Genomic DNA, 120,130 nt, shown 5'->3' on the forward strand with positions numbered 1-120,130 from the left:
TTACACTGCTAAATTAGGGACGGCTAGCACAGATAGTCCTCGAGTAGCTTTGTGCGAAATTCAAAAACAAACAAACAAACAATAAAAAGTAATAAAATTCCCAGTTTTTTGTTATTAAAGTCTCCAACACAAGGTGACCTAAAGTAAAAAATTTATATATATATTTGTTCTTTTAAGTATACTAATTAGTGATTTGTAACGATACATTAAAAAGTTTAAACTATGAACTCTTGGTAACAATTAAGAGACACAGCAATAACATATAGAAACATGGGCTGTGACACCTGAGGTCCGGCATGGTCAGGTGGTTAAGGAACTCCACTCGTAATCCGAGAGGCGCAGGTTCGAATCCCCACCGCACGAAACATACTCGCCCTTTCAGCCGTGTGGGCGTTATAACGTTACGGTCAATCACACTATTCGTTGGTAAAAGAGGTGTGTGGTAATGACTAGCCTACTTCCTTCCAGCCTTACACTGCTAAATTAGGGACGGTTAGCGCAGATAGCCCTTTTAGGCGAAATTCAAACCAAACCAAACAGATCCCTGAAGAAAGGCTAAGAATATATGTTTTCTCATAGCAAAGCCACTTTGGGCTGTGTATTCTGTCCAGAGATGGGGATCCAATCTATGGTTTTATCGTTATAAATCCGGAGACTTAACGCTCTTCCACCAGGGACATGAAGGAAGCGATATTAAAATAAAATTGAATTTTATATTATTTAATAATAAAGGACAAAAAACAAAGCCCATAGTGGATGAAGTTAATACCAATATTTCATTTTTGGTGATTGACGTGAAATTATCCAATGTTGCAAATAAAGTGTTAATCCAAATGATATAAAGAACTGTGTTTTCGAAATTTTCTGTAATTTCAGCCCTTTCAAAACTTGGAGACCTCTACCCGAGAAAATATTAATGTTCAAAATAAAATGTTATTTATTAATTAAAAAAATTAATGACATATTCTTTGTCTGATTATATTTAAAGTATTTTGGGAAATATTCTACGTTTAGTAAATATAAAGTGGAAAATAAATCTCATAGATAGAAAGTTTATCAAGTTGTTTGATGTTTGGCGTGTCCTTGGCACTTCCTATAGCACTGTATAGGTTATCACTGGAAATCATCACTGGTGGCGATAAAAGTTTTTGTACGTACAAATAAATGTGTGTGTGTGTGTATAATTGTATTAGTGCAAAGCTACACAATGCGCTACCTGCAGTTCGTCCACCGAAGGAATCGGAACTTGAATATAATCTTGTAAATCCATAAATTTACCGCTGGCCCACCAGGGGTCATCATTTATCCAGTTACAATTTTAATAATGAGGTTGGAATGTTCAACATTTTGATGTTGTATGATGCGAGCAGTTAGAAATAAAACAACATTTGCAAATATTGTGTGTGGAACGTTTTATTGGTAGGTTAAATGTGCAACAAAATCTATAATAATATCAAAAATTAAATTGCAAACATTACACTTTCAAACTTATTGAAACTATAAAATACTGAAACAGTAGAATAAACACATCACACTTGAAGAAAGTCTGGTAAATACCACTAAAATAAAATGTTTTTTATTCATTTGTGCTTTTATTGAAGGTGTAAATTGTGGTATGATATACAGATCTGCCACTTTAGATTTAGCCATTTCTGTTCGAATATTCAGGTGCTGTTATATAAGCTACATAGCTTCATCAAAGACCTTTATTTAGTACTGTTTATGCGAACGAATCATATTCAATGTATCGTTATTAATCTTATGAAAAGAACTTACACTAAAAGTTTAGTTACCTTTACTAACTTTAGTGCAAATTGAACATCTGAAGACTAATTAATACGCTTATTTACCCCGATTTTTGCGTTGAAACTACGATGTTTACACCCAACAATAGAATTACGATGCTAACACTGAACAGTAGAACTACGATGTTAACACTGAACAGTAGAATTACGATGTTAACACTGAACAATAGAACAACGATGTTAACACTGAACAATAGAACAACGATGTAAACACTGAATAGTATAACTATTAACTACGATGTTTACACCCAACAATAGAACTCCGATGCTTACACGAACAGAGCTACAATGTTTAAACCTAACAAAAGTACTACACTAAACAGGTGAAGTACAATGTTTACAACAGACAACCGTCTCGTGGAAGATATTTTAACGCCAAGCATGCATTTATTTGCTAAAACGTCTTGAACTTTCTCAAGAGATTCAGGCTTAAAAACGATATCTGTACACATATAAGACTTAAGCCTCTAACTTAAAATGGGTATAATTAAAATAAATATTTAATAAAGTATAAATTTTATAACTAAAATTAAAGATATTTATATCGTTGTTAACTTTTATTTGTAACCTATTTCTTCCACTATCATTTACATAAGATTAATGACCCACAACTTCAACAGTATAATTTATAATTATTGAAGAAACATAAGATCACAACATTTCATTAGTGTTATTATATGACATATTCAGTTAACTAAGAAGTGAAACATTTAATTAGTGTTATTATATGACATATTCAGTTAACTAAGAAGTGAAACATTTAATTAGTGTAATTGTATGACATATTCAGTTAACTAAGAAGTGAAACATTTAATTAGTATTATTATATGACATATTCAGTTAACTAAGAAGTGAAACATTTTTTATATTTCTATTCTTATTTTGTCACTCGTTAGCCATGTTTACAATTAGCAGAAGTTATTCCATACGAAATAGATCTTAACTTTTCCTGAAGAAATTATGTTAAGATTTTACGTTAAGGATTAACACTAAAGTTACGTCGAATCAGATAACCTAATTTTTATAGATTTCTTGGAAATAGTTGATTCATGATGTGTTCTTGAGAATCTCTTGAGAAAAATAGATGGTGCCTAGATGAAGACACCTCCGAAATGTTATCGGTTCGAGGCAAACTGTTCGTTATATATATATACCCGAGATATCAGTTGGTTACCAACAGGTAAAGTTCATTGATGAGCATTTGAATTAGTTGCTTATTAACGGATAAGTTTTGAGGATAAATACTAGTTTAAATGATAAAACGTGACCCTAATATCTGGACTACTTGAAAAAACATATTCGAGATACTCTGTGCTGTCCTTTTAATTTAGTTTGACTAAAAAACGTAGTTTGTCTAACATTAAAACTTTTATAAAGGTTGCTTGGGAAAATGTAAGTTGATAAGTCAATGCATGTTTTAAAACTTACAGAATAACGTTATGTTCGTATTCAAAACTTCTATAATGCTTTGGTTACCTGGTGAGAAGACTTGTGATGTGAAACTAGGGTTCTAACTAATTTTCAACTAAAATGTATATAAGAATTTATCAAATTAAATATGATAGAAATTTGGAAACATATATATATATTTAATGGTTTTGGTTTTCTTTTTTGCATAAAATAGGATAATAGTAACAACTGAAAACTTTACTAGTAACTAAATCTTAAAAGTGACCATAGTTATGTCCATAGCCCTGCCCACCATAACCAGAACCAAGATGCCCATATCCAGAACCATACTTTCCATAATTAGAACCCAAGTTGCCGTAGCCTCCATATCCCTGACGTGCGTGGTAATTCCGGGAACCATATCCGCTTCCTCCATAACCTCCGTAGGATCCTAAGTTGTGATGTCCGCCATAATCGTTCAAGCCATGTTGTCCACCGTAGCTTCCGTGAGACGCTCCAGAATCTTGGAACCCATTGTTATTTTCGTAGGAGAAAGACCTTTCGTAGACATTTCCCTTGTTCTTCGAATAACTTCCACGATTCTTGTAATTACCGCTGTTTCTGCCTTGAGCCGCATAATAGCCCCGGTTCTTGTGTCCGTCGTGGACGTTAATCCCGTGAAGACCCTGTCCATGAGCTCCGTGGAGAGAGTGAGCTCCGTGCCCACTTAGTCCGTGTGCCCCGTGGCCAGACCCATAACCGCCATATCCTGCTCCATATCCACCATGACCACCTCCATAGCCACCATACCTAGATCCGTAACCGCCAAATCCGCCTCTGTGACCTATTGGGCCAAACTCAGGGCCATATCCGTAAACCCCGCCGTAATAAGGTGCAACGTAACTCTCTGCCTTCTTCAAATCATCTTCACTGTCTTTGACAGCAAGAGCACCACTTAACAAGGTCACAAATACCACGACCTAAACGAGGGAAAAAAATGATATAGCATAATCTACTTAAGTCAACACTAGCATTTATTAGAGCAAATTTTACGCTAGGGATATTTAAATATATAATACGTACGTAATGCATATCAAGTCAGGGAGATGATATAAAAGACAACAAAAGTAATCTATTGAGTTCTGAAGTTTCCCTGTTTTGAACGTCTTTATATACCCACGTCAGTTGACCAACCAATATATAAATAGTGCGGGACGAAAATGGTTTTTTTTTTGTTGTTTTTTTTCATATCAGAGAAGATATCTAAGAGAAAACAATTTTACTTATCACTCGTGATTTGGTCTACTAAAGAAAGAGAATGACAAAAAGCGATTAAGAGTCACTTACAGATGATAACATATCTGTGAAGATAGAGGGCGTCTTTAATAAAACTCGTTTATTTACCCCACTCTCACTTTTCAAGCAGAAACTTTATATGTTATCACTGACCCATTACATTATTATGTTGCTGTGGAAACGAGAAAGTGGTACTATCGTTTTCATTGCTGAAGTTCGTCCTTACACAAGTGCTATGTCTGTAGTTATTCTTGTAGTTATCATACAGTGTTATAGATAGAACATTAGATTACTTACGCACACAGCCTTGTTCTATTCCACTCATCGAATACTAATAAAAGATATATTACTGTACTACTGAACGAAATAAATATTGTGGTTTTTAGGTGTACTATAAATATATGTTTTCATATATGCATTTATATTCAGTCCGTAAGTGTTAGAAAACATAATGGACCTAATACTAGTATCTTATAACAAATATAATTATATTTTCACTTATGTTGAAATGTGCAATAGTTTTCTTCTTTTCACCATTAAAATATTCACTCACAAAATATTCGTAAAATTTGAGTATTCAGTTCAATAATTATCTATTCAATAGTTTTAAAATGTATAATAGAGTTTAATTCAATATTATTGAAATGTCCAACAGTGATTTGTGTCTCAGAACGGCTGGTATGGGTATTAACACTTTTATTGATAAGAAGAAAACAACGTTTCGACCTTCCTAGGCCACCTTCAGGTTAAGAAGGAGAGAGCTTGGATGTGACCGTTGACGGACACGTCTTACGGACGACAATTTAAACGGGTACGGGATTGTAGGGGGCCTTTCAGTTGGATGTTAGGTTATTAATTGGTATGTGTATAGAAGTGCTTCTTTATATTGTTTTAAGTTGCTGTATAATTAGGGCTTCTTTAATTTTGTATTCGTTTATATTTGTTTCCCTACTTAATATCTGGGAGTTTTCTATAGATATGTTGTGTTTATGTGATTTGCAGTGTTCAAAAACGTGTGGTTTGTTTTCTTTGAATCTAGTTTCCATTTTTCTGTTTGTTTCTCCAATATAAAAGTTGTGACAGTTGTTGCATCGTATTTTGTAAATAATGTTGGTGTTGTGTTTGTCAGTGTAATTTTTACATAGTATAGACTTTAGTTTTGTGCCTGGTTTTTGAATAAATTTGGTGTTTACTGGAATGTTGTGTTTTGTTATAAGTTTTTTCCAAATGTTGGTAATTTTTTCGCTGATGTTGGAACATATGGTATACAGCAGTATACGGTTTTGTAATTTGTTGTATCTTGGGATTTATTTTTGTTGGTCTAGGTGTGTGTGTATTATTGTTTTCTACGGTTACTTGAGGAGATTTGTTGATGTTGATGAAGTGTTGTTTTATTTTGTTGATTTCATCATTAATTTTATCAGGTGAACATAGTTTTGTGGCTGTGTTTATTTGGTTTCTTAATATGTTGAGTTTTTGTTTTGTTTCATGTGCTGTGTTCCAGGGAATGTATAATCCAGTATAGGTGACTTTTCTGTGGATTTCTGTTTTGAATTGTGTGTCAGTTCTAGTGATTTTGAGGTTAAGAAATGCTATTTGTTAGTTTTTTCCTGTTCGCAGGTGAACTTAATGTTAGGGTGTGTCGAGTTAACGTGATTTAAAAACTAAGTGTGTGTTCTGTAGATGTGAATCCAGTAATTGTATCATCAACATACCTGTACCAGTATTGTGGTAGGTGTAAGGCTGAATTGATCGCTTGAGATTCAATCTGTGTCATAAAAATGTTGACTAGAACTGGTGGCACGGGATTCCCCATACTTAGTCCATTTATTTGTAGGTAGTTTTGGTGGTAATGAATTCTATAAGGGTTGCTAATTGGTTACTGGGGATGTGTATCAATGGGTTGGGGTCTTAGATATAAAGATCAGAGAAAAAATAACCAACATTTGGAAAAACCTTATAACAAAACACAACATTCCAGTAAACACCAAATTTATTCATAAACCAGGTACAAAAGTAAAGACCATACTACGTAAAAACTACACCGACAAACACAACACCAACATAATTTATAAATACAATGCAACAACTGGTACAACTTTTATATTGGAGAAACAAGCAGAAAAATGGAAACTAGATTCAAAGAACAAAAAAAAAAACACCTTCATACGTTGTTAAACACTGTAAATCAAATAAACACAACATAACCATAGAAAACATCCAGATACTAAGTAAGGAAATAAATATAAACACAAAATCAAAGAAGCCTTACTTACTGGCAACGGTCACATTCAAACTTTTTTTTTCTTAACCTGAAGATGACCTAGGAAGGTTGAAACGTTGTTCTCTCCTTATCAATAAAAGTGTTAATATCCATACCAGCCGTTCTGAGATACATTTTATTTTAAAGTGGGTTTCTCGTCATCAAGAATCAATAGTGATTTATTTCATACTGTTGAAATGAATAACAGTATTATATTCAGTACGTACTAAAGACATATACAATAGTGTTTATTTTGTGCTGTTGAAATGAGGAACAACTACCTTAGTCAATAATAATGAAATGTAGACTTCTGTTTCGTACGGTATTGTTGAAATTTACAATAGTGTTATAGTAGGTAATGTTGGAATGCACGTAAATATTTTATTTAGTACTATTGAAGGATAAAATAGTGTTATTCGACGTTATTGAAATATAGAACAGTGTTATTAAAATGACTTTGAATATGTACAAATAAAAGTCACATGACAACCACGGTTGATACAAAGTGGAACGGATTGTATCAGAACTACATTTTGATAATGTTTGGCGTTTTCGTAGGTAATGTGATGAAACTGAATATTGATCGTTTTTCGACCCAAGGTATTCATACAGACAGATACGTTCAAGATCGGGAATTTAGAATTTCCAAGAAAAGGATATCCGTTTTACTTAACAGTATTGTATAACAAAGAAATATCGATTAATGTGGGATATCAGGGCTATCCAAAGAGAGACCTGCAGCAAGTCGTACCTCAGCCTTGGAAAGTAAGCTGCGTATCTTGTAATAATTGAGAATCCACAAATACCGATATCAGTGGTAAAGGTCATCCACGTGCCCTTGTCAACAATAAGAAACATAACCAAGAACTATATAAATATACAATAATTGACCATTGTTTATTTGATGAGTAGCTGAACTTCTAGAATGCTTTAGCGAAATATCAAGGGTGACTGATGAAAGTCTTTTTACCAAAATGCTCGTGATTTTTATATTTTCTTAATTCCATCATTTTAATCACTTTTGTAGTCAGGCGTATCTTAAGGCGTCCATTCTAATCTCTATAATAGTCTGACTTATCTTAATGGCTTCATTTTAATAAATTTTGTATTCAAATTTATCTCAAGCCGTTTTGGTGTTTATTTCTTTTTATCTCACTGCTATGTTTTTTATCATCAAAACCACATGCTTATCCAAAACTACTGTTGAGTTAGGACTTATGCATAAAATCACCAGTCTATTGTTAAGAGGCCTGCCATCAACTTGCAGTATCCAATTACGTGTTTGTATCTCGTCACCGAATATAGAGGTATAATATTTTTACGGTCAGTCCCACTATTATTAGCAAATAGTAGCTCAAGAGTTGGTGGTTGGTGGTGGCAGCTATCTGTCTTCCCTCTAATCCATCACCTCTAAAATTCGGAATGGCTAGTGCAGATAGCCTTCGAGTAAATTTGTGTAACATTCACAAAACAAAACAATGTTGAGATAGTTGTCATTGATATACAATCGCGCACTTCTGAGAATTTAAATAACTTAAAGATAAACGCTGCTAAAGATTTGTACTTGTACTGACCGCTAGGTCACTAATTAGGGTTACTGCGTGCTTCGCGAACGAGTTACATCAAAATTTGAATAAATACCTCTCTTAGTTATATGATAAAGATTTAAGACAAGTTTCTATCACCTAGTTTCATATTCACTATTTTTGTATTTGTTCTATGTTGTCAAGTTAGAAATATTGAAGAAAATTAGCAAAACCAGTTTCGACAATGACAAGTGAAAAAACAAAAAAGACATGTTACAACAAGGAACCACATATCGACTTTATTAATTAATTAAGTCTGAATAGCCGCCTTATGAATTCTGTTGTTTTTTGTTGTGTTTTTTTACCACTACGTTATTCATAAAAACACATGGTGCACTAAAATCACAATCATAAATTTCTTTCCTGTGACGTCAACTCCATGTCTCATCTATTAGCATTGATAAGCGAAATTACTGAGTATATAATAGTAAAAAAACATTTTTTAGCCAAACACTTAATAGACATGCTAAATTCGTGTCTATTAGGGTGGGTGGCCCAGCATAGCCTTGTGGATAAAGCACTTCACCAGCAGTTTGAAGCCCCCTCCTACCAAATATGCTCGCACTTTCAGTCGTGGAGATGTTATAATGTAATAGTTAATCCCACTATTCGTGGGCAAGAGTAGCCTGAGAGGTGACGCTGAGTAGTGAGGACTAGCTGCCTTTCTTCTAGTCTTTCACTCTTAAATTAGGGATGGCTATCGCATGTAGTCCTCGTGTAGCTTTGCGTGAAATGCGAAACAAACCTATTCTGGACAATTCCAAGACACACAGGTTTAGGCAGAGCGTTTTATTTTTCCTAAATTTGTAATAAAGGAATTAGCGATAAATGTACAGGTTTGCAACTCTAAATTTAAAAATTCTGGGTTTGATCCCCCGTCGACGACAGACCAGATAACACAATGTAACGTTGTGCTGAAACAACTAAACCACCCAAAGAGAGGGAAACTAGTCCGCAGTACCATCCATCTCCAGAGCTTCTCTTAAATGAATATTGGAATTGACTGTCGCTTCTATAGCAGCTTAAATTTAGGCTGTATCCAATGGTTTCTTACGTTATTCTATTCGTTAACCAATAACCACACCTAGCCCTTATATCTTTTATGTTTCTATATAAGATAATGGTTTTCAGTATTATTAGGGCCCGGCATGGCCAGGTGGGTTAAGGTGTTCGACTCATAATCTGAGGGTCTCGGGTTCGAAGCCCTGTCGCACTTAACATGCTCGCCCTTTCAGCCGTGGAGGCGTTATAATGTAACGGTCAATCCAACTATTCGTGAATGAAAGAGTAGCCCAAGAGTTGGCGGTGGATGGTGATGACTAGCTACCTTTCCTCTAGTCTTACACCGCTAAATTAGGGACGGCTAGCGTAGATAGCCCTCGTGTAGCTTTGCGCAAACTTCAAGAAAATAAACAATCAAAACGAACAGTCAAGAGATATTTATGATTTTTCACTACGTTCGGCCCTAACTTGTTGAATTCAAATCGACGGATTTCAAACACTCAACCATACAACTAAAGTGAGCGAGCCTGTCCTAAACAACAATATTCCCTCGAATCCATATTGCTTTCTTTTATTGCGTCATTAGGTTCATTGTTTTATGTATATATGTGTTCATTGTTACTTCTCTGAGAAGTATTTCACTCTCTGTTTGCCATATATAGTTACGTTCGTTTTTATAACTACCAGGTTTGTGCTAATATTTTTCGTGTCAATTTGCTTCCTTGATTGTCGATAAAACACATATATATATTTATGTGTCTGTATACAGTGTAAATATATGTAGAATTTACACCTGTGGGCCTTGGCTGACTACGTTACGTGATTTATCAATAATAATATATGAAAAAACGTGCAAGGTACCAGTCGACACTGCTGCTCTTATTTCGGTCTTGTCGGCTCCGGAACGGGTTAACGGCCCCTGGCTCACAAGTGACATATATCACGGGTGTATATCTATAAATACGTCGTAAAGATACCATTATAAGTATTATCTTTCTAGATTTATTATAAGTACTTGATAAAAATATAGAACGTCTAGAGCGTAACTCTTATGTTCGAAGATATCCATTTCAATTTCTCGAATCTCTCTACAATACCTACACTTACTGCATATGTATTCCGTGTCTGTAGATGAAAGAGAAATCGAAGTGTTTTTATCTAGTGGTGATTCAGGAAACTGATTGGTTTTGATTTCACTGCTCCATTTCCACCGCTATCTGGAGAACTAGTGAAATTTCTGGGATAGCCTGTTAGTTGACAGAGTTTTGCATTACGATAAGTTATGCACAAACCGTGTTGTCACAAACAACATAATTACTTTGAAATATTTCCAAACGGATATACTATCATATCCTATCTACGGCTAGATCTAACCTAATGTATGCTTTGTGCGAGTGTCTTGAAAGCGCTTTGGCAAAATAAAGAGAAGTCAAATTAATAAAAATGTTAAATATACTAATAACCATGTGTTCATTATTATCAATTCACTATCTCTTTTAATACATCCAAATCCAACTCTGAGTTCATTTCCAACAGTTCAGAAAGCAAAGTTAATCGTGTCATATCACTTATAAATGCATTGTATCTTGAGCTTTACAGTGCCCACAGTTGGATTTACACTGTAATTTACAACCATTGGCTGAATTATGATGTAATCATCAAAGTGTCCGCACTTGAGTTTCCACTGTAATTTACAAATATTGGGTGAAATATGACATAATATTCACGGTGTCCACACTTGATTTTTCACAATAAGTTACAAGTACCTCGAAATAGTTTTATTTTGGGTTTCAGATCTTTTCATATTTGTTTTATCAAATTTAATAATTCAGTCTTAGTTTCAATACTTTTCTTCCACGCGTTTTAATGTAGTTTTGCCTTCTTTTTCGTCAATGCACTGAAACTAGGACTAGTTTTTCAGCTAGCACAGTTTTAATGATTCGTATTTCCTAGATGTTTTCATAGCCTCGTTAAATTTATAAAAAATATATAATCAATATAAAATGGAATAATAGCTGAAAAATAACAGAACACATACACACAGGAGGTAGTGGACATAAAAAAATAGAAACACTTGGGTAGATGAGGGACAACAAGTATATGCAATAAAGGAGCTACCAAACAGGTGTGTGTCTCGTCCATAAATTGAGCAAATGACATTCCAGCACGCATGGGGTCTTGTGTATAAATGCCGGACAGGCCTGATTGGCCATAACCATGGCTGCAAGAAGAGACCACAGTGACTTTGAAAGAGGGGTGGCTGGTGGGGCACGTTTGGGAAAAGCTTCAGTGACCAACTTGCTGATGTTTTAAGAGCAACGGTGTTAAGATGATGCCAGCATGGAAGTGCGAGGGAATTACATCATTAGAAAAATGCAATAGTAGGCGGAAGAGGGAAAAACATCATTAGCAAAGGGCAACATTATGCGGAAGCGTGTACTCCAGAATCAAATGACCGCTCATTAATTGGAACTGAAAGGCGAAATAGTCGAAAAACTGCAGATCAACTGATCGTAAACGTCTACCTGGATACGCCGAGAACTCTACAAAACGGGATACTATAGTCGGATTGCAGTCTACAAGCCACTCATCACATCTGGTACTACACGGCTGCGCGCCCACTGGTGCAAAAGAGCTCAGGTTATGGACTATCGAGCAGTGGAGGAACGTGATGTGATCGGATGCATCATCCTCCACCACGTCCTCGACAAATAAACGAGTGCACATATGGCACCAATCTAAATAATTCCACAGCTTCGAGTGCTTGTTTACAACACTAAAGATTTCTGGTGTTTCCATAACGGTGTGAGGTTTGGGTGCCTTGTACCCTTATACGTTGATTCCAGTCGTTACTTAGTGGTACCAAGTGATCGTTTACAGTCCACGTTACAGCATTGCTGTCCTGCCGAAAGGGATGTCTTTTAAGAGAACAATAGTAGTCGCCCAGTGGTTTGAGGAGCAGGACACTGAGCTTATTCATATGTTACGACCTTCTCAGTCGCCAAATATGAACCCAATCGAACACGTATGGAATATTTTGGAACGACATCTGAGACAACGTTTTCCATTTCCATCAATTAGACGTGAGTTGATCAAATTTCTTGTTGAAGACTGGTGTCATTTCTTCCAGCAGAATTTCAGAGCTGATAGGTGCATACAAGCCGTACTGCCCGCACGTTGTGGGCCAACACCCTATTAAACAACTTTAGATTGGTGTTTCCAGTTTTTCGGCCACCAGCTGTTTATGCCTGTTGGCCAGATGACTCACGATAAATCAAACTGTAAAGTTGTGGCCAGTATGACTCAGAGTAGCTCAGGATCTGTCAGTAAAATGGCTGTAAAGTTTGTGTGTTTGCACGAAATAAAACAAGGGCTATCTGCACATATCTAGCCTTTATTTTGAGCTGATAGACTTAAGGAACATTATCCACCGCTTATGTTTAGGATTCTCCTCTCTGAACGAAGAGTGCGGTTCGATCGTTACTCTCATAAGTGCCCCCATATCCTCAAAGTGCAAAGCGAATTTATTTGTGATAAAGAGTCTCGAACCATGAACCTTTGGATTCACAGATATAGACCACAATAACCACCAGACCACCCGCGTGGCCAATGTGATTAATAGAATGGCGTGATTAGCCCTTCAAGCAGACTAACATATTCTTAAATAGTGTCAAACTGAGAACATTTGAACATTTCTATCTTATACAGAATATCGCGAAATACTCTCCGTACTTTGAACCACGGTTGTGTTATAAGATTGATACTCAATCCCTTTGTCCGGGTGCTGCTGGCTAAACGTTCTTTCTTGGGTCGATAGTTAAATCCCATGTCCTCGCTGACTTGGTCACGAGACCACGTGGGCATAAGAAGACGTCTGATTCAGATAGTCTGTCTCTTCGTCTTCGCTTTGACGTGTGTGTAAGAAGTAATAATTACAATACAGAAACATCATGACCACCTGAACTAATCGTTTCATTCGTGGTTTTTATTCGATAAAAAACAAACAAACAAAATAACCAGGAGTAAATTTTAACATGTCCTTAACAATGATATTTTGTCTTTAAAATTCTATGTTGGTCAACATGAGGTACTATTGGTACCTTTGTCACTCCTTGTTCACTGCTTAACTTAACAGTTGTTTTGTTTATCAACATTAGTTTAAAGCTTAAACGAATAGCTTTCTTGGTAGCAATTTTAAGCTTTAACAGACAACTTACTGATATTAGTTTAAAGCTTAAAAGGTTAGTTTTATCAGCGATCTCATGATGTTAAGTTCCACTACAAGTTTTGGAGTAAATTAATTAAGAGACTCTCATGTTCGCTAGTAATGACACACACTGTCCGCTGCCTTGATAAGTATATTAAATTGAAATATCGAAAATGCTCAAAAAGGTATATTTGTGCGTTTCTGAAGACAAGTAGTACACAAGTACCAATCGATAACCAATTAATAATTAAAAATAGTCTTAAGCCCACTCCCCGCTGGCCCTAGCTCTGTACTTCACGAAGTATAACACTAAAATTCGTGAGTTCGATCTCTAAGGCTGACACTGTGCAGGTAGGTCGTTATAATTTTTAAACCATCAAATTTAATACTACTGCCACCTGGTGGCTCGATGGCAAAACCGAGGATTTCAATGCTGAAGTTTGATCCCTGCGATAGCCACCGGATAAACTATGTTGTAATTAGTGTCGTACCAACACCAGGAGCACCTAGTTTTTACCTTGCCCCTCCATGCATTTTAGGTGGAAAACTGTTCTATCGTAATTTACCTATAGACCTTCTTGCCCTAACAAACAAACAAGCTTCGTTATCGTTACCTAAAGCTTGTCCTAACTTTCATAGTTGCTCCAATGCCGTACCAAAGTTTTCCGTACCGGAACGTTTTACACGGAACGATTTTACGATGACCAATCAGAGCTAGCACTTTATCCTAACTTCTTTTGTTAACGGTTTCGTTTTCTCAGTATTGTGTTAGGTCAAGCGTAAAATCGTTAAGATATTATGACTCACTCCCATCAGTGAGAAGAAAGTAAGTTATAAATGGGGAGATACCATTAGGCCTTCTCGTTAACACTAACGATCTATAAGTTTAGTAACAAACGCTAGTTGTATTGTGTAATGTTTAGTAAACAGAATAATGATTAAAGATAAACAAAAACGAATGTTTTAAGTTTTTGTTTTATTTTCTACACTTTGTAACTATTACAATGAATTTTCCTACACCAGATTTTTACGGTATTCACGATAGAGGCCCTGAAACAGACATCTACTGGTAATTTATTCAAACTAATCCTCTTAATGATAAAGTAGGCGAAAACATTTTGGCCACACAAAAGTTGATTGACTTTTTTGGGATCAACTTGATTATCCCGCCTTGTCTCACACGTGATCATCTCAATGAGATCCTAGGATCAAAAATATTACAACAAAAAACTGCTTGTACCAACCATCACATAGCACCCATCTTTCACAGTATTTAAATATTTACATTTGAAGTCGTAAACTTCTTTTGGTTTTTTTCACCACACATAAACACATTAATTTGATGTGAAAAAGTGTGAAACATTAATATTGGCCCAGTCTTTATGTCTTTCGAAGCCATATTTCTCGCGTTTTTGCATTTTTGATGTTACCAGAGGCTTTTAAATGTAGGACCTGCCATGGAATCTCCTCGGTGGACTCAACAGATAGTCCAATGTGAAACTCATATTGTATTAATTTTCTATGTATGTTGTTGATACGTTTTTATTTTAACAAGCGGTTAATAGTTCTTGGCTAGTGCTAAATTGTGTACCCACGGCTGATACTGTGGTCTTTTGTTTTCGTCTCACTATTCATGTTAACGCTTTTTTGTCAACTTAGATAGCCACGCAAGGCCAGGTGGTTAAGGGCGCTCGAATCGTAATCTGATGATTGCGGGTTCGAACCCCCGTCACAATAAACATGCTTGTCCTTTCAACCGTGAGAGCTTTATAATGTCAAGGTCAATCTCACTATTCGACGGTAAAAGAGTAGCCCAAGAGCTGGTGGAGTGTGGTGATGACTAGCTGCCTTCCTTCTTGTCTTACACTGCTAAATTAGGGACGACTAGCGCAGATAGCCCTCTTGAAAAAACAGTCTACTTAGTTTTCGAACGTTATAATATGTCTGATTTGTTTGTTGTTGTTGTTTTCACATCCATGTAGACATCATATTTCACACTGTTCCTTGAAGTACTTTCATTATTTTAAATATTTCTGTTGTTGACAGACCAGCTAGACTTCCATCTATAATCTATTTAGACTTCCGCATACAATCCAACTAAACTTCAAGCTATAATCCAGCTGGACTTCCACCTATAATCGTGCTTCAAAGACTTTTATGGCTCGACATTTTTATAATATTTTGGGGGCGGGGACAACAAACAATCCAATGATATCGGGTGATTTAATGTGTAATTAGATCGTCATGCAGATTGTTTGTTAAGCGCAAAGTTGTACAATGGGCTATCTGTGTTCTGCCCTCTACGTACATCAAAACCCGGTTTCTGGCCCTTCAGACAGAGTTTAAAAGGTTTCAGCACGTGTATATACTTCTTGACAATTATTAAGAGTTTCAATTAAACTAAGTTAACGTTTATTGAAACATTTGTATTTATTTGTTGATGCTGTGTTCGATTGTTACAATATAATTACCATTCATATAAAACTAAGCATCATTACAATGTAATTACAGGTAATAGAAAACTAAGCATTATTACAATTTAATCAAAGGTAATACGAAACTAGTGTTATTACAACTAATACAAAACTAAGCAATAAAATCACTAACTTTATATTATTAAATACGGAAGTATTTATTAGAAGAGATCGACAAGGTTTCCAAATAATTCACGCGCCGTAAACCACTCGATTGAATTTTCAAACAAAAATCGTGCATTCATAGTGTTGGTTACAACACGTTATACACATATACAGTAATAATATGATAAAAAGATAACTAACATTACTGGTATAACAACTCAAACATTTCTAAAACAATAACTCTTCGTCTACTACAAACGTTGTCACGTCAGCGGGGCTAGAGCCTAGACGGCTTGGACCATCGGTACAAGATTTCTCTATTTCACTAGACTGGTTTATGGGTATCCGCTTTTGATATTCCGATAAATTGTACAGATTTTTTGTATAAATGGTAAACATATAATACACGTATTTAAATAGTTTTTCAGCCAACAGATGGCACTACGTAATTATGAATAACATGGCAATACGTATTGATGAATAGACAGGCAATAGTTTTAAACATAACTAGTTTATACAGGATTAGCATAGACGTAAACAAACAAAAGTATTAAAAACACGTGTTTTAAAATAGTCTAGAAATCCTGCTCGAGAAAGCAATAAAGAAAGAATTAAAACCACAATAATAAATTTATAAAATTTAATTTCTAACTTTGAAGTTTTATACGCTTATCTGTAGGTCAACGCAAGGATTACATTTTATAATTTTGTAATTTTTAGTTTAATTTTTGTAAAAGTTATAGCTCTCAGGAATATGGCTATAATGAAAGTTTATAGATCCTATAGCCATTCTATGGACATACAACTAAACAAATAAATACGACAAAATTAAAAATCTAACGGATTTTTCTAGTTAAGCACAATGCTACACAGGGAACAATCTGTGTTCCACCCAATCCGGATATCAAAACCCGGTTTATGCATTGCAAATCCGCAGACATATCGCTGTGCTGCTGGGATGCAATTTTAATAAAAGATATGGATCGTTGGATATTCTTAGAATTCATCCCCCTACTTTCGTATGCAAATTTAGACTGCTTCATTTTGTTGTAATGATCACAAAGTGAACCAAAATAGGAATTATAAATAATTCTACACTTCAGTTACTAGTATCATTCTTTAGGTACGTTTTTATTACAACATTTTTTTTCTATTGATACTTCTCATAGCAATTCGGCAAGTGTCCAACGATCCCTACTATCCATTAATATTTTAATTTTTTTTCCTTTACATAATATCAAAAATAAAATAAAAACCCTGTACCACGAGAACTTTCGAAAGGTGGATCTTTCTTCTTCAGGTACAAACTGAAACCTAAACCTTTCAAAGAAACTGTATTATATAACTAAAAATGGAAAACAATCTGGACAGGAAGGCTAGAGAAAGAATCCACAGTTTTAAAATAATTTTTATTGTGTAACTAAAACCAAAAATGAAAAATGTGGATACAAATGTTACAGAATCAGCCTACATCTTTTATAGAAAAAATTTTATATAACTTGAAAAGAAAGTCAATAGAAACAGCCTATATCCTTTATAGAAAATATGTTCTATAACTAGAAAAAAAAGCCAATAGAAACAATCTACATCTTTTATAGAAAATATGTTGTATACCTAGAAAAGGAAGGCTACAGAAATTGCCTATATATCTTATAGAAAATATGTTGTGTAACTAGAAAAGGAAGGCAACAGAAACATCCTACATTTTTAAAAGAAAATATGTTTTATAACTACAAAAGGAAGGCTAGAGAAAGAGCTTACATATTTTATAAAAAATATGTTATTTAACTAAAACAAAAGGCTACACATACAAAATACATACTTTGAGAAAAATACATTGTTTAATTAGAAAAGGAGGGCTATACAAAAAGCCTACATCTTTTATGGAAAATGTGTTGTATAATTAGAAAAGGAAAGCTATATAAACAATCTACATCTTTTATATAAAGTATGTTGTATAACTACAAAAGAAAGGCTACACAACAAAATACATACTTTAATAATATGTTGTAAAACTAGAAAAAGAAGGCTATAGATACAACCTACATATTTTTATAAAAAATATGTTGTATAACTAGGAAAAAAAGGCTATACAAACATCCTACATGCTACATTCTACAAAATACATACTTTGAGAAAAATATCTTGTATAAATAGTAAAGGAAGGCTACAAAAACAGGCTACATCTTTTATACAAAATATTTTGTATAACTGGAAAAGGAATGCTATTGAAACAGCATACATCTTTTGTAGAAAATATGTTGTATAACTAGAGAAGTAGATCTATAGAAATCACTTATATATTTTATAGAAAATGTGATATATAACTAGAAAAGGAAGGCTTTAGAATTAACATGTATACTTTATAAAAATATTTTGTATAACTAGAAAAGGAAGGCTATACAAACAGCTTACATCTTTTATAGAAAATGTGTTGTATAACTAGAAAAGGAAGGCTACAGAAAAAGCCTAGATTTTTTTACAAAATATGGTGTCTACCTGGAAAAGAAATTCTATACAAACCAAATACATACTTTAAAAAAATTGTTATATAACTAGAAAATGAAGGCTGCAGACATAGCCTACATCTTTTACTAAAAATATGTTGTGTAACTAGAAAAGGAATGCTACAGATACAGCCTACATTTTTAAAAGAAAATATGTTGTATAACTAGAAGAGGAAGGCTAGAGAAACAGCTTATGTATTTCATAGAAAATATATTGTTTAAATAGAAAAGAAAGGCTACACAAACAAAATGCATACTTTGATAAAAAAATATGTTGTGTAACTAGAAAGGAAGGCTACACAAACAGGATACATCTTTTATAGAAAATGTATTGTATAACTAGAAAAGGAATGTCACAGAACAGCCTACTTATTTTAGAAAAAAATTGTTGTATAACTAGGAAAAAAAGGCTATACAAACATCCTACATGCTACATTCTACAAAATACATACTTTGAGAAAAATATCTTGTATAAATAGTAAAGGAAGGCTACAAAAACAGGCTACATCTTTTATACAAAATATTTTGTATAACTGGAAAAGGAATGCTATTGAAACAGCATACATCTTTTGTAGAAAATATGTTGTATAACTAGAGAAGTAGATCTATAGAAATCACTTACATATTTTATAGAAAATGTGATATATAACTAGAAAAGGAAGGCTTTAGAATTAACATGTATACTTTATAAAAATATTTTGTATAACTAGAAAAGGAAGGCTATACAAACAGCTTACATCTTTTATAGAAAATGTGTTGTATAACTAGAAAAGGAAGGCTACAGAAAAAGCCTAGATTTTTTTACAAAATATGGTGTCTACCTGGAAAAGAAATTCTATACAAACCAAATACATACTTTAAAAAAATTGTTATATAACTAGAAAATGAAGGCTTCAGACATAGCCTACATCTTTTACTGAAAATATGTTGTGTAACTAGAAAAGGAATGCTACAGATACAGCCTACATTTTTAAAAGAAAATATGTTGTATAACTAGAAGAGGAAGGCTAGAGAAACAGCTTATGTATTTCATAGAAAATATATTGTTTAAATAGAAAAGAAAGGCTACACAAACAAAATGCATACTTTGATAAAAAATATGTTGTGTAACTAGAAAAGGAAGGCTACACAAACAGGATACATCTTTTATAGAAAATGTGTTGTATAACTAGAAAAGGAATGTCACAGAACAGCCTACTTATTTTAGAGAAAATTTGTTGTATAACTAGGAAAAAAAGGCTACACAAACATCCTACATGCTACATTCTACAAAATACATACTTTGAGAAAAATATCTTGTATAAATAGTAAAGGAAGGCTACAAAAACAGGCTACATCTTTTATACAAAATATTTTGTATAACTGGAAAAGGAATGCTATTGAAACAGCATACATCTTTTGTAGAAAATATGTTGTATAACTAGAGAAGTAGATCTATAGAAATCACTTACATATTTTATAGAAAATGTGATATATAACTAGAAAAGGAAGGCTTTAGAATTAACATGTATACTTTATAAAAATATTTTGTATAACTAGAAAAGGAAGGCTGTACAAACAGCTTACATCTTTTATAGAAAATGTGTTGTATAACTAGAAAAGGAAGGCTACACAAACAGGATACATCTTTTATAGAAAATGTGTTGTATAACTAGAAAAGGAATGTCACAGAACAGCCTACTTATTTTAGAGAAAATTTGTTGTATAACTAGGAAAAAAAGGCTACACAAACATCCTACATGCTACATTCTACAAAATACATACTTTGAGAAAAATATCTTGTATAAATAGTAAAGGAAGGCTACAAAACAGGCTACATCTTTATACAAAATATTTTGTATAACTGGAAAAGGAATGCTATTGAAACAGCATACATCTTTTGTAGAAAATATGTTGTATAACTAGAGAAGTAGATCTATAGAAATCACTTACATATTTTATAGAAAATGTGATATATAACTAGAAAAGGAAGGCTTTAGAATTAACATGTATACTTTATAAAAATATTTTGTATAACTAGAAAAGGAAGGCTATACAAACAGCTTACATCTTTTATAGAAAATGTGTTGTATAACTAGAAAAGGAAGGCTACAGAAAAAGCCTAGATTTTTTTACAAAATATGGTGTCTACCTGGAAAAGAAATTCTATACAAACCAAATACATACTTTAAAAAAATTGTTATATAACTAGAAAATGAAGGCTTCAGACATAGCCTACATCTTTTAATGAAAATATGTTGTGTAACTAGAAAAGGAATGCTACAGATACAGCCTACATTTTTAAAAGAAAATATGTTGTATAACTAGAAGAGGAAGGCTAGAGAAACAGCTTATGTATTTCATAGAAAATATATTGTTTAAATAGAAAAGAAAGGCTACACAAACAAAATGCATACTTTGATAAAAAATATGTTGTGTAACTAGAAAAGGAAGGCTACACAAACAGGATACATCTTTTATAGAAAATGTGTTGTATAACTAGAAAAGGAATGTCACAGAACAGCCTACTTATTTTAGAGAAAATTTGTTGTTTAACTGGTAAAAAAAGGTTACACAAACAGCCTACATCATTGAAAGAAAATATTTTGTATAACTAGAAAATGAAAGTTATAGGAACAGCATACATGTTTTATAGAAAATATGTCATATTACTAGAAAAGGAAATGTCTAGAAACAACCTACATATTTTATAGAAAATATGTCATATTACTAGAAAAGGAAGACTACAGAAACAGCCTACCTCATTTACAGAAAATATATTGTATAACTAGAAAAGGAACGCTGCAGAAACAGCCTACAGGTTGAAAAATATATCTTGTATAAGAAAAAAGGAACTCCACAGAAACAGTCTACATCTTTTATAGAAAATATGTTGTATAACTAGGAAAGGAAAGTTATACAAACAACCTACATATTTTATATAAAATGTGTTATATAAGTAGAAAAAGAAGGCTATAGAAACATCCTACATATTTTATAGAAAATATGTTCTTTGACTAGGAAAGAAGGGTTACAGATACAAAATACGTGCTTTAAAAATATTTTGTATAACTAGAAAATGAAAGCTACAGAAACAGTCTACGTCTTTTACACAAAATATGTTCTTTAACTAGAAAAGAAATTCTTCACAAACCAAATACATTCCTTAAAAATGTGTTGTATAACTAGAAAATAAACGCTACAGAAACAGTCTACATCTTTTATAGAAAATATGTAGTATAACTAGAAAGGGATGGCTACACAACTAGCCTACATCTTTTATAGGAAAATGTTGTATAACTAGAAAAGGAAGGCTAGAGATAGCCTATAGGATAAAAAAGTATGTTGTAGAGTTAAAAAAGGAAGGCTACAGAAACAGTCTTTATCTTTTATTGAAAATAAATTCCATAACTAGAAAAGGAAAGCTATACAAACAGCCTACATCTTTTATAGAAGATATGTTTTACAACTAGAAAAGGAAGTCTATAGAAACAACCTACAAATTTTATAGAAAGTATATCATATTACTAGAAAAGGAAGGCTACAGAAACAGCCTACATCTTTTATTGAAAATATGCTGTATAACTAGAAAAGGAATGCTGTAAAAACAACCTATATCTTTTATAGGAAATGCGTTGAATATCGAGAAAAATAAATAAAAGTTGGGATGGTAAGACTATAGAAACAGCCTACATCATTTATAGAAAGTTGTATAATTAGAAAAGGAAGGCTGTAGAAACAGCCTACATCTTTTTATAGAAAATGTGTTTTGTATCTAGAGAGGGAAATCAGAATGAGGAGAAAAGGCTAATTACCTCAGGCTGTATAAATAAAGAGGGAAATCAGAATCAGAAAAAGAAAGATATAAAAGAAGATTACAGCTATTAAAGAAACTGCGTTTATAACTAGAGAGGTGAGAGAGAATCAGGACAGGAAGGCTATAGAAACTGTGTTGTATAACGAGAGGTGAGAGAAAATCAGGACAGGAAGGCTATAGAAACTGTTTTGTATAACTACAGAGGTGAGAGAGAATCAGGACAGGAAGGCTATAGAAACTGTGTTGTATAACAAGAGAGGTGAGAGAGAATCAGGACAGGAATGCTATAGAAACAGCCTTTAGCTTTTTCATAAAATGTATCGTATAAGTCGAAACGGAAACCAAAATCAGGACAGTAAGGTTAAAGAATCGGTACAGTAAGGTTAAAGAATCAGCCGATATCTTTTACAAAACGTGTGTGTGATATCTATGAAATAAAATAAGAAACATTATAGAGAAATAGTTTTGACGTACGTTGGATCGAGAGGTTTATTAAGTAGAATCACGATATAATTTTTCTGCAACGAAAATCTCCTTGGAATCGTATTCAACTCTCGCATGAACAAGATTTTTAATGACAACAAAGTGTGGTTCTTTACACAATGAACTGTTTGTGGGGAGTCTAAGATAGATCTCTGTGATGTAGTTCTCCACAATTCCACTTATGAAAGTTCAAAGTCGTTTTTTTTTTTAAGTTCAATGATGCTGAATTTGTAAGAAATACATTTTATTGTGTGAAAGTTGGAACTATGAACTAACAGAAGTGTGTATGTTAAGTGAACGTGCGCACGTGTGAAATCTCTGTGTGTTTGCTGATTTGTTTGTATTTAAGGGCAAAGCTACACAATGGACTATCTGCGGTCTGTCCACCCCTAGTATTAAATCCCGGTTTCCAACATTGTAATTTCGCATACATTCCGCTCTGCCACCAGGGAACACTTTATGTGGCTGTTAACCATATAGTTATACATTTCTTTACATGGCTGGTTGTTTGAGAGTAAAGCCACATCAGGCAATCAGATATGTTTGCCACAAGGAATGGAACCATTGTAATTCCGTAAATATACCGCTGTTCTACGGGAGGTCGCATATTTTTTACGTTTTATTTTGTTTTTTAAACTGATGTAACTCAGTGTGTGCTGAGTCAAACATGGAAAAATCGGTTACTCAGGAAAAAATAAATAAAATATTGGAAAAACAACAACAAATATTTATTTACGGAAACAAAGATAATGACAGTAAACAAAAAACTGTTTATACCAACAGATTCAAGTATTTTGTTTATCCACATGTTTGTAATAAATACGTATTATTATTCTACAGACTTTTAAATACATTAAGGCGATTGGTGGATTGGATGTGAAGTATGACGAAATCATATTTCCGGAAATACGTCACTAGGAAACTATGTCACAATTGCTTGTGTCTGAAAGGTATGTGAAGGAAATCGTACACTGTTTTTATATCACAATGTAATTTATTGTTTAAAAACAACGTTATCACTTTAACAATGAGCAAAATATAAGCTATTAGCATTCGGAAACGTTTTCTTTCTTCTTTAGAGAGTGAATGATCGAGTAAGTTCATATTCTATTTCCCGACGACAGGTAATATAGTTCACTAATTTTGATCAAAGTGAAACTAGACAGTGACTCGATTCCCATGTCTTTTTATTTCACTGCAGCTGTTTGGTGAATTATCCTGGGTGTCTGTTATATTATATGCCTTATCTGAATTAACTAGTGATAGATAGGATAGAGGTAAGGTAAGCCATGTACATAAATTTTAGACGGAGCTGTCTCGTGAAGTGAACCATAGCGGAAACGCTCCGCACGGCTATAGGGTGGGGCCTGTTGATAGGATGGGTAATTTTTTCTGTCTGGGTAACGGCTGTAGACTAGGGCAATTTTACTATTTGGGTAACGGTTATAGGCTGGGGTACTTTTGTTGTCTAGGTATCGGCTATAGGCTGGGGTACTTTTGTTGTCTAGGTAACTGCTATAGGCTGGGGCACTTTTGTTGTCTAGGTAACTGCTATAGGCTGGGGCACTTTTGTTGGCTGGGACACGGCTATATGTCGGGGACTGTTTATAGGCTGGTTCACGGCTATAGTCTGGGGTGCGTCCGTAACTCTGGTAATGGCTATAGTCTGGGGTGCGTCCATAACCCGGGTAATGGCTATAGGCTGAGGTGCGTCCATAACCTGGATAATGGCCATAGGTTGGGGTGCGTCCGTAACCCGGGTAATGGCCATAAGCTGAGGCACGATCATCGAACAGATAACGACCATCGACTGGGACGTAACCATCAACCAAGGTACGACCATCATCTGGTGTTTGACCATCAACTAAGGTACGATCATCGTCTGGTGTTTGACCATCAACTAAGGTACGACCATCGTCTGGTGTTTCACCATCAACTAAGGTACGACCATCGTCTGGTGTTTGACGATCAACATGGAAACGATCATCGAACAGGTAACGATCATCTACTGGAGGGGTTGGAGTGTGGTTGGAATCAGGATGATCGTCGTGAGCTCCAACTTTATTAGCAGACTCCTTTCTACTATGGTTACTACTAAGTTGTCCCTCGCGGCCGTAGCCAGATGCCTCCCGATGGTCATGTTTACCTTGGTCTTTTCGTCCATAACTCTTGTAAGCTTCCACATCACTTTTTCCAGAATCGTCACTGGAACCTTGTTTACTATCAATGTCACTCTTTTCTTTGTCGATATCGTGGAAAGATATCACCTTTTCGAAAACGTAAGCCTTTTGTAAACGGATACCACGAGATCTAACGTAGACATCCTTGCCTTTAAATTGGTCGCGAGATACGTTTTTGGAGCGAAAGGCGTCGGAATTTCTAAAAGCGGCATCTTTTTGCAGACCAGAAGATCCACCTTCTGAGCTTTCGTAATTAGAGCGATCGCTTAGGAAGGAGTTGCCTTTATTATCGAAAAGCTTACTCAAATAAGAGAAATCTTCATGTCCGTTGGCAGAATCTTTGTCATCGTAGCTGGCATCTCTTTCTTCACTAGCTAGCACCAGAGCAGTGAGAAAACTAACGAAGACAACCTTTAAAGAGAAACATATAAGGAAAGTAATATGACAGTTCTTTTGAAAAGCAATTGTAGAATTTTTAGTCTGAAAATAAACTCGTAGAAAATATCGATTTCGCTATCGGAAGATAAAGCCTAGACTACTGTCGAAAGAGTAAAGAAAGACACTTTTAAAGAAATAAACTTTGAATATAACATACCAAGATATAAAAGTCTCAATACATTGCTAAGCAAATATATATATATGTAATTTTCGAACAACATAATACTAAACTGCTTATCCCTCAGTGGCACAGCGATATGTTTGCGGACTTACAACGCTAGAAACAGGGTTACGATACCCTTAACTTCAAACAACCAAAGTCAACTGCTTTCCAGAGTTAGCCATGGTGCTATTTGGGTTTGTACGTTTATTAACTTAATTTTAGAGTGCACAGTTATCGATTCACTCCTCAGTATAAACTATTGTGATTGTTTATTGTTCTGTTGTGTTATGAATGAAAATACAACAGTTATACTAATTCTAAGCAATATCTTGAATACTTTCATGAGAACTGTTCCTGATTTATATATATAGCTTTGGAGACAACATTTTGTACGTCGTTTTGAGCTGTTCCATCCTTTCTGCGTAGTTTGGAGATGATGTATGTTTTTTTCAATTTCGCACAAAGCTACATGAGGCTTATCTGCGCTAGCCGTCCCTATTTAGTAGTGTAAGACTAGAGGAAGACAGCTAATTACACCCCTATCGCTAACACTTGGGCTACTCTTTTACTAACGAATGTGGGATTGACCGTCACATTATAACGATCCCACAGCTGAAAGGCCGATCATGTTTGGTGTGACAGGGATTCGAACCCACGACCTTCGAATTACGAGTCGAGCGCTCTAACGACCTGGCCATGCCGGGCCCTGGAGATATGTTGATGGACATTGTGTTAAGTTTTAGAAAGGCTGCTCCAGACTTCTATCTAATTTTGGAGACGGCGTTTCGCACTCTAATGAGTTTCTTAATTGCTGGTCCGGTCTTTTGTAGAGACATCGTTTCATACTCTGCTGAGTTTATTCATTGCTTTTTGTCTAGTTTTACATATGGTGTTTCAAACCCTGTGCTGAGTTTCATAAAGACTACTCCTGCCATCTTTCTGGTAATGGAGTCGACGTTTCAGACTCTGTGTTGAAATGTCGTTTCCACAGCTAAAAATCAGGAGCGGTCCTTACGAAACTGTTCAACGTGTGATGACTATTACGTTGTGGATTCTATTCTTGTCATTTATGATTCAGTCTCATTATACTCAGGCGAAATGTTACAGTTTCCCCTCGCCTTGACAGCAACCTGCAGAAACTTTACACTATACCCACCTGAAACTTCATGTGTTCGGCGTGCCTTGGTAACTGGAACCGACTTTCACCACACTCACCTGAAGCTTCATGCTTTGACGTTGCCTTGGTAACCTGTAATAAAATGCTGTGAACCTGAGAAATCTTCCTTTTATATCTGTAAGCCTGTTCAATACGAAAAGCTGGAAAGTAGAACACTGGGAGGAGAGGGGAAAAAAAAAAGTAAAAGTGAATTGTATGACCTTTTCTTGTTGAGACTGGTTTAATTTCACTAAAACTCCACCGCCCTTAATGTTCACGACGTAATATTCGGGCCACCACTCGGAGCAGACCACACCATGGCTATCAGTCACTGATGATATACCTTTTTCTACAAAGTGTGTTCTTGTTGGCGTTACTATGTCAAGTTCGTTAATTTTATCTGATAATTAGTGAAGTTTAATGACATAAAATAAATCTTGATTTTTTATTAGGTATAAAAATGTTGGTTCGTTTCTCAGTTTCGTAGAAAAACAAAATTAAAGACTGTTTGCCCATAGCTACCTATAATTTGGAGCTGACAGACTAGAAGAAAGGTGACTGACTAGTCAACAGCACCCACTGCCAAAACCTTTTGGCCACTTTTGCCGTTACTTCTACAGTACGTAAGCAACGAAAAGGTGGGAACACGCTTTTGTGGTAAAGGGTCACGAATCTTGAATCTTCGGATTCACAGTCTCAAACCCACTAATCACAAGGATTGTTTGTTTGTAATTAAGCACAAAGCTACATAATTGGGTATCTGTGCCTTGCCCACCACTGGTATCAGAACCAGGTTTCCAGTGTTGTGAGTCTACAGCCGTCCCTCTGTGCCACTGGGAGTGGGGTCAATCACGAAGAGAACAAGTATGAAAATAACATACATACAAAACAGGCACACACACATACATATATACATACAAAACAGGCACACACACGTACATACATTTTACATATACATATGAATGAAACAAAACATTTCAATTATTTTCAGTAGATTCTGAATGAAAGAAATGAAGTAAATAAAAATTAGTGTTATATGAGTGGTGTTCATGCACGGATGTGCTCGTCGGTCATGAAACGTTCGAGACATGAGTCAAGACTAACATAGATAATAGTATAAACGATTGGCGTTTCGGACGAAACTTGCGGGAATGAAACATCTGTAGCGGAATTTACAGTACGAAATCAGCAACAAAATCGTTTGAAACTCAGTTATTTTCCTTAAATAAAACAACAATGAACTTACCAGCTGCCTTTATTTTGCGTTTAACAGTTGTCTCTTTCTATATAGAATCAGTTATTTATCATTTATACAGAATCAGTTGTCTATCGTTCATACATAAAAAGTTGTTTGTCATTTATACAGAATAACTTTTTATCATTTATATAGTCAGTTGTCCATCATTTATAAAGAATAAGTTTTATCATTTATATAGAATCAGTTGTCCATCATTTATAAAGAATACGTTTTTATCATTTATAAAGAATACGTTTTTATCATTTACATAGAGTCTGAATAAGTCTGTCATTTACAAAGAATCAACTGTTCATTTTATATAGAAACAGTTGTCGACTTCGTACATACAGTATTTATATGTTACACTTGACATGGGTTCAAGAAAAAAATAACAAGCACTAATATTGACATATGTCATACGTACAGAAACAGCTGTTTCACATGATATATACTGTGTAGTAGAGACAGAAGCGGATAAGAGATATGAAATGTAAACTAACTTCAACAGTCTTTTCTATTTAGCATAAAACTTCTCAATTGATACACTTTGCACTATTAGCAAAGTCTGCAACGCTACAACAATACCAAAACACATAGTTACCATAAAAACTCTCTTACAAAACACCCCTATTGCAATTAATAACTAGCGAAATATAGTTATTATAATCAATATTTATTTCCATAATATATTAAAATCAAATAGCATACGTATTATTAATACTCTAAATTTTTTCCTTATATTTGCTAGGATATGACTGGTTGCAAGTCTCTCTCTTGATGGTACAGGTGTTCCGAATTCATATAAATGTCTTACAATACCATTAACTACAGGCGATAGTCCTATCTTAGAAATTCAAAATCCCTGATATGATTGCATGTCTGTGATCCGAATGTATGAATATTTTGTTTTGGAAAGAGGGAGTGGTGTTACTTTTCCTGGAACCGATCAGTTTTCGGTTGCATGACAATATCTACATAACTACCAAACAATGTCAAGATTTAGTTCTGATGTTGCTGAAGCTGTTTGAAACTTCACTTATTCGAAATCCTCCACATCTTCATAAATCTCATGGCTTAGAGACAAATATCTTCAGTATTTTTAGGTCTTGATGAAAATCATTTTTAATCTTTTTCGTTTGTTTTGAATTTCGCGCAAAGCTATACGAGGCCTATCTGCGCTAGCCGTCCCTAATTTAGCAGTGTAAGACCAGAAGAAAGGTAGCTAGTCATCATTACCCACCGCCAGTTCTTGGGCTACTCTTTTACCACCTAATAATGGGACTGGCCGGCACATTATAACGCCCCCACGACTGAAGGGGCGAGCATGTTTGGTGTGACGGCGATTCGGACCCGCGACCCTTGGATTACGAGTCGAGCGCCTTAATCACCTGACAACGCCGGGCCTTGTCACACATACACATTTAGATAACTACTGCTAAATTTGGGAAGGATAGCGCAGATAGCCTTCGTGTGGCTTTGCGCAAAATTAAAAAACAACTCATCATTCGGTCTCGTAATTAGCGTGTCTGGTTCAGCGTTCGCGTCTCGTTGCTGTTTACAGTTATTGAAAAACAACCATCAGAGATAGATTTGAAATTACATATAACTATATCATTATTCAGAAGACATTTTTGACAAGATTTATCCAAACATAATGGCAGACTTAGAGGGTATAAAACTTACATAATTAATAATAAATAATCTAAAATATGCAATTATGAATTATATTGAAGGTGGTATAACAAGTAAAAGACGAGTGGAATAGATTTTCTATTATTAGAACACATTTTTGGAAACTCACATTAGTGATCAAACTGAGTTGAAACTGTTGAATGTCAGCCACAAACACTTAAAAAACAAAACATAAGGTCCTCTCACTTGAATTTGTAGATTAAAATTTTTGAACACGCGCGCATTTTAGTTTTAAAAATTTGTAGGATTAAAGAATTGGAAAGTCGTTAGTTAAATCAGATATATACTTGACCAGTAATTATGTAAACCCTCCACAGATGGATCAGCCGTAAGTCTTTGGGCTTATATGAAGCACAATTTTCGATACTCGTGACTGGCACAGCAAATAGCCCGTTGTGGAGCTTTGCGCCTAGCAAATAAATAGCAAAACCTTAGGTAATTTCAAGAATCAGAATAAGGTATAACAATAGAATTCCAACCACGATATTTACCGTCGTCTTGTTTCGCTCGTTTCAGTACTCATCAGGTCGGTTTTGACACATCAAATTCGGTAGTAATCAGGAAAACACTATAAGAAGCTCTCGACTGAGCAAATTTCTTGATCTGCAATGAATATCACGAATATAGTGTGATTGTATACTAATGTTGTGCATTACCCTAATTCTTGAAAATCCCTAAAGAAATGAATAAACAATGTTGTGTTTAAAAATATTAAAGGCCTAACATTTATGTTTTATTATAAATATAATCAGTAAAAAATATTTACATTAATAGAATAAATCTCACAAAATACATTTAGCCTACTAGATACGCTACCTATATTTAAAAAACTGCTAGCATATTAGAAACACTACCTAGACCTAAAAAAACTGCTAGCGTATTAGATACACTACCTACATCTAAAAAAGTGCTAGTATATTAGATACATTACTAGACCTAAAATTCTGCTAACATATTCGATAAACTACCAAGATCTAGAAAAACTGCTAGCATATTAGAAACACTACCTAGACCTAAAAAAACTGCTAGCATATTAGATACACTACTAAATCTAAAATAACTCCTAGCATATTAGATACACTACTAGGTCTAAAAAACTGCTTGCATATTAGATACACTACCAAGTTCTAAAAAAACCGCTACCATATTAGATACACTACTAGGTCTAAAAAACCGCTAGCATATTAGATGCACTACAAAGATCTAAAAAAACTGCTAGCATATTAGAAACACTACCTAGACCTAAAAAAACTGCTAACATATTAGAAACACTACCTAGACCTAAAAAAAACTGCTTGCATATTAGATACACTACTAGATCTAAAAATTGCTAGCATGTTAGATACACTACCTGAATCTAAAAAATGCTAGCGTATTAGATACACCACCAAGATCTAAAAAACTGCTAGCATATTAGATACACTACCTAGACCTAAAATACTGCTAACATATTAAATACACTACCAAGATCTAAAAAACTGCTAGCATATTAGATGCACTACAAAGATCTAAAAAAACTGCTAGCATATTAGAAACACTACCTAGACCTAAAAAAACTGCTAACATATAAGAAACACTACCTAGATCTAAAAAAACTGCTTGCATATTAGATACACTACTAGATCTAAAAAATTGCTAGCATGTTAGATACATTACCTGAATCTAAAAAAATGCTAGCATATTAGATACACCACCAAGATCTAAAAAACTGCTAGCATATTAGATACACTACCTAGACCTAAAATACTGCTAACATATTAAATACACTACCAAGATCTAAAAAACTGCTAGCATATTAGATGCACTACAAAGATCTAAAAAAACTGCTAGCATATTAGCTACACTACCTAGATCTACAAAACTGCTAGCATATTAGATACACTACTAGATCTAAAACACTGCTAGTGTATTAGATACACTACTAGATCTAAAAAATTGCTAGCATGTTAGATACATTACCTGAATCTAAAAAAATGCTAGCATATTAGATACACTACTAAATCTAAAAAACTGCTAGCATATTAGATACACTACCAAGATCTAAAAAACTGCTAGCATATTAAATACACTACCAAGATCTAAAAAACTGCTAGCATATTAGAAACACTACCTAGACCTAAAAAACCTACATCTAAAAAATGCTAGCATATTAGATACACTACTAGGTATAAAAAACTGCTAGCATATTAAATACACTACCAAGATCTAAAAAACCGCTAGCATATTAGATACACTATTAGGTATAAAAAACTGCTAGCATATTAAATACACTACCAAGATCTAAAAAAACCGCTAGCATATTAGATACACTATCAAGATCTAAAAAAACCGCTAGCATATTAGATACACTACCTAGACCTAAAATACTGCTAACATATTAAATACACTACCAAGATCTAAAAAACTGCTAGCATATTAGATACACTACCAAGATCTAAAAAACTGCTAGCATATTAAATACACTACCAAGATCTAAAAAACTGCTAGCATATTAGAAACACTACCTAGACCTAAAACCTACATCTAAAAAAAAATGCTAGCATATTAGATACACTACTAGACCTAAAATTCTGCTAACATATTAGAAAAACTGCTATCATATTAGATACACTACTAGGTCTAAAAAACTGCTAGCATATTAAATACACTACCAAGATCTAAAAAAACCGCTAGCATATTAGATACACTACCAAGATCTAAAAAAACCGCTAGCGTATTAGATACACTACTAGATCTAAAAACCTACTAGCATATTAGATACACTACCTAAATCTAAAAAAATGCTATCATATTAGATACACTACCAAGATCTAAAAAACTGCTAGCATATTAGATACACTACCTAGACCTAAAATACTGCTAACATATTAGATACACTACCAAGATCTAAAGAAACTGCTAGTATATTAGATACACTACCAATATCTAAAAAACTGCTAGCATATGAAATACACTACTAGATCTAAAAATCTTCTAGCATATTAGATACACTACCTAGATTTAAAATATGCTAGCGTATTTGATACACTACCTAGATCTAAAAACTGCTAGCATATTAGATAAACTACCTAGATCTAGAAAAACTGCTAGCATATTAGATACACTACCAAGATCTAAAAAACTGCTAGCATATTAGCTACACTACCTAGATCTACAAAACTGCTAGCATATTAGATACACTACTAGATCTAAAACACTGCTAGTGTATTAGATAAACTACTAGATCTAAAAAACTACTAGCATATTAGATACACTACCTAAATCTAAAAAAATGCTATCATATTAGATACACTACCAAGATCTAAAAAACTGCTAGCATATTAGATACACTACTAGATCTAAAACACTGCTAGTGTATTAGATACACTACTAGATCTAAAAAACTACTAGCATATTAGATACACTACCTAAATCTAAAAAAAATGCTATCATATTAGATACACTACCAAGATCTAAAAAACTGCTAGCATATTAGAAACACTACTTAGACCTAAAAAAACCTACATCTAAAAAAATGCTACCATATTAGATACACTACTAGACCTAAAATTCTGCTAACATATTAGAAAAACTGCTAGCATATTAGATACACTACTAGGTCTAAAAAACTGCTAGCATATTAAATACACTACCAAGATCTAAAAAAACCGCTAGCATATTAGATACACTACCAAGATCCAAAAAAACCGCTAGCATATTAAATACACTACTAGATCTAAAAAACTACTAGCATATTAGATACACTACCTAAATCTAAAAAACTGCTAGCATATTAGATACACTACCTAGACCTAAAATACTGCTAACATATTAGATACACTACCAAGATCTAAAGAAACTGCTAGCATATTAGATACACTACCAATATCTAAAAAACTGCTAGCATATGAAATACACTACTAGATCTAAAAATCTTCTAGCATATTAGATACACTACCTAGATTTAAAATATGCTAGCGTATTAGATACACTACCTGAATCTAAAAAATGCTAGCGTATTAGATACACCACCAAGATCTAAAAAACTGCTAGAATATTAGATACACTACCTAGACCTAAAATACTGCTAACATATTAAATACACTACCAAGATCTAAAAAACTGCTAGCATATTAGATGCACTACAAAGATCTAAAAAAACTGCTAGCATATTAGAAACACTACCTAGACCTAAAAAAACTGCTAACATATAAGAAACACTACCTAGATCTAAAAAAACTGCTTGCATATTAGATACACTACTAGATCTAAAAAATTGCTAGCATGTTAGATACATTACCTGAATCTAAAAAAATGCTAGCATATTAGATACACCACCAAGATCTAAAAAACTGCTAGCATATTAGATACACTACCTAGACCTAAAATACTGCTAACATATTAAATACACTACCAAGATCTAAAAACTGCTAGCATATTAGATGCACTACAAAGATCTAAAAAAACTGCTAGCATATTAGCTACACTACCTAGATCTACAAAACTGCTAGCATATTAGATACACTACTAGATCTAAAACACTGCTAGTGTATTAGATACACTACTAGATCTAAAAAATTGCTAGCATGTTAGATACATTACCTGAATCTAAAAAAATGCTAGCATATTAGATACACTACTAAATCTAAAACTGCTAGCATATTAGATACACTACCAAGATCTAAAAACTGCTAGCATATTAAATACACTACCAAGATCTAAAAACTGCTAGCATATTAGAAACACTACCTAGACCTAAAAAACCTACATCTAAAAAATGCTAGCATATTAGATACACTACTAGGTATAAAACTGCTAGCATATTAAATACACTACCAAGATCTAAAAAACTGCTAGCATATTAGATACACTATTAGGTATAAAAACTGCTAGCATATTAAATACACTACCAAGATCTAAAAAAAAACCGCTAGCATATTAGATACACTATCAAGATCTAAAAAAACCGCTAGCATATTAGATACACTACCTAGACCTAAAATACTGCTAACATATTAAATACACTACCAAGATCTAAAAACTGCTAGCATATTAGATACACTACCAAGATCTAAAAAACTGCTAGCATATTAAATACACTACCAAGATCTAAAAAACTGCTAGCATATTAGAAACACTACCTAGACCTAAAAAAACCTACATCTAAAAAAATGCTAGCATATTAGATACACTACTAGACCTAAAATTCTGCTAACATATTAGAAAAACTGCTATCATATTAGATACACTACTAGGTCTAAAAACTGCTAGCATATTAAATACACTACCAAGATCTAAAAAAAAGAGCCGCTAGCATATTAGATACACTACCAAGATCTAAAAAACCGCTAGCGTATTAGATACACTACTAGATCTAAAAACCTACTAGCATATTAGATACACTACCTAAATCTAAAAAAATGCTATCATATTAGATACACTACCAAGATCTAAAAAACTGCTAGCATATTAGATACACTACCTAGACCTAAAATACTGCTAACATATTAGATACACTACCAAGATCTAAAGAAACTGCTAGTATATTAGATACACTACCAATATCTAAAAAACTGCTAGCATATGAAATACACTACTAGATCTAAAAATCTTCTAGCATATTAGATACACTACCTAGATTTAAAATATGCTAGCGTATTTGATACACTACCTAGATCTAAAAAACTGCTAGCATATTAGATAAACTACCTAGATCTAGAAAAACTGCTAGCATATTAGATACACTACCAAGATCTAAAAAACTGCTAGCATATTAGCTACACTACCTAGATCTACAAAACTGCTAGCATATTAGATACACTACTAGATCTAAAACACTGCTAGTGTATTAGATAAACTACTAGATCTAAAAAACTACTAGCATATTAGATACACTACCTAAATCTAAAAAAATGCTATCATATTAGATACACTACCAAGATCTAAAAAACTGCTAGCATATTAGATACACTACTAGATCTAAAACACTGCTAGTGTATTAGATACACTACTAGATCTAAAAAACTACTAGCATATTAGATACACTACCTAAATCTAAAAAAATGCTATCATATTAGATACACTACCAAGATCTAAAAAACTGCTAGCATATTAGAAACACTACATAGACCTAAAAAAACCTACATCTAAAAAAATGCTACCATATTAGATACACTACTAGACCTAAAATTCTGCTAACATATTAGAAAAACTGCTAGCATATTAGATACACTACTAGGTCTAAAAAACTGCTAGCATATTAAATACACTACCAAGATCTAAAAAAACCGCTAGCATATTAGATACACTACCAAGATCCAAAAAAACCGCTAGCATATTAAATACACTACTAGATCTAAAAACTACTGGCATATTAGATACACTACCTAAATCTAAAAACTGCTAGCATATTAGATACACTACCTAGACCTAAAATACTGCTAACATATTAGATACACTACCAAGATCTAAAGAAACTGCTAGCATATTAGATACACTACCAATATCTAAAAAACTGCTAGCATATGAAATACACTACTAGATCTAAAAATCTTCTAGCATATTAGATACACTACCTAGATTTAAAATATGCTAGCGTATTAGATACACTACCTGAATCTAAAAAATGCTAGCGTATTAGATACACCACCAAGATCTAAAAAACTGCTAGCATATTAGATACACTACCTAGACCTAAAATACTGCTAACATATTAAATACACTACCAAGATCTAAAAAACTGCTAGCATATTAGATGCACTACAAAGATCTAAAAAAACTGCTAGCATATTAGAAACACTACCTAGACCTAAAAAAACTGCTAACATATAAGAAACACTACCTAGATCTAAAAAAACTGCTTGCATATTAGATACACTACTAGATCTAAAAAATTGCTAGCATGTTAGATACATTACCTGAATCTAAAAAAATGCTAGCATATTAGATACACCACCAAGATCTAAAAAACTGCTAGCATATTAGATACACTACCTAGACCTAAAATACTGCTAACATATTAAATACACTACCAAGATCTAAAAAACTGCTAGCATATTAGATACACTACCAAGATCTAAAAAACTGCTAGCATATTAAATACACTACCAAGATCTAAAAGAGTGCTAGCATATTAGAAACACTACCTAGACCTAAAAAACCTACATCTAAAAAATGCTAGCATATTAGATACACTACTAGGTATAAAAAACTGCTAGCATATTAAATACACTACCAAGATCTAAAAAAACCGCTAGCATATTAGATACACTACTAGGTATAAAAAACTGCTAGCATATTAAATACACTACCAAGATCTAAAAAAACCGCTAGCATATTAGATACACTATCAAGATCTAAAAAACCGCTAGCATATTAGATACACTACCTAGACCTAAAATACTGCTAACATATTAAATACACTACCAAGATCTAAAAAACTGCTAGCATATTAGATACACTACCAAGATCTAAAAAACTGCTAGCATATTAAATACACTACCAAGATCTAAAAAACTGCTAGCATATTAGAAACACTACCTAGACCTAAAAAAACCTACATCTAAAAAAATGCTAGCATATTAGATACACTACTAGACCTAAAATTCTGCTAACATATTAGAAAAACTGCTATCATATTAGATACACTACTAGGTCTATAAAACTGCTAGCATATTAAATACACTACCAAGATCTAAAAAAACCGCTAGCATATTAGATACACTACCAAGATCTAAAAAAACCGCTAGCATATTAGATACACTACTAGATCTAAAAACCTACTAGCATATTAGATACACTACCTAAATCTAAAAAAATGCTATCATATTAGATAAACTACCTAGATCTAGAAAAACTGCTAGCATATTAGATACACTACCAAGATCTAAAAAACTGCTAGCATATTAGCTACACTACCTAGATCTACAAAACTGCTAGCATATTAGATACACTACTAGATCTAAAACACTGCTAGTGTATTAGATACACTACCTAGACCTAAAATACTGCTAACATATTAGATACACTACCAAGATCTAAAGAAACTGCTAGTATATTAGATACACTACCAATATCTAAAAAACTGCTAGCATATGAAATACACTACTAGATCTAAAAATCTTCTAGCATATTAGATACACTACCTAGATTTAAAATATGCTAGCGTATTTGATACACTACCTAGATCTAAAAAACTGCTAGCATATTAGATAAACTACCTAGATCTAGAAAAACTGCTAGCATATTAGATACACTACCAAGATCTAAAAAACTGCTAGCATATTAGCTACACTACCTAGATCTACAAAACTGCTAGCATATTAGATACACTACTAGATCTAAAACACTGCTAGTGTATTAGATACACTACTAGATCTAAAAAACTACTAGCATATTAGATACACTACCTAAATCTAAAAAAAATGCTATCATATTAGATACACTACCAAGATCTAAAAAACTGCTAGCATATTAGATACACTACTAGATCTAAAACACTGCTAGTGTATTAGATACACTACTAGATCTAAAAAACTACTAGCATATTAGATACACTACCTAAATCTAAAAAAATGCTATCATATTAGATACACTACCAAGATCTAAAAAACTGCTAGCATATTAGAAACACTACTTAGACCTAAAAAAACCTACATCTAAAAAAATGCTACCATATTAGATACACTACTAAACCTAAAATTCTGCTAACATATTAGAAAAACTGCTAGCATATTAGATACACTACTAGGTCTAAAAAACTGCTAGCATATTAAATACACTACCAAGATCTAAAAAAACCGCTAGCATATTAGATACACTACCAAGATCCAAAAAAACCGCTAGCATATTAAATACACTACTAGATCTAAAAAACTACTAGCATATTAGATACACTACCTAAATCTAAAAAACTGCTAGCATATTAGATACACTACCTAGACCTAAAATACTGCTAACATATTAGATACACTACCAAGATCTAAAGAAACTGCTAGCATATTAGATACACTACCAATATCTAAAAAACTGCTAGCATATGAAATACACTACTAGATCTAAACATCTTCTAGCATATTAGATACACTACCTAGATTTAAAATATGCTAGCGTATTAGATACACTACCTAGATCTAAAAAACTGCTAGCATATTAGATAAACTACCTAGATCTAGAAAAAACTGCTAGCATATTAGATACACTACCAAGATATAAAATACTGCTAGCATATTAGCTACACTACCTAGATCTACAAAACTGCTAGCATATTAGATACACTACTAGATCTAAAACACTGCTAGTGTATTAGATACACTACTAGATCTAAAAAACTGGAAGCATATTAGATACACTACCAAGATGTAAAAAAACTGCGAGTATATTAGATACTCTACTTAAGTGTCAAAAGTACTGCTAGCACGCTAAACACGCTGCTTAAATTTCATAACATACTATTAGATATTGAATACATTCCTTAAATATCAAAAAACACGCATATTAAACACGCCGTTTAAATATACGAAAAAATACTGCTAGCATGTTAAATACACTGCCTAAATATTAAAAAAAAACACTGCCAGAAGGTTAAATATATCGTTTAAGTTCCAGTGGTAGCATTGTTGAAATAAGTTTTAAATTATCACAAAACACGTGGAAAATAAACTTCTTAAATCCCCATCAAACCATTAAGAACGTGTAGAATACAATGACTGAATACAAATGAAACCACAATAATCATGTATAATAAACACTTAAATCCACATCAAACCACTACCAATATGCGGAATACAGTGGTTGAATCTTACAAGATACCACCAAAACTCATCTTGTTAAAAATATATAAGTTAATTTGCTCGTCTGTTATATTGTGCTCTTAGCTCATTCAAATATCTTCAGGTCATACTGAAATGTAACCCGATTCGGGGAACGGGCGATTTTTATCTGATTTGACTGATCTGTAACCAGTCGGTTAACATTGATAATATGTATTTAGGTCTATCCAGTCGCCTGTTCGTGGGATTCTTTTTAGAACCAAAAACAGAAAATTCACAAATGTAACATTAAATGCGACTCTACAAGTGTGCACAGCAAGTCACCATAATGTGTGACACTCGTTTTGACACAGAATTTCACTTCAGAAACTGACGAATTTCTAAACACTTTTCAAATTAATTTTGCACATACAAACCTTTGTAAAGTTATTTCAGGGGATAATAGAACAGCTTATTATACATGGATAAAACTAGCGGTAACGTGCCTAAAATGTGGAATGCATGTTTCCACGTGAGCGTGACGTCTTGATTACAAGACACCTTGTTTGTGAAGAAAGTGACCGACCCTTGGGCTATAGGTAGACGAGTCCTTTATAAGAAGTTATTTCAAACATAATTGCTTTAGTGTCGCCGCATTTCATATCCATTCAATATTAGCATACATGTAAATAAATCTCTTGTTCTAAAGCTACAAATACATTAACTGTAAGTAAACGATTAAATTATAAATTAATACAAATACAAAATATTATAAAGAGACTCAAAAATCTTTTTTTTCTATTACTGTTTTTTTTTGCAATGAAAAAAAAATGTTTTGATCTTTCAGTCACTTTTAAATATAGGCCCAGCATGGCCAGGTGGTAAGGGCGCTCGACTCGTCATCTGAGGGTCGCGGGTTTGAATACCCATCGCACCAAGCATGCTCGCCCTTTCAGCCGCGGGGCGCTATAATGTGACGGTCAAGCCCACCATTTGTTGGTTAAAGAGTAGCCTAAGAGGTGGCGGTGGGTGGTGATGACTAGCTGCCTTCCCTCTAGTCTTACACTCCCAAATTAGGGACGGCTAGCGCAGACAGCCCTCGTGTAGCTTTGTGCGAAATTCAGAAACAAATAAACTTTTAAATATATATTCGTTGTCAAAAGTTCATTGAAGTTAGAGATACACATGAATCCAGGTACAACACCTTTCACAATTTATGGTAAAGAGTGAGGTTTAAAAATATCTTTTAATGAACAGGTTTATAACATTGCTTATTTATTTCACCTACAAGGAGAACGCAGGCATTTACTGGTTAAATATTCTATAATTTTAACAGATTTTTTACAGGAACTGTCTCAGAAGACACTGTAGATGAAAAGAAACGGTACTATCAAAAACCTAAATTAGCAAACTACAATTTCATCAGTGGAAGGTGGTTGTGAGACTAACAGTATGGTTACAGACAGAACTTTCATCACGTGGCCCGGCATGGCCAGGTGGTCAAGGCACTCGACAGCCCGGCATGACCAGGTGGATTAAAGCATTCGACTCGTAATCTGAGGATCGCGGGCTCGAATCCCCTTCACACCAAACATGTCGTCCTTTCAGCCGTGGGGGCGTTGTAACTTGACGGTCAGATATACTATCCGTTAGTAAAAGAGTAGCCAAAGAGTTGGCGGTTGGTGGTGATGGCTAGTTGCCTTCCCGTCTAGTCTCACACTGCTAAATTAGGGACGGCTAGTGCAGATAGCACTCGTGTAGCTTTGCTCGAAATTCAAACGAAAATTTCATTCCTAGCATAAATATGAACAAAACGTATACGAACGATGTTGCTAAATTCCTAAACTAACAAAGTAGTATCGTATTTTAGGCTTAATGAACATTTAAAAGTAGATGCTTTATTCGAATTTCGAACTAGAGGTCTTTGAACAAGAAATTGAGATCTATATATTATCTTATTAGCTGAGCTGGATTCTTCTAACTGTTTCTCTGTCGTTGCCCGCAGGTATCGAAACTTGGGTTTTAGCTTTATAAACTTCCAGATTTCTCTCTAACATGCTGTAAGGGGACAGAATTTCTACAAGTAAAATAGTCCAAAGAAATTAAATGCCTAAGTTCGTGAAGCAGTGAACGTTTTTTTTTTCGGGGGGAGTAGTCTGTCACAGTTACGTGTGCGTTATTATAACTAAATCCGCAATCTAATTACCAGGAGAAATATATGTAATTCTCATTCATCGTCACCTATACGTTTAAAATGTTGACAATATATTGATGCTGAATATACACATAGACATCTCAGATAAGCCTTACTTTCATTAAAACTACTGTGTTTATGTGCTAGCTACACGAGGGCTATCTGAGTTAGCCGTTCCTAATTTAGCAGTGTAAGACTAGAGGGAAGGCAGCTAGTCATCACAACCAACCGCCAACTCTTAGGCTACTCTTTTACCAACAAATAGTGAGGTTTACCGTAACTTTATAACGTCCCCACGGCTGAAAGGGCGATCATATTTGGTGTGAAGGGGATTCGAACCCGCGACCATCGGATTATGAGTCGAGTGCCTTAACCATCTTGTCATGCTGGGCCTGTATTAATGTGACTTAGGACTAAGTCGTCACAATGAATTTGTCTTTATGATCTTTTCTAGTACGTTATCTGTTATTTTATGACAATATTATTTCTCAACGATTTTTTATTATACTATTATCACTAATGCACCTAACCTTATTTGGTGGTAATGGAATATTCCTGAGGATACAAAAATGTAACTTTTTTGTAATCTGTGTCACAACATGTTGAATGTTTAATCTTTGCCGTCCAAATAACAGCCCCTCAGGGGCACAGCGGCATGTGTGTGGACTTACAACGCTAGAAACCTGTTTTCAATACCCGTGGTGGTATAGCACAGATAGCCAAATGTGCAGTGTTTTTTCCTTTGGGTGTTACATTCAAATTACGGATGATATTAAGGGCTAACTGCCGACTTCTTTAATAAGAAATTCATTGCGTAAAAAAAAATTTTGTTCAATCATATAGGGTTGTTTGTTTTGAATTTCGCGTAAATCTACACCAAGACTATCTATACTAGCCGTCCCTAATTTAGCAGTGTAAGGCTAGAGGGAAGGAAGCTAGTCATCACCATCCACTACCAACACATGGGCTACTCTTTTACCAAGGAACAGTGGGATTGGTCGTACCACTATAACTCCCACGTGGCTGAAAGGGCGAACATGTTTGGTTGGACCAGGTTTCGATCCCGCGACCCTCAGATCACGAGTCGAGCGTCTTAAGCACCTGGTCATGCCAGTCAGATCTGAGCGCCCTAAAACTTATTTTATTTTAAATAAGTTGGCGTGATTTATTTGTTGTAATACATTCGCTTCACTGTTCTTAGGGTCTGGTAAGAAGTGAAATCACGTATTGTCACGTTCAACAGTAGTTTGGTTGTTAGTGTTATTTCGGAAAGCGTGGTCAACGACAACGTATTAATTGTTCATTGAAACACGACACCAAAAGGAAGGAAGGACACCACCGGTTCTTCTAGTTCTGTTAATTATTATGGGAGTAATCCCACGATGTGTTGTGACAGTCTGGTGAAACGAGAGTTTAACGTGAGAAAGTTTATTTCTTTTTTATTTTTACTCGACTTTGATGATCCCATTGATAAAAGAATATTTCCGCCTTTTGGGGCTGCATATTTTAACACGTGAAATCAGTGGTAAAGTAACCTACATTTTTATCGTTCGGGTCAATTTTAATTATATGATCGTTAAATTCTCAGAAGCTAAAGTTGTGTCTCAAGACAGCATTACGTAACCAGCCCAGTTTCAATCCCTACAAAATGTTAGCAAGATTTCGCAACTCACTCAGTTTGGGCCTCAACCAGGTGGTGGTAGTGTTACGTAACTCAATCAGTTTGGACCTCAACCAGCTGGTGGTAGTATTACTTAACCCACTTAGTTTGGACCTCAATCAGCTGGCGGTAGTGTTAGATAACCCACCCAATTTGGACCTCAACCAGCTGATGGTAGTATTACGTAACACACTTAGTGTGAACCTCAACCACTTGATGATAGTTTTATGCAACCAGTCAGTTTGGCTCATAACCAATTGATCATGGCTTTACGTAACTTACTCGGTTTGGATCTCGAGCCAAATTGAAATTTTGAAATTTTCATTCTTAATTCGAAACAGAAGAATAAATTATACTGAAAACTTTATAGATATAAATGTAATGATCTATGACTTATAAGTGTATATAAATATTTATAAACAAAAGATTAAACAATGAAAACCAAATTATCTTATAATTGTGCAGTTGGAGAATCTGTTTTTAGTTCTTCCTTGATAAAGACACATTTCGAAATCTCGAATTAGGGTATTGGATATTTCTGACATATTTAACCAGATGTGAAATTCAAACAAAATTTCAGATCTGGTTAAATATTTACCAAACTCAGACCTTGTCTTGGTTATATCTTACCTTCATCTGAAAATATATGTTTTATATTTGTTCTGATATCGCTCGTTGAGTTGTTGTAAGCCACCCCTATCGACAGAGCAATATGTCTGCAGACTTCCAAACCTAGAAACCTGGTTTTGACACCTGTGGTGGGCAGATAATCTACTGTGCAGCTGTGGCTTAACTAGAAACATCAGTAGCTGTTGTAAGAAAACGAAGTACTGCTTAACTTACCAAGACTTACCTAGACCACCATAAACGAGACCCATTTTTATTTTCTTATCAGATATGTCAGCGGAAACGGATAAATAACTGTATCTTCGCTAGAAATGGTACTATTTTCTGATGTTTAGTGAACTTGTACAGTTTTTGTTTAACAAAAACATGGTCTTTATTTGACATTCTTTGTGGTCAAGGATATGATGACTGTTCTACCACATATGGTCATTACGCAGAACTATGGTTAATATGTGTGAATGGTTTAGCTCCAAAGGCATATTATGTAGAATGCTTTGAACAACGATTCGGTTTAGTAACTGTAGAAACATGGAAGAAAAGCAAAATCACAAGAAAATCCTTTTGTCTGCGCTCTTAGAATGAATATTCGAAACTAATGTCACGTGGCTTTCAAATATTTGACGGATGAGAACATTAATATTGCCATAATAACGTCTCAAGTGTTAGTTTTGGAACTAATAAAATGCAAGAAATGAGAAAACTTCTGACCAGCGTTTTCAACAACTTAAAGAACAGTCGATAGACAGTATTGAGTTTACATACCCACAATATCACACTAGAAGGGACTCATGTCTTAAAACACAAGTGAAATGAACTGACAAGTATTGCTACAAAGTCGTATTCTTTTATGGTGCGTTGGAATTTGTGCTGAGAACATGTGAACGTGAATATCGGAAACAGTTTGAGGCATTGATTCTTCTTGTGTTTCAGACGTAGCCACCTGGCGTCAACTGTAAACTTCTGTTTTCTGAGGGCTAGCTCTCTGCTCGAGTTCTCGTGCTGAAACATTCTTAGAGCTTACTTTATGGCGTAGGGTAAACAGATTTATCCATCACCTGTTTCTAACTCTGCCAATCACATCCCCCGTCACACCAAACATGCTCGCCCTATCAGCCGTGGGGGAGTTATAATGTGACGGTCAATATCACTGTTCGTTGGTAAAAGAGTAGTCCAAGATTTGGCGGTAGGTGGTGATGACTAGCTGCCTTCACTCTAGTCTTACACTACTAAATTAGGGACGGCTAGCGCAGATAGTCCTCGTGTAGCTTTGCGCGAAATTAAAAAAACAAAACAAAAACAAACTGACCAATCATAGCTGGTGTTTTGTTAGTACATGAACTCCTCTCTCTATTGGAGCTTCTTAAGAGTAAATACCATGGAAGAGCACCATGGTGACTTGCTGGTGCTGTCGACTGATTCAAAATGAGGGAATTGTGATCAAGTTAAATATTATTTATGACCCTTTCCAGGATCATTTTGCTGTTTATCGTCGATGAAAATGGGTGTTCGCTTATCCCTCGTATAACGTATTTTATATTATAAGTACATGTTATAATACCTGCTGTATTACATGCACTGTTCGGATAGGTAGATGGAAACGTGAAATAACATTTTGAACTACACTATTAGGCTTGCTCTTATTGTAATGTTGTTACAAGTGCACAGCTCTATACTATCTAATAAATGCACGTTCATATATTGCACTATCAACATAACAAAAAAATATTTTAGGCACTTGAGTTCTCCAAATATTTTAGGTGATTGATGCATCAGTAAAGTTTAAAAGAGAGGAAACGTGATATCCACTTGAAAGTTCGTGTATAAATATATCAGGTCATACCTTAAGTAATGTCCGATTTTATGTTCAGAAAAAGAGAAACGATATCAAACGCTTTTAATGTTATTTAATCAGAAGCGTATGTTCCATTATTATTAATTATTTCCTGTCAACGATTCACAAGCTTCTGAATGCCACTTCTATAAAATTATTGGGGCTTGGAGGAACAAAATTTAGCGAGTGTAGTTTTGACATCTTCATGTGTTCCAAACTTCTTCACAGATGTGATCCTTACTGTATGGGGCCGTGCATTATCCTGGTGTAACACAACACCTTTATGATTGATTAAAGCAAGCTCCTTTTCTTTCAGTGCAGCGTTCAAATACTCTAACTGTTAACAATAGAAGTCTGATGTAATCGTTACACTGAGTTGCAGCAACTCACAGTAGATCACACCAACAACATCTCACCAAACGCTTAACAAGACTTTCCTAGGGTGGAGGTCCATTTCAGGCTGTGCTTTAGCCAGTTTACCTGCACTGAGCCATTGTCTGTGGCGCTTAATATTTTTATAATATATTCATTGTCACTATCCAGTCACTAACCAGCCCAAAAAAGGTGAGTTATGTTCACAAGAGTGCAGAGAAGTGCAAATGTCTACTCTTGCTCTTAGGTTAGTTTCTGTCAAATCATGGGGGACCCATTTTCCAAGTTTTGCATCTTTCCAAGCTGTTGCAGATGACGGTGAACTGTTGAATAGGTTGAATTAAGCTTTTGTGCTAGTTATTCAACTGTTACAGCACAATCTTCATCAAGTGCAGCCAGCAACAAGTCATCATTAAACTCAACAGGACGACCTGAACGTGGCGCTTCACTTAAACCTGATCTGATCTTCTGAAACCACCTTCGACATTTTCTTTCATTCAGAGACTACGCACCATAAATACCTTGAATATTTCATGTAGTTTTTGCTGCACTATTGCCTTTTTTAAATTCATAAAGCATTATATGCCTAATGTGCTCCTCAGACACATCAATCTTCACAAGGGTATATTTGATTAATGATCTGAAAAAGTAGAGTTGGGTTAGTTTCTTCTATTTGTCTGAACATTTTTATACCCGTCCTACTACATATTTTAGTCCTTAAACCCTTCTAAAAAGAGAGAAATTGTGATGCACTTTCTATATTAAACACGAACATGCTTGGTACGACGAGGACGTGAACCAACCATCTTCAGGTTTCGAAGCGAATGCCCTAACCATCTGGTCATGCCGGTCCCAAAAATATTGGTTCCCATATATCAAATAATACATATTATATTTTGTAGTTCTAGATATTATATTTTATGAATATTATTTTATAATTGACATCATTATTTACATTGTATTTATCATTATTAACAACTCATTCATGTCACAGATGTGAAAATATTTTTACTCACATAGTTAACAGTTTAATATTCATTCGTACAACACTTCCTTGATAAATGTCTATAGTTTATGTTACTGATATGTGACATCTATCCTAACTTCACACTAGTATTAATTTATAAATAACTGAAACAATTTACTCCTTCAGTGACATGACAGTTGCCCCCCAGTGGTTCAGCGGTTGGTCTGCGGACTTACAACACTAAAAACCGGTTTTCGATACCCGTGGTGGGCAAAGCACAGATAGCCCATTGTGTATCTTTGTGCTTAATTTAAAACAACAAAAACAACAACGACATGACAGTTTCTAATAAAATCATTACAGCAAATTAATAGAAGACAAATGCTATTACACGCCATCTATTTAATTTTCTCTGAGCCTAAAATTAATAGGTTTATATTTTTTGACAATTTAAAATTAAATTATAAAACAACCTATGCTTCTTCTTACTTAGCTTTTAATATTAAAGCTGTATCATCTAAACATATTATAATATTCAGATTTTTATTTTTAATTAAGATAAACTGTTACTAAATACCAAAAACAAAACAAGACCTAAAAGTGAGTTTTGTGGAACAGTTCTGTTTTCATCATTTTGTTTCACTTATCCTTGTGATTGATTATGTTTGATTTTTTATCAGTATTCTCCGGTTAGAGAGTGATAAGTTTAGAACTTTATAATACCAAAATTCGAGGTTCGATTCACCGCGATAAATTAAATAGATAACCTAATCTGGCCTTATTTTAAAATAAGTTTTTATCAATTTTGTAGGGTGGTGATGACTAGCTGCCTTCCCTCTAGTCTTACACTGCTAAATTAGAGACGGCTAGCACAGATAGCCCTCGAGTAGCTTTGTGCGAAATTTCAAAACAAACAAACAAATCAATTTTGTAAGCATGTCATTGTAGATGTTATAACTACGCTCTTCAATCAGAATTGTTTCATTTATCATCCCTTTCTCATCAAGTATGTTCGCTCTTTCAGCCATGGAGACGCTATAAAGTAACGGCCAATCCAACTGTTCGTTAAGAAAAAAAAGTAGCTGATTTAGTCATGAAATATTAGTGGGAAAGATTCGTGTTCTTTTTTATTTCGTTCAATAGTTTAAGAGAGAAATCTACATGTAGTTTAACTAATTCTTTAGTATAACGTCACAAATAGAGAAATCGATATTGTACATCGATGCCTGGTATGGCCAGGTGGTAAGGGCGCTCGACTCGTAATCTGAGGGTCGGGGATTCGAATCCCTGTCACACCACAACATGCTTGCCCTTTTAACCGTGGGGGCGTTATAATGTGATGGACAATCGTACTATTTGTTGGTAAAAGAGCAGCCCAAAAGTTGGCGGTGGGTGGTGATGACTAGCTGCCTTCCCTCTAGTCCTTCACTGTAGATAGTTCTCGTGTGCGCACCAGTATTTAAACGTATTGGTTCATCCAGAATTCCGTACATAACTTCGCTAGTACTAATGTAATTTCTTGAGCTATTGAATCGTTATTAAAAAAACCAAAATAATTCAATCATTTTAATTTACAATGCTTCACGTGACTTGTGTCATAAGTAAAAACGTACTTACGTCCACCTAGATGCACATCTTATGAACAAGGAACGCTAGATGTCGCTGGCATCGTTCCGTAATTCATTTAAAATTCACTTACATAAAATCGTGTGATATACTTAATTCTTGGTAAACCTAAATATCGTAATTTTATCCTGCATAATGTATCCGTTTAATGAACTTAGAAACGAAAGTATGAATTGTAGAATTTTCCGACCATGATAGGTATTATCACTGAGTAAAAATATTTCATCAGCGACGTTTTATTTACGTGTTATTTTACAGTTATCAACAACTATCAGATTTTCCACCCAGTATTAACAGTTGATTTCCGTCTAATAATATCAACAGAGTCTTTCTCCCAACTATTTCTGATAGCTGTCATTTTACTATCTAGAATTACCAGATGCTTTCTTTCACCCACACTTGACAATTTCTTTTGTACCTTCACTATTAACAATTGTCTCCCTTCCACCCACAATTAGTAACTATTTCTCTTCCATCCAATGTAAGCAGTTGTTTCCCTTCCACCCACTATTAACAGGTGTCTCTCTTCCACCAACTATTAGCAGTTGTGTCTCTTCTACTAATAGTTATCATTCCTCTACTCAGTATTAATTCACCCACTGCCAACAGTTTCCACTCTTCCAGCCAGTAATAATAGTTTTTCTTTCACTAAGTCTTTTAAGTTTCTGTCGTTGTTTCACATAGTAGTTTGTCAACTTTACTTGCGCCTGGTGAGCCATTAGTGAACTAGGGATAAAACCTAACAAAATAGTAGAACACCTAGTTTACTCTGTGAACTGTGACAGGTTAAATTTCCATCTAAAAAAGAACCACGTGACGATTTTTATGGACCTAGCAGATAGTCTTGGTAGCTTTCTTTGCCTTAAAAAAGAAGAAAAGACTTGTACAAATACAAAAATTTCGTTATTATATTAAAGTGATCTTTCTGAAATGGTTTTGTTTGTTTTTTGAATTTCGCACAAAGCTACTCGAAGGCTATCTGTGCTAGCCGTCCCTAATTTAGCAGTGTAAGACTAGAGGGAAGGTAGCTAGTCATCACCACCCACCGCCAACTCTTGGGCTACTCTTTTACCAACGAATAGTGGGATTGACCGTCACATTATGACGCCCCCACGGCTGAAAAGGCGAGCATGTTTAGCGCGATGGGGATGCGAACTCGCGACCCTCGGATTACAAATCGCATGCCTTAACACGCTTGGCCATGCCGGGCCATTCTGAAATGATTGAGAAGGCGAAAGAAATCTGTATAGATAAAAAACGGTTAGTATAGATTGTGAGAATTCTATGTAGAGGAGCTAACAATGTTTCGACCTTCTTCGGTCATCGTCAAGTTCACAAAGAAAGAAAGAGGTAATTGACCGATAGCTGACCACATGATTGAAGGGTGTTGTGTAATTGAGTGTAGGAATGTAGAGGGCGTGCTCAGATGTTTGATTATTTATATAGGTATAAAGGTGTTTCTTTGTATTGGTTTATTTCGGGTTTAAGTTGTTGTATAAGTAAGGCTTCTTTAATATTGTATTTGTTTATGTTTGTTTCTTGATTTAGTATTTGGGTGTTTTCTGTAGTTATGTTGTGTTTATTTGATTTGCAGTGTTCGAAAACGTGTGAAAGGGGACTTTTTGTGTTCTTTGAATCTGGTTTCCATTTTTCTACTTGTTTTTCCAATATAGAAGTCGTGGCAGTTATCACATTGTATTTTATAAATAATGTTGGTGTTGTGTTTGTCAGTGTAATTTTTACATAGTATAGACTTTAGTTTTGTGCCTGGTTTTTAAATAAATTTGGTATTAACTGGATTGTCATCTTTTGTCACTAGTTTTTGCCAAATGTTGGTTATTTTTCTGTTGATGTTGGGAATATATGGTATGCAGCAGTATATGATTTCGTGATTTTTTGATTCGTGAGATATATTTATTTTTGTTAGTTGATTTTGCTTTCTGTCTAGGTGTGTGCGTATAATGTTTTCTACGGTTTGTGGAAGAAACTTATTGATGTTGATGAAGTATTGTTTTATTTTGTCTAATTCGTCGTTAATTTTATCTGGTGAGCATAGTTTTATGGCTGTGTTTATTTGGTTTTTTAGTATGTTGAGTTTTTGTTTTGTTTCATGTGCTGAGTCCAAAGGAATGTTTAGTCCAGTATGGGTGATTTTTCGGTGGATTTCTGTTTTAAATTGTATATCGGTTCTTGTAATTTTGAGGTTAAGAAATGATATTTGATTGCTTCCTTCTTGTTCACATGTGAAGTTGAAGTTGGGATTTATAGTGTTAATGTGATTGAAAAAATTAAGTGTGTGTTCTGTAGATGTGAATCCCGCAATCGTGTTGTCTACATATCTCTACCAGTATAGTGGTGGATGTAATGCTGTGTTAATTGCTTGTGTTTCAACTTGTGTCATAAAATTATTGGCTAGAACTGGTGATACTGGGTTGCCCATGCTTAGGCCATTTGGTTGTGTATAGTTGTGGTTGTTGAACATGAAGTTTGTCTTCATCGTGGTCAATTCTATGAGGGTTACTAATTGGTTGCTGGGAATGTCTGTTTATGGATTAGGGTCTCGGATATAGAGTTCTAAGGCTATCTTGCAGGCTTCAGCGGTTGGGACTTCTGTAAAGAGGGATATAACATCGAAACTGGTCTATACTATGTAAAAACTACACTGACAAACACCACGCCAACATTATTTATAAAATACAATTTGATAACTTCCACGACTTCTATATTGAAGAAACAAGTAGAAAAATGGAAACCAGATTCAAAGTTACCTCTTTCTTTCTTTGTGAACTTGACGATGGCCGAGGAAGGTCTAAACGTTGTTCGCTCCTCTACATAGAATTTTTTCAATCCATACCAGCCGTTTTTACATATATATTTTTCTCTACAAGTAGGTTCTCTCGTCATCACGAAAGAAATCTGTTTCCATATTCAACCAAAATACAACCTTCTAGCAAATTAATAGAGGGCTCTCTTCCATCTAGTAGAACAGTTAACGTCTTCGTTTATCCTTCTGGATTTCCGATCTGTTTGACACAACTTTGTAGTACTTTGCTCAAAGTTGATCTGTTGTGAAATCTATTAAGTAAAAAAGAGGGCGCCACATGCAACTCAATATAAACTATGAACTTATTCACTACTCCATCTGAACTTCCAGCTTTTTTTTTCACAAAATTTTGTTGCATTATAATTTAGGCTGATTTGTTATAAGATATATCAAGAAACCATCAAAGGACGCAATATACAACTGATTTTTTTTTTTTTTTTGCATAATTGTGGGATAAACTGTTATTGACAAAGTATCATTAATATATCGATGTCCCTTTTCGCGATTCCTAATCCAAGGACGTCAAGATGAAATATTCCAAAATTAATCAATATTCTGTTTCTTGCGAGTCCAGCGTGGCCAAGTGACTATAACGTCGGGTCGCAGATCGAAGGATCCAGGGTTCAAGACGTAATGTCGTTGAGACCATTTCCCAGTTTCAGCTGTTACGAAACTGACAGATTGTCTTCATGAGCGCGATATAGGGACTAGCAAAATCCTTGTGGTATCAGAAGCTTCTGGCTATCTGCCTTTCTTCCCTATAGTCAGTATTTATAGCTCTGTCTTCTGGGATCTTTGACTTGGAAATCTTATAAGCCTCCATTCCGATTGAAAATTTCTAATGGTATTTACGTTTTTTGGATTGGTGTGAATTTCTTTTTGCTTTCTAGGTTCTGTCAGTTTACTTTTTGCATCACAACTGTTGTGGTTTCTGTTCAGATGCTGAGAAGAACTGCTACTGGTTTCGCAACCGAGCGCTTAAAAAACAGATGGTGAAATGTTATGGACTTGGTTGTCAGGACATAAGTAAAATTGGTTAAAATTATGATAGATGGCGGTAAGATAGGGAACTAAAATGCTAGTCACAAAATTTACATCCTCTAAGATATCAACTATTAACTTCTTTATTATTACATTTACGTTGCAATCTTTTTCTTTTTTCACTCGGCTTTGTTCTATTTTGGTCAAAGCTGATTTAGTCTAAAATATGTTACGCAGCTACCAGAGGACGCTAAATTAAACATGACATGAACTGTTAATTTATTTATTATCCCACCTCGTCTGCCAGCTTTTTTCACGCAACTTTGTTATATTTTCATAAAAGCTGATGTATTCTAAAATTTAATAATTAACCACCAGGGAGCACTACATAAATTGATAATTTTTTCATGGCTACATTTAGTCTGCCAAAGTCTTTCACACAACGTTGTTGTACCTGGATTAAAACTGTTTTATTCTAATATATATTAGTAGCCACAAGAAGGCGTTACATCACGGAAACTCTCAAATGAATCTAAAACTTGATGGTGGTATGGAACAATACTTAGTTTGACGTAGAACCTTAAAACAATATAAACAAGAAACCTCTAAAAACAATATATCTTACTGACATGACAGCGGTAACACTAAACATAAAAAGGTTTCACCAAATAATCTTAAATCCTGCACCGGATAAAATTATTATTTTTCAATTATATATTATTTACGTTTGTGGATATAACATCATATGTGTGTATTTAATAAACTAATGCAAAATTAATTTTGATATGTTTCATTTATTAAGCGAAATTAAGTTTAAAACAGTAGTGAAATAACTTGCACAGAAATATTTAAAATAACTGCGAAAGGGACCAGCTATTAATATTTGCTGGCGCAAACCTTCTTGAGGACTCTCTGCACGAGCTGTCCTCAATTTATATAGCCTAAATAGAAGGTAAGCAATCAAAACCACGCATAGTGGGATTGGCTGTAACTTATAACGCCCTCACGGCTGAGAGAGGGAACATATTTGGTTGTATAAAGATGACAAATAAAACGATTCTGGTTAAATAACATAGTTATAAAATCTACTATAACGTACTTACAAAACTAATAAAATTTTGTATTAGAATAAGAATACACTAGGATTTCTGCTTTGTTTTTTGCGAGATGAGTGTTCCAAACATTAGATCATGCTAAGCCTTTTTGAAATTATCCTAGGGAGGGTTAACCACACACTTGAACCAGTTTTATTAGTGATTACTTACGTACCTCATTCAACGCGAAATTCTCAATGTTGTTTCTCCAAAGCATGAGGAATCCACTGTTTACTACTTATTTCTACGACAACTCTGAGAAGAATCCACTGTTTACTACTTATTTCTACGACAACTCTGAGAAGAATCCACTGTTTACCAGTTATTTCTATCACAACTCTTTGAGGAATCCACTGTTTACTGCTTATTTCTACGACAACTCTGTGAATAATTTACTGTTTACCAGTTATTTTTACCACAAAACTTTGAAGAATCCACTGTTTGCTACTTATTTCTACGACAACTCTGAGAAGAATCCACTGTTTACCAGTTATTTCTATCACAACTCTTTGAGGAATCCACTCTTTACTACTTCTTTCTACCACAACTCTGTAAAGAACCCACTGTTTACCAATTATTTCTACCACAACTCTGTGATAATCGCTAAACAAATTTTGTTTCTTTATATACGAATCCACTGTTCCTAACACTTCATAGAATAACAAGTCACAACATGTTGCCCTGAACACACGTCAGTTCTTTTCTTCAAAGTGGCTCTGTCTGGTAATTAATTACTATGTAGATATCTCAAAATTCCATTTAAATCTGTTTCTCTGTAAAATTCTTTAGTCTAGCAACTAGTTCTCATGTATTCATCTTATGAACGGTTACCTTGTAGATATAACACAGGCGTGCATATCTCTGATTTTCTATGAATGACTACAATAATTTGGCAACTAGTTACCATGTAGATATTCCATACTCCATCTGACTGTGAGTAGCCTACACCAGCTAGTTCAAGTTTAACAAGTTCAGTCATGGTTGAAAATTTTGTGATAAAGTGATAGATTAGTGTAGACTACACTTTTTTGTCTTAATTTCTCATTTAAAGTTTAAGTTTTAAATCAAACAAAACATTTCTATTAATACATTTATAACAGTTGGATAGAAAGCCTGTACTAACTGTAAGAACTGTACTGTATATCCTCGTTGTATATATATATATATATTTCACCATAATCCTCCAGATTGTACACTGTTTACTTTACGTATTTCATTTACACACCAATAAGTCACATTTCTCCACATTTCGTGTATATAACCACTAACTACTATCACAGATACAATGTTTTTTTGTTGCTATTGTTTTTCAAACAATGTACTAACCAGGGTGAAGGAAGCTAGTTAACAGCATCCTATCACCACCTTCACTCACGCTAAGGAATTTATTGTCACTATTATAGCCCCCTGGTTTGTAACTCTAGAAGTTAGGTTTCAATACTCGCAGCTGGCTCTGCATAGATAGTCCATTGTGTATCGTTGTGTTTAACAAGAAATGAAATGAAAAGCAAAGTCACTCTTATAACGCACCCACAACATAAATTGTAGAAATATCTTCGTGGTGTCGCACGGATTCAATAACCCAGATTAGAGTCTCAAAGCTATAAAAATCTTATCTTGAAATCAATCCTAGTTCCCATTGTTCAGCCACCTAACGGTATTCCTCAAACACAAGTTAACTACGTTGTCTAAACAACTGGAACGTTTGTAGCAATTTCTTTTGCGCTCGTTTCCAGTTGAAGTCGAACGGACTAAAAACCTATGTTCACATTTTGTGACTTTTGATAATTTCTGTACAAATGAATATTAGAAACTTGGGAAACAGAGTAAATTTTGAAACTGGGCTCTTTGAATTATATATTTTGACAGTTGTTCAAAGTAACAGGTCAAAGGAGAGACTGGTAGGACTGTCACACGTGACAAGAAGGGCTCGAGGCTTGATATCTTTAATGTAATTAAATCAGTCAAAACAGGATTAAATACTCGTTTAGAAAGCACTTAGAAAAATTAAAATCATCTTCATGCATAACGAGAAAAAATTCTTAACTTCATTCGTATTTTTCGTTTATTTAATTAGCAATTTGTATGTAACTTTTATCCTCTGAAGAGTGTTATGAGCTAGTTTAGTGTGGTTTACTTATTTTATTTTACGTTTTCAAGAACTTACGGTAAGGTTGTGGTGATTGGATGTCAGTTATTATCATCGTTAGCTCACTAAATTGTCAACTAAGTTTTGTTATCAACTAGTAGTTTTTATTATAACTGTTGGCTCTACCCTACTACATTATCGTAGGGTTAGTTTTATCCTACGTTTGTTCCTTACTCTTCTTCCGTCTTCAGGGTATTCCTGAAAAGGACCATTTTTATGCTGCATTTTGACTACTACTTTGTTGTCAGCTTCAGAGTAGTAGTGATAAGGGCTATTTCTGTGTTGGTAGAGATCAGGATTCGATCCTGAGTTTTCTTGGTGAAAGACTTGCCCATTATTAACTCGATTTGGGTAGCCCCAGTTGAAACTTAAATCATCTAATTATTTAAATATTTTCAGAGTTATCCAAATTTTTCTTACTTCTAATTTAGATTTTTAAGCGTGTTGTAAAGCGGTTAGGTGCAGAAGTCTTCTCTTATCTTTATCTTTGTTCTGTTCGTTTTGTGTCTTATAATCTCAGTGTTATTCCATGTTACCTCGTAGCCTTACTCTCTGACATGACGGGTTGTGACAGAGAAATCATTATTACCGAAACTCTTGTATGTCTACTGTTTTCCAGAATTCTAACTTTTGTTGGTCTTTCCGTTTCTAAAACATATTGGAATCCATGTTCCCAGAGGACGCTGTGAAAGGTGTTTTTTTTTTTCTGCGTTAAGTCCATACTTGGTTTAATGTGTACCGAGTTTGACTATATTGTGTTGTGGCTTCAGGATGTCAGTGTGGTTTTAAAGGTAATTTAAAATTAAGTCTGTTTGTTTGGTTGGAATTAAACACAAAGCTACACAATGGACTATCTGTGTTGTGCCCACCAAGGATATCGAAACTCGTTTTCTAGTAGTGTGAGTCTGCAAACATACCAGTGTGCCACAGGTGAGCTAAGCTTAAATCATCCAGGACTTGCATTGTATCGTCTACAGTTATGAAGGAACGTGAGATAGTTATTTATTTTAGCTAATACATAGTTAACTTTTCCTGAATCCTTACATCCGATGCTGTAACCACACAGTAGTTACAATGAGGTTGGTTGTTTTTTTTCAACGGTCCTCTTTAGTTTTCTATACTAGATTTCAAACCAGACGTGTGTAAAGAAACAAAATTTCATATCTGTTTTTTTGTCTCTCTTAAAAAGGCTTTTCATTCAGTGCTAGAAGTCGTCAGATGGATTGGGTGATGAAAGACAAAAGTTTAAATGAAACTATCTGAAAGTTGGGCTTCACTTACAGAAAACTTGTGTTCATATGTCACGCTCTTACTTGTTTACATAAATTTAAGTTATTAAAATTCTAGGTTCATTTATTTTTCAGTATCATCAATCCTAATAAACGTTTCTGTTTGGGATACGATACGTCAAGTGAATTGATTTGAATAGCCTGGTTAGGTATAAAAGCAGTTGTGGTTACATGCATGCGCATTACATTCATTTAAGACATTTTATCAGTTATTTCAAATATATATGTGCTGATTTTAATTTTCTGTTTGCTTTCAGTAATTTTCTTACCATATGAACATTTTTAATATACGTGTGTGTTTGTGTGTGCAGAAAGCATGTATTTAGGTCAGAAGTTTTAGAAATTTGTTTAATTGGGTAATTCAAGTTCTTCGAATAAAGAAATGTTTTGTAAGCCTGATTATTTGAGGGTGTTCTAACTCTTTCATGAATAACCAGCTACACACGTTAAAAATTCAATTACGAACAAATATTTTACTCTTTATATGTTTTGGCGAGTTTCAAAATTTGGTAGATTATGTCTAATGGCGCCCAAAGGAAAAATTAAACATTTCATATTCATAATATCAGTAAAGGTTTGGTTTGCTTTGTTTTTGCGCTATTTGCGCTAGCCGTCCCTAACTTAGCAGTGTAAGACTAGAGGGAAGACAGCTAGTCATCACCACTCACCGCCAACTTTTGGGCTACTCTTTAACATCGAATAGTGGGATTGACCGCACATTATAATGCCCCACGGCTGAAAGGGCGAGCATGTTTAGTGTGACGGGGATTTGAACCCGTGACCCTCGGATTACGAGTCGAGTGCTTTAACCACCTGGCCATGCCGGGCCGTTAGTAAAGGAAAGTTCAGGTTGTAGCAAGTTTCAACTATCTCTCTTAACAAGAAATACGCGACTTATTACGTTGTATTACAATAGTTTTAATGACATTAACAATGGGTGACCCAACAGTGAACGAAGGTTACACACAGCATGGCATGAGAAGGACAATTAGCAGCTTAAGGTAAAATGCCACCAGGTGTCGCCATTCGATTTGTATTTGTCTTAAGATCTGAAATGTAAAAATAATCATAACATTTAACCATCATCGGAATTTCATTTGTAAATAGAAGGAACTTTCACGGAATTATAAGGTTTCTTTTACATCACACAACACACAACGCCTGTCTTTACAGCACAGAACAACTGTTTTCCCTACAGATAGCACACAGTATCTGTTTTCACACAATACACGCACCTGTGTTTTAACAACACATAACACCTATTTTCATTTCACACAGCAACTATTTTTGTTTGTTTAGAACGACCAACTATCTGTTTTATGACACTATTCGCATAATTTATTAGTTATCTAAAGTTTGAACTCGTTCTTTGATGTCACCTTTTTAGGTTTAAACGAAGTGATTACGTAACCATAGCTGTATGAACATACGTGTTCTAATAAAGTTGTTTATTATTTCGTTGTAAACAGTGACGTAATAAATATATTCGAGTATTTAGATCTCCAAACGTATCGTTTTTTGTTTAGTTTATCTTGTCGGTCGGTGTTGGCGTCGTATGGTATTACTGATTTGTTTTATATCGTCAGATTTTTAAATCTTATAAGCAGAATTGTTGCATATAAACTGATAATATGAAATCAAAGCTAACTAATAAGTACTGGAAAGGAAACACTAAGTTTGACACTTTAAAATTCAGTCATTCAATCTAAGCCAGTATTATGTGTTTATCTATTAAGTATTTATGTATTTCAAGCAAAACTATGAACAATTTTTGAATTAGTTTGTTGTTATGCACACGAAAGGTTACCAGTACTTTGCCCACCAGGGGTATCGGAAACCCGGTTTCTACCGCTGTGCCACTGGTGGGTATGAAATTTTTTTATAAAGAATATTTCGAAACATCTTCCCTGATTATGTATGCTAGACGAGTTAACGCTAAACTGTAACATATTCTTGAGTATGTAGAGTTCGTATTTTCAGTTCCCCGCCCTGTTTGTATTGTTTGATGCAACCAGTTTAAAACAAGATATAGCTTAGCATTTCATGAACTAGTTTTATCTTCTTGTTTATACCCCTAAGATAAGTAAAACTAAAATGTCATCAAATGCTTTTATTTGGAGCACCATAAGCGGTAAGAATAAAACTATTAAACATTTCGTAAATTCCGGAACTCTGTTTTGTATTTTAATGTCGTTAAGTCGCCTTAAGACCTGTATGTAGCCATAACAATAGCGACACTAAAGCTACATGTCACGTAATAAAACTATTATATTTTAATATGTACACGCGTTACCTATATTTATGACAAATAATTAAATAAAAAAGTTTATATTGAAACGTATGGAAACTGACATAAATCCCGCACGAAATAGATTTGATCACGACCGTGTTTTCTTTGTTTGTTACTATAAAACACACGTGGATAATACTTTTGCTTTTTGTGTTGTTGTTTGTTTTTCTCGTTTTCTTTATGTCTCGAATATTGATTTGGAATTTTTTCTGACATAAAGTGGCCAGCAAAGTCAAGTACACGTCCATTACACCGTGTGAAGCCTTATTTCTATCATATCCCAAGAAATGCTTTATGATCAGTGATCCCTGATAACCATAAGTTAACATACGTCTTACAATCACTCTTCACCTCTCAACAACCCTATAGATTCATTCAGGGAAAAACTAAAATTTGGTTTATTGGATGAACACAATTTACAATAGTAACCAGTACTAACTATTATATTTTAAGGTTCCTCACGATCTCTTGCCACAACTACGACCAGTTAGGTTCTTATTCGGTTGAATCAGTGTAAACTGATTATTGCTGTTACCGTCTAGTTAGTTTATTTAAATAATTTTAATTACAATGAAGTCAGTCCTAGCTCCAACATGAATTTCACTCTTAATTCCACACTAAATATTTCTTTATTAGATTTTTTTTTTCAAATTTCCTTTTATCTTAAAATAAAATACCAAGGTATAAATAACAGTCTGTAGCTTAGGACGTCTTCTTTTAAAATAAACTATAATTTGTTATTCTAATGTTAATTGAAGTAACGCCCCTTTTTCCTATTGATGGCCGAGTGTAGCCTACTGATTAGTGTGCGTGAATTGTGATTCTGAGGATTCGTGGTATGGGAACGCTTTCTCCAAAAATGCCTTCAGCCCTCTGAGGCTTTAAGCGCGCTATAAAAGTGACGTTCAAACAAGAATAGCCTAAGAGTTGGCGATGCGTGCTGGTGAGCCAGCTGCCTACCATCTAGTCTGTCAGTAGGAACGGTTGTGCGTAGGTAGTTATTTTGGCGATTTGCAAGAAAAATACTTTTCTGAAGCAGAACTCAGAATCATAACGAATTATTCAACAATAAATACATTAACGTCATATCTGTCATGGTGGCTACTCAACGGTTGACTTGGAAAGTAAGCAATGATTCAATGGGTTAAAATAATTCAAAAGATAAGGGTTAATTAGAGAAATTAAAAACTTATGATTTACCAGTTAGTACTTGTTCAAAAGCCATCATTTCGTATTACAGTAACGCAATCAATGGCAAACAGTCTTCATAGTTTCAACAAAAGATATATCTAAACTCAAGAACTCCACCTGTTGGCTAAATTTAATTATCGGTTTCATGATGGTGGTTTAGTTTAAATTTCGCGCAAAACTACACGAGGGCTATCTGCGCTAGCAGTCCCTAAATTAGCAGTGTAAGACTAGAGGGAAGGCAGCTTTGGACTACTCTTTTACCAATGAACAGTAAGATTGACCATCACATTATAACGCCGCCACGGCTGAAAGGGCGAACATGTTTGATGTGATGAACATTCAAACATGCGACCTTCAGATTACGAGTCGTGTGCCTAAACCACATGGCTATGCCGGACCACTCATGACGGTGGAGTCGAAACTTATAGAAATGATTGTTTATAACAGTTTTAGTTTTAAGTTGGACAATAACTGTTTAAATTATTTTAATATAAGACATTAAACAGGCTTCCATAAACGGGATATTTCGTTGTACATTATTTAGTCAGTATTGCTAACATTAAACTATCTAATTAGGACCGCCCGTCATGGCCAGCTGATAAGAGGGCTCCACTCGTCATCTGAGGATAGCGGGTTCGAATCCTCGTCACACCAAACATGCTGGCCCTTTCAGTCGTGAGGGAGTTATAATATTACGGTCAATCCCGCTACTCGTTGATAAAAGAGTTAGTGGTGAGAGGTAATGACTAGCTGCTTTCCCTCTAGTCTTACACTACTAAATTAGGGACGGCCAGCGCAGATAACCCTCGTGTAGCTTTGAATAACATTCACAAAACAATTTGTTTGTTTGTTTGTTTGTTTTGGAATTTCGCACAAAGCTACTCGAGGGCTATCTGTAGCCGTCCCTAATTGCAGTGTAGACTAGAGGAAGGCAGCTAGTCATCACCACCCACCGCCAACTCTTGGGCTACTCTTTACCAACGAATAGTGGGATTGACCGTCACATTATACACCCCACGGCTGGGAGGCAGGCATGTTTAGCGCGACGCGGGCGCGAACCCGCGACCCTCGGATTACGAGTCGCACGCCTTACGCGCTTGGCCATGCCAGGCCCACAAAACAAACAAACAAATTAAAACTACAGAAAAGCAATAGCTACCGTATGTTTCCTTCAATGCTACTGTTTGTATTGAAAGGAGTCCTAGTTTCAAAGTGAATTCAGTTCTTATTTCTTCACCATATCATTTTTCTCTTGGTTGTTTGATGTTGGTCGTGTATAAATCTGTCTTTGCTTGAGGCGAATAAAACGTGTTCTGATTAATTTCAGAACTATTTTCTTTCCACACTTTTTTCGATTTCTAAGGACAAAATGTAGAATCGTTTGCCGTAAACGTTTCTTTGTCGTGCTTTTAAGTTTTGTAACGCAAAGCTAAATAGTGCGTTGTACATGCTCTGTCTATCTCGAAAAAATTGAACGCGAATTTTTTCGTTGTAAGTTCACAAACTGATTTGCTGAATCACGGGAGAGTAGTAAGATATCGTAAAACCAGACAGCTATATTTTAATTCATAATAAACAATAAAATAAGCTGATGTGCTTACTTTACTCGCAACTAAACAATCAACGAATTTGTTATAAATATAATGATACGAGTAAAAGAACATTTTACTAGTTTATCAGTAATACATTGAATTGTCTTTAATTTTGTGTCTTAAGCTTAATAGCTGCGAAACAAGCCTAACGGTTAGGTGGCAGAAGTAGTTTTAATAGTAGTTGATTCTAGGTCAAGATATATATATAACATTACGTGTAAGTTCCATACATAATGTTCCCCGCTAGTACAGCGGTAAGTCTACGGATTTACAACACTAAAATCAGGGAGTTCGATTCCCCTCGGTGGACTTAGCAGGTGGCCCAATGTAGTTTTGCTGTAAAAACACACAAACACACCAACCATACACAAATCATTTTATTTTATACAACTTCAATTACTAGCATTAGTGACTTGCAAGATTAACTAACCGTTGGTAAACATGTGAGGAAATATTAAAGAAATCTTTATTTGTTTGTTTTGAATTTAGTTCAAAGCTACACGAGGGCTATCTGTGCTAGCCGTCCCTAATTTAGTAGTGTAAGACTAGAGGTAAGGCATCACAACTCACTCTCAACTCTTTTACTAACGAATAGTAGGATTGACAACAAATTATAACGCCCCGTCGGCTGAAAGGGCAAGCATGTTTGGTGTGATGGGGATTCGAACCCGCGATCCTCGGATTACGAGTCGAGTTCCCTATCCACGTGGCCATACCGGGCCAAGTTAAAGAAATGAAAATGTTAAACAATGGAATTCGATAATTACAGTACATAGTAAGCACATTATGATGCCTTAAAATGTTCATATATGCTATTTTTCACTATTATTGTTTACCCTATTAGAATTATATTTCAAATGTATTCAAGTATAATGTTTATTGAACTCACTTGTTTTGCATTTTGAGAAAACGCAAGTGACTTACCCTGAGAAAGAAAAAGGACTAATCGCCCAATCATAAATGCCTTACCATTTTAAAAGGACAAATTGTCCAATCAGAAGTGTCTTACCATTTTAGATGATAGGTAAAGTCATATTAATATAGGATTATAATATCTTAAGCTAACAGCAGTTAGGTTACTTTTTAGAGAATTGTCATTTGCTCATTTATTATTAAGCACAAAGCTAAACAAAGGGTTGTATCTTCCCACCACCGGTATTGCAAGCCGGTTAGAAGCTTTGTAAGTCCGCAGACATACCGCTGTGTCACTGAGAGAAGGCAGAGATTTTTCAATAAAAACTTGTAGAAGAAATATTTTTAAAAGTCTGTTTTCTCTTGAATAATCTAGCCATTATTGACGAGACGTTTTTACTTAACGACAGAGGTCACTTATCAGATCAGCTATGCCATAACAGAACAGTAACAATTACAAATAACGATATTTTAACAAGTTATTTAATAATACTTACAGCCAACTAGTGTCAATAAACATACTACCACCATCAGAGCGAAAGTTTTAAAGAATTAAAGAGTAACAGAAGTTATTTGCAAACTATTTATATTAAAGTTTGTGTGTGTGGAAAACGTAGACGTTTGTTATTCAATGTCGAATTTCATGTAAATGAACTTTAAGAAACCAACAAAGTAGACTAATGATAAGTGTAGGAGCTTGAATCTTAACACGTTAAATAAGTACTCGTCGAAGTATGAGTTTTAACACGACATTTGATACTAAAACTTTTAAGGCTGTATTTAAGATTTATTATTATCCACTCTGAAGCCAAGTTAGTTAGATAAGTGCGAATAAGTTTGGAACAAAAGATTTTATTAGGCTAAGTCCTTATGGGAAGAGTGCCCAAAACAAGAATAGATTAATTTGAGTTAGGTAGTTGAAAAACCCTGCACTACGCCTACTAAATATCATGTATTAAAAAAAACAAAAAACTATATATTTCCGTTATAACATTAGTCCTAAATACTTTATTACTGGTAATACAAAGAAAATGTTGTAAACTGCTATTTATAGAACTTATAAAATAAAAAGAAATCGATGCCACACTTTTGTATACCAGCTTCCTAAACATGTATCCAATCGTATCTAAAGTTTTAGAGGTGACAAACGTAGCTGGCAGGTAAGTAATGGTTAGGGTTAAGTTTTGAATGGCAACACACTTGTATGTGGACAGTTAACGACGTAAAACTAGATGAATGTTTAGTGTTGTTATTAACAATGAATTTAAATGAAAAGCAAACATCCGTGAAACATCTATCTGTATGTCTGTCTGTAACATAGATAATTTTGTTGGCGTAGCAATGACACGGTCTCTAGGAGCATGGATTGGTTCTGCGGTAGAGACTTCTGACTGCCAGTGATCCAGGTTCGAATGCGTGCTATAATATAAAATAGTCCCTGTACTTATCGTTAGAGACTTCTATGTAATGAACTTTGGGAAACCAACAAAGTTAGGTTAATGATAAGTATAGGAGCTTGAATCTTAACACGCCCATAACACGTCAGATAAGTAATCGTCGAAGCATGAGTTTTGCCACTGTATGTGGTGATTACTACCAGTTATGGATGCATTATGATAATGACAGTCAACCCTTGATGTAAGATTGTGGTAACCGGCTCTTCTAGTGTATAGTTCACATTTATGGATGGCAATATTTAGCGTTATTATTTTTGCCATAAATACTAAATACGAATTGTCTTCAATTTACATTCAATCTAGTTTACTATCTTAACCTATCCCTACATTATCCTGAGTTGATTAGAAGAAAATATTTTTATCTGTCGACAAGATGGACCGAGCACAGCCAGGTGATTACGGCTCTCGATTTGTAATCTGAGGGTCGCGGGTCGAAACCCCGTCTCACTAAACATGTTCGTCCTTTCAGCAGTGGGAACATAACAATGGGACATTAATGCCAGCGTTCGTTGGTAAAAGAGTAGCCTAAGAGTTGACAGTGGAGAGCGATGACTAGCTGCTTTCCTTCTAGTCTAACGCTGTTAAATTAGGAAAGGCTAGCGCAGATAGACCTCGTATAGGTATATGTGAATTAAAAAATTAAAAAGTCAGTAAAATAACGTTGAATGTTGTTTAAAATGTTATAATATTATTTACTTGATTAGATCTGACAATAAATATAGATAGAATTATTTTTATAACTAAAGACGTCATCATGAAAATTGGTAGTTACTTATAAACAGATAGATTTATTAATAAGTACTTATACACTTATTTTAATCATCCAAATATTCTATTATAAATATTATGTAATTATTTATTGCCACTCATATGCTATGGGCGTGGCCTAGTGATTAACGTCCCGATGTTGGATCGGAGAGTCCATGGTTCGTGTCTTCATTGCCATAACAAAAATTGCACATTATCGCAATTAGAGGTCGTGGTTTCGTTATAACCCCCTACCTCCATAGCATAGTGGTGTGTCTTTGGACTTACAGTGCTAAAATAGCCCACTGTGTGGCTTTGTGTTAGATCCGAGGGCCCACGGTTCTCTATCGTTTTCATAAGAGAAATGGCACGTTATCACAATTAAAGACAGTGGTTTTGTTTTAAGACACTCCCCTCAATGGCATAGCGGTATTTCTGTGGATTTATACCACTAGAAACCGGTGTTCGATACTCGTGGTGAGCGGAGCACACATAGCCCTTTGTTCAGCTATGTTCTTAACTCAAAACAAACAAACTTTTCGTTTTAAATTAATACTGAACGATATTAGCATATTCTATCTCCATACCACCAGAGGACGCTAAGATACAGAGAAATAAAAATGTTTCCTGTTTTCTAAAACATCTAATAGGTGGCTCTTTTGCCATAAAACTGTGCTTTGATATAATTAACCTACTAAATGTAAGGTAAATTTTTGTTAAATTAGGACAAAAAGAAAACATGGAGTTCATTTAGACAAATAAAGTATAATATAACCTTAATTACGTATATTAACAAGAAGGAAGTTGTGGCTCCGCAGAGCAAGAAAAAAGTGGGAATTAATATTTGATTCAGTTGTTTAGTTAATGTTAATATTATATATTAATATTTGATCCAGATGTTTACTTAATGTTAATATTATATATTAATATTTGATCCAGATGTTTAGTTAATGTTAATATTATATAGTAATATTTTTTTCTTTTTTTGTTCCAAAACTCCAAATAGTTGTTTTTTTTTAAACATCGATTCATAAGTGTGTTGTTTTCATAAATGTGTTTTTTTTCATTAGTGTGTTGTTTTCATAAGTGTGTTGTTTTTAGGCCCGAATAACTTTTCAGATTGATATTTGTAAACAGTGAAAACTTTTGCTGATAGATAAGTAATACATTTTGTATAACTGATAGTTCTATGGCAGCATTCAAGGCAAGTGCTTAAATCGAAGTGCTTTTATGTAAGGGTTTTCTTTCCCATTAGTTTAAGTTTTCAACAATTTCTTTCTTTCTTTCTTGTTAAGCGCCAAGCTACACGTTGAGCTAGCTATCTGTGCTCTGTCTACTGAGGATATCAGAACATGAGTTATATCGGTATAAGCCCCCAGACTTACCGTTGAGCCACCACCATGGCCAGGTGGTTAGAACGTTTGCTTTGCAATCTGAAAGTGGCAGTTCGAATCCTCAACCCAATAAACAACCATGTCCGTTATAATGTGACGATTAATCCCACTATTCGTTGGTAAAAGAGTAGCCCAAGAGTTGGCAGTGGATGGTCATTACTAGCTTCTTTCCCTCTAGTCTTATACTGCTAACTCAAGGACGGCTAACGCAGATAGCCCTTGTGTAGCTTTCCGCGAAATTTAAACCAAACCAAGTTCAAGTTTTCCTATAGTCTACATGAAGAATGGAGATCTTAGTGTTCGTATTTAATTTGAGTGTAACCATTTGTTTTGGTCGTTTTTTTATTTTTTCTGTCCAAATATTTCGAAAAATTTTAAAATATGGCATAAATTTGGCAAATTTTGACTAATCATGGCATTTGCATCAAAAGATGAGCCCAAATAAACATTTTCAACATTAGAAGAGTGTAAAGAGAAGAGACCTCTGGTAGCGATTATATTATCCTAAATATAACTTCTTTTAATTTCTGTTGTCAATATTGTTTGCATCGTCGTTTACCGAAAAGTTTCACCGTCATCCAAAACCTTTCTTGTCAAGATTCCGTTTATTCCTATGAGACCTAAAAATTATACATCACGTGCTGTGAGACAAAACAATCACACCTCACGTACTATGTCACATAACAACGATACCTCACGAGCTAAAGCCCTTAGGTGTCTGTCATACTCGTTTTAAAAGAACGATTATCGTGTGGTGATGTGATGGGGTTTTATTATTTTTTAAAACGTGTTCTATCAATAATTATAGATAAATGATGTTTTATAATAGACGTTATGTCTGTAAAAAAATACTGTTTAAATTCTTAGTGATGTTAATTTCTAGCGAACCAATATTTTTAAAAAACGTTAAGTGGTTTCACCATATATGTCGTTTCAGAAACAGTAGAAAAACCAGTAAAGCTGTTTGTTTATGAGTTTGTATTCTTGTCATTACTATGACAACATACGTAAGTGCGCCTTAGTTTTGTTACCATGATATCTGTATTCGTGAGAAGAATATACACATAATATTTCGACATTGTCAAACAATATTACTATAATCAATACATTCTAGTTATGTTCTGAAAGAAAGTTTATAATTTATATGTGTTTAACCTTTGTAGACTAAGTTGTTTTGTTGTTGTTGTTTGTTTTACTGTCAGCTAGGTAAGTGAAGTATTCTATACGTTATTTTACAGTCGTTGTTAACGTGGCCTGGTACAGGGGTAAGTATACAGATTTATAAGGCTAAAATCAGGGGTTTCGATTTCCCTCGATGGACTCAGCAGATAGTTCGCTGTGGCTTTGCTATAAGAAAACAAACAAACAACTTGACCTTGAGGGAAATGTTCTATACGTTATTTTATAATCTGTTTGATGTTGCTTTCAACGCAATGCTTTAGATTAGGGTACCTGCGTTCTGGCCACTGCGAGAAATCGAACTCTATATTTGAGCAATGTAATCCAGAAACCACCAAGAGATATTACTGATCAGACTGTTATTACTATTTTATGTAAAGGAGCTCAAACTATGAACCATAAGATCAACAGTTCCGCGTGTTATCCATGGAGTCGCACCACAGTAAACATACTTCTAAACTGAATTTTCTCGTACGATACTTCTTCCATTATAACTAGGTATTTATCGGACGATTCAATTAATTAGAATGTCAGTAATAGCACCAGAGGTCGCAAAGTTTACAATTTAATTAACATATTAATCCTGTAAGTTTCTGTCACACTTAAGAAAGTCACAGTGAGAAATATTGAAATAATTTTAAAGATAAATCTGTAAATTGGTCAGTAGCACCATACCAAGAGAACAAATGAAGAACAGTACATTATGAACAAACATAAACAATCCATATTACTGGAAATACTATGAAATGTGGTTTGGTAGAATTCGCAATTTCAAAATAACTTTAACTTGGTTTAGAGTGAATCATTTCAAACACCATAGAAACATATTTCACTGGTGCCCCCTAGTGGCTCAGCGTTAAGTATAAGGATTTATAATGCTAAACATTGGATTTCGATACCATTCATGAGCAGAACACGAAGAGTCGGTCCATCGTGCAGCTTTGAGCTTAGCAACAAGAGTATCATTAGCAAATAACTCTTGGAATTGGCCTAGTGCTGTCATCTATTGGTCACACTGAATATTATTGTTTTAGTTGTATTTATTTACGTAAATTGCTTTAATCAAACTACTTTTGAAAATCGTAATAGTAAAGACAGCAACTGCATGCTCAAGAATGATAAAAGTTAAAATACTTTTTTATGGTTTTGTAAGATAAAATATTTCATGGGGTGTTACATAAATAAATTTGATCAAAACTTGCGCCCCACTGATTTCGCGCCGTAACAGTTATTGTCAAATGATGGGTTTCAATTTCGATGTTTGTCGCACCCAAGACAGCCTGAAGAGTCAGTTGTGCGAAAGGCCTCATCGTCCCTGGATATAATAACTTTGTTTGTTTGTTTTTGAATTTCATGCAAAGCTACTCGAGGGCTATTTGTCCCTAATTTAGCAGTGTAAGTCTAGAGGGAAGGCAGCTAGTCATCAACACCTTGGGCTACTCTTTTACCAACGAATAGTCACATTATAACTCCCTCACGGCTGAAAGGGCGAGCATGTTTGGTGCGACCGGGATTCGAAGCCGCGACCCTCAGATTACGAGTCGAACGCTTTAAATCACCTGACCATGCCGGGCGAAATAATAACTGTGGTGACGTTGGCGTATCATTACCGAGATATTTAATTTCCCTCGTAAGTTATTATAATTACTCATCAGAAAGAAAGCAGTCAAATGGCAACACTCGCCGTTACAAGATGTTCATTCGGCCCTTTGCACAGGGTTGACTGTCACTTTTATATCACTCCTACAACTGAAATCGTGGAGCTTGTTCAGCAGCATCAAATCTCGAACACTGGACACTAACAACTAAGCCACACCTGGCCCGTATAAGCTCATGAAGAATTTTAGCTCACTAAACCATAAGAAGCAATTTTAGGTTTATCATAGTTTTGTTATTCTTGAATCTATCGTCGCTTTAATTGTTATCACAAATTTCAGTAATAATATTAAAATTAATACTAGATGGCAGCACATGACTGAATGATGTTTCTTAGGTTCTTTCGAATAATGTAGGCCCGGCATGGCCAAGCGCGTAAGGCGCGCGACTCGTAATCCGAGGGTCGCGGGTTCGCGCCCGCGTCGCGCTAAACATGCTCGCCCTCCCAGCCGTGGGGGGCGTTATAATGTGACGGTCAATCCCACTTTTCGTTGGTAAAAGAGTAGCCCAAGAGTTGGCGGTGGGTGGTGATGACTAGCTGCCTTCCCTCTAGTCTTACACTGCTAAATTAGGGACGGCTAGCACAGATAGCCCTAGAGTAGCTTTGTGCGAAAATCCAAAAAAACCAAACCAATCGAATAATGTATTCTAAACCATTTTAAAGTTATTTTAAACGAGAGTACCCTCAGTATCATCCATTATTGGTGATTTTTCATAATGTATTGTTTTTCTAGAGTTTTTATCTTTCACAACTCTGTTGATCAGTGCCTAAAATATCTTGCCAATTATGTCTTGAAGGGTATTCTTACTTCCTTCTTATCTTTATGTGTGTGAGCTAGGAAGCCAATTACAGTGCAACAAGAAAAGAGCTAGTTTTTATGTGTTTTGTCCGTAAAATTATCTTATCTACTTTCTTCTTATTTCATTATCATTATTAGTTAAGATATTAAATATATGCTTATGTTAGTTGCATATTTTTTTTTGTTTTTCATAATCAGAAAGAGTACTTGTCAATGTTAGTTTAACATTTGGACTTAGGACTAACGTAAATTTCCTTAGCTTGATAACCTTCGTGAGGTATTATTGGGTTTACGGCCGAAAACGTCGCTAAAGGCAAGGACATCGTATTAATGAATAAACACAACTACTTAGTTTAAGTTTTTGTTTTATTAGTTACGATGTTTATAATATTTATTTTTAATTCTAACTTATGTTTCGATTAAACGTTTCACTCGAACTTCAGTTATTATTAGTCAGTTTTCGCATTACAGACCCTTTACAAGCCTCTCTCTCGATATGTAAATTTTCGGTCTATAAACTTTAACCCACAAATCACTAATTCGTGTTTATAGGTGTGCGCCCACTTGTTTCCAGCGGCTTGGTTTGTGTTTCGCGCAAAGATATATATATCTCTGATTTAGTACTGAAAGAATAGTGGGATTAACCATAATTATAACCTCACCAAGGTTGAAAAAGCAACATGTTTAATAGTAAAGGGATTTGAACCTGCGACACTTAGATTACGACTCAGACGCTCTGACCACCTGGCCATTCCTAACGTATTACGAAGCCTGGTGTTTAAGTCACTGGTTTTGCAATCTGAAGGTCGCAGGTTCGAATCCCTGACTCCCATCAAACATGCTCGTCCTTTTATCCGTGGGGTGTTATAAAGTGACAGCCAATCTCATATTCGTTGATAAGAGTTAGGCGGTACGTGGTGCTGGCTAACTACTTGCCCTCTAGTCTATCGTTGCTAAATTAGAGATGGTTGGTGCAGATAGCTCTCATGTAGCTTTTAGCGAAACACAAAACAAAGCAAACCGCTTGTTACGTCATATTTAGTGTTTTAACGCTTCACAGATTAGAATGTTTGTTTGTGTGTTTGTAACTAAGTACAAAGTCACACATTGGGTTAGCTGTGCTCTGTGGACCACGAGTATCGAAACCCGGATTTTAGCGTTGTAAGTTCGCTGTGCCACTGGGGGCTTACATGTTAGAACGTTTGCTCTAAACAACTGATAAAAAAAACTTTGTGTAATGAATCACATGAGATTAGGTGGTTTAATTAGCAGGATTAATTGTAATAATGACTGAGTGTTTGTTTACTCGTAATTAACAAATCCACAAATAAATAACTTAGATAATTGTATTTTGAAAGCTTGTCGTTAAACTGACATTATCCTATTTAAAACCACCGCATGGGCTGCACTCCTGTAATCACCTGAGAATGTCTTGTAACATTTAGTTTTCTAATTAAACCTAATCAGAACGTACGTCATTTCCTTTTTACATGAGAGGACAGTTCTGTAAATGAATAATTGGATAATGACGTCACAGCGTTTTACTATTTCCTTTCTTCAGTAAAAAAAATCACCGTTAGTATTTAAGCATGATGTCATAAGTATTTAGATAATGACGTCACAGTGTTGTATTTCTTATTTTTCTTTTCCGTAGTAAAAAATGTTATTCTTACATGTGAACCGTCTTTTTAACATTGGTGTCAAACAGTTCTTTCACAATCGCCACAACTGTGGAGAATGTGTTAACATTTACGCCGCTGGACAAAAAAAAATTACCTGTGTTTTTATAAACAGATGAAATACATAATAATGTTTTCAACTATTTATTGGTAGGATTTATAATATTTTTAAAAAAATATATGGATGGTAGAAGTAAAGCACCAATTCACCACAGGTCAATAGTCGTTTCGCCACATGTAGCGAATGACGACCGTGTTGAATACCTAGGCTTTAGCTCTTTGTGCTTGTCTACAATTTTAACACAGTTCCACGATGCCTCTCTCTCTCTCTCTAGGTGTTTGAGTATATATATTTGTGTACCCAGAAGGGTCAGGTACACTACACCTCTTCCTCCGCCACGATGCCTAGAAAGTGATAAACTTAGTTTTGAATTTCGCGTAAAGCTACACGAGGACGATTGCGCTAACCGTCCGTCATATAGGAATGAAAAACTAGAGGGACTATAACTGGTATCATCATCTACTCAACGCCAGCTCTTAGGCGGTTCTTTTACCAACGAATAGTAGGATTGGTGTCATATTATAACACTCCCACATCTGAAAGGGCGAGCATGTTTGGTGGAGCAGGGATTCGAACCCGTGACCCTCAGATCGAAAGTCGAGCGCTCTAACCACCCATCCACAGGAAGTTGAATTATTAAAACATTACACACGTAGGTTAATTACTTGTTCTATAAATCTAAGTCAGAACAATGGATAAAGGGTTTAAAAGTCAATCTTTTCAAATGTCAATTAAACTAATCATAAAAAAACAGGCGAGAAAGTAACAGCTTAAATATTAATATTATTACCTTGATATGTCTTGTTCTGACAACAACAAAGATGTCTTGTTCTGTTTAAGATCAGAGTTAACGGAAAAGTAATTCAATATTTAAATTTTAATCCATATAAACCTGGCCCGGCTCATGGTCAGGTGGTTAAGGCACTCGACGGCCCGGCATGGCCAGGTGGTTAAGGCACTCGACTCGTAATCTGAGTGTTGCGGGTTCGGTTCTCTATCACACCAAATATACTCGCCTTTTCAGCCGTGGGGGCGTTATAATGTGGCGGTCAATCCCACTATTCGTTGTTAAAAAAGTAACTCAAGAATTTGCGGTGGATGGTGACGACTAGCTGCCTTCCTTCTGACCCGGCATGGCCTAGCGCGTTAAGGCGTGCGCTTCGTAATCTGAGGGTCGCGGGTTCGCGCCCGAGTCGCGCCAAACATGCTCGCCCTCCCAGCCGTGGGGGCGTTATAATGTGACGGTCAGTCCCACTATTCGTTGGTAAAAGAGTAGCCCAAGAGTTGGCGGTGGGTGGTGATGACTAGCTGCCTTCCCTCTAGTCTTACACTGCTAAATTAGGGACGGCTAGCACAGATAGCCCTCGAGTAGCTTTGTGCGAAATTCCAAAAACAAACTGCCTTCCTTCTAGTCTTACACTGCTAAATTAGGGACGGCTAACGCAGATAGTCCTCGAGTAACTTTGCGCGAAATTCAAAACAAACCTAACCATATGAACCCAACCCACCAATGACACAGTTTGTGGACTTACAACGCTAGAATTCCAGTTTTAGTATCAGCGGTTGGTAGAGTACAGGTAGCCTTTTGTGTAGCTTTGTACTTAACTTCAAACAAACCATATAAACAATGAAAACTATGTGTTAAGGTGACCTCAGAACTCACTATATAATGACAACGAATTTTCTGTGACGTATTTTAGAATGGTATTGGTTCTTTTTAGCCTACAGTTAAATTTAGGTGTCAGTAGATGAAAATGTAAAAAATATGGAATAAAATTATTAAACCAGTCGTAGCATGCATATATATATATCAGCATCAGGATATAGTTATTTAAGATCTCCCAGGAGGGTACGTACATAAAGTTAAATCATGGTTACGAAACGCCCGCGTACAACCTCGGTGTTGGTGGTCCAACTTATCAATTTCTTCTGTTGAAAGACCAATCAGACGCGTTTGTGAAAATTCAGACTTGTCTTAAACACCTCAGGCAGTTACTTTCTCCTCGCATATATCACTAGGAAAGAACGAACTGTCGAATCTAGGTCGTCAGGTGGATTACAACAAATCTTACGAACATTTTCTTTTTAGGAAAGAACCATATGAGCTTTTATAAGCTACTTTCTAAGGCTTGCTTTACGCACCATTACAATTGCTTTGATTGAAACTGTACGTATTTTTAACGTTTTTGTTTTTTAACCTGGGAATTTTTGTCTGAAAGAAACGTAAGAGCAAAGATTAAAGGTTTTAAAGTAGTCTAGAGAGCTAAGCCTATGAAGACAACGCCCATGTCTACCGTTACTGTAAACTACTTTTTTCATGTTTGTTGTCGTTTATTATTTTTATTTCTTTGGGTCGGAAGTATGATCGAACATTCACCTTTCGCCCGGGGAAGGGGGGGAGCTTAAGGAAATGTAACATGGTTGTCAGACATGAGTACCTAAACATATTCGGTAACCACGCCAATAATACAGTAAATATGTAAGCCTAATTGTATTTGATGGAGTTAAGGCTTAATTTGCCCGCCTCTAGCAAATACTAGTAAACCACATGACATTTGATAGAACAACTCTAAATATTAGATCAACATGTGAGGTTGTTGGCCCCAAAATCCTGTCTCTTAAAGTTTTAAGGTGTCAGCTTTAGCACGAATAAAAACAAATAAAAAGGTCGCTCGCCGACTGGCTTACCAAGAAATTGGTGAAAGTGTACGAGTCGAAACACGACCGACGATCTCAGTGCACAGTTTAAAGATATAGCTCGCGCGAGAAACGACAGCATCATGCATACCCTAACTGTAAGTATGACTCTGTATCGCTAATGGTAAGCTAGGGGTAAATTTTTCTACCCAACAAGAACTTACCACTAACCACAGCGAGATGTATTTTGCACTGAACAGAACTAGTTTCTTTTGCGTATTTATTTTCAAACGAGAACAATTAAAGACTGCTCAGAGCGAATTATAATGATTTCTAATTGACACAATCTAACTGCACGGATCAGAACTAAAAACATAACACAAACTTAGCATTCTCTTAATTTGTTCTTACTAATAACGATTATTGCTCATTGTTTCCTTAATTAGGTATCCTTTCTACTGGCCACATTTTCGGCCAAAATCCCATTAATATCTTATGAGGATCGGCTGCCATAGGATATACTACACAGGCTTGTAAAATTTATGTGATGAACTCGTTTGAGTACCATACTAGTCGAAACTCAAATCTTGATTAGAGAAACTGTATTTAATAAGTTTATTGTTAATGTTTAATAACAAAAGTTTACTGGAAGCTCATAGATTTTTCTGGATAACGTGCACATCGACATATTTTAGTCTGTGGATATTATTGATCTTAATTGGAAGATGTAACTCTGAAAAAAGTACTTTTGTCAAAACCGGTTCATAAGAGCGTTTTTGTCTTGTTTTTTCAGTTTTAATCGAATTTTTATAATTTCATTATAACCTCAGTATAATGGTAATTTTATGGAAAATATTCTCTGTTCTAAAGTTCATTAGGCCTACTTCATGGACACCTGCAGACGTTATTCCAGGTAAGGGAAAGCTCACCAGTTGCGAATATTGGGAGTCCTTTAAAAAAATCTGAAATTAAAATGTTTGTAAACGGTATCCTTTAGTATTGTAAATCTTACTAATGTGTAGAATGAGCCACACTATGATGGAAACGATGGTTATAGTAACCAGCAAGTGTAGAATTAAGAAAATCAGACTACAATTTTTATTTGATGAGTAAAATGCTAGCCATTTGCCCTGAAGATTAAATGTGGTAATCTACCTAATTAGGGGTCACATATGTAAATATAATTTCGTTATTTATATCTAAATAATATTATTTATAATACATTTTATATAAATTATTCAATCGTTTTTTTCTCACATTCTGGAGAGACGGATGACACAAATTTCCTCTTGTCCCATCCTGCGTACACCCAAGACCTTGCAAAAGTCACATAGGTTTACAGAAACTTTAATACACAGTTACGGTATTTTTACTAAACCAGTGTTAAAAACGTAGAAACTCCAATAAAGTACAGTTATTGAACTAGTTTCAACATGTAAAAACTCTAATAAAGTAGAGCTATTACTCAACTAGTTTAAACATGTACAAACTTTTCATAAAGTAAAGTTGCTACTAAACTTCATTAAACACGTAGAAACTCTAATAAAATAGAGGTATTACTAAACTGGTTTAAACATGTATAAACTCCAATAAAATAGAAGTATTACTAAACTAGCTTAAACATGTAGAAACTTATGTATAAAAGTAGAGCTACTACTAAACTAGTTTAAACATATAGAAACACCAATAAAATAGAGCTATTATTAAACTAGCTTAAACATGTAAAAACTCCAATAAAATGGAGCTATTACTAAACCAGTTTAAATATGTAGAAACTTATGTATAAAGTAGAGCTACTACTAAACTAGTTTAAACATATAGAAACACCAATAAAATGGAGCTATTACTAAACTAGCTTAAACATGTAGAAACTTATGTGTAAAATAAAGCTTTTACTAAACTAGTTTAAACGTGTAGAAACTTATGTGTAAAATAAAGCTATTACTAAACTAGTTTAGACGTGTAGAAACTCCAGTAAAATTGAGTTACAGTATTGTTACTAAACCAGTCTTAAAACAAACTTTTATTGTTATTTTAACCTCGTCCATTCAACATATTTTTTCTTTCTTTCTAGGTGAGTATTCTTATTTTATTCTGGTCCTGCTTCGCTTATGGCGGTTACAACAATTACGGTGGGTATAATAGTGGTGGTTACGGGTATAACCGTCCAGCGGGGTTCCAACACGGTAAGGCTATAGCAGTTCAGACACGACACCATTTCCCAGGAGGCTACGGTGAGGGTGCATACCACGGTGCCGGCCACAATGTACACATAGCGGTACCTGGTGGTGGCAAGGCCTATTCTTACTCAGGAGGATACAGCATGGGTTACGGAGCCAGGTATGGCCACGGTGCCCCAAGTCATTTCGGGGGAGGCGTAGGTCACGCAGTTGGACACAACAAAGGTTACAGCACCTCCTATGGGTATCGAAACCCAGCTGCAATGAGACACGTTCTAGCTGGTCTTCAACAAGATGTACAGAGTTTGGTTCACAGTACGTTTCGTAGTATTCATCAGGGGGGCTTATTTAGTGGCGCCCCAGGTCTGCCGTTCTAAGCTCTTGTCGACTGTCTATTATTGCCTGGTATTTATTATCGACTTATATTCCACAGTTGGAGGTAAATTTTGCTATGTACTTGTAAATACAATTATGTTGCTAAACAATAGAAACTATACGCATCATATTGTATATTTCTCAACCCTTGTTGACTTCAGTGTCATTTTTAATTAGTATCTGAAATCAACAATAAGCACACGTTTATTTTTAAAATAAAAACTTAGAAAAGATGCTTATGCCTTCATGATGTCACATGAATTCTTTAACATAGTTTTTGAATAATTATTTATAATAACGATGAGAAAAATAAAATATAATTATTCGAGGCTTATTTTTAAAATAATTAAAATATTATATCAAGGATATGTTTGTGTTCTTGATATAACAAGGAATTCTGAGGTTTCACCTAGGGGTGTGTATGTTAAAACTCGTACACTGCTGGCCAAAATATTAAGGTCAATGAACATGAAAAAATATGCATTTTGCGTTGTTAGACTCAACCACTTATTTGAGTAGAGCTTCGAAAGATGAAAATAAGAAAGGGAAAACAAAAATAAAAAACATTTTTAGCATTTAATAGGGAAAATGTGAACACTATGAAATTAGCCTAAATACTGGCTGGTCAAAAGTTTAAGACCATACCAAAAACAAGTCCTAAACGTGGTAGGAAATGCCCGACAAGATGTTTCAATAGTGAATTGCACGGCCATCATTGCGAATAACTTTAAACATTCGCTTTGGCATGGTCGATATAAGCGTTTGTAGAAGGCTGGCTGGAATGTTATTCTAAGTGGTGAAGATGGCTTCACGAAGATCATGTACTGTTTGGAATTGACGTCTATTTCTGTAGACTTCCCTTGCCATCCTCCCCTAAACATTTTCAATGGGGTTCAGTTGGGGCGAACACGCTGGATGGTCCAAGAGAACCACGTTATTCGCCATGAAAAAGTCTTTTGTCCTAGGGGTATTGTGGATTGGAGCGTTGTCCTGTTGAAAGATCCAGTCATTTCCACACAAGCGAGGGCCTTCAGTCATTGAGGATACTCTCTCCAACATGCCAATGTAGCCAGATGCTGTTTGACGCCCCTATATAACCTGAAACTCTATTGTTCCATGGAAGGAAAAAGCACCCCAGATCATGATGGAACCTCTTCCACTGTGTCGTGTAGAAAATATCTCTAGTAACGTTGGAAGCCATCTGGACCATCCAGGTTAATTTTTTTCTCATCAGAAAACAAAACCTTCGTCCACTTTTCTACGTCCCATGTTTTGTGCTTCTCAGCAAAGTTTAACCGAGCTGTTTCGTGGTGTGGAAGGAGGCATGGTCTTTGAAGACGTTTACGGTTTTTAAAGCCTTTCTCTCGAAGATGCCGTCTTATTGTTCTTGAGCTGCATTATGCACCCGTAAGAGCCTTAATCTGGTTCGACAATCGGCTGGTGTCTTGCCGGACAACCCGTCGAATCATCCTGCTCAACGCCGGCGAAATTTTCTTGGGCCGACCACTTGAAATTCTCGTTCCGTATCCCTCAGGGTCTTTTAAGAAATTTGCAACAGCAGTTTTACTACGCCCAATCTCACCAACGATGGAACGTTGAGAGAGAGAGACCTTGCTTTTGCAGCTCGACAACTCTGCTACGTTCAAACTCTGTCAACTTTTTACTCTTTACCATGTTTTTACCCAATGTAACACAAGAGATATCAGTGGGAGATGCTGACAACGCTAATGCTTGAACACAAATGACTAAATTTCGTTACGTGTTTACCGATTAACGCTTCGTTTCAATATGGTCTTAAACTTTTGACCAGTTTGTATTTAGGCTAATTTCATAGTGTTCACATTTTCCTTATTAAATGCTAAAAAGGTTTTTATTTTTATTTTTCCTTTTCTTATTTTCATCTTTCGAAGCTCTACTCAAATAAGTGGTCGAGTCTAACAACGCAAAATGCATATTTTTTCTTTATGTTCATTGGCCTTAAGATTTTGGCCAGCAGTGTATTTGTAAGTCCTAATAAAAAGAAGTATGGTATATTGATTTCTTGTTCATAATTGACCTAGTACAAGATAATATTAAACTCTAAAGTAGCTTTTAATGGTTTTAATTTACCTTACTGGTCGTAATGTTTGGTGTTTTGGTATAGTGAAGTTTCTTGGGTGACTCTGATTTAAAGAAATATAATAATTCGGATTAATATAGCTGATATTTTTTTCCTCTACCCGAAAGCTTTATGAAATATATACATAGTACTTTGGCCCGGCATGGCCAATCGTGTTAAGGCGTGCGACTCGTACTCTGAGGGTCGCGGGTTCGCATCCTCGTCGCGCCAAACATACTCGCCCTTTCAGCCGTGGGGGCGTTATAATGTGACGGTCAATCCCACTATTCGTTGGTAAAAGAGTAGCCCAAGAGTTGGCGGTTGGTGGTGATGACAAGCTGCCTTCCCTCTAGTCTTACACCGCTAAATTAGGGACGGCTAGCACACATAGCCCTCGAGTAGCTTTGTGCGAAATTCAAAAACAAACATAATACTTTGTCCAAATTATAAATATTTAAATTAATCTCATTTATCAGGTTTAGATTGTGTAGTGATCATTAATATTTTAGTGTTTATTAGGATTTGAAAGCTTTTGTTCTAAGTATTATTTTATCTATGTCGAAAATTAAAATTTGAATAGAATTTGATACTTAAGTGCTTATGTGAGTTTCGTTTAATATATATCTTAAAATGTAGGCTTAACGAAACTCAAAAATCTCAAATTGTTCTCCAGTATTTGGATGTTTTATTTTCACAGCGACGTTTTCTGTTCTTGTTTGATTGGTCCAAAATTTTTTACAACAAAAGTTTTGTTGTTATTGTTCTATATTTGCGTGAGAAAAATTCAATATTATATATTTTTTTCAATTGCAGGCTTCTTGGATAAGCTGCGTCATCGATACGATATGGTGGCTATACAAATAAGTTGAACAATTAAATCGAGCGCAAACAAAAACTGCTTTTATATTCATTAAAGAACCTTCTAATCTCATGTGACCAATAATTATTAAAGTTATCGGATGAATTGTAATTACCTTTTCAAGTCCGGTACGCCACAATTTTGAATGGAACAAATAGTGATATCAAATTTGATAAAATTGGTTATGATGTATCCACACGAATTTCCTACAAAATAAAATTATCTCTGAAATGATCACATTCTATTTTTTGTTTGTTTTTCATTTATTCTTGTCCACCACTGGCACAGCGGTACATCTGCTGACTTACAAAGCTAAAAACTGGGTTTCGATATCCGTGGAGGGCAGAGCATAAATAGATAGCCTTTAACGTAGCTTAACTACAAACAGACAAATATTTACCCTTTAATCTAAATTATAATTTTTTTCTTTGAGGGGAAGGGTTAAAATAAATTTTAAAATATCGCAGAATACAAAAACAAATATTCTTAAGTGTGAAACTGTGTGAAAACCAAAATGAACAAATTAAAAAATAACGTCGAAGAAATTAGTAGTTCACGTGATTTTTATCAAAAACGTTAACTTGACTTCTTCCCTTGCAGCTTTAAAATGAGGTTGTTGAATTTTTAGAATATCTTAAAGTTTATGTAAGCTGACTAATAGACATTTTACTACAATCAAGACTTTTTTTTAAATTAACTTTAAGTAAAGCTGCTATTATTTCATGACAACCAGTAGTGTTTGTTTTCTCAATTAGAGATATTTAATCTATCTCATCACTGTTTTTAAAATACTACAAACCGTATATATGTGTGTTTCAGAGAGAAGACACACGGGCTACCTGCTTTGTCAGCCGCGAGGAATTAAACTCCGGATTTTTAGCGTTGTAACTCTATATACTTACCGCTATCTCATAAAGAGATGAAAAAATGTTATCGAAATGCGCAGAAAGAAATAATCCTTATTAACTGACAAGCATTCTTAGTAAATGATTAATTTGATGTTATCATTTGGAAAAGGGCGTAATATTTTCATCGTCGTATAATATTTTCATTTACTCATAAACTCTTTGCGTATCATAAAGAAGTAAAAAAAATATACGTATCGGTATTTCCTATCTGAACAGCACGTTACGTGGCACTTGAGGATAAAGGGCTATGTGTGACCCCTGTAGGGTTCAGGCATAGTCGGCCTTGTCAGATGTGGTTGCCACTACTTTTGAACTACTGATTTAAGAGAATATATATAGGTGGCAGCACACGCTGCTACAAGGACTTGACCTGAGTTTCAAGCAAATAAAAGGCGACTGACGATCACTCTTATAACACACTCACACCTCAAATTCAGTGAAACTTGGTGCGAGCCCTGGATCTTTTGATTCGCTGCCCATATCACTACACACAATGTTTTTAAATTACCAATCTTAGCTACTAATAATTATTCGCCTCGTCCACCATGGGAATTTGATTCTAGGATTTTAACGTTCAAAATATGCAAACTTGCGTATCACCCATTGAGGGGTCTAACTCAAAAAAATATATAAGTAAAACTGATATCATCTGCAAATTTAAAACAATCTTTAGAAAGTAAACTGCACACAGCAGTTTCTTTTATTAAATTTTTAGTTTGGTTAAGCATAAGATGAGGTACGTCTGTCCCACCCACAACATGTATCGAATCCCGATTTTTACCGTCGAATTCCTTTAGAATTACCGATGAGCCATTGAAGGTGGCATTAAAATAGGAACTGGATATATAGTTATGTATATATATACGTATATCTAAAATGATGTAAGAAACTACAGCAGGTGCATAACACTGTTTCATAAAAATATGTAACTAAAATCATAAAAAAGTTCAAGCACTTACGAAAGCCATTGTTAAACTTTGAGGTCCTATTTGAACAGATCTCGTCGAGTGCGTCCTAAAAACCATATAGCTTTACATAGTTTTCTATTATTTAATAAAAGATACAACAAGTTAAGAACATGTTAAAGGTAGTAATTTTTTGTCCCCTTTTGTATGTGTTAAAGCATTCATTTGAAACGAAGGAAGATATTATCTTTTCTACGTTTCTATGAACTATAATTATTTAACACGTTTATGACAAAGTGAACATTCGACTAACATCTACAAAATAGATAGCAAGTTTTGTTAAATCAAAACAACATCTAAACGGACAGTAATAAAATGTTAACCTTTCTTTTTTGCCTTTTTCTCATGTCCCTCCCCCACCCCCCTAGGAGAATAGCGGTAAGAGTACAGACTTACAAAGCTACGATCCGGGATTTGATTTCCCCACAGTGGACACAGCTGATAGTCCAACGTGGCTTTGCTCTAAAAGAAGCAAACAAATCTGGCGTGATTAGAATTTAACCTACACACACCGCCATATCCATATTATTGATCATTGAACGGACGAAACATTGTTAGAGCATTCCAAGGTTCGATGTCCAAAGTGATTGGTTTAGTTTGTTTTGAATTTCACGCAAAGCTGCAAGAGGGCTATCTGCGCTAGCCGTCCCTAATTTAGTAGTGTAAGACTAGAGGGAAGGCAACTAGTCGTCACCATCCGCCGTCAACTCTTGGGCTATTCTTTTACCAACGAATAGTGGGATTGACCGTCACAATATAACGCACCCACGGCTGAAAGGGCGAGTATGTTTGGTGTGACGGGGATTCGAACCCGCGATCCTCGGATTACGAGTCGAGTACCTTAACCACCTGGCCATGCTGGGCCTGTCCGAGGTAAACAGAGCACTTTGTGTAGCTTTGTTCAAAACAAAGTTCTTAATTCAGATTATTGCGTAAATATGTTACTTAAAATTAATTATTATTATGAACTGAAATTAGGCATACTGATGGATCAGCAGCCATTTTGTGGGGTAATAACGACTACAAACCTAGTTCTTTGTGTAAGTTTGTGAGAGTACGAACAAACAAAGTAGCCCCAACTAAAAAAAAGTTTGATGTATCTCTGCATCTAAGTGATAAACGCTTTTTTTTATGTTTCAACTGGAAACCGGAACTAAAACCAGTTATAATAACATAGAATAACCTCGTTACGAAATGACCCCACCTTGTTTTTATACCTATCGGTGGTTTCTCTAACGTCGTGAAACACGCGACAATTGGAACAAGTCGTGGTAAAAATACTAATCTACGTTTGTTTTTCAGAAGACAATAAAAGTTTGTTCATTCCACCCAACACTGACACATTATGGTTGTCCTTTCTTCCTATATATATGACTCTAACTACAGTAGTGAGAATTCACACCCTTCCATGGTATTTAAAATAGTTTTAATTATTTCTTGAGAATATTTCCTTACGATTATCCCCCTTTCGCTCAGGCCCGCAGTGACACAGTGGTAAATCTGTGTGCTTTGTGTTTAACACCCCTCAGTTGCACAGCAGTATGTCTGCGGACTTAAAACGCTAGAAACTGGGTTTCGATATCCATGGTGGGCAACGAACAGATAGCCCATTGTGTAGCTTTGTGCTTAACTTCAAAAATCAAACAAATCATGCTTACTAGTCAACAAACCCATAAAAAAGTTCGTTTGAATCTGTATTCATGTCATATGTATTTACTGTGTGTAAACTTGTTGCATTAGGCTTAAAAATTTCTTACTGTTAAGATGTTTTCATTCATTCTACTTCACATGTTCTTCATCATTTTTCACTTTTTTACGTGTCAATACAATAGTAGGTGACATGAAAGCTGTTTGTTTTGTTTGTTTTTTGAATTTTGCACAAAGCTACTCGAAGACTATCTGTGCTACCCGTCCCTAATTTAGTAGGGTAAGACTAGAGGGAAGGCAGCTAGTCATCACCACCCACCGCCAACTCTTGGGCTACTCCTTTGCCAACGAATAGTGGGATTGACCGAACTTTATAACGCCCCCACAGCTGAAAGGGCGAGCATGTTTGGCGCGACAGGGATGCGAACCCGCGACCCTTAGATTACGAGTCGTACGCCTTAACACGCTTGGCCATGCCGGGCCTGACATGAAAGTTGAATAAAACCAAAGCAAAATTAAAAACAGTTATAAATTTGAAGACGTAGACGGATGTCTTGTAGCAGAACTATGTTATTACGTCATAACGGGGAAAAATAATATTCGTCTAGAGAGCTCTGAACGTGTGTATTTCACTTGGTAACATGACTGAAAGTTAATAGTATAAAACATAACTGTAGATGTTAACAGCAGGGAATATCACTGCAAGTGTTAACAGCAGGGTATATAACTGTAGGTGTTAACAGTGGGGAATATAACTGTAGGTGTTAACAACAGGGAATATAACTGTAGGTATTAACATCAGGGAACAGAACTGTAAAAGCTAACAGCGGGGAACGTAACTGTGGAAGCTAACAGCAGAAAATATGGTGTTCACAAATGACTGGGACTTATATTTTTGCCCACCCCCCAATGACACAGCGATATGTCTGCAGACTCCCACTTCTAGAAACCGGGTTTTGATCCCATGTTGGGCAGAGCACAGATAATCTATTGTGTAGCTTTGTGCTTAATTCCAAACAAACAAACTTATATTTGTTTCAATCACAAATACTACAACAAACCATAGAAAGTGATTATAAAAGCACATATACAATAACTAACAATGTTCACACCGATAGAGGGCCAAGTAATTCTACCACAACTTAGCCTCTGATATCTACGTAGCAGAATCAAATATAGCCATAATTTGTGTGTGTGTTTGAGTCTTTTTCTTATAGCAAAGCCACATCGAGCTATCTTCTGTGTCTACCAAAGGAAATCGAACCCCTGATTTTAGCATAGATTTATCCGTAATTTGGAGATAAATGAAAAGTTTATTCTGGTGTATACTGATCAATAGGAGATACATAATTATTTGTCTGTTTTATTTAAAATTTATGAGGATTAGTGACTTGTTTCTATAAAAATGTAAAAATCTGAACTGCCACTGTTTTCACATGGTTATAAAATCACAGTTTTAATCACATCAGTTATTTTAACAGGACGAGTATCAGTAAATATGTCTCATTTATACATCACATATACAACTCTCCTCGAGAATATTACATATTTTAAAACATGAATACATATATAAATATATACATATATTCCCACAGTTTTGGATGCTTTAAAAGTCAAATAATTTTATTGTTTCGTTTCTGTGTTGACATATTCATCATTAAAACTATTAGAAATTAAACTCAGGTAATATTTTTAAATTTTCAAAACAATTGTTGTTGTTATTTTCATTTATTGTTATCAAGTATGAATTTATCAGATCACAGCTCTTCAGTTCCTATAGTATCCGTTATCCACGTAAGCCGGATAAGTTAGGCCTTGCTTACCCTGCACGTTATGACGAAAGGGGTAGGCTAAGCCATAGCTGATAAATGGGGTAGACTTATGAATACGAAGATAACCATCGGACACAAATTTGTTATTCCCATATCCTTCAACCGGGTCGTACACACCTACAAACGGATGATTATATTCTGCCACCACGGGGTACACCAACACAGCTAAAATAAGTAGGACATCGAGAGCAGCCAACTGATAAAAAATATGTAAACATGTTTTGTTTATAATGAAACGTACAAGCCTATATATACATACAAAATATATAGCACTGAATGAATCACTCTTTATAATTAAACTATCATCCAAGTGATAAAATACAGAAATATTATGTTATCTTTGCAGTGACACACATGAAATATTTAGATTTCCCTAATTAAACCATGATACGTAACATGGTGTTTTCGTGTGTGATTATCGAAAAATAGCATTTTCAAACACCTATTGAGTTTGAAGTGTTTCAAATTAATATAATTTTTTTTCTCTCTTATTTAACTTTAGTTAATGCGGGTCATACATTACAATTTAATTAACACTTACTTATAAGGAAACTAAAAAATCTAAACATGTACGTTCATAAGTATGTAATTTATGTACTTTGTTTGAAAAACATGAGGTGCTAGAAATGTAAGAAAGAAAATATACAAGACCTGATTGGGCCTTGACTAAACAATAATATATACTAAGGGTTTATCTTAAGTACTAGCTAACTGTAAAACCTTGGATTATCATAGTTACATAATAGTACTAGCTAACTGTAAAACTTTGGATTATCATATTTAGATAATACTGTAATCTAACTGTAAAACCTTGGATTATCATATTTAGATAATACTGTAATCTAACTGTAAAACCTTGGATTATCATATTTAAATAATAATATAAGCTAACTGTAATCCCTTGGATTATCATAGCTACATAATAATATTAGTTAACTGTATACCCTTGGATTATCATAGTTACATAATAATAGTAGCTAACTGTAAAACCTTGGATTATCATAGCTACATAATAGTACTAGCTAACTGTAAAACCTTGGATTATCTTAGCTATGCAATAGTATAGCTTAACTGTAAAATCCTGGACCTATAATATCACCTTAAAGTAAATCCTCGTATTATCACAGCCACACACAGGTATAAACCAACTGTAAGACTTCAGATATTTTACACTACTTTCTTGTTTCATTTATCAGTTTAATACAGTTGGCTGTGTATGTAACCATAAACATGTATAAGACGAGATTCAGAGTTTACGGTATTCATATCAGCACGAGGCTGGCGATCCACGGAGCACGTTACTTGTACAACTAAACATCGCCTCTTTAATTTTGTATTTTTAACTTGGAGTCTTAATTTTAGCTAGAAAAATTCGAATAACACAAAGTATTGAAGTATGTTACGCATATATTTAAATTAGTTGTGGGTTAACATGCAACAGTTGACCACAACAATTGTAAAACGATTATCGCTTGAGAACAGCAGTGGTGTTCTACAGTTACATAACTTGAGAGCAGTAGTAATGTTCTACAGTTACGTAACTTGTTGTTTGTATTGAAGAAGAAAGCTCCAAAAATGGTTCTCTGTGCTCTCCTCAGCACGGGTATCGAAACCCGTTTCTAGCGTTGTAAATCCGCAGACATAACCGTTGTGCTACTGAATAGAATGAAATCGTTTTTTCGTGATACTGAACCAGTTGATTTATTCCTCCTAGTACGAGTTAACAACACTTTCTCCTCAACCACACCAGTTCAGAATTCCCTATCACTAATTTAAAATATTTAAATGTATATTTATTCTCAAGAAGAAACTGATTATAACATTTTGATAGGTTTAAATTACATATTAGGCTTAGCTTGGTTTAATAAACTGACAGTTTAGCCTCCCAAGATCCTTAACATACGATCGGAGACAAGAGAAAACAATGCCTGAACATCCCTGGTTATATTTGTTCACATCCCTTTGTTTGAAGACAAATAACTTGAAACCGGAATCCCTGACACGGATTTGATCTTGCTTTATAACTAAATCTGGCACGGCAAGGTGGATAGGACAGTTAACTCGTAATCTTAGGGACGCGGGTTCGAATCCTAATCACACCAAATATGCTCGCCTTTTCAGCCGTAGGAGCGTTATAATTTGACGGTTAGTCCCATTATTCATTGGTAAAAGAGTACGTAAGAGTTGGCGGTGGGTGGTAATGACTAGCTGTCTTCCCTCTAGTCTTACACTGCTGAATTAGGAACAGCTATCACAGATAGCCATTGTGTACCTTTGCGCAAAATTAAAAAAACAACAACAGACATTTCTAGACAATTAAGTTAAAAATACCAATAGATAAGAAAAAACAATTATTGTCAAAAAGTTCCTAATATTCTAATTAATTTATTTTAAATCTTATTTAAACTGATGAAACACCTTTTCTCTGAAAAAGAAATATCTGTGGAAAAAGTTCAAAAATTGGGAAAGAAAGAGAGAACTACCAAAAGAAAGAAAGAAAAGCAAAATAAGTAATAATCGTGCTGAAAAATAATAACAGTATAAACCGCTAGAGCATGAGTGACATGAAATTGATATATTTACTCTTTGCAAAACATTTGGTTTTGAATTTCGCACAAAGCTACTCGAGGGCTATCTGTGCTAGCCGTCCCTAATTTAGCAGTATAAGACGAATAGTGAGATGGAACGTTACTTTATAACGCCCCCACGGATGAAAGGACGAGCATGTTTGGCGCGACGGGGATGTGAACCCGCGACCCTCAGATACGAGCGAGCACCTTAACACGCTTGGCCATGCAGGGCCATTTTATGCAAAAAGAAAAGGGGGCATAACCTATTAATGCTGTAATTTTCTAGACAAAACTGTTCGACCTCAGTGGTACAGATGACTTACAATGCTAGAAGGCGAGTTTTGATAACGTTTTCGACTCCTCGCGGTGAACACAGCAGATATCTCAACATGGCTTTGCTATAAAAACAAATGCAGATTATTATGCCATAAGCTTTCGACCTCACGTACAACCTATCGGTCGAAAAGTATAACCACAGAAAGTTCCGATCTTCAGGAAAATATGTCCAAGAAACAGATGGACTGTTGAAACCTCAATGTTAAGACCAATTTTATCATGCAGAAGACAGTCATTTGAGTAGTTATGAGTGTAAAAGTCATAACCAAAAATAACATTAAAACAGTTTAGAACTTTCAGAGCAATGTGCGCGTTGTTTTTTACAAGATCAAAACACCGAAATTTTACATCATGACCAGCAGTTTCAAAAGTCGGTTATCCGAAAAGCGTAAATATCTTTTGAAATCCCACTAAACCAGAAATGCCCTAGAATCTAGTCACTAAACCAGGAATACCGTAGAATCTAGTCACTAAACCAGGAAAATCCTAGAATCTAGTCACTAAACAAGAAATACCCTAGAATCTAGTCACTAAACCAGGAATACCCTAGAATCTATTCACTAAACCAGAAATATCCTAGAATCTAGTCACTAAACCAGAAATACCCTAGAATCTATTCACTAAAACAGAAATACCGTAGAATCTAGTCACTAGACCAGGAATATCCAAGAATCTAGTGACTAAACCAGAAATACCCTAGAATCTAGTCACTAAACCAAAAATACCCAAGAATCTATTCACTAAACCAAGAATACACTAGAATCTAGTCACTAAATCAGAAATACCCTAGAATATTCACAAACCAGAAATACCCTAGAATTTGGTCACTACACCAAGAATGCCCGAGAATCTAGTCACTAAACCAGAAATACCCTAGAATCTAGTCACTAAATTAGAAATACACTAGAATCTAGTCACTAAACCAGAAATACCCTAGAATCCGTCACTAAACCAGGAATACTCTAGAAACTAGTCACTAAACCAGAAATAAAGTAGAATCTAGCCACTAAACCAGGAATACCGTAGAATCTAGTCACTAAACCAGAAATATCTTAGAATCTAGTCGCTAAATCAAAAATAACCGAGAATTTAGTCACTAAACCAGGAATACACTAGAATCTAGCCACTAAACAAGGAATACCCTAGAATCTAATCACTAAACCACAAATACACTAGAATCTAGTCACTAAACCAGAAATAACGTTGAATCTAGTCACTAAACCAGGAATACCGTAGAATCTAGTCACTAGACCAGGAAAACCCAAGAATCTAGTGACTAAACCAGAAATACCAAAGAATCTAGTCACAAAACCAGAAATACCCTAGAATCTAGTCACTAGACAAGGAATACCCTAGAATCTAGCCACTAAACCAGGAATACCGTAGAATCTAGTCACTAAACCAGGAATACCCTAGAATCTAGTCACTAAACCAGAAATATCCTAGAATTTAGTCACTACACCAGGAATACCCTAGAATCTAGTGACTAAACCAGAAATACCATAGAATCTAGTCACAAAACCAGAAATACCCTAGAATCTAGTCACTAGACAAGGAATACCCTAGAATCTAGCCACTAAACCAGGAATACCGTAGAATCCAGTCACTAAACCAGGAATACCCTAGAATCTAGTCACTAAACCAGAAATATCCTAGAATTTAGTCACTACACCAAGAATACCCTAGAATCTAGTCACTAAACCATGAATACTCTAGAATCTAGCTACTAAACCAAAAATACCATAGAATCTATTCACTAAACCAGAAATAACCTAGAATTTAGTTACTAAACCAGGAATACCCTAGAATCTAGCCAATAAACAAGGAATAACCTAGAATCTAGTCACTAAACCAAAAATACCCTAGAATCTATTCAATAAAACAGAAATACCATAAAATTTAGTCAGTAGACCAAAAATACCCAAGAATCTCGTGACTAAACCAAGAATACACTAGAATCTAGTCACTAAATCAGAAATACCCTAGAATATTCACAAACCAGAAATACCCTAGAATTTAGTCACTACACCAAGAATACCCGAGAATCTAGTCACTAAACCAGAAATACCCTAGAATCTAGTCACTAAATCAGAAATACACTAGAATCTAGTCACTAAACCAGAAATACCCTAGAATCCGTCACTAAACCAGGAATACTCTAGAATCTAGTCACTAAACCAGAAATAACGTAGAATCTAGCCACTAAACCAGGAATACCGTATAATCTAGTCACTAAACCAGAAATATCTTAGAATCTAGTCGCTAAATCAAAAATAACCGAGAATTTAGTCACTAAACCAGGAATACACTAGAATCTAGGGTCTAAACAAGGAATATCCAAGAATCTAATCACTAAACCACAAATACTCTAGAATCTAGTCACTAAACAAGAAATAACGTTGAATCTAGTCACTAAACCAGGAATACCGTAGAATCTAGTCACTAAACCACGAATACCCTAGAATCTATTCAATAAACCAGAAATATCCTAGAAACTAGTCACTAAACCAGAAATACCCTAGAATCTAGTCACTAAACCAGAAATACCCTAGAATCTATTCACTAAAACAGAAATACTGTAGAATCTAGTCACTAGACCAGGAATACCCTAGAATCTAATCACTCAACCACAAATACTCTAGAATCTAGTCACTAAACCAGAAATAACGTAGAATCTAGTCACTAAAACAGGAATACCGTAGAATCTCGTCACTAAACTAGGAATACCTTAGAATCTAGTCACTAAACCTGAAATATCTTAGAATCTAGTCACTAAACCAGAAATACCCTAGAATCTAGTCACTAAACCAGAAATACCTAGAATCTATTCACTAAAACAGAAATACCGTAGAATCTAGTCACTAGACCAGGAATACCCAAGAATCTAGTGACTAAACCAGAAATACCCTAGAATCTAGTCACTAAACCATGAATACTCTAGAATCTAGCTACTAAACCAAAAAAACCATAGAATCTATTCACTAAATCAGAGATACCCTAGAATATTCACTAAACCAGAAATACCCTAGAATTTAGTCACTACACCAGGAATACCCTAGAATCTAGTCACTAAACCAGAAATACACTAGAACATAGTCACTAAATCAGAAATACACTAGAATCTGTCACTAAACCAGGAATACTTTAGAATCTAGTCACTAAACCAGAAATACCCTAGAATCCGTCACTAAACCAGGAATACTTTAGAATCTAGTCACTAAACCAGAAATAACGTAGAATCTAGCCACTAACCAAGGAATACCGTAGAATCTTGTCACTAAACCAGAAATACCCTAGAATCTAGTCACTAAACCAGAAATATCCTAGAATCTAGTCATTAAACCTGAAATACCATAGAATCTAGTCACTAAATCAGAAATACCCTAGAATCTAGTCGCTAAATCAAAAATAACCGAAAATTTAGTCACTAAACCAGGAATACACTAGAATCTAGCCACTAAACAAGAAATACCTAGAATCTATTCACTAAAACAGAAATACCGTAGAATCTAGTCACTAGACCAGGAATACCCAAGAATCTAGTGACTAAACCAGAAATACCCTAGAATCTAGTCACTATACCATGAATACTCTAGAATCTAGCTACTAAACCAAAAAAACCATAGAATCTATTCACTAACTCAGAGATACCCTAGAATATTCACTAAACCAGAAATACCCTAGAATCTAGTCACTAAACCAGGAATACCCTAGAATCTAGTCACTAAACCAGAAATACACTAGAACATAGTCACTAAATCAGAAATACACTAGAATATAGTCACTAAACCAGAAATACCCTAGAATCCGTCACTAAACCAGGAATACTTTAGAATTTAGTCACTAAACCAGAAATACCCTAGAATCCGTCACTAAACCAGGAATACTTTAGAATCTAGTCACTAAACCAGAAATAACGTAGAATCTAGCCACTAACCAAGGAATACCGTAGAATCTTGTCACTAAACCAGAAATACCCTAGAATCTAGTCACTAAACCAGAAATATCCTAGAATCTAGTCATTAAACCTGAAATACCATAGAATCTAGTCACTAAATCAGAAATACCCTAGAATCTAGTCGCTAAATCAAAAATAACCGAGAATTTAGTCACTAAACCAGGAATACACTAGAATCTAGCCACTAAACAAGAAATACACTAGAATCTAGTCACTAAACCAGAAATACCCTAGAATATTCACTAAACCAGAAATACCCTACAATTTAGTCACTACACCAGGAATACCCTAGAATCTAGTCACTAAACCAGAAATATCCTAGAATTTAGTCACTACACCAGGAATACCCTGGAATCTAGTCACTAAACCATGAATACTCTAGAATCTAGCTACTAAACCAAAAATACCATAGAATCTATTCACTAAACCAGAAATAACATAGAATTTAGTTACTAAACCAGGAATACCCTAGAATCTAGCCAATAAACAAGGAATAACCTAGAATCTAGTCACTAAACCAAAAATACCCTAGAATCTATTCAATAAAACAAAAATACCATAGAATTTAGTCAGTAGACCAAAAATACCCAAGAATCTCGTGACTAAACCAAGAATACACTAGAATCTAGTCACTAAATCAGAAATACCCTAGAATATTCACAAACCAGAAATACCCTAGAATTTAGTCACTACACCAAGAATACCCGAGAATCTAGTCACTAAACCAGAAATACCCTAAAATCTAGTCACTAAATCAGAAATACACTAGAATCTAGTCACTAAACCAGAAATACCCTAGAATCCGTCACTAAACCAGGAATACTCTACAATCTAGTCACTAAACCAGAAATAACGTAGAATCTAGCCACTAAACCAGGAATACCGTATAATCTAGTCACTAAACCAGAAATATCTTAGAATCTAGTCGCTAAATCAAAAATAACCGAGAATTTAGTCACTAAACCAGGAATACACTAGAATCTAGCCACTAAACAAGGAATACCCAAGAATCTAATCACTAAACCACAAATACTCTAGAATCTACTCACTAAACCAGAAATAACGTTGAATCTAGTCACTAAACCAGGAATACCGTAGAATCTAGTCACTAAACCAGGAATACCCTAGAATCTATTCAATAAACCAGAAATATTGTAGAATCTAGTCACTAAACCAAAAATACCCTAAAATCTAGTCACTAAACCAGAAATACCCTAGAATCTATTCACTAAAACAGAAATACCGTAGAATCTAGTCACTAGACCAGGAATACCCTAGAATCTAATCACTAAACCACAAATACTCTAGAATCTAGTCACTAAACCAGAAATAACGTAGAATCTAGTCACTAAACCAGGAATACGGTAGAATCTAGTCACTAAACTAGGAATACCCTAGAATCTAGTCACTAAACCTGAAATATCTTAGAATCTAGTCACTAAACCAGAAATACCCTAGAATCAATTCACTAAAACAGAAATACCGTAGAATCTAGTCACTAGACCAGGAATACCCAAGAATCTAGTGACTAAACCAGAAATACCCTAGAATCTAGTCACTAAACCATGAATACTCTAGAATCTAGCTACTAAACCAAAAATACCATAGAATCTATTCACTAAATCAGAAATACCCTAGAATATTCACTAAACCAGAAATACCCTAGAATTTAGTCACTACACCAGGAATACCCTAGAATCTAGTCACTAAACCAGAAATACACTAGAACATAGTCACTAAATCAGAAATACACTAGAATCTAGTCATTAACCAGAAATACCCTAGAATCCGTCACTAAACCAGGAATACTTTAGAATCTAGTCACTAAACCAGAAATAACGTAGAATCTAGCCACTAACCAAGGAATATCGTAGAATCTTGTCACTAAACCAGGAATACCCTAGAATCTAGTCACTAAACCAGAAATATCCTAGAATCTAGTCATTAAACCTGAAATACCATAGAATCTAGTCACTAAATCAGAAATACCCTAGAATCTAGTCGCTCAATCAAAAATAACCGAGAATTTAGTCACAAAACCAGGAATACACTAGAATCTAGCCACTAAACAAGAAATACACTAGAATCTAGTCACTAAACCAGAAATACCCTAGAATCTATTCACTAAAACAGAAATACCGTAGAATCTAGTCACTAGACCAAGAATACCCAAGAATCTAGTGACTAAACCAGAAATACCCTAGAATCTAGTCACTAAACCAGGAATACCCTAGAATCTATTCACTAAATCAGAAATATCCTAGAATCTAGTCACTAAACCAGAAATACCCTTGAATCTAGTCACTAAACAAGAAATACTTTAGAATCTAATCACTAAACCATAAATAATGTAGAATCTAGTCACTAAACCAGGAATACCGTAGATTCTAGTCACTAAACCAGGAATACCCTAGAATCTAGTCACTAAACCAGAAATATCTTAGAATCTAGTCAATAAACCAGAAATACCCTAGAATCTAGTCACTAAACCAGAAATACCCTAGAATCTATTCACTAAAACAGAAATACCGTAGAATCTAGTCACTAGACCAGGAATACCCAAGAATCTAGAAACTAAACCAGAAATACCATAGAATCTTGTCACTAAATCAGAAATACACTAGAATATAGTCACTAAACCAGAAATACCCTAGAATCCGTCACTAAACCAGGAATACTCTAGAATCTAGTCACTAAACCAGAAATAGCGTAGAATCTAGCCACTAACAAAGGAATACCGTAGAATCTTGTCACTAAACCCGGAATACCCTAGAATCTAGTCACTAAACCAGAAATATCCTAGAATCTAGCTACTAACCAAGGAATACCGTAGAATCTTGTCACTAAACCAGGAATACCCTAGAATCTAGTCACTAAACCAGAAATATCCTAAAATCTAGTCATTAAACCAGAAATACCATAGAATTTAGTCACTAAATCAGAAATACCCTAGAATCTAGTCGCTAAATCAAAAATAACCGAGAATTTAGTCACTAAACAAGGTATACACTAGAATCTAGCCACTAAACAAGGAATACCCTGGAATCTAGTCACTAAACCAGAAATACCCTAGAATCTTGTCGCTAAATCAGAAATACCCTAGAATCTAGTCACTAAATTAGAAATATCATAGAATCTACTCACTAAACCAGGAATGCAGTAGAATCTAGCTACTAAACCAAAAATACCCTAGAATCTAGTCACTAAACCAGGAATATCCTAGAATCTAGTCACTAAACCAGAAATACCCTAGAATCTAGTCACTAAACCAGAAATACCCTAGAATCTAGTCACTCAACCAGAAATACCCTAGAATTTAGTCACTACACCAGGAATACCATAGAATCTAGTCACTAAACCAGAAATACCCTAGAATCTAGTCACTAAACCAGGAATACTTTAGAATTTAGTCGCTAAACCAGAAATAACCTAAAATTTAGTCACTAAACCAGGAATACTCTAGAATCTAGCCACTTAACAAGGAATACCCTAGAATCTAGTCACTAAACAAGAAATACCTTAGAATCTTGTCACAAGAGCTGGAATACCCAAGAATCTAGTGACTAAACCAGAAATACCCTAGAATCTAGTCACTAAACCATGAATACTCTAGAATCTAGCTACTAAAGCAAAAATACCCTAGAATCTAGTCACCAAACCAGAAATACCCTAGAATTTATTCACTAGACCAGGAAAAATCAAGAATCTAGTGACTAAACCAGAAATACCATAGAATCTACTCACTAAATCAGAAATACCCTAGAATCTAGTCACTAAACCAGAAATAACATGGAATCTATTCACTAAACCAGGAATACCGTAGTATCTAGTCACTAAACCAGGAGCACCCCAGAATCTAGTCACTAAACCAGAAATATCCTAGAATCTAGTCACTAAACCAGAAATAACCTAGAATTTAGTCACTACACCAGGAATACCCTAGAATCTAGTCATTCAACCAGAAATACTGTAGAATCTAGTCACTAAACCAGAAATACCCTAGAATCTAGTCACTAAACCAGGAATAACCTAGAATCTAGTCACTAAACCAAAAATACCCCAGAATCTTGTTGCTAAATCAGAAATAACGTAGAATTTAGACACTAAACCAGAAATACCCTAGAATCTATTCAGTAAAACAGAAATACCGTAGAATCTAGTCACTAGGCCAGGAATACCCAAGAATATAGTGAATAAACCAAAAATACCATAGAATCTATTCACTAAACCAGAAATAACCTAGAATTTAGTTACTAAACCAGGAATACCCTAGAATCTAGCCACTAAACAAGGAATACCCTAGAATCTAGTCCCTAAACCAAAAATACCCGAGAATTTACTCACTAAACCAGGAATACCCTAGAATCTATTCACTAAAACAGAAATACCGTAAAATCAAGTCACAAGACCAGGAATACCCAAGAATCTAGTGACTCAACCAGAAATACCCTAGAATCTAGTCACTAAATCATGAATACACTAGAATCTAGTCACTAAATCAGAAATACCCTAGAATATTCACAAACCAGAAATACCCTAGAATTTAGTCACTACACCAAGAATACCCTAGAATCTAGTCACTAAACCAGAAATAACCTAGAATCTAGTCACTAAATCAGAAATACACTAGAATCTAGTCACTAAATCAGAAATACCCTAGAATATTCGCAAACCAGAAATACCCTAGAATTTAGTCACTACACCAAGAATACCCTAGAATCTAGTCACTAAACCAGAAATAACGTAGAATCTAGCCACTAAACCAGGAATACCGTAGAATCTAGTCACTAAACCAGAAATATCTTAGAATCTAGTCGCTAAATCAAAAATAACCGAGAATTTAGTCACTAAACCAGGAATACACTAGAATCTAGCCACTAAACAAGAAATACCCTAGAATCTAATCTTTAAACCACAAATACTCTAGAATCTAGTCACTAAACCAGAAATAACGTTGAATCTAGTCACTAAACCAGGAATACCCTAGAATCTATTCACTAAACCAGAAATATCCTAGAATCTAGTCACTAAACCAGAAATACCCTAGAATGTAGTCATTAAACCAGAAATACCCTAGAATCTAGTCATTCAACCAGAAATACTGTAGAATCTAGTCACTAAATCAAAAATACCCTAGAATCTAGTCACTAAACCAGAAATACCCTAGAATCTAGTCACTAAACCAGAAATACCCTAGAATCTAGTCACTAAACCAGGAATAACCTAGAATCTAGTCACTAAACCAGAAATACCCCAGAATCTAGTCGCTAAATCAGAAATAACGTAGAATTTAGACACTAAACCAGAAATACCCTAGAATCTATTCAGTAAAACAGAAATACCGTAGAATCTAGTCACTAGGCCAGGAATACCCAAGAATCTAGTGAATAAACCAAAAATACCATAGAATCTATTCACTAAACCAGAAATAACCTAGAATTTAGTTACTAAACCAGGAATACCCTAGAATCTAGCCACTAAACTAGGAATACCCTAGAATCTATTCACTAAAACAGAAATACCGTAGAATCAAGTCACAAGACCAGGAATACCCAAGAATCTAGTGACTCAACCAGAAATACCCTAGAATCTAGTCACTAAATCATGAATACACTAGAATCTAGTCACTAACTCAGAAATACCCTAGAATATTCACAAACCATAAATACCCAAGAATCTAGTGACTCAACCAGAAATACCCTAGAATCTAATTACTAAACCAGGAATACCCTAGAATCTAGTCACTAAACCAGGAATACCCTATAATATAGTCTCTAAACCAGAAATACCCAAGAATCTAGTCAATGAACGAGAAATACCCTAGAATCTAGTCACTAAACCAGGAATACCCTAGAATCTAGTCACTAAACCAGAAATATTTTAGAATCTAGTCACTAAACCAGAAATACCCTAAAAGCTACTCACTAAACCATAAATACCCTAGAATCTAGTCACTAAACCAAAAATAACCTAGAATCTAGTCTCTAAACCAGAAATACCCTAGAAGCTACTCACTAAACCATAAATACCCTTGAATCTAGTCACTAAACCATCAATACCCTAGAATCTAGTCACTAAACCAGAAATACCTTAGAATCTAGTCACTAAAAAAATACCCTAGAATCTAATCACTAATCCAGAAATACCCTAGAATCTAGTTACTAAATCAGAAATACCCTAGAATTTAGTCGCTAAACCAGAAATACTCTAGAATTTTGTTACTAATGCAGAAATACCCTAGAATCTAGTCACTAAACCAGGAATACCCTAAAATCTAGTCACTAAACCAGAAATACCCTAGAATCTAGTCACTAGACCAGGAATACCCTAGAATCTAGTCACTAAACCAGAAATACCCTAGAATCTAGTCATGAAACCAGAAATACCCTAGAATTTAGTCACTAAACCAGAAATACCCTAGAATCTAGTCACTAAACCAGGAATACCCTAGAATCTAGTCACTAATCCGGGAATACCCTATAATCTAGTCACTAAACCAGGAATACCCTAGAATCTAGTTAGTTGATTTTTCTGTGTGTATTAATACAACCTATGTCTTAAAATTGATTAAATAATGCTAATATTATCAATCACATAATTTATTAATATAAAATAAAAACTATTGAGTTGCTTCTAAAATTGTTTTCGCTGCATAATAGCCCGGCATGGCCACGTGGGTTATGTTGTTCGACTCCTAATCTGAGGGTCACGTCACTGGTTCGAATCCTCGTCGCACCAAACATGCTCGCCCTTTCAGCCGTGGGGCGTTATTATGTGACGATTTATCCCACTAATAGTTGGTAAATGAGTAGCTCAAGAGTTGTTGGTGGGTGGTGATGACTAGCTGCCTTCTTTACACTGCTAAATTGGGGACGGCTAGCGCAGATAGCCCTCGTGTAGCTTTGCGCGTAATTCAAACAACAAACAACACTGCATAATCTCCTTTCAACTGTAGTACTTTACTATCTATTTTTCCTTGTTAGTTTCATCTACAATCTGGTTAATTTTCGACGAGGCCTAATTCTTTTATCTTACTCATTTATATCTTTGATTTAAGTAGCTGCGCCTCATTTCGATTTAAAAACCCACGTTTGGAAAACAATACGTGAATTGTTTAACATTAAATCTCAAACACCAAACTTGGATCAAGTTAAGCCTAAATATGTGGTTTGTGTACTTACTTTACCATTCATTTCTACCGATTTTATGTCGTCGTCGTCTAATCGTTTTTCTTCTCTCAGATAAAATCGAAACAAGTCGACTCGTGATCAAAACTCGAACTGGTGTTCTTGTGTCCTAAGTTAATTGTGTGTGTGTGTCTGTTTTTGTTGTTTTTTTAACGAGAGCTGGAAACGCCATCTACTTCCAGCTTTTCACTTTTAAAACCTGTAAGGTTTTGACCGATTAGAAAGCTATTGCTTTCAATAAAACTTACGCAGGTAAGCTGCTGAGCTTGTCCATGGTGACCACGCTGATCGTAACCAGGTTACGCAACAAATAATTGAATGATATATACATTGATTATCATCTCTTCAGAAGAAAAAGTAAAACAAAAAGTATACATTTTTTGTCTCGATTTTGTTAAAAAATATTCTTTTCTTCAAGTGTGGTACATTTATTAACCATCCAAAGACTCTATTTATCCATAATTGAACCTTTTGCTACCGTTGTTTACAATTAAACATAAAGCCATACAAATGGCTGTCTATGCTCTGTCCACCACGGATATCAAAACCCAGTTTTAGCAGCATAAGTCCAGGGGGAGAGGCTTGAATCTCTTACATAGGATACAAAATTCAAAGCATTAATTAGGTGTTTGTCACACACATTGTTATAAAATATTTTTCTTGATTTTTCTGCATTTAGCAAAGCAGATGTCCCCCCTCCATACATACACTCCACCAGTGGGTTTGTTTGTCTGGTGCTAAACACAAACTCACATTGAGTGTTGTGATCAACAGGGGTATTGAAACCCGCTTTTTTAGCGTTATAAATCTTTAACTTTACTATTGAGTCACTGGAAACCCTGGTGAGTGAGCAGTAAGCTTTCGAACCTGTAATTTTAAAATCTGGGGTTTGATTCCCCGCGATAAACAGACTACAAATGGACAATCACTGAGGTACATCGAAACGTTTGTCATTTAAATAGACTTCCAGTTTCATCTAAACACGAGTTTTTTTTAAGAAGGTTGAACAGTATACCTTATGTAAAGCTTTTTTTTTAACGCTGCTGTAACATTTGTAACCTTTGTTGGAAATAAGTATTTTTGCTTCTTTAATCGATTTGATAGATCGATACTATCAATCAAGTTAACGGACAAAGTGTTTTTGTTTTTAAACTAAAATTCTGGTTCTAGTTTATATATTACGTATTAAGGAATTTCGGTTTTCAGTCACAAGACTTCACAGTGATGCGATAATCACCTATTTTACTTCTAATTTTCTACTAATATATTCCAACTTAAGTAACCAGGGTTAAAATTTATTATGTGAACAGAGATTGGAGTCAGACAGCGCACGTGAATCACTAACAAAACTGAAGTTCGACACGTTCCTCTATAATACGGTTTTCTTTCTCTACAAAACAAATCAATATTCAGTTTATAATGCGATTACTCTCCATTATACAACAAGCAAAAACAATTTTTGAAATTCCCTGGTGGGAATAGGCTTAGCTTATTTATCTGTTGTTTTATCTCGCTGTTACTTCTTAACCTAATTTTTTCACTGTCAACAGACTGTTTACACACTTACAAACGATACAATTTGAGGTTCGATTCCCCGCGTGGAAAAAGCAGATGGCCCAATGTGGCTTGATTGGTCTGTTTATTTTTGGAATTTCGCGCAAAGTTACACGAGGGATTCGAATCCCCGACCCTTGAATTACGAGTGAAGTGCCTTAACCACCTGGCCATGCCGGGCGGCTTCCTTGGAAAGGTTTTAAATCATAATGATAAAGGAAACTTTTAATAGGTGCAAAATGTTTGGGTTTATTAAAATCAATCGAAATTAAATCTCGCAAGATGTTTAACGAAACAGCATATATCATTATAATCTTAAATAAAATTTAATATGTAAAACGGTTACACCGTGAAAGCCGCCTCGTTCCTTTTCGTCAGAAAACGCCAAACCAACCATGATAAGTGAAAGCCACTTATCTAAGGAAAACTGCATTTCCACTGGGTCACCTTGAGGCTCGTACATTTTATTCAAAACAGTGTTGACACAGTACGAAGTGCCAAAACAATATTATTCTGCAAAAATCCAAATATCTTCTCTTTCGTCCTCTGTCAGTAAATAAATTATTTTAACACAATCTGAGCTTTTGGTATATATAAGACAGTCAGGTAACACGGTCCAGAATGGATCGTGCTTACAATTATTTCATCCTGTATAAATTAACACAGCTCAGAATGAATGGTGCTTACAATAACTTTATCCAATATAAATTAACACAGCTCAGAATGAATGGTGCTTGAAGTAACGTTATCCAATATAAATTAACATAGCTCAGAATGAAAGGTGTTTACAATAATTTCATCCAATATCAATTAACACAGCTCAGAATGAATGGTGCTTGAAGTAACGTTATCCAGTATAAATTAACACAGCTCAGAATGAATGGTGCTTGAAGTAACGTTATCCAGTATAAATTAACACAGCTCAGAATGAATGGTGCTTGAAGTAACGTTATCCAGTATAAATTAACACAGCTCAGAATGAATAGTGCTTAAAGTAACGTCATCCAATATCAATTAACACAGCTCAGAATGAATGGTGCTTGAAGTAACGTTATCCAGTATAAATTAGCATAGCTCGTGATAGATCTTCTTGTGTTAATTATTGAATAACTTTGAAATGTGAAATGAGAAAACCGTAAAATATGTCGAATATTTTCTGTGAGAGTGTTTGAAGCACCAGTACCATGCCTAAGGTTTCTTGAACAACATTTAGGATTCTTAACGAGTCTCTGATAAAATTCATTTCCCCTTACAAGGCCCGGCATGGCCAAGCGCGTTAAGGCGTGCGACTCGTAATCTGAGGGTCGCGGGTTCGCATCCCCGTCACGCCAAACATGCTCGCCCTTTCAGCCGTGGGGGCGTTATAATGTGACGTTCAATCCCACTATTCGTTGGTAAAAGAGTAGCCCAAACGTTGGCGGTGGGTGGTGATGACTAGTTGCCTTCTCTCTAGTCTTACACTGCTAAATTAGGGACGGCTAGCACAGATAGCCTTCGAGTAGCTTTGTGCGAAATTCAAAAACAAACAAACAAAAATCCCCTTACAAGTATTTTTTTGAGAAATAAATATTTTAATTATGGATTTCTTTATAGCATCCCTATGTATTACGCCGAATATGTCATTAGTATAAGATGAACGTAAAAAATTACTTTAAACTTAAACGGGTCAATAACCAAGGAGACCGACTTCTATTGTAGTTCCTTCTAGCGATTCATGATATCGGATCTTTGTAAGAAACAAATTAGGTTAATAGGCTTAGCTTATTTATCTGTTGTTTTATCTCGCTGTTACTTTTTAACCTAATTTGTTCACTGTCAACAGACTGTTTATGTTTAAATCAAAGGTATTGTTTTCGTATTTTTAAAAAATATCCCAAAACACGTTGCATTACATAGGCCTTATAATTCTGGTTGCATTAATAAGTTTTTGTAAAGTTTTTATAGCTTATTTTAGTGCCATGCATACTTAAATAAAAGGTAAGATGATTTTGATTGATTCTGGTTCGGATGCTGGTCCTAAATTATTCTGTCCAAATCAGTTTTGATTGTATGTTTGTTGTTGTTGTTTGTTTGTTTTTTACAAGGAAAATGTTTGTGATTTATGGTACACTATTATAAAACCTTATATCTATTTACTTTATCAGATAGATTAGATTATTAGATAATTTCAGTGTAAACATTTCGACGGTTAATGAAAAAGTACTGATAGTTTCAGGTGTCCCCGAGAGATGGCTATTTTAATTAGTGCTATTGGTACTTTATCAGATGCTCTCCATTTTCAAACTCTTCTCACCGTTTGAATTATCACGCATCTGAACAGGGTTAAATAATATTTATTTAACCCGAATACTGTTCACATTTATTAAAATGGCATTCATTTTTTTATCATTAATTAGTATCTGAAAAGGAATCTTAAAACAGGGTTGAAGATGAATGAGTATATAACAATATAAAAACAAAGTCTAATGAGTATATAGCAATATAAAAACAAAGTCTATCGTATTTATTGCTAACATTTTTGCGTTATTCATTGTCTGTAATACTTTTAAACAATCGAGTTATTTACATTAGTCTATTAACCCTAATAACGAATATTATAATGTTTATTTATTTATAGTTAAGCACAAAGATACACAATAGGTCATCAGTGCTCTGCTCACCATAGATATCAAGGAATAAACAACATAAATCTTGGTGCGATTTATTTCGGATATTTTTGCGTAAAACTACCCCAGGACTATCTGCACTAGATGTACATAATTTTGAATTTATAAACTAGAGACAAGGCACCAGCATCCACCGCCAACTTTTGAGCTACTCTATTCGAATAGTGGGATTTGATCCTCATTCTTATGATGCATCCACAGCTACCAAGTGGAGAGCGTGATTTGTTTTCGATATTCGAATAGTGAGATTTGACCGTTACTCTTATGATGCACCCACAGCTCTCAAATGGGCATCGTGATTTTTTTTTCGGAAACGGGACTCTCGGATCCATTATAACCTAATAACAAAGGGTTTTAACGGTTTAAAAGCTAACTAACCAATCTATAAATAAACTTCATTCAGTCTCTTATTTGTACAATCAGTGTTAAACATTTTTTCTGTCACAGCAACATAAATTGTCATCGTCCATGAACATCATGTTTTTCTTTATGTGCAAACAACTTGTCACACACGTTGCACACAATATCTGAAGTTAAACGTCTCGTAAATTAGCTAAACTTTCTGATTAAAATCTTTAAGCCTAACACTTTTGTTCGCAGATAATTATTCTTACTGGTACTACTAATCTAAGTTGTTCTTTTCTATCTACACTGACACCCAAAAAGATAATTCATTGACCAAGTTGACTCAAGCTCACTTGATGGCATTTATTTCTTTGTTTTTTCAAGCGCAGAGAAAGACCTAGTCTGGAGGTTTGGGGCATACAACTCGTAATTCGTGGGCAGGGTGTTCGGATCCAGATATCGAACATGCTCGCCTTTTCAGGCTTTGGGGCATTATAATACGATGATCAATTTTACTATTAGCTAGTAAAAGAGTAGCCCAAGAGTTGGTGGTGGACAGTAATGTCTAACATCCACTCCTATAGTCCATCACTGTTAAACTTGGAGCGGCTAGCACAGTTAGTCCTAGGAAATTCAATAAACAAACAAATCAAGCGCAAATATTCGAACTCAGCTGATAGTCATTTATTTCTTCGTTAAACTGCAAAGCTACGCTTGCTCCACCGCAGAGATCTAGTATTAATATTTAAACTCTCGATTCACTTCTGAACTACCAGGAGGCTTCAGCTAGTATCGACTTCTTCATAAAGTACTTGAATATGAAAGTAATATTAAAATGAAATGCCAACCAGACAAATTCTAAAGATTCCTTCTGTTGATCAGCGGTAAGTCTACAAACTTATCAACGCTAAAATTCGAGATTTGATTCCCCGCTGTGGCTTGTTGTCTGTATATCTACTCTTGAGTTAAAAGGCTTCACCACAAGAAATAAAAACTAAATGTGACTCTTTATATTTTAATATAGACCCTTTGTTACTATATCAAGGTGAAAGGTCATACTTTATGATCTAAATAATGATAGTAATATATTCTAGCAACACGTTCTGTTTGTTTTTTGCTGTTGTTGTTGTTCCTCGGACTTCTTGTTCTCGAGATAAAATTTATTTCGAATATGGATATGAAAACGTATGTGACAACAGAAGACAGAAACAGATAAATACGTTTATTTAACTAAAATATATGTAATGGAACTACATCAAACTGGATAAATTAAAACATTGAATTTGTTATAAATTTTACAGAATGAAAACTAGTATCTGAAAACTGGTTTTCATGTTTTTGTTAGTTACAACGACAAAACGTAATTTGCGAAATTTTGCTGTGTATATATATATATATGTCACCCGCAGTATTACTATATTACAAGAAGTATATCACCATCAGGGTTAACCTATAACATTCTCACAATTAAATTAACAGTGCCATAATACTTAAAGCTAAATACGAAATAATATTGAAAACAGTGATTAACTGGAGAATTTCCACAGAAAATAAGGCAGCATACATTTTATATAATAATTAAAAATAGCTGTCTTCTTCTTGCCTCATTTTTATTATATTAATATGAATCCTTTTTAATGAATAAATGAAAATTTAATATGCAATATATTTAGTGTGTTATGACGTAGAAACCGTTTTAATATATAATAAAGTATAGTAATATTTTGACAAAAATTGATGAAGCGACCTGTGTGACCTAAGTGTAAATAAAAAGAGTTTAAAGGGGAGAAGGTAATGACAACTACAAGAAAACCTACTAGAAACGTACAAAACTTTTTATTTTGTTTTTTATTTAAAAGAGAGCTGATATAGTTGAGTATTCTAGCGAAAACTCTTGAAGACCTCGTCAAACTGTTTTTTGAAATCTCCTGAAAATTTTGAACCGTCTTTACCACTTTCCCAGGAGGTGCTGTAGCTATTTGACCAGCCCGAAGCCTTGTCATGTCCATAAGTACTTCCTTTTTGGAAAGAGTTTTTTATGTTGAAGCTTCGTGAGTTAGGCCCGTTAGGCTTAGTGTTAAAAGCATTACGAGTATTCGTACCGTATGGGAAGGAGCTTCTGTCAGTTTTGCCGTTGTTAAATCCTTGTTCGTCTCTTCTATTAAACTTGTTGTCTACGTTGAAACTAGAGTACAAGTTTGTTTCTCTGTTAAATTGCCCATAACCGTTACGCTTACCAACGTGACCACTGTCAAACTTCCTCTTACCAAAGTTCTGACGCCCAACATGGGTATGAGTCGACTTCCAACGTTGCTGTGGTTCATGTTGTTGGAGGTGAGATGGTAGAAACTGACGGTTCCTCGAACGATGGTTGCCGTGGTTGACTCGACCTCTTCCAGTATTTGGAGTGTCGTGTCCGTAATTTGTACTCCACGAGTTGATCCTATGCTTGTTTGGGGAAGTGTTGAAAAAATGAGGTCGAAACGAAAAGTTGGGGAAGTTGTTACCCAAGTTCCTAAACGAAGGACTGGGATTAAACCCTGAACCGTAGTTGGAATTTCTTAAAAATAATCCCATGTCTCTGAAGATGTCTTCAAACAAAGCTTTAGGGTCAACATCTGCACCATCATCACTGTCTGACCAAACATACGTCACCACTCGTCTGGTGCTATCGTTCTTTATTTTTTCTGACCCAAGAACAATCGCGAGTAACAACTGCAATTACAGAAGAAAGGGTTAAGTTTTTAACATTTGCTCTTTTATAGTTGTTTCAAATAAAACCTATTGTAGAATATTGAATTAGAAAAACTTAAATGCTTATTGTTTATATCTTTTAGGAAATTCATTTAAAATAAAAACATACGCACACCAAAATGACTTATTTCACTATTAAAATTCCATTAATCTTGATGGCTATTTAGGGAAAAGTTTATTTGTTTTAGAATAAGGTCACGCTGAGCGATCTGCTGTGTCCACCGCAGGGAATCAAATCCTAGATTTTAGCTGTCTTTAGGGAAAAAGCATAAAATAATATTAACGACAAAACATCTGAAATCTGGGCCTAAATATTATTTCCTCTAATCTAATTGATTTTAGTTTCTACTGTAATTTATAATATGATAAAGAGCTTTTACTAGGTTTACCAAAATCTAATAATTTTCGTCAGTTATTTATAATCATACCTTAACAATAGAAATATTACTTTTTATTTTGTGTGTATCGAATGAAATATTAATAACGCGTTGTTTGTGATGCAGTTCATGGATCTTTTTAGTCAACTGATGTTCAATTTGCTTAACTATTTAATGTTCTCATATTGCTCATTATTATATTCTAGGAGAAATAAACGTAACCTACTAGTTAACGTTTCGGGCTGCGGATAAGGCTGTTAAAGTATGTGGTATATCTTTGTACTTTAAGCTGTGAGTGCGTTAAAACCGTCACAATTTTCGGTTAAGAATTGCTGTATGGGCAGAGGTTGCTGATTACTCTTTGTCCTCTTTCAGCCCGACAATTCTAAATTAGGAATTATTATACTTGAGTCTCGGTGTATCAGACTTGACCAGCTAGCTTATGTGTCGTATAAGGAAAAGGTTCCTAACTTTCTACGCCACCTTGTGGCACAGCAGTATATCTGACAACAGATATAATTAACTAACAATTTAACTTACTTATTTCTTAAGCTCCCTTATTTGTTGTTAAGCGCAAAACCACACAATGAGGTACATGTGCTGTTCCCACCATGGGTATAGATAACCGCTTTATAGAGGTAAAAGCCCTCGGAATTAACACTGAGCCACTGGGAGCATATGTTTGATACAAATGTTTTGTACGATAAAATACCAAATGTTTAATCTCAAACCTCTATATTATCAGTATCAATTAAAACTACTAACCGATTACCCGTGGCGTCGTGTGTAACGTTATATCTGCACCCTTATAATGGACAAAAATAAAGTTATCCGTGACGGGAAATGGAGGCAAAACGGAAAAATTGTGACCCATATTGCAAATTTACATGCAAACAGGATAAAAATTTCGCGAAGGTGGGGATTGCATATCGCGTAATAAAAAGGTTTATCCAATATCATATAAGCAAGAGTTCCATTATAGTATGATATACACAAATATTAAAAATAACATTCATAAATAGGAGGTATTTAAATGTTTCGATCAACGAGCACATTAGGGTTTTGTGGGTAGTCACTATAATAACAAAATACTAGAATTAGATCAGGTCAGCCCCTTGATGTTTTCTTTATTTACATAACACATTTGTTTAGCAGATAAGCCACACCATTTGACGAGCTTGGCTGTGGATCAGAAGATCCAAGGTTTAAGCTGCGATATACTTCTGAACAAGCTCCAGACTTTTAGTTTTGGAAGCATTATAATTGTGATAGTCAATTCCGGCACTAGTTTAAGAATAGGGACAGTAAGTTATGCTCATTATTTATAAGAAGTTCTAAAATTACAGATTCTATACCTATAGCTTGAGGCCGCTCAGTTGCTATTTAAACTGAAACTACCAATACAGACGTACTTTATTTTATAAATGAAACAAATAGTGTTTCACGTTATTACTTAACGAATTAAACATGTTTAATTCCAACTTGGTCATTTAGCATAATAATGATTATTCATCACCAGTAACGCCCCCAGAGAGATGCCCTTCCGAAATAACATAAATCAGACTACTAAAGAATAACTAACGAGTTAACAAGGATAGAAGCAAGTTTGATTCTTTCTTTATTTTGGTTTTCGCGCAAAACTCCTCGAAAGCTATCTGCACTAGCCACCCCCAATTTACCAGTTACTGAGTAGACGGATGGTAGTTAGTCATTACCTCCCACTCCCAACTCTTGGGCTACTCTTTACCAACGATTAGTGGAATTCACCATTACTATATAACGCCCACACGGCTGAAAGGGCGAATATGAATAACAAGCTCTCAAAACCTATCTGTGTATGTCAATGAAGGTATCGAAACCCGATTTTTAGCATTATAAGCCTTCAGATTTGCTGCTTATCCAGTTTTGGTGGAGCAGTAAAATCTATCTCCAATGTTCCTAAGCTCGTTTTGACAAACCGAAATGTTAACAGTAGAAATAAACGACCTTATTATTGTTTTTATTTAATTAGACACCCAACGTTTCGCTTCACAAATTATTCAGGAGCGTTCACTAAAACCAAAACTGACGGTACAAAGTTTCAAATATAAATTCGTTTATTTCTGGTGTTAAAATCTCTTCTAAACACCAATATGCACTACAGTAATTAAATAACGAGACTGGTGTGTGTTTTTATTATAACAAAGCCACGTCCGGGTATCTGCTGTGTCCACAGAGAGGAATCGAACCCCTTATTTTAGCGTTGAAAATCCGGAAACTTATTTCTGTTCCAGCGGGGACAACAATAATGGAATGTTGTCATTAAAACTGACAGTTCCATCATAACTAGTTGAGATGGAATTGAATAACAGTCAATCACACGTTTTCCTTACTTTCTTCCTTCGATCAAATAGTGCATACATAATGACTTAGTTAAAATCTTCAATTCGCATCTCTATGTTTTAATTTATATATATACAATGATTCAAAAGCAAGCACAAGTTTCTCGAATAAATAGCAATAAAATGTAAAGGTCTATTTTTTCCAACACACAAAAATATGAACACTTACCAAGAGCAAAAGATATACCGTCATGGTTAAGATTCGAAACGTCCTCAGCTTAACACTGCAAGATCTGTTAGTTGTTTTCTTTGTTTGCTAGATAAACACAACGCAAATACAGTCGTTATAAAATATTTATTTTTTTATTCGTTGTGGGTAACCTTGTTTATATTACTCGCTACTATCAATTGTTCTGCTTTCGGAAACGAGGATATATGTATGCCACAGGTAGTAGGTCAAACTTTCATTGTGACCTTAGCGCCCTCTGGTTTACCATAAGACTTAACAAAAGCTAGAGTAGTCTGTGCGTGAGAGAGCATGCAAGGGTGACAACTCTAATTATTTTCCTTAATGAATATAATATTTTCTGGTAAAAACTGGTTTGATCCATCACATAGAATAAACTAAGTGGTTTGTCACATTTTTTTTCTTATACATAACCACCAGGTAATTTCAAATGTTAACCGTTTTCCTGTCACTTAAAGCTTTCTATGAAACCACAATTAAGCGTAACCCTGACACAACAACATTTACTCAAATTACAAAATAATTTCACGATTATTAGGAAGTTGTTGCATAATACGATGTTAATCTTTGACAATTTTTTTAAAAGTGAGTTTTCTATTAATCAGATTTTTATTCATAGGGCAAAATAAACATAGAAATAGGGCCTTATCAAAAGTCTGTCTGGTTTCATAACTAGAAATTTTAGTAAGAAATTGAATTACAGTGTTCTTTTTTGTTAATATATTAACTCTTTAAGGTCATCGCTGCAACTTTGAAGTGCATAATACTCCCAGTAGGTGTCGCATTTATATCTCTCCGCTTTCTGATGCTGTAGGTTGGAGTGTACAAACTTACTCTTGAAGAAATAAAGATCTCATCACTCTAGCTATTTGAAACAAACAGTTTCGCGAAAATAAGTTGTAAAAATTTAACTTGCGCATCGTAGTTTGTTGCTGTTTGTTTGTGAAGAGATAAGTTTAAAGTGAATACGCAAAAATCTGAGTTTCTAGTCGCCCAGTACAAGGCTTTTTTATGTTATCCGAAGTGAAGCAACGTGGTTTATAAGAAAACTTTTAACGTTACGTTTTCTTATAAAACATCCAACAGTTTAATACAGATAAACATCGATATAAAACGCATCGATAAAGCGCGACAATCAGTTGGGCGCGATGGGGTCTTAGGCCCCAAATTTTTTGGGGTTTCTACAGAGGCCGCCGCTTAATATTACCACTGCTTAATGTAATCAGCCGGTTAATGTGATCAAAAAACCAAATCCACTTCAATCTTTTTGTATGGTTTTCACGCCGCATATTGTGATCAAACCCCGGCCCGTTTTTGTTTCAGTACTGAATTCGTATTTTAAACTTTGCCATGACATTTTTTTATCTGGTAATTATTTGACTTCAGTTTGTAATTAGATTTTAATAATTAGTAAATAAATTATCAAAATTAATTACTATATGTATTAACTTTTAAAATTGAACTAATTTTAATCAGCGTCTAATCGTAAAAACGATCACATGATTGCTCTGACGGAACTACTTTTAGAATATCAGCCCCCATCAAAGTAATGAATTCGATAAATTTCTTTAGAATTCTGCTTTTTACATTTAATTTCAGTCTTAAAATTGAGTTTAATAAATAAAAAAAATGCTATATCATTGGTGTAAGTAGTTTTGTTTGTTTTTCTTTATTTCACTACAAAACGCGTAAATTTTGCATTATCGCTCACCCCGAGGGTCAAAAAAATATATAATCAAATCGGTATAAGGCGCAATCAGATACAACGCGGTCGAATTTTTTGGACCCCAACTAGCGCCTTATATCGATGTTTGACTGTATATATAATTCATTGTACTTTACATCCAGTACTTGGTTAGTTTTTACATCTTGCTATAAAACATCCTTAAATTCGACACTACGTTTTTAAACCGTTTCACTCGGTGGTTAAACAAAATTGTTCTAATAATATTAAAAACAATTATGTAATTAGTGTTATTCTTGAAAAGTACGTTCATATATTGTTGTTTCAAAATTTTTGTCGTAATAATATGATTGTTTAACACTAGAAATAAACGACCTTATAACATCCAACGTTTCGCTTTACAGCTTCTTTGGGATCGCTCGCTAAAATAAAAAACCGAAACTAAAGGTACAAAGTTTCAAGTGGTTTAAATAACAAATTATATTCGTTATGGATTCGAATCGGCTTTACTATTTAAATCACTTGAAGCGCTGTACCGTCAGTTTCGGTTTGTGTTTTAGTTAACGCTTGTAAAGAAAGTGCAAAGCGAAACGTTGAATGTCTAATTAAATAAAAGTAGCATTTTCGTGTTATAAGATCGTTTATTTCCAATATTAATGTAGTTTATATACACTCATTAATGATAATGCTTGCTGTCTGATTCATAACACTGTAACAAAATTTTTACTTTTTCTTGTTCCTGGGTAAAAAGTATTATTCCCCAATTTCTTATGCCGGAAGTAAATGGAAAAGGCCTATTTTTCTCTTCATACTTTGCTTTTCTGACCTGGGAGCGTGTAACGAAAACATGATGGAAGACTATATTTGGGGGCTGATACGTGAAAGTTGTTTACATTACAGAAGCAAATCTCGAAAAACTACTCGCTTCTAAACATTTTTGAATAACTTTCGTATACATACATGTAAATCTTGATTCATATGTTGTTTTATTCAGACCTTATGTAAATTAAAATGTGCAAATTTGCCCATTTTTACATAGAAAATAGGTTAATTTCTAAATTTCATTATCTAGGTCACTAAAGCAAATTTTGAAGGGAATAATGGCCATTTTCTGTACTTTTACAACACAAGCAGTTAATAAATAACATATACTATCCAGGAACAAAATTTGTGTTACATAGTGTTATTTGATTCAAGGTTGTTATCTCTCATGTACGATGCACGGTAACGCGAATCACTAGTAATGTACTTCCGCGCGAATCCTTACTTCAACTGTGAACTAAATCTGTTCAGAATTTACAAAACATTTTTACTAGCAAGTCCATACCTAGTTTTAACTCAAGTATTGGTTTAAAATATATTATAAGCGCTAAACTGGAAAATAAGAAATATGAACATACATGTTGTTGTTTTTTACTTCAGGACTGTTTCATTTAAATTCGTTCTTGTCGGTGTTTGTTTTTTTTAAGACCTTAGAGACAAAGTTGCACACACACGATACACGTGTTTCCTAACTGAGTAATATGATTACCTTACAAACATGAGGTGATATCATTTAGTTCTTGTATGAATTCCGAACGCGCATGATTGACGTCACTGTTTCTTTACGTTCTAACTTTAATAAGTTTTAGTTCTATAATATTATCTTATACTTACTACGCCCCTCCCCCGTGTCTCAGAGGTAAGTCTGAGGGCTCACATCGTTAAAATCCGCGTTTCGATACTGGTGGTAAATTTTTGGTTTGGATTTCGCGTAAAACTACACGAAGCCTGTCTGCACTAGTCGTCCCTAACTTAGCAGTGTGAGACTAAAGAGAAGGCAACTAGTCATCACCACCCACCACCGACTCTTGGGCTACTCTTTTACCAACGAACAGTGGGATTGACTGTCACATTAAGCGCCCCCACAGCTGAAAGCGCTAGCATATTTGGTGATACGTAAATTCGAACCCGCGACCCTCAAATTGCGAGACAAGCGCCCTATCCACCTGGCCATGCCGGGCCTCTAGTGGTAGGCGTAGCACAGATAGCCCATGTTGTAAATTTGTGCTTAACAGCAAAGAAACAAATAATAACACTTACTATTTTATCCTGGAACTTATTCTCAGACACTTTGTATTCTCTTCACAAAACGTGTATGTTACCCCTCTTGATATGAAAATTATACTACTTGTTTTCATTCATTGACACAGCTTCGAACGAAGATCGCCATAATTTGAGTAATATACTATATTTCCTTTGCTACGACAATCCTGACCTGGGATCGAACCCTACTACTATCGTTCTTAGAACTTCCCTGAAGGCAGCGAAGTAGCAGTCGAAATGTTGGACAGAAACTAGTTAGCAGTTAATATATAGTTCAAAATACAGTTACTAATTAATAAGAAGAATTATTGGATCGAAAAGAGTACTAAGCAGAGATTAATACCTGATCGTCTCAACCTTACTGTAAAAACTCAAATTATTTTGTGATACAGCTTTGGTTAGTTTGATTTGAATTGTTTTATATTTCGGGTAAAGCTACTCAAGGGCTATCTGCTCCAGCTGTCCCTAATTTAGCAGTGTAAGACTAAAGGGAAGGCAGTAAGTCATCACCACACCAACTACTAATGCTACTCTTTTACCAACGAATAGTGGAATTAGTCGTGACATTATAATGCTCCCAAAGCTGAAAGGGGCGAGCATGTTCGATAGCGAGATGTTAATAAGCATTTGTTAATAACGTACATTGTAACTTCGGATAGCAGAAAAATTAATACATCGGTGGACTGACGACTAAATCTGAAACACGTGCTATCAAACACCATCCTAGAACATCACGTGCACGTCCAACTAATTCAACTCCGATGCTAGCACTGGTCAGTCCATTCATTGAAAACTCTCTTCATCCATGAAGCCAGTTTACGTGGTCTTAACACTACTTTCAATATGGCTAGTTCACGCGGTCTTAACACTACCAAGAGTGGGCCGTTTTATAACCAGTTCACGTGGCCCTGACACTACTGAGAGTGGGCTGTTTTATAGCCACTTCATGTGGTCTTGACACTAAGAGGTTTCTAAATATATATTAGTCCTAACAGTACAAACATTGGAAAATAAAACCTATTAGCGTTCTAAATACAAACTAATCCTAACAGTACAACCATTGAAAAACCTATTAGGTTTATAAATGCGTACCAATTCTCCCTAGGTCAGTAGTTAGAGTTGAAAATTAGGAACAGCGACAAGTAGCTTTAGAAGATTTGTGAAAAATTCAAAATCCAAATGCTCATTTTTACATCGTCCTCTGCCACTAGGGGGCTCCATTACTGTGTCATTGAATTTTTCTACTTTTGTTTTTAAGTCTAAGTGACCGTGTACTAGAAAATTCAATATTTTTTTTATTTTACTGCTTCAATGTGAGAGTAGCTTTTGTCTAAGTTTGTGTTGGTTTGTTTGACTGAAACAAAATTCAAATTAAGTCTGATGACAAATGATTTATAACCTAGGTGTAATGTATGTACCTACGTGAACATAAAGATTATGAAATCAGTCCAAGACTATTATTCTCTCTATTGGTATATCCTCTTGTCATTCACAAACAGCGTGGATATTGAAATGGAAATGTTTTAGGTCGGTGGGTTACGAATCGTAACTATGGAAACTGGGTCACAGCCAGTGATTTTTTTTCTCTAATCTAGTGGCAAACTGCTTTTTGTTTTTCTACTAAGTGATGTACGAGACGTGAGAACAAGGCCTAGAAAATGATGTTTTTGGTTAAGAAAATGGAATTAAAACACTAGTTGTAAGAAGAAAAAGACACATTTCTTCCTTTCATATCGTGCCGAAAACGTTTTATCACGAACTCTTGTTCATTAAAAGAATCATCTTGAAAAACAAGCGACAGGATATCTTAACAAACCTTTTTTTTAAAACCTCAACAGCGTTTCTCATGAAGTTAAACAAAAACAACCTTACGTCATGTTATGGTGTATTGAGGTTTGATAGTAAAGTAATACATGCGATAAGGCTTTGAACGTTTTGACATCAGTTGTTTAATGTTTATGTGTTTGTTTTACATTACCTTCTCAAAACTCAGTGAGTGGGTCACGTGAAAGTTGATCTCTGACCTGACCTAAAAACAGACGTGTTATGGCCGTGGTGAGGCAAGAGAAGTAATTTGAACGATCGCGTCTCCGCCCACGCGAGTGTTTAGTTGGACATTGTTAAGAAACTAGCAATTTATTTAGTAGGTCGTTTATCATCGTGATGAAAGAGATACTGCCGCTTATTAAAGCTTTCTCAAGCTGTTCATTAACAGGAAGCCCGGCATGGTCAGATGGTTTGGGGCGTTCGACGCGTAATCTGAGGGTCGCGGGTTCGAATCCCCACCACCACCACGCATGCTTATCCTTCTAGTCATAGGAACGTTATAGCGTCACGAACAATTCCACCGTTCATTGTTGAAAGAGTACCTAAGGGTTAGCGGGGAGAGACGGCTAACGCAGATATCCCTTATGTGGCTTTATGCGAGATTCAAATCAACCGAATTTTTATAACGAGAAACAAAACTTGTAATACCACGATTCTGTTTTATAATTCACTGTATATTTTGACCTTTCTTTGTTTTCACCATGGATACTTTTTGATTCAGCAATAGTCTTCCTTTATTGTAAAATACTGAGAAGAATAAAGACAGGCAGATGGTCAGCAGCAGCACCTGTTATACAAAAATGTTTCATATATTATTGTTTTGTTTTATCCTTGTATTATTTTTGGAAAACCTCTTGGTCCGATTATCACCAGTCATGCTATAGTAACAGATATTGCTTTAGTGCCATCTATCGCTGATTAGTGAAAGTTTTCACACAAATGAAAACTGTTGAAATAAAAATGTGCAAAATTTATTCAAAAAATCATCATTTTCTTTATGAATTCAATATTTTTAAGAAATATAAGTTTATTTGATCGAACTATTTTAAAAAATAGCTTTAAGTGTTAATATGTAAATAACTGTTCATAATTACAAACCTATTTATAGACTAAGTAAATCCGTGCCATTTCTTATTATTTATGTTTTAATAACATTTAATAAAAATTATGTAACTATCACTTTAGAATCTACATATTTCAGTTAAATGCAACCATCAAGAAAAATTATGATAGAACGTTAGAATAACATAATATAACATTTAAAGACAATAAGGCACCTCTTGGTTCACACCGACTGCCTCATTCAATAAACTTAAAAAACAAACAAAAGAACTTACAGCCAGCCCTTATTATTCACATATTTATTAAGTCTTCTCTTAAAATTGCTGCATCCATCATATTTGACGCAAGGCCTGGCATGGCTAGGAGGTTAAGGCACCCGATTCGTAATCCGAGAGTCGCAAGTTCAAATCCCCGTCACACCAAAGATGCTCGCCATTTTAGCTGTGAGGGCGTTATAATGGAACTGTCAATCCCACTAGTCGTTGGTAAAAGTGTAGCCCAAGAGTTGGCGGAGGGTGATGATGACTAGCTGCCTTCCCTTTAGGGACGGTTAGCGCAGATAGCCCTCGTGTAGTTTTGGGCGAAATTCCAAACAAACCATATCTGACGCCAACCCATTCCAAAGAGCAACTAAGACATTATGAAAATAAAGCTGTCTTAGCTGAAGTTAACTCCTACGCTGCTAAGATACATATTTGTATCTTCAAGTTCTACAATTTCACTATTACATACAAAAAATGCATCAATATTAACAATTTCCTTAATCTTTAATCAGATCCCTTAAGAGAAGACAAATTCAGAGATCTTAACCTATCTACATATGGCAACTTTCCACACCAAGTATCATCTAGTAGATTCTATCCCCCCCCTCTTCCCGTTCGTAACCTTAAACTGTCCTCTGTAAGGTAAAGTATTCAAGACTAAATGCAATACTCCATATGAGGCCTAACTCGTGACATACACAATAGAATTATAAGATATTTAGAGAGAAGACTAACTTTCAATAGTCTGAAAGTGAGAGGTTTGTTTCATGTTAGGGCTATGGTGCTTATATATATATTATAGAATTATTCTAAATTTCGATGAACGTGAAATAAAGTGTGATAAATATGCAATGGATATTCAGGTTAGATGATCCAAAGTCATTAACGGCCCCTGCTAATAAGTTACAGATATATATATATATATACCTAATGTAATCGCATACTGTTCTAGCTTTGCTGATAAATATTGTCCGTTTAGGGTTAAAAATTACAAAAACCGAATATAATATTTTAGATTTTTTAATCCATCTTCAGAAAGTTACTGTCCCAAGAGAGCTTTCGTCAATACCACAACTCATCGGTTAGACTGGACTATGAGAAACAAAATGTTTTTCCTTTTTGTTGTTGTTGTTCTTTTCCTTTATTTCCTTTATTTTTTCTTTATCATTTCAATTCCATTATGATAACTAGTGGCCCAGATATACGCGCCCTCTCTTGGCCAGGAGAAGTACTTGAATCGTAGAAAACTTTATTGTAGTATGGATAATCAAATCAAAAATGAATAAACTTCAATAACTGCAGAAGAAAGGAGACTAAAAAAAAGAAAAAAAAACAAGTGTGGTAAGTAAAGCCATCAGATTCCTTCCCCGAAGTGGCACAGTTAAAAGTCTAAAGACTGATAATGTTAAAAATCGAGTTTCGATACGTGTGGTGCCAGTGGTGAGCATATCACAGATACTCTATTCTACGGCCTTATGCTTACCGACAAAAGAAACAAACCAACGAGAAACTGGCAATAGTGAAAACATCACGATTCAAATATGCAAAACGTAACAACTGGAAGAAACATCTGATAGATGTTAAGGAAATGCTCAGCCGGAATTAGTTTTTGGTGGACTTACAGACAAACCCAGCAAACCCTCAAAGATAATATTATCGTTATTGAAGCACCGGTACATACATTGTTGGATGGGATTTATGGAAGTGTGAAGTGATGAGTGATAATCAAATCTAGGTCTTTGATGAGACTGGGAAGACATTCCAGAATCATTAAACTACCACAACATGCAAAGACAATTCATACCCTTACAAAATGGCGGCCTCAAGTAGTGAAAAGATGAACGAAGTATTTATAAGCATATACTAAAAGAGGAAATTTGAATATCCATTAAATCAAAACAAGACACGGGAAGTAATTAATTATCTTGGCAATTTCGGAGCAGTTGGCTTTAAGATTATCTTTCCAGGTAAGATGCTTATTAAAAGTAATGACTTGATGTTGGATAAAATCTTAAAACTCAGTAGAAAGATTATAAAGAAAAACTTATGGAGAGACAAGGATCACGACAAGCAATGATTTCCTATAGCTTGTACCAGACAGTATAGATTTAGTTCTGGCATTTGTGATGACGAGAAAACCCACTTGTAGAGAGAAATATAATGTAAAAACGGCTGGTATGGATAGAGAAAATACTAAGTAGAGGAGCGAACAACGTTTCGACCTTCTTCGGTCATCGTCAGGTTCACAATGATGTTTTTACAGTTTTGTCATTGCTCAATGTGTGGCATTAAATTTTACACCAATCATTAAAACAATCAACAGACTTTCAGTGTTATTGTTGTTTGTTTTAGATTAAAGCCATATAATCTCACTGCTGACCAACCAAAGGACTTCTTCAAATGCTCTGTTAAAAACAAGTGTTATTGTTGTTGTTTGTTTTAGATTAAAGCCATATGATTTCACCCCTGAACCACCAAACGACCTCTTCAAATACCCTGTTAAGATAAAGTGTTACTGTTCTTTGTTTTAGAGTAGAGCCGCATGGTCACCGATGGTTCACCAAGAGACCTCTTTAAATGCCCTGTTAAGAGCAATTGTTATTGTCATTTGTTCAAGTTCTCTGTGGTTGGTTATGTTAGAAAGGACTTTCTCAGTGTGTATAATAAATACCATCAATCAACACTCTTAAAAACATTCCTTATTTCACAATCGAAATGTTTCTGTGTTTATATTTTCATACACTTTGTTCAGCAATACACATATATATGTATATACGTATCTATATATACAACAAGCTATGCAACTGAGTGAAACCAAAAAATAAACCTGGCAATCAGTATATCTAATTAAACTATATTATTCTTATGTTAAGAAGATTGCAACATGGCCCAGCATGGTCTGGTGGGTTAAGGCGTTCGACTCGTAATCTGAGGGGCGGAGGTTTGAATCCCCGTCGTATCAAACATGTTCGCCCTTTCAGCCGTGCGGATGTTATAATGTGACAGTCAATATCACTATTTGTTGCTAAAAGAGTAGCCCAAGAGTTAGCGGTGGGTGGTGATAACTAGCTGCCTTCACTTTAGTCTTATACTGCTAAATTAGAGACGTGTAACTTTGCACGAAATTCAAAAACCAAACATTGCAATATTTTCTTAATTTATTTCAGACTTTTACTTATCAGAATATTTGCCTCGAAAGTAAATCTTTATTTGTGCGGTATTTTATATAATTTAGGAATCCATAATAATTTATAATATTATTTGACTTATCCAAATGTACAACAAAGTCTAATAAAACTATATCGGTTTTAACG

General features: G+C 34.9%; 4 protein-coding genes across 8 annotated transcripts; 1 reads left to right on the top strand and 3 right to left on the bottom strand.

Annotated features, from left to right (window-relative positions):
• Positions 1-1,512: 1,512 nt before the first annotated feature.
• On the bottom strand, positions 1,513-99,737 carry LOC143244423 (uncharacterized). Of its 2 annotated transcripts, none has more exons than XM_076489044.1 (2): positions 99,626-99,737; positions 1,513-4,174 (listed from the first exon to the last, which is right to left on the bottom strand). In XM_076489044.1, the coding sequence occupies exons 1-2, from the start codon at positions 99,635-99,637 to the stop codon at positions 3,470-3,472; spliced, it is 717 nt and encodes a 238-aa protein (XP_076345159.1). In that variant the 5' UTR covers positions 99,638-99,737; the 3' UTR covers positions 1,513-3,469. The 2 variants fall into 2 exon arrangements, with proteins under 2 accessions (XP_076345159.1, XP_076345160.1); XM_076489045.1 differs by lacking the exon at positions 99,626-99,737 and adding an exon at positions 4,278-4,475.
• On the bottom strand, positions 23,701-27,041 carry LOC143244420 (uncharacterized). The gene is made up of 2 exons (XM_076489038.1): positions 26,910-27,041; positions 23,701-25,504 (listed from the first exon to the last, which is right to left on the bottom strand). The coding sequence occupies exons 1-2, from the start codon at positions 26,919-26,921 to the stop codon at positions 24,170-24,172; spliced, it is 1,347 nt and encodes a 448-aa protein (XP_076345153.1). The 5' UTR covers positions 26,922-27,041; the 3' UTR covers positions 23,701-24,169.
• On the top strand, positions 74,261-80,431 carry LOC143236167 (uncharacterized). Its single transcript, XM_076474454.1, has 3 exons — positions 74,261-74,874; positions 76,791-77,335; positions 80,183-80,431. The coding sequence occupies exons 1-2, from the start codon at positions 74,860-74,862 to the stop codon at positions 77,271-77,273; spliced, it is 498 nt and encodes a 165-aa protein (XP_076330569.1). The 5' UTR covers positions 74,261-74,859; the 3' UTR covers positions 77,274-77,335; positions 80,183-80,431.
• Positions 99,738-105,401: 5,664 nt separating the features above from the next.
• On the bottom strand, positions 105,402-114,775 carry LOC143244422 (uncharacterized). Of its 4 annotated transcripts, none has more exons than XM_076489041.1 (3): positions 114,757-114,775; positions 109,878-109,964; positions 105,402-106,911 (listed from the first exon to the last, which is right to left on the bottom strand). In XM_076489041.1, the coding sequence occupies exons 2-3, from the start codon at positions 109,899-109,901 to the stop codon at positions 106,078-106,080; spliced, it is 858 nt and encodes a 285-aa protein (XP_076345156.1). In that variant the 5' UTR covers positions 109,902-109,964; positions 114,757-114,775; the 3' UTR covers positions 105,402-106,077. The 4 variants fall into 4 exon arrangements, with proteins under 4 accessions (XP_076345156.1, XP_076345155.1, XP_076345157.1 ...); XM_076489040.1 differs by lacking the exon at positions 114,757-114,775 and adding an exon at positions 113,662-114,703; XM_076489042.1 differs by lacking the exon at positions 114,757-114,775 and adding an exon at positions 112,980-112,998.
• Between the last annotated feature and the right edge of the window lie 5,355 nt (positions 114,776-120,130).

The sequence above is a fragment of the Tachypleus tridentatus genome, chromosome 2 (assembly GCF_004210375.1).
Source record: "Tachypleus tridentatus isolate NWPU-2018 chromosome 2, ASM421037v1, whole genome shotgun sequence".
NCBI classification, from domain to species: Eukaryota; Metazoa; Arthropoda; class Merostomata; order Xiphosura; family Limulidae; genus Tachypleus; species Tachypleus tridentatus.

Excerpts from the sequence above, each read along its gene's own strand:
- LOC143244422 (XM_076489041.1), bottom strand. The coding sequence starts at position 109,901 with ATGACGGTATATCTTTTGCTCTTG. Across the intron at positions 106,912-109,877 it reads CGGTATATCTTTTGCTCTTG|TTGTTACTCGCGATTGTTCT; the intron begins GTAAGTGTTCAT and ends CTGTAATTGCAG.